Source organism: Lissotriton helveticus, chromosome 7 (genome assembly GCF_964261635.1).
Source record: "Lissotriton helveticus chromosome 7, aLisHel1.1, whole genome shotgun sequence".
In the NCBI taxonomy this organism is placed as follows: domain Eukaryota; kingdom Metazoa; phylum Chordata; class Amphibia; order Caudata; family Salamandridae; genus Lissotriton; species Lissotriton helveticus.
This window is the reverse complement of record NC_136068.1, coordinates 571,040,762-571,184,940: the sequence shown is the minus strand read 5'-3', so window position 1 is coordinate 571,184,940 and position 144,179 is coordinate 571,040,762. Positions and strand designations below refer to the sequence as shown.

At 45.1% G+C, this 144,179-nt stretch overlaps 1 long non-coding RNA gene across 2 annotated transcripts; it reads right to left on the bottom strand.

Annotated features, from left to right (window-relative positions):
* Positions 1–40,508: 40,508 nt before the first annotated feature.
* On the bottom strand, positions 40,509–82,518 carry LOC144766899 (uncharacterized). 2 transcript variants are annotated; one of them, XR_013597971.1, is made up of 3 exons: positions 82,262–82,517; positions 76,998–77,119; positions 40,509–40,793 (listed from the first exon to the last, which is right to left on the bottom strand). It is a non-coding gene; the product is annotated as an uncharacterized LOC144766899 (long non-coding RNA). The 2 variants fall into 2 exon arrangements; XR_013597972.1 differs by lacking the exon at positions 40,509–40,793 and adding an exon at positions 75,417–75,912 and having other exon boundaries at positions 82,262–82,518.
* Positions 82,519–144,179: the final 61,661 nt, after the last annotated feature.

The following is a 144,179-nucleotide window of genomic DNA, read 5'->3' as shown; positions in this document are numbered from 1 at the left end:
GAACCAGCGTCCTTGTAGCTGAAAGAAACTGCTCGTATATTTCCACGTTGAATCCACGGTGCAGCAGGAATACAAATAACAGCTTCCCTCGCACCAGCCTGTCGCACTCCAAGGCGGGTGCCTGCCAGTCGGGGGTGCACCCGACAACAATATCAGCTCCAACAACCCCTCCCCACAATCCAGGGAATAGGAGGCAGCACTCCAAAGATAGATGCAAAAGATTTTAATCTCGTTCACAAGCGCTTTCGGCACTCGGCCTTCGTCAGGTATGAGACGCTGAAAATCAACATTCGTTTGTATTTAAACTCCCGCGTTGTACGGGTAATCAACATAAAGGTAGGACTAACCTTAAAGATGATTCAACATAAATTAGCGGTCGCCATATTGTAAAGGTTTAGCAATGTGTGTTGCCCATATAAATTCAAGGTGCAAACTCGCAATATATTTACACAAAATTCAACCATTTACACAACTTATAACGCCTACCCCTTATATCAGAGGTATCTCTCCAATCTTCATTTTTTGAACTGTATTGAGAATATGGTTTGGCTACAAGGGTATACCATGATGGTCATCGACATTGCCAGCCTATATACGTGCATTGAGCATGAAGAAGGATTAAAGGCTATTTCCTGGTTTCTTGGGAGGAGACCAGTGAAGTACTACGAGCACAATACAATGTTGATGGAATTTCTAAGATTTAGCCTCAGGAATAACATTTTCCTGTTTGGAACTAACCTCTACAGACAGCTTACAGGCGTGGCTATGGGCACTTGCTCTGCCCCAAGCTTCGCGAATCTATTCGTGGGGCATTGGGAAGAGCAGGTAGCTTGGTCCAATACCAACAAAAAATGGAATGACCTGGTGAAATGTTGGTATCGTTACATAGACGACCTGTTCATTATCATTGAAGGATCAGTGGAGCAAGCTGAAGAATATCTGGAGGTACTCAATGATAATGAGAACAATTTGAAATTTACAGGAGAAATCAGCCAAAAGGAAGTGAATTATCTGGACTTGACTGTTTTCATTGAAGGAGGCAATCTGCATACCAAGCTCTATCGTAAAGCTACCGCTGGCAACTCAACGCTACATGCTACCAGTGGGCATCCTAAGAGCTTGGTTCACAGCATACCCTATGGTGAGCTTTTAAGGATAAGGAGGAACAATACCAAAGATGAGGAGTTCAAAAAGGCCGCCAGCGATTGTGTAAAAAGATTCAAAGCAAGGGGATACAATGATAGAACTTTACAACAAGCATTGAGCAAAGTTGAAACCCTGAAAAGAAGTACATTGCTGGAAGACAAAGACAAGAACAAGCAATCGCAAACTGGGCAATTCAGATTAATAACTACGTATTCAAAGAACTCTCATGATATCAAACGTATCCTGCAGAAACACTGGAACATTTTGATGACGGACAATGTCATAAAACATGAACTGCCCTCCTATCCTATGATAACATTCAGGAAAGCAAGAGCATTGAAGGACTATTTGGTCCATAGTCACCATGATGAATCCAAACCTAAATCCAAAATTGAACCTATGAAGGGTTTCTTTCCCTGCGGAAGATGCAAGGCATGCAAGGGAAGCAAACGAATGACTCAATACAGCATCCCAGGGGTCAAAGAGCCTAAAAGAATTTTGAAATTCCTCACGTGTTCCACGCCTTACGTGGTGTACTGTCTATCATGTCCTTGTGGGAGAAGGTATGTGGGCAGTACCACCAATCCAGTAAAATTGAGGATACTGGAGCACCAAAGAGCAATACAGAATGCAGATGCAACTTATCCAGTTGCGAGACATTTTGATAAAGAGCATGCTCGCAACAGGGAACTGCTGACATTCTTCTGCCTAGACTCTGTCCCGGTGAGCGTAAGAGGTGGTGACAGACTCCAGAAATTAAGGCGTTTAGAATCTCGATATATAATTGATCTGTTAAGTAAAACGCCGACCGGATTGAATATGCATGAGGACTTAGCCGTGCACCTGGGATGAATTGACTCACATTGACTGTACTTTGCTTCACGTTTATTCACTGTGTATATACTAGGATGTATGAATTACTATGGAAATAACTGAATTCCATTAGGGCTGTACGTTGTTTGATATCGTAATGGATTTATGCCCATTATGGGCTATGAAACATAAAGATTGGAGAGATACCTCTGTTATAAGGGGTAGGCGTTATAAGTTGTGTAAATGGTTGAATTTTGTGTAAATATATTGCGAGTTTGCACCTTGAATTTATATGGGCAACACACATTGCTAAACCTTTACAATATGGCGACCGCTAATTTATGTTGAATCATCTTTAAGGTTAGTCCTACCTTTATGTTGATTACCCGTACAACGCGGGAGTTTAAATACAAACGAATGTTGATTTTCAGCGTCTCATACCTGACGAAGGCCGAGTGCCGAAAGCGCTTGTGAACGAGATTAAAATCTTTTGCATCTATCTTTGGAGTGCTGCCTCCTATTCCCTGGATTGTGGGGAGGGGTTGTTGGAGCTGATATATATATATATATATATATATTCTTGCAGGCAAGAAACGAACCCAACCCAGCTCCAGCACGCAGCCAGGAAGTCCGGATACACCACAGCACAAACATGGTCCAAGACTCGATTTCAGGTAAATTGAATTTTTATTTTCATAACACCATCGTGCAGACAAGGAGGACGGTCAACGAGTTTCCGCGATTGCCTTCAACTGGACCATAGAGTCCTGCAGTCCAAACAGTCCATTTGAAGTGACAAGTGCAAAAAGTCCCTTCTTCATTTCCTTTAAAAACAGACTAGACTGTTAACCCTGTTAATCTATTATTTTTCAGTGGCCATTTCAAGCATCCATTTCTGGGCACACTTTTACAAGCAAAGGAGCATATCGATAAAGTACCCTATGTCAAGAGAGGCAATTACGTATTTCATTTGAGCATTGTCACTCTCATCTTAAAATCATGTTTAGAATGCAAATTTAAAATTGCATAAAAACGGAAATGTGGGTATAATGTACAGTGTATTCGCAATAACAATCCCAAAATGTTACAATAAAATTCATACTAAGACCTGAAAAAATGGGGAGGAAGGTAGGGTATGTAAGGAAAGGGGTAACAATTATCTATGACATTCGGTCAATCAGCAAATTTACTAATAAAGTGCCATGTGCTTTGTGCAAAGTATCATATGTACTATCATATGTAAACATTATATGTGCAAAATAACTTTTATGTGCAAAAACGCATTCCTTTCTTTGACCAGTCCTATAACCTTTCTCATACAAAATCTAACCTTCCTATCTGCATATGTAGAAGAGCGGAGGAAGGACAAAGTTACTGACTCTCTGTGTTCTGATCAAGCTAAAGTAGACTTTCATGAAGCAAACACAGCGAGTGACATATTTGAGATTTCTTCAAAAAATTTTGGACATAAAGTAAAAAGATAAATAAATCGACTTCGTTCAATCCTACAATATACTTTACCCTAACATCATGTTTTGATTTTATCCACATATATTTTACTCCTATGATCATTTTCTTGTTTACTTTTTAAATTTTTGAATGGTTATTTGTCATAAGGGTACTATTGCATTCTTTTACTTTCTATCAATTCAACATTTTCTACATGTGATATCCCAAAAATATTATTCTTTTACAGATGCACATGTAGTTCCGCATCCAAGTTATGTCCAAAAGGATTCTCTGTACCCAACGCCAGAATGAACCTCGATTCTGCTCTTCTTAAATCCAAGGTTCTATCTCCTCCTCTTTCATTTGGTTTTATCAATTTTGCACAAAAGAATTTGAGTTCTTGATTGTTACTAGAGTGTTTTTCCAGAAAATGCTTGGCCATTGGATAAGCGAGATCTTGATTCTTGATTGCCCTTAGGTGTTGTAATATACGTAGTTTCAATTTGTTAATTGTACTTCCGACGTATAGTTTGTGGCATGGGCATTGCAGGACATAAACTACAAATTTGGATTCACACGTTATGTGATCATTGATTTTCTCCTTATTTCCGTTTTGTAACTGATATGAGAGAGTGTTTTTGCCATGCTCGCAGGCTTTACATTTTGAGCATTTCCAAAAGCCAGGTGTTGTTAGCCATGCCTTTTTGCCTTTCTCATTTTGAGGATTAATGGTGGATAGATGACTTTGTGTGAGGATATCACCCAGAGAAGCTGTCTTTCTGTATGTTATTTGGGGAGTTGGTGGAAGCGTTTTTTTCAATGAGTCGTCTAACATCAGGATTTTCCAGTTTTTCTTTATAATTTTTTTCAAACTTCGATCTTCTGAGTTAAAGTCCATGATGATGCGAGTTGTTTCTTCATTGTCCACCTTCTCCGAAGTTTCCAGTAATATGGATCGTGGTCTTCCTTTAATTTTCATTTTTGCCTCTTCTACAATCTCCCCAGGATATCCTCTTGCCAAGAATCTTAAACCAGTATCTTCAATGGTTTGTTCTATGTCCTCATCTTCAGAGCAGTTTCTTTTTACGCGGAGCATCTCTCCATATGGGATGCTCCACTTTAAGTGTTTGGGGTGTCTTCTACTGGCATGAAGAACACTGTTAGTGGCGGTAGGTTTCCTATGAATGTTTGTACAGAATTGTTGATTTTTGACAAAGACTTCCACATCTAGGTAGATCACTCTGATTTTGCTGCTTGATGATGTAAATGTTAGATTTTGGTCATTGTGGTTTAGGTCATTTAAGAATTCCGACAGGTAGTTTTGGTCTCCTTCCCACAAGACAAACAAGTCATCAATATACCTTATCCAGGTTTGTATATTGGACTGGTACTTGCTTCGTAGTATGTTTTCCTCCCATTCTGCCATAAAAAGATTCGCGTATGTGGGGGCAACAGATGTTCCCATAGCAGTGCCCTGCCTTTGGAGATAAATTTCCCCGTTGAAGAGAAAAACATTGTGAGTTAAGCAATAATTTAACATTTCCATCAGCATTTCAGAGTGTTCAAGGAAGCTTAGTAACCGCATATCCAAGAATTTCCTCACAGCTGACAGTCCATTTTGATGTTCGATGGACGTGTACAATGAGTTCACGTCTATGGTTACCATGGTTAGATTCTCTTTCCACGTCAGATTTTTCAATTTGTTAAGGAAGGCAGTTGTATCCTTTAGATAGGATGGAAGGGATTTCACATATTCCATCAGGAACACGTCAATAAAATGCGAGGTTTTCTGCAATAATGAGCCCATAGAACTAACTATGGGTCTGCCCGGTGGATTAATGAGGGACTTGTGTACCTTCGGTAGAAAGTATATTGTTGCAGTTACAGGATTCTACACCTTCAGGTACATATATTCCTCAAAGTTTATGAGTCCTCTGTCTTTCCAATTTAAAAGTAGTGAATGAAACTCTTTGGTCCAGCGTTCTGTTGGGTTAACCTCTAACTTAGTATAATGTTCTTGATTGTTCCGTTGACGATAGGCTTCTGCAATGTATTGCTGTCGATTTTGCATAACAATATTTCCGCCTTTATCTGCGGCCTTTATGATGACATTTTTGTTATCTCTCAATTCTTTCAAGGCCTTTTGCTCTCCTATCGTGAGGTTCCATGATGGTTTTTCATATCTTTTTTTCTTCTTGGTAAGCTGGTTCATTTCCTCTACAACAATTTCATGGAATAGATCTATTTTATTGCCCGGTGGTAATTGTGGGCAAAATTTTGATTGTGATTTGAGCCCACTCTCTCCACCCTCATTGGTCTTGATGCCTTCTCTCTTGCAAATCTCGAGATCAGTTTCTTTGGTATTAGACTCAGAAGAGGTATTTCCTGTCGTGTCAGTCTGTAGATTTGACATTACCCTCAGGGCTGGTAATTCCTTCCGTGTCAGTAGGGATGTTTCAGTTGGTATCATACATAAGTTGGACTTATTGGGGGGTCTCTCCTCAAAATGTTTCTTTAGTTTCGCTTTGCGACAGAATTTATATAAGTCAATGCGGAAGTTGGGGATGTCCATTTTGGTGTTTGAGCAGAAAGAAAGTCCTTTATTTAGGAGACTAATGTGATCCTCATTTAGAGTCATGCTTGAGAGATTTATAACCAAGTCTTTATTGTGTGCCATCATTTTTATTTTTGTTTTTTCTTTTCTTCTCCTCTTTTGGGCCTTGTTCCTTCTTTTGCCACGTCTGGTTGTGGGGGATTTGATCCCCTCCCTCTTCCCATGTCGTCCCTCGTCCTCTTCCTCGTTGTTGCGTCTCCATTTGGGCTAGCCTCATTTCCCCGCAAAAATCCAACTGGGCCAAATCTGATTCCTCATCTGTTGAGCTTGGGTCAGAACTATCATAAATGCCCTGATTATCATGGCTAATGCATCTGTCCATTGCTGCTCTATTTCTTAATAAGTCATATTTCCTGGCGAAGGTGTATATTCTGCCATTTGCATAATCTATGCGATCTCGGTTAAACTTGCTCACTTTTCTTTTTTCCACATCCGTTTCATGTTTCAGAATCTTTTTCTCCATGGTTTCCAATAATTCTTTTTTCTCCTCATTCTCAGGATATTTATCCAACTCTTTTTCAAGTTCTTGAATTTTCACCAAGATACCCTCTAGTTTACGTTCAGCATGTATGATTAGTGTCTTCATAAGTTTCAATGAGCATTCATTAGTGTCCATTTGCCATTGTTTGATCAAATCCATGTCTAGGTCGTTAAGTATAGGCATAATTAGAATTCTCAGACCCCTCGGGACTCTTTTGAATTCAATATATTTTTCTAGTGTCGTTTTTTCCCACCACTTATTGACCTCCACGATTTTAGCCTGTTGTAACTCTTTAATGATGCTCTGTATTGATCTCTTTTTTATGTCTGAAGATGTTGCTGTACTGGTTGAGCTTTGGGGAGTTTGGGCCACCATATTATCATCCAATAGTTTGTTTGCTCTCTGTGCACGATTTGTCATCCTTTCGGCCATTTTTTTATATTATTTCTCTTTTTTTCTTTCGATTATTTAGGGTTAATAAGGTATTCTTAGGTGTCTGCACTGCATGTTTGATGCGTGTTTGATGTTGTTATCTTCCTTTTTTTGTCTTTACTCTGTTCCCTTGGTTTGCTCGTCTTATAATTACGAACAAGCCGGTCCAACGTAATGCCACTCGTTAATCTAATTCAGTGTTTGGTCGCAGAAGCCGCAAAGGTGCTTCGACTTCGGCTTTCCTGGTTTACAAGCGGTTACTGACACAGGCGGCTTTCCGGGGCTGACGGGTTCCGTACGGGCGAAACAACACCCCTCCCCGCTGCGCGAGCAGTGTGGTAGGCGGTTCACACCACGCCTCCCTCCGCAGTCCCGTACTCACCGCCCGGTCATCGCCGCTCGTTGTTCCAATCACTTCCGCTGTTCTCCCGAGTCTCCGGGTCCCACGACTCTCCTTTCCGCGTGGAAATTTGCCGGGACCGTATAGCTTCTGTAGTGGCAGAGGCGGCAGCTCCAACTATCCCTCTCTCGATCCGGGGCTGAAACGAGGGTGTGCAGCTGTATTACCTCGAATGTGGAGTGCTCGTGGAGTGCAGATCAACCGCTGCACCAATATTCTTCCAGGCAAGAAACGAACCCAACCCAGCTCCAGTATGCAGCCAGGAAGTCTGGATACACCACAGCACAAACAGGGTCCAAGACTCGATTTCAGGTAAATTGAATTTTTATTTTCATAACACCATCGTGCAGACAAGGAGGACGGTCAACGCGTTTCGGCGATTGCCTTCAACTGGACCATAGAGTCCCGCAGTCCATACAGTCCATTTAAAGTGACAAGTGCAAAAAGTCCCTTCTTCATTTCCTTTAAAAACAGACTAGACTGTTAACCCTGTTAATCTATTATTTTTCAGTGGCCATTTCAAGCATCCATTTCTGTGCACACTTTTACAAGCAAAGGAGCATATATATATATATATATATATTCACTGAAAAAACCATAGGTTATAGACCATATATAGTTAGGAATTAGCATTTAAAAAACCTTATTTTACTCACACAAAACCATTGAAATTCCATATATAGTTAGTTGCACTAACTATATATCGCGCACCCGCAATCCACTGCTGATGATGTCACATATTACATCATTCATGACATGGTCAGTGACATCACTGATGACATCTCAAATGACATCACTGATGACATCACTGATGACATCTCAAATGACATCACTGATGACATCATCCAGTGACTGTGTGTTTCTGTAAAGTTTAAATATGTTTGATTTATTGAAGAATGAGTGGATGTATAAGTGTCTGGATGAAGGATTTAGTAGGTGCATGACTGACTGTATGAGTGAGTGAATAAATGTGTCGTACTAAATGCATGGGTTAGTGACTAAACTGTCTGAATATGTGCATCAGTATGTCTGTTGTGATGTAAACTGCTGCATGTGTTGATCATTAGCTATACGAGAGGTTATATGTGTTATTGATTGGTTGCCCAAGTATTTGTATGGGAGATTGAGTTTGTGTGGGGGTGGCTGGGAGGTGTGTGACTCTGTGCATAGATGTGTGAGCAGTTGATTCACTAGGTGTATGAGTTCAAGAGTGCATGTGGAAACAGCTACATGGGCGGTTGACTGTGTGCATGAGTGTATTGATGAGTGAATGGATATCTCAATGCTACATGTCATAGTAAGTACATATGTAAAACACAGTACATGTGAGAGTTGGCATATATAAATAACTGTGCATGAGAGCCACTGAATGTGTGAGTGGCTGTATGGATCATTGTGAACTTGTATCAGGGATTGTATAAGAGAGTAAATATGTGTTAGTATATGTTTGAATAAGTAATGTGTATATCTGTATAGTTGAGGGAATGGAGGTGAGATTGTTTCTTTGCATGACTGACTAGGTGTGTGAGTAACTCCATGGATGAGTGACAGTGTGTGAGTGTCTGTATACACTGAGTGTATCTAAGGTTATATTAGAGTCTGAAGAGGTTTATCGTATTAGCACAAGAATGATGTCAAATGAGATGTCATCAGTGATGTCATCAGTGATGTCATTTGAGATGTCATCAGTGATGTCATCAGTGATGTCACTGACCATGTCATGAATGATGTAATATGTGACATCATCAGCAGTGGATTGCGGGTGCGCGATATATAGTTAGTGCAACTAACTATATATGGAATTTCAATGGTTTTGTGTGAGTAAAATAAGGTTTTTTAAATGCTAATTCCTAACTATATATGGTCTATAACCTATGGTTTTTTCAGTGAATTTTCAAGGTTTTTTAAATGCTAATTCCTAACTATATATGGTCTCTAACCTATGGTTTTTTCAGTGAATTTCAATGGTTTTTTTAATAGCAAATATCATAAGCTGTCGAATGTCAAGTACATGGTAAGTAAAAACATTTTCGTGTTTATGCACACTGATCTGCTTTGAATGCTGCCCCCCCCTCCCCCTCATTTCTATTAGGAGTACTCTCTCTTTGCAGATAGTGAAGGTTAGTTAACGCAGGCCTTTGCCCCCGTTGTAATCCGTTGTGCCTGCTTCTCTCTCCATTTGATTGATTGTTATCCAAGCATTTACTGTTTTAGAATTGGTTCTCTTTGGTTCATTCTCTATTTACAAACAAGCACAGAGTCGCAATACTCTGTTTAGTCTTTGCAGATAGTGAACAATCGTTTAAAAAAACAAAAGGAATCGAGCAAAATCAGTAGGCCACTAATGGGATCTCTTTTTGACCTCGCTAAAATAGAAACATTAGGAGCAACCCCTCATGAGAAATACGAAACTAGTGAGATGAACTGAGCTCCACACCATGATGGCTGCAAAACAGCTCGGCTCCGCCACCCACCCCGCCCAAAATAACGATAAACTCTATGCAAATATTACAAATATATACAACACACCAGCAAAGTAACAGGGTAAAACATTTTATTAAATAACTATTTACATAACTATTTTATACTTTTTGTTGCCCGATCCGGCTAGCTCAATCGATCGAGCATGAAACTCATGCACTCTGATAGTTCAAAGTTTTGAGGAGTGCTTGTAACACTGTCTGAAGCCTATTTGCACTTGCTACAGCTTCACTATTCTCAATGTAAGTGGGGGCTGTTTGAGGACGTGACTGCATTTGAAAACAATGTGATGCGGTGCCACCCTGAACCGCTTGACGGAGGCCCCCGAGGGATGGTGTGATGGCGCGGACTCGGAGGGGGCGCTTGGCTCCGGCCCCCTCCCCAAGTCGTGTTGCCCTGGTGTGGCCTGAGATCGCCCCCGACATAGGTGGCCGGCTCCCGGGGTCAAGCGGAACTTTTTGCCTTTTGGTGACTCTTCCATTCTTGACCTTGTCCCACAATCCGTTTCACTTAAAGACACGCTGTAGTGGGGCGCCCCTTTACCGTTTCAGTTGCCATTCCGCCCGCTTTTGCTACACTGCGCCTCTTCCGCTATTCAGCTGTTTACCGCCCGCTCTTTCGACTACAGCGTCTCGCTCACCATGTACTTGAGTTGCTCCCGCTCTTGCGGTGCAGCGATAGGCGGCTGCCACAGGACTCTCAAAATGGCGGCCGGCTCTTCAGATTTGGGCGTGGTCCACTCAAATGGCCCTGCGACACCTTGGAACTCGGACGCTTGTCTGCTAGAGCTTGGGCTCCATTCTCGAAAGCGTCCCCTCAGCCTTGAAGATTCTACAAAAGTCTTGGGGGCCGCCGACTCCCGCAGGCTTCTGGTGGGGAGCGGCTGCCATGATTGCTTGTGGAATGGCCACGACGGAGCTACGAGATGGTGGTGCTCTCATGCTGACGCCAGCTTCAGTCTGAAACATCCAGAAACACTGTAGACTACCAATTTGATCAGTTCCGGTAGCGCCCCAACGTGACCCGGTAGAGAAGAACTTGCCCTCCCCTCTTTGACTGATGGTTCTTGTTGCCTGTCCCTTCTGTTGTCATTTAACAGAACTATTTAGCCTGCTGAAAGGGGTTGTGTTCCAACCGCTGGTTGGTGGAGACATTTTGACTATATTCTGGACCTGCGTTGTCGCGTAATGCCTCATATGACGCGCCGCGTAAGCGCATCCGGAAGTGCTCCGGTGCGCGAAGCGCAGCTTCCCGGAAGCGATCCGGGGCGCGGCGCGCAGCGCGTAACGTAAGCATAACAGGTCATTTGACTTGTTAATAAAACTTTTCACTGGTTCATTTTACTTTTCTTATTCTAATGATGAAAGGCTTGGTCATATGACCTAAAAATTACGCTTTTTATTACTTTCGAACATTATTTTTTCTTAAACATATGTTATAATGTTCCAGGCTAATGTACTTTCCCGGAAAATTTACAACTGTCCTGCAAGTAAAATATATTCCTTTTTCGAGAAAAAGGGCGTTTCTTCGTCCCATGACGGAGCCGTTGAGCAAAAGAGGCTCGGCCTGCTGTCTTAGTCGCCGATACGCCTGAATATCAGATTCTTATCGATCACTTTATGTTGCAGGAGTAGAAAACACAACAGCCCTTGACCATTTATCTTTACTGCGTTCCTACATATTATACCTTTTACCCTTCATGTAATTGGACTGCTTTATTTCACTTGCCTTTTACTGATTCTAAAACAGTGACTATTATTAAAAACTTTACCAATGTAAATACTACTACCATGTTTTCTTTTAAAAACCTTTATTGTGAAAATGTCAGTATACAAATACGGGCCTATAACCACGTGGGCCGGTCACGGAGCAAACTGTAATCGTATATGATGAGTAGACATTTACACTGTAGAGGAACGTAACGGGCGGGCCATTAGGTTGCAAGAACTAAGGTGTCTAACAGTTGCGGAATCGGTGGACGTACATTTTATAATTAAAATACGACAGGGCCAGTTACAATAAAATTATCTAGATATACATTTGCGGGCAAGTACCATGGGTGACGTTAATTCGAACTTTCAATAGTACAGTAATCAATAACACATCAGAACTTAATATCAATAGGAATGTCGAAATATTCAATCAATTCTCGTCCCCGCCCGCCATGTGCTTCAAAACTGCATACGTATCTCGTGATATCAAGGTTCTGCAACCAGTACACAACAAGGAGTTACGAGTCCCATTTATTCCGGCGCCATTTTGGGCGAGGACGGGCAGGTCCAGGATATAGTCAAAATGTCTCCACCAACCATCGACTATGATGATGTTCATATGCTGTATTTATTAGAGTAACACTCATCTGTCCACATGAAATTAATTTGCCACAATCTAAACATGTCATTTTAATCTTTCCAAAGTTCTTCTAAATATTTGGGACCGTTTCCCTTGCCTCTGATGCTGTCAGTGCCACTTCTTTGGTGAATGTACTGGCAGGTCGGGGGTTCTCCTCCAAATCTCTCTTTTGTGCAGCACTATAATTAATCGGTGCCACCTCTCCATATGACGATGCATGGTATAGTTACCATAACTATATTTTTTTTCTGTTCCTCTGGAGAGTACATCGTGGCAGATGAGGCAGGTAACGTACCGGGCATTTACCTTTTTTGCATGTAGAGGAAAGGAAAAAAAATTCGAGCGTCCGAGTTCTAAGGTGTCCCAGGGCCATTTTAGTGGACCAGGCCCAAATCCAAAGAACAAGCCGCCATTTTGAGAGTCCTGTTGCAGCCGCCTGTCGCTGTAGCATCAAGAGCGGCAGAAACTCAGCTGAATGGCAACTTAAACGGTAAAGGGGCGCCCCACTACAGCAGACGAGCCTCCACCTGGGGAGGCCCGTTCACGCCGCCTCCCCCCCCCTTCGGGCACCCCACGCCGTTATTCGGAGCAGCATTGTAGGATGGCCACACCAGTGCGGCAACTTGCTAGACACCACCTCGGTGCCAACCGAATCTCAGCGCCTTGTGGTGTCTTCCATTCCGAAAACATTGTTGTGCTGCCTTCGGCCTATTCGCCGCAAGTGCGCACGCAACTCAGCTGCATAGCGAGTGAAACACCAAGGGGCGCCCCACTGCAGCCGAGGAACCTTCATCTTGGGGGCGACGCACAGCATCACATTGCTTTCCAATGCAGTCAGATCCTCAAACAACCCCCACTGACTGACGCGAACTCACAGGCCAACGGAGCGCCCCACGCCGACTTTCGGCGCAGCATTGTAGGATGGCCACACCAGTGCGGCAACTTGCTGGACCCCACCTCGGTGCCATCCGGATCTTGGCGCGTTGCGCTGCCTTTGGCCCTATTCGCACATCGGTCCGCTACTGACGCCACCTCACAGGCCATCGGGGCACCCCACGCCGACTTTCGGCGCAACATTGTAGGATGGCCACACCAGTGCGGCAACTTGCTGGACACCACCTCGGTGCCATCCGGATCTTGGCGCGTTCTGCTGCCTTCGGCCTATTCGCACATCGGTCCGCTACTGACGCCGCCTCACAGGCCAACGGGGCACCCCACGCCGACTTTCGGCGCAGCATTGTAGGATGGCCACACCAGTGCGGCAACTTGCTGGACCCCACCTCGGTGCCATCCGGATCTTGGCGCGTTGTGCTGCCTTCGGCCTATTCGCACATCGGTCCGCTACTGACGCCGCCTCACGTGCCAATGGATTTTCTACGCTTTTTATACCCTATGCCGCATAACAGGTCATGTGACTTGTTTATAAAACTTTTCATTGGTTCATTTTACTTTTGGTTTCCTAATGATGGAAGGCTTGATCATATGACCTAAAAATAACACTTTTCATTGGATGAAAACTTTTTCTTTTTCCCCAACGATGAAAGCCCCACCTTGTTTCTGGATGTTTCAGACTGAAGCTGGCGTCAGCATGAAAGCACCACCATCTCGTGGCTCCGTCGTGGTCATTCCGCGAGCAATCATGGCAGCCGCTCCCCACCGGAAGCCTGCAGGAGTCGGGGGCCCCCAAGACTTTTATAGAATCCTCAAGGCTGAGGGGACGCTTTTGAGAATGGGGTCCAAGACCTAGCAGACAAGCGTCCGATTTCCAAGGTGTCCCAGGGCCATTTCAGTGTACCAGGCCCAAAAAGGAAAGAGCCTGCCGCCATTTTGAGAGTCCTGTGGCAGCCGCCTATCGCTGCACCGCAAGAGTGGGCGCAACTCAGCTGAATGGCGGATTTTGGCACAGTGTACCAAAAGCGGGCGGAATGGCAACTGAAACGGTAAAGGGGCGCCCCACTACAGCAGACGAGCCTCCACCTGGGGAGGCCCGTTCACGCTGCCTCACCCCCCCCCCGGGGCGCCCCACGCCGTGCCCAAAAAGGAAAGAGCCTGCCGCCATTTTGAGAGTCCTGTGGCAGCCGCCTATCGCTGCACCGCAAGAGTGGGCGCAACTCAGCTGAATGGCGGATTTTGGCACAGTGTACCAAAAGCGGGAGGAATGGCAACTGAAACGGTAAAGGGGCGCCCCACTACAGCAGACGAGTCTCCACCTGGGGAGGCCCGTTCACGCCGCCTCACCCCCCCCCCCCCCGGGGCGCCCCACGCCGTTATTCGGAGCAGCATTGTAGGATACCAAAACTAGTGCGGCAACTTACTTGACATCACCTGGGTGCCATCCACATCTCAGCGCGTTCTGCTACCTTGGGACTATTCGCACAACAGACCGCTACTGACGAGCCACCCCCCGGGACGCCCCACGCCGTTATTCGGAGCAGCATTGTAGGATACCCAAAACCAGTGCGGCACCCAGGCAACATCACCTGGGTGCCATCCAGAACTCAGCACGTTGTGCTGCCTTGGAACTATTCGCACAAAACACAGCTACTGACCATTGTTGCTTCTTTTTTCCTAAAAATGTTTAAATGTTTTTACTGTTTTTGTTGCGTTGTATATATTTATAAGTTATTAAAGTTTTATAATCCTACTACTTTGTTGGAGTGCTATATATTTTTAATGTGACACATAATTGTAAAAACTTTGATGTACAAAGAGGCATCCCTGGAATCTTCCGCTTCAGGCTCGGTCCCCTCCCCAATCACAATACAGGATGGTTTTCAGATAGTAGGAACGCGTGTGGTGTGACGGATCTCATCGGGTGGGGGCCTTGATCTACTGTAACTCCTTTGAAGAGGGGTGATTCTTTACAGCTGGGTCCATAAACTACATCTGCAGGGCTACCTGATAGCCTGGGACCGGCCTGGACAATCGGACACAGAGGAAGAGGAGTGTCAGAGGGTGCGGTAGTGAATAGGGCGAAAGGGAGGTGTCGGGCGGGCACAGGGTGTGATTCTCAGGGAAGAGCAGCGCAGATGGGGGGAGGTTTATTGCCCATGCATAAGACAGAGAGCGGGGGTGACCAGTGCCTGGGGGAGATGCTTGCGAGGGTGGGGAGCCATGCTAAGGATCGACAGCGTGCAGAGAGTGGGTCTGGTCAAGGCATCTAAAATGGCTGCCGTGCACGACAAAAGTGTGGCATTTGAAAAAAGGCAAGATGGCGCACACAATGTTTATCAACACTTCCTGATTTCCTTCGAATCGAACGTTAACAGACGTTATCTCTCCCACACTACCGGTCCCCCTGGGCTTAAACGCCGAGATGGTAGGGACTGCATCCCGTGGACATAGGCCGAGACGTCACTCAGCAGAAAAAAAAAGTCTATAAACATACAGTAAGTTAAAAGTCAATCATTCTTGTTTCCTTGTAGTACGCTCCCCAGTCCGCTTCCCGTTACGCGAACCGGGCGCACCCCACCAAAAAAAATGATTTTTTTATTATTTTTTTTGCCCCGCGGAGCCCTTTTAAAGCCTCCACATCAAACCTAGGGGGTCAGGGAGGATCTACTATGCCCCCTTATGGTCATTTGCCCCTTCGCTTTGGCCTCCTCTTGTCTCTCGATCCTACCGAGAGACAAGATGGCGGCCGCTCCGTACTGTTTGGAATGTTTACAGACACCGGAGAGCCAATCAGCTTCGCTTCGCAAAGCTCCGTAACGCGAAAAGTACGCGAAACGGAGCGCTACCCGGGACGCTGTCACAGATATATATCTTTTTTTGAACGTTAATTTCTCAAAATCCACTGCAGCACATATATTGAGACCCAGCAAAGGCACATCGGGCTACCGGTCCCTACAATTTTGCCAAGTTTCATGCAAATCCATTCAGCCGTTCGATTTTTTTTTTTTTTTTTTTTGCCCCGCGGGGCCCTTTTAAAACCTCCACATCAAACCTAGGGGGTCAGGGAGGATCTACTATGCCCCCTTATGGTCATTTGCCCCTTCGCTTTGGCCTCCTCTTGTCTCTCGATCCTACCGAGAGACAAGATGGCGGCCGCTACGGACTGTTTGGAATGTTTACAGACGCCGGAGAACCAATCAGCTTCGCTTCGCAAAGCTCCGTAACGCGAAAAGTACGCGAAGCGGAGCGCTGCCCGGAGCGCTGTTACAGAAATATATCTTTTTTTGAACGTTAATTTCTCAAAATCCACTGGAGCACATATATTAAGACCTAGCAAAGGCACATCGGGCTACCAGTCGCTACAATTTTGCCAAGTTTCGTGCAAATCCATTCAGCCGTTCGGGCTAAAAGTGAGGCCAACCGCCCTATGGAAATTAACATGGGAAAAACGCGTTTTGGGACCCCCCTTTTTTCTCGGCCCCCCCCTTGACGAACCCCCCCCAAATTTTCAGGGGTTGCTCAGAAACAAAATGTTCCATTTTCCAGAAAATTTCTGCCAATTCCGTCCACAAACGCCAAAGTTATTAGACATAGAATTTTCAAAAATCCCATAGAGAAAAAATCCTAACTATATATAGCTACTGGCGACCGCCAGTAGGTAATATATATATATATATATATATATATATATATATATATATATATATATATATATATATATATAAAAAAATAAAAAATAATCAACAAAACAAACAATCAATTAACATACAGCATTTGAAAAGTCTATCATTCATTTTTCATTGTAGTACGCTGCCCAGAACGCTTCCCGGTTCGCGGACCGGGCGCTACCCACGCAAAAAAACAAAAAAAAGTTTGTTTTTTTTTGCCCCGCGGGGCCCTTTTAAAGCCTCCACGTTAAACCTAGGGGGTCAGGGAGGATCTACTATGCCCCCTTATGGTTATTTCCCCCTTTGTTTTGGCCTCCTCTTGTCTCTCAATCCTACCGAGAGACAAGATGGCGGCCGCTCCGGACTGTTTAGAATGTTGACAGGCACAGGAGAACCAATCAGCTTCGCTACGCGAAGTTCTGGTACGCGCCCCGGTCCGCGAACCGGGGAGCTGCCCGGTCCGCTGTTACAGATATATATCTTTTTTTAAACGTTAATTTCTCAAAATCCACTGGAGCACATATATTGAGACCTACAAAAGGCACATCGGGCTACCAGTCCCTACAATTTTGCCAAGTTTCATGCAAATCCATTCAGCCGTTCGGGCTAAAAGTGAGGCCAACCGCCCTATGGAAAACTCAATGTTAAAAACACGTTTTGGGACCCCCCTTTTTTCTCGGCCCCCCTTGGACGAACCCCCCCCAAATTTTCAGGGGCTGCTCAGAAACAAAATGTTCCATTTTCCAGAAAATTTCAGCCAATTCCGTCCACAAACGCCAAAGTTATTAGACATAGAATTTTCAAAAATCCCATAGGGAAAAAATCCTAACTATATATACCTACTGGCGACCGCCAGTAGGTAATATATATATATATATATATATATATATATATATATATATATATATATATATATATATATATATATAGAGAGAGAGAGAGAGAGAGAGAGAGAGAGGGGAACCAAAGCAATACCCCACTGGATCTTTTCTAGTAACACAACCATCATACGTGTATTCGACATTGTACAGCAATAGCTACCTATCAGTGTATATATTGGTGAACGTGGTACACTACAGTACTAAGCACAACAAGTTAGTTTCTGCTCCTCAGTGCTAATATTAGTACACTTCATGCTCAGAGATATCAAAAAAGGTGTTTCGAGATGTACGGAAGAACAATAGAAAGCTTCCAAAACGGTCATTTTAAACATAGTCTCTCGCCCTCTCTCTCTCTCTCTCTCTCTCTCTCTGCAAGTAGTGCAAACACCTTATATTAAATAACACTTCAAATACATAGGAGCAGAAAGCAAAACACCCTTGTGTCATCCAAAAATATCCTAACATTAATTTGTTAAAGATAAAAAAGATGAGAATTCAACTCGAAAGCGATGATGGTGGCCACTCGCAGGAACATCTCTTGATTATTTAGTAATGTTCTTAGGTACTTTTCTGGTCATTTTGTAAAGCAAATTTCACTACAAGCTTTAACAAAACTATTGCTTTCAAGCACTGAACAAAAACACTGCACAAGACTATATATCATACTTACAAACACTTCCCATTTGGGCGATAACGTCATTACTTTTTATGCAAAATGGCTCTATTCTGACATTCATTTTCTAAGAAAACTTCCACTTCAACGCAAGTCAATCAGAAAGTTAATTTCCTCATGATCTTTTCCTAAGTGCCCTTTTCAATGCTCCTAAATGTTAGCAGACATGATGCACATTGTTTTCTTAGGATGGCCTGCTCCAAAGAAAATGCTATTATTCATATTCCATCTTCTTGAAGCCCACATCTGCTTCTCTTTCTTTCTGTCAACCTCACAAATTACCCCTTGTGCTCGAAATTAAAACTCTACGTCCCCTTGGCCTGTTTTTATCTCTCCTTTTTTGCGCTTTTGTTCCGTCCACCATTTGAACCCAGATAGACTCTAACAACTCTCAGACTTACAGTGAAAAAGAGTTTGCTTCCAACTTAATGTCCGACACTCGGAGGGTCCCGAGCCTTCCTCCTAGAAGTTTGGCCTCAGAGTTAGTTTGTCTTAAGACTCACACACACCACCGAGAAGCCACAGATAGACAGACAGACCAAGACAGGACTGAAAATAACACACTGCTCAAATGAGGATTCCCCGAAAAAAGCGAGACTAACCTTTCATCACTTGTCGAGGAAACCCAAACACTTCTTTCCTTGTGTTCGACTTTGACTTAAAAAAGCATTGGCAACGCCAATTGGTCTCGCTCGTTTGCAAGGTTGAGACCAGGTGGCAAAGGAAACAAGACGCACGGCAGCCATTATTTAATGCGTTAATAAAAAAAATAACAATGGGCAAGCCGCGCACATCGAGATGCATTGCCACATCATTTAGTATGGTAAAAAAAAGAAAAAAAAATTGCCCACCATTGTTGCTAATTAGGAGCAGCATGCCACAGTGCTTTGTAAAAGCGGGTGCCTGCTGTGAAGGAAAAAAAGCCCCTGGCTCCATTGTCTGTATGCGCCCACGTTGTTGTTCATTTGAAAGCCGGCGCCATGCTGAACCAGTGGTCGAAGTGGGAAAAAAAGAAAAAGTACACAAACCGTGAAATAACCAAGTAAAGGGGCCAGTAGCAATGGGAATATACAAATGACGACATGGCGGTATTAAGGAGGGGCCAACAGGCCTACTAAGTAATCAAACACCAGCATTTACGAAGGACAAATACACAAGACAATTAAAAATATGGGCAGCTCCTTCTCCGTACTACAACCTACAACAGATCGCCAGAGCATCGCTTGCACGATGACTCAGGTTAGACCTAACAATAACCCCTGCCTCTTGTAATGTTTTATCCTACGAAGGCCTAGCTGATGCTGGAGAACCTGGGCCAGGATGCGATTTATAGTGCAATTTTTTTTCTTTTTGTCAAATTGTATTGAAAGTGTTTTTGCAATTATGCCTCGTTCTATGTGGCTTTATACCTAGCAGTTTTATTTCAGTATATGACATTGTGTTTACAGCCTTTAGCCCCCAGTTTGCTCTGTTTGTACATGCCTGTTCTGCTATAGATATGTCCTGCAGTTCTCTGGTAATGTGATGGGCACTTACTAAAATCCCTCTTTCAAACTAAGGATTTGTAGCATGCATTTGAGTTTTTGTTGCTGTTAAAATCATTATATAATGAAACCCGTTATCTGCTTTAGAAAATAACATTTGATACTGGAGAAGTGTGGCTCATTTGATACTGGAGAAGTGTGGCTCACTGGTTAGAGGAGGCAGACCTGGAAGCAGAGGTCAGCCCGGGACCAGGGTTCAATTCCCGGCTCGGCGGGGTCTTGAGTCCTAAAATGTCCATGGACTCGACAATTCTCGCTCCGGTGCCTACTCGATTCACGGGTTCACACTCTGCGACTCTGGGCAATAGCTTGCTTAATCTCCACAACGGCCCCTCGCGGCGGGATGCCTGGCTTTCACCTTGCGGATACCCTGCCGGGGATATCTCACAGGGGAATACCAGGACGGGTTCCCTAAGCAAGCGCTTAGAAACCGCTCGGTGATTTGCGCTATATAAATTCCTTTACATTTACATTTACACATTTACATACTGATGGTTCATAGAAATCCCACACGCTGTGTCCCTTCGGGAGTTTTGATGTAGATCTGTCTGAAACCCCAAGGGAAGACAATCTGACCTTGATGTGTGCAAGGCAGATGTAAGGTTATAAACAGGTTTAGTGTCCTCTGAATGATCTACGGTCTGTGTAAATGGATTGTGTTTTTAATGTAGTTAACCTCTACCCATACTGTACTTGTCAATGCTTGCTGCCCCGTCGTTTGCCATCAGAGGTAGTTTGTTGTGTCTTAATAAAGAGCAAGTTGCTCATGGAGACCTTTTGTAATCAAGCTGTCTGGTTCTCCCATTGGTAGGGCAGTGCCGCGCCTCAGCAGTGGGTGGCTTTTTACTTCTACCTGCTCCAGGCTGAGCGCATAACAAATTAAGCACATTTCTCGCAGCAGCATTCCATGCTAACATGTTGTCATATTTTCCAAAAACAGATATCCTGCAGTTTATTCAGTTTAAAAACAGGCAGGTGGTTAGTTATGATTTCTGCTCAGAGGAATTTAAAATAGCATTTACATTTATATGTCTAAACAATGTGTCAGCACATATCAAGAAATCAGGGGCCATATTATCAAGAAAGGGCGATACATTATTGCCACTTTTATCGGCAGGAAACTGCCGCTAAAGCGGCGATAATCGGCTTGATAATATGCCCTTGTGAATTCCCATAGAAGCCCAGGTTATGGTGTTAACCTGGGCTTCTATGGGAATTCACAAGGGCATATTATCAAGCCCATTATCGCCGCTTTAGCGGCAGTTTCCTGCCGATAAAAGCGGCAACAATGTATCACCCTTTCTTGATAATATGGCCTCATGTTTGTTAATTTCTTTTAATGATATGTTTTTCTATGCAATGTAGAAAGTAAAATATTGGCTTAGTACACCGATTTGCTTAATCAATTGCTCATGTCATAGATATTTTGATAAGGACTTCTAGCATGCGGAAATGTACCATTACCGAGTGTCAAAGCAGCAACACTAAGGCCTTCATTCCTTTTGGTTTAGTAATCCTAATTTGGGTGCAAAGAGGAGTCTTTGTCCAAATCGCACCTAAATTGTCACAGAAAATACATACAAATGAAAATAAAATGAAACAATTAAACGATTCGGGCACACAATGAAGGTGGGGGTAACGGATGCTGATCTGGTGCTTTACGGCCACGTAGCTCTGATGGCTTTAAGTGGGTTGCTCGTCCGGGGATCTGAGGGCCATATTGTCAAGAAAGAGCATACATTATCGCCGCTTTTAATCAGCAGGAAACTGCCGCTAAAGCGGCGATAATGGGCTTGATAATATGCCCTTGTGAATTCCCATAGAAGCCCAGGTTATGGTGTTAACCTGGGCTTCTATGGGAATTCACAAGGGCATATTATCAAGCCCATTATCGCCGCTTTAGCGGCAGTTTCCTGCCGATAAAAGCGGCGATAATGTATCGCCCTTTCTTGATAATATGGCCCCTAGTTCTACAGCTCTGTTGTTTGAAAGCAGATTTATCCGGGTGGTGCTTGCTTCACTCAATATCGCAAGCAGCGGTTGACGTGCATCAAAAACAGTCTTGGGATGCAACGTGCCCAAATTTCGGGAGCACTTTTGTCAAAAGCGCGGTCTTTTTACAAAAGTGCAGATTTCACAATTTATTTGCAAATCGCAAAATCCTGGAGGGTCTTACAAATGCCCATGTATCTCCTGATATTGGACCCTGAAAGGCAACGTGTTGTGTGCGCACTTAGCGAGGTGCCCCTACTCCTCACGGAAAAATTAGTGATGCTGTATGACAAAGACTGACTCACCCTCTTTGATGTGCCATACTAGAAGTCTTTTAGCCACACCTTTGGTCTCCCCCAAACTTTGTATTCTAAGGCACTGATGATCACCCCACTTGTCCACCCTCCATGAATGGGAAGTAGAAATGTACAAGAGGGCTTCATGTCAACAAATTATCTATAAACTGCAGGATGGGGCAGAGTTTTTTTTAAATATCTGGGGCCGAATTACATATTGGCATTGTTTGCGCCCAGCGCATCTTTGAAAAGGTGCGCCAGGCGCAAAAAATGCCAGTGCGCCCCATTATGGTGAATGCGCTGCCCTGTGGGGCATACGCGAACTCGCTGCCCCCAGTACACCGCATTCACGTGAAAACACAGAGCAGCCGCTCTATGTTTTCACACTGCAGGTGGTGTTGTGTGGCGAATTAGATTCCGTATGCATTTTCCTGATTCATGCCCTTATATAAGTAAAATTCACATTGCCCTTATATAGGCTTAGAAATCAAGCCCTTATTTAGGCATAGCCGATGCAGCCCAAATACAGGCATGGCTATTTCCATCCGTTCATCTACGTCACAAAAAATTCTTGGAAAACCAGACTCCTAAGCCGAAGGTACTTCCCCTAGCCTGGATAAATATTTCTCCAAGAAACTCATTATTATGCATGAACAACTATTCCTTAGAGGTTCATCCATGACGTTCATATGCCCAACTTTATGTCAAAGCTGGCATTCCTAAACACCTTCAAGGTATAAATATACCTTCACTTGCTACACTTGCTATAGCAAAGCACGGTGTGGTTCCTTGCAGTTCGACCACCTACTTGCCCGACGCAGCTCTTTACAGCAAGTGCCGAAGGAAGCCAACTCTCCAGCTGATGCACTGACAAGAAGATGTCCTCCTCTGCCGAGAATCCAGCTCCAGTGTTTCTGACTCCCCCTGCGGGGTGTTGGGAAATCAAGTCCGTGAAAGAGATACCAAACTCTCTCATTCTAAGGTATGGAGCTGATTAGAACCTAGAGAAAGCTTTGGCAATTCTTGGCAAAAACTAAACCTATGCTAAAGACCACACTTACTTCTTCCCGCGTACTAGACCTAGGTTAGGTACATTGGGATAGGGCTATTTTAGAAGCACCAGTTGAGTATTTTAGCCTGTGTTATTTATGTATGTATTTTTATTTGTCATAGCTCCAGACAATGCTATTACAGTATTATTTCATACTACTGTTTACACTGTACGCATTATACCTTGCATTCTGTCTAACAATTGTAGCAGTTCACCTCTCTTGCATGAGAAAGAAGACTGTTCAATAAACCCCTTTTATTGAAATGCCCATCTCTCTATTTTTCTCTGCAACTCTAGAAACTAAGCATGCATGATTGACTGAGTAAAATAGTTATCTATTGTTTCCACGCCTCTGAAGATACATTTTATTCTTGGGAAACAAAGTTATCATGTTTATGCGGTTGTCAACAACGAATCCCTTCTTGTGTATTCGAGAAAGTTTCTAGTGACCTCTCAGCTAGCTGGCACTCACAATTAAGTTTAGTATACTCGATGGAGACATACTGACCTCAGTCCTATCTCAAATCTATAGTGTATATTATTCCAATGAGCAGAGCCTATTGGGAATATAGGAACTACACTACAGTGGAACCGGCTTGCACTGTCAAAGGGGATTAGAGATCCCCTTGCAAGTGGGTGCTGTCAGTGACTACACCCGCCTTCAAGGGGATGTCTGGGGGGGGCCATGGGACCCCCTTTACCTCCTGCAGAGGGCTGCTCTCAGGAGGCACATTGACAGTGCACCACCTTCTAAATGGCGCACTGTCAGTGCGCCTTCTGAGGGCTTCTTTTCCTCTGCGCCCAGGTCTGTAATATGGCACGGGCGCAGAGTCAAAGGAATTCCCTCATTTCCATAGGGCACGCCCCTATGCAAATGAGGGAACAGCCTCTGTTGATAGCACTGGCGCTTTAAGTGCGCCAGCGCTATTGGTATAATAGAAGGGTAAACAGTCAAAATATCGACTACAAAATATCGAATGGACATAATATCGAGTTTCAAATATAGAATGGACAAAATATCGAATGGACAGATTATAGACATCAAAAATATCGTTTTTAAGGTAAGTAATGTAATATTGAATGTTAAAAATATAGAAAGTTAAAATATCGAAGTATATAATATGTTATTAAAATAATCGAATTTTTAATAATATCGAATTTTTTATTGTGTTTATTATGTTATTATATGTGTAAAAAGTGTGTATTTATGTTATAATTTATTTGAATTAATGAATGTTGTTTTTTTAATTTTTGCGTAATTTAATTCTGTAGCGGGTTGTGGGTTTATAGGGGAATAGGGTGGGAAGTAATTTAATTATAATTAATTAAATATGTAAATGTATTCATTGGTATTCATTTTTAATTAATTGTTAATTAATTTATATTTGGTAAAAAATTTAATTTTAATTGATTAATTGCTAATTATGTTATTTTTACTCATTTATTTTCTGTAGCGGGTTGTGGGTGTATAGGGCAATAGGGTGGGAAGTAATTTAATTATAATTAATTAAATATGTACATTTATTTATTGGTATTCATTTTTAATTAATTGTTAATTAATTTATATTTGGTCATTAATTAAATTTTAATAGGCAATTAATTTTAAATAATTGATTAATTGCTAATTATGTTAATTTTACTAATTTATTTTCTGTAGCGGGTTGTGGGTTTATAGGGGAATTGGGTGGGAAGTAATTTATTTATAATTAATTAAATATGTAAAATTATTTATTGGTATTTATTTAGAATAAATTGTTAATTAATTTTGTATGGGTAATTAATTAAATTTGAATTGCAATTATTTTTATTAATTGATTAATTGCTAATTATGTTATTTTTACTAATTTATTTTCTGTAGCGGGTTGTGGATTTATAGGGGAATAGGGTGGGAAGTAATTCATTTATAATTAATTAAATAAATACATTTATTTAATTGTATTTAATTTGAATTAATTGTTAATTAATTTTTAAATGTGAAATTATTAATTGTTAATTTGTAAATAATTTGTAATAATAGGTAATTAATTGTAATAATTAATTTCAATTTGTAATTTTAATTGATTAATTATTATATTGTATTAAATTGGTAATTACTTTAAATTAATTTTTATAGATATTAATTTATATTTTTTTAAATTATATATGAAGTATTTACTTTCCCTACTGTGGCACTCTTTGGAGTTGGAATAGTAATTTTTACCCCTACACTATCCAACGCTTTCCCTACTGTTGCACCCACTGGAGTGGGAATAGTCATTTTTACCCCTACGCTATCCAACGCTTTCCCTACTGTTGTACTCACTGGAGTGGGAATAGTAATTTTGATCCCTACGCTATCCAACGCTTTCCCTGCTGTTGCACTCTCTGGAGTGGGAATCGTAATTTTTACACTTCCGCTATCGTACGGTAATAATATTGGATAGTATTTAATTATTTTATGGCACTATATATATATGTTTTAACAAATATGATTGTAAATTTTTTTTATATAACTTTCATTAATTATTTAATTATTATAAGTTAATTTAAGTATTTTTAAGTATATTTTAGTAATTAATTTTTAATATTAATTTAATTTAACACTGTGTTTAATAAAGTCGATATTTTTATAAACTATATTTTTGTAAACTATATTTTTAACTCGATATTTTTGTACTTACCTGTTTGTAGATACAAACTCGATATTCTGTCTGTCGATATTTTGTCAACGAAATTTTTGCTAGTCGATATTATGTCCCTCGATATTATGTCAGTGATCCAATAGAAGGCAACGCACAAGTGCCTGCGCACCTTTCTATAATACCAAAGTGCTTCGGGGCACACAAAGTGGGCGCAAACGCCTGTTGTGCCATGGGGCACCTTATTTAATACGGCCCCTGGTTGGCATTAATTAAAAAAAAAAAAACATTGCATGCAAAGGATGGCAGAAACTCCGAAGGATCAGACCTTAGAAATTGTGGGTACCTTGCATTCTCCCTTAGTACCCTCGAAGACTATATCCCCATTTTGTTTTCTTTTACATGTGCTGCTTACTTGTACTATGCCACACTCTTTTACACTTCTACGTACGTTGGTTTATACTAAATGTTCTGTATGTGAGTTTACATCAACAGCTGCCACAAGCAGCATGCTTGCTCTCCTGGAAGAAACTTGGTGGATTAGCATATGAAGGGTATGGCCTGGATTGTAGCTAACTGTAAGTCCGCAGACGACTAGTTCTGGTCACCTCTTACCACAATTACGTTACTCTGTTGAATTGTGCATAGCTGGGTCTGATGCTGGCAATTTTTCTCTTATTATTTTCCTCTACTTTGATTTTAGTTTTAGTTCCTTTATTTCCTTTTATTTCTTTGCTGAGCTGCTGCGGATCCGTAATGGCCTACGAGCATCGCCCCACTGGTTCAGAGCAATCGGCTGAAAAATAAAATGATGAATCTTACTATTTTATTTTTTAGCTTCTGGTTCTGAGCCAGCATGTGCAGGGAGGGGCCGAACGGGGCATGGGAGGGGGGAGGAGGGTAGGTAGTGCACTTCTAAGCGCACATGCGTGTTTGGCTGGCTGTCTCAGGCCAGCCGAACACACATGCGTACTCTGGTTTCTCCAACCCGGCTGAATGGAATAGCCGGGGTGGAGAAACAGCACAGACTCCCTGTCCTGAGTGTAGCATCGAAGCAGCCCGCTAAGGCCAATCACTGTGCTGCTGTCATGCCTGAGAGCAGCGCTGGGATTGGATGGAGGTCGTGATGCTTTCCCAGGGACTCCTGGGTCAGGACCTGCAGCAGAGGAGTGCGAGGCGGTGCGCAGCACCAGGTAAGTGTTTTTGTTTTTATCATTAACCCCAACCCTTGCCGCACGCTCCTCCCCCATGCTTCTCACTGACTCATTTTCTAGAGGAACCAGGCGCGGTTCGTCCATTGGGGCGTGGGGGCATAGCCCCCCCTGCCCGACGCCGCCCGCAGCTTCCTCATGACAATCATGTCAATGAATCAACATGACGTCAGACCGCCGGGCGGGCATCATGTTGATTCATTGAGATCGTACAGGCGGCAACACAAGTACGCATGCGTGGGGACAGAGGGTGAATTTTTACCCGTGCCCACGCATGCGCACTTGTATTTTTGCGGTGTTGCGCATGCGCATCAGGAGCCCTAATGGGCGTGCTGCGGGCGAGAGGGTACCTGTGCCCCTGGCGCCAGGATTGGCCAGGGGCGCTGTGAGCCTGTGACGTGTGGGGAGCAGAGCCCAGAGGTGGCGCGGACCGGGACCGGCAGCAAGGTAAGAGTGTGTGTTTTTCTTTTCTTTTAAAGTGTTTGGTGCGAGCGTCCGTGTATGCATGAATATTTGGTGGAGAGTGTTGTGAATGGATGTGTATGCGTGTGTGAATACATTTCTTTGAGTGTTGTGTATGTGGGGGGGGGGGTCGCCGCCGGCCTGAGTGGCCTGGGGCCCGCACTTGCAAATCATTTTGCGCCTCACCACTGTAAAATGTCACCAGCCGCCCCTAAGAGGAACTTCAACGAATTGTGGTTAAATAAGCCTTTAGTATTTCCAGTTTCATGACCACATGTTTGCACACAGATTGCATTGATGATTTTGGTCATGCTGTTGCAAAGGGTGCAGACGCGAGCATTGTTGGGATGAGCTGGGGTCACATCACATTTAGACCAAGTATGTTGCTGTAGTTCAAGAATGTTTTTTTGGTTGCTATTATGAGTGAAAGACACAGAAGGGCAAAGTGAGGGTCAGCAGTTGCTGGAAATCATTGGCAGTCAGATCTTATCTCATGTTATGAGTTCCACGTATGAATACCTTTGAAAGATTATTGGTTTAGTTGTAGTCAGATGGCGCAGATTAGAAATGATTCCCTTTAGCATTTTGTGTTCTTTCTTGCTGAGGGAGATGCAGGTTGAGTACAAAGCTTACTTGACACTGTTTATGAAAAGAGACTATTTTTGTATGTGGGAGTAAGGGGGAACCTGATAACATTCTCCAGGGTCAAATACCTTGCTTGTGTTCAGGCACTTGTTGGAAACTCCGAAGGGAGCTGATCGTGAGAGCTTGAGACAAGAGTCAATTTCTACACATTTTTCGCCTCTATCAGTTGGTGACAAACCCTCTCTAATTTAAGAGTAAATGTGATTGGACTCAGTCGTCTCTCCAGATCAGCTTACATAATCGCCAATCAGTAGGAAGATTATGAGGGAACACAGAGCTTTCTCAAAATGACCTGTAATGGGTAAAGTCTAATAATTCAAATGTGTTCCATATACGCTTCTATATTCATGCTAGAAGGAATTGGTTCATTCGCAAACAGCAAGGAGGTTAGTTAAAAGGTGCTGATAGCAAGGTGGACTTCTTCCTCACTCTCTTCTTCACCTGTGCTGAGAAAGTGGCTATAAAGTTTAACCACAAGCTGGGAACATGTAGCTTCCAAATCCACTGGAAGAGGTAGTGCAAGATCCTTTATTGCAGGGTGTGAAAAGTTCACTTGTACAAGTAAGTTGGATCTGCTAAGGAACCCTCATACATTCACATCTGATAGTTGGTAGTGAAGACCCAGTGGCCTTTATTTAATTGGCCTCAGTTGGCAACCTTTCAATGTGCATGGATTCACAAGCTGGTACTTGGTGTTTCATGAATCATTCAACCTACCTATCTTAAGCTATATCCAGTCAAGCCACCAGTTAAACCCATGAAGTAGCAGATTACTTGACAAATAAGCCATGTGTCCAGTCTCCTTGACCCAACACTCAGAAAGGGCACAATTCACCATTATGCTCTTGTAGACTGTGCCTGAGATACTGTCATCTGCAGATTTGCTCCAATGCAAACCTTTCTGTATATGGTAGAAGAGAGTCCATGTAAATCTGAAGTACTCACATCACCTCTTGATTTCTGCTAATGCCTCTGTGCATATTGTCTGAGAGCCTGTGTAAATCCGAGATCCCAAGAGGGATCTTCTAACTTTCACCAGAGCACACCATTATGAATGAGCCCTTTACGTTTCATAGCATAAACATAATTCTCAGCGTCTTTCACATCTAACCTGCTGACCAGATACACAATAACTTACAGTTGTTCCTGCTCCCTCTTTGTCTATGCTACATATTTTTGTGCTTAATTTGTTTCTGGGGCACATTTATCTTCTCTTTGTTTGAAAGCCTCTCACAAGTTTGTATCTTTCACAATAGGAAAATGTTCCTTGGTCTTTATGTCTTGAAGAGGTGTTATCTTGATCCCATATGGAGATATTGTAGGAGTTCATCATACTCAAGCATAGCCAGCACTCAACTATACTAATGTACTAAAAGGGGTGGATTAGTTTGTACTAAAGGGTATATTGTTTGAAATGAATGTATTTTGAATGTGATTAATAAAGTTACATGAAAATGTTTGTATTTACATGACAGGAAAAAATAACCCGAAATGTCATTTTGTGAGATACGTAATTAGTCCATGTGCAACTAATGTTTAACATTTATATGAATCATTTGAATTCTTTGGGTGCAAATGCATTTACACTGAGGCATTTGTTCATGCCTAAAATAGTTGCATTTATTTACTGTGTAGAAAGGTGAACAATTCTGTAACTCTGTGCACGTTAACTTTGCAAACTAGGCCTCGAGAAGAAATTCGTTCAGTTGCAGCTCACATTGAGATTCAAAAGGTAGTTCACATTTAAGGAGTTTTACGTAAATAGATACTAGAGTATGAGAAGGTGGAGTTGGACAAGGGAATCGTGGTAAGGAGTGAAGAGAGGAGTTCTCATGAGAAAGGAATGTCCAAGGACGAGAAGAGTTAATGTATGAAACTTTCCCAAAGAGGATACACATGAGAGTGCCCCACTGGCTGCAGATGATATTATGTGCTGTGCTTGTTGGTGAGAGAGTCCATCTTGGGTTTCCTTAGACAGCAAACGTATTCTAGTGCTTTCGTGGCTTTAAGCTCCTTGACCCATCATCGGAGTATTTCTACTTAAGGCTCTGATGGCTGACACCTTTCTTTTTTCCTTATTTGATTACATGCTTACTAAATGCTTTTATTTAAGGTTGCCTTTTTCAAGGTGGAGTAGGGAAAGTTAGGTTACTCGTGTCCTAAAACAGATACATCAGATGCAATTTAACCTTAATGTACTCTTCCTGATTACCTGCATCATTAGTTTAGAGTTAGTATTTTGCTTAGTACTATATAGGGTACATCTCTTAAGGAGATTTGGACTTACTCTGATCTTTTCGTATTTTTATATAATTTTACTGAGATTGATGTACATTGTTTTGTTTCCAAACTTATGATTCAACCTACTAAACTCAGATCAAAGAGTTGAGTGCATTAATGTGTGGCCACATTGGTTTCACTGTATTAAAATGAAAACCAGTGATTTGATTCCTTTCACTGCTCACTATACTAGAAAGACCCATCCCCTCTGAAGTGAATTGTGTAAATGGGCCTAGACTTTAACAAGTGGTTGATCATGTCAGTGGAACACTCATTTCACAGATATTTGTAACAAGTATTGACAATGGCAATTATTTGAGTTTGTAAAGTGTATTGTTTTTTTCAGGTATCGCCAACAAACAATGGAGATACAAGGTAGGCTTCAGCAGTGCTGCAAGCTTCATCAAATGCAAATAACAGATATAGGGCATTTGGCAGCAATATTGCAAGGTTCACTCATGCACACTAATACAGAAAAGCAACAGGTGTGAACACTTTCTTGAAAACACAGACTAAGCACAAAATGTGCAGCAACAATGAAAGCTGATCTTGGATACACAAAACCTAAATACTGCACAGTAAGCAGCAGCACAAGCTAACCTTCCTCACAGAGTGGACACAGCAAGGGCAGAAGCAGTACAAGACTACCTACCTTTCAAAACTGTTTGAGCATGGCAGCATCAGTAAAACCTCCCTTCCTCATAGAACTGGTTCAGATAAAGCAGCAGTGGCATATGCATTACCTAAACATCTCTGTGGCGGGTTCCTAAACCACTAAGCTGCCTTCCTGCAATCTTCAGACTTGGCTAACAAAGGAGATTATCTACTGCAGCACAAGTTAACAGCCATGTCTACATGACATTTTCAACTTTGAAGTCCTTGCTTCAGTAACACAAACTAAAAGGCCTTCTTCAGAAACAAAAAACACGTGACATATTGCGAGAACTTGCCAAAAGAGAACAAAGTAAAAAAATGAAGAGCTTAAAAGTACACATACATTGAAATAAAAATACAATAAAACAACGTTTTATATGGACAATGCAACAAAAAGTAAGAACAGCTATAAAGAAAAAAAGATTCAGAAAGCACTGAAGCATTCTAGAGGAGATGAAAGAAATGTCTAAAAATGACAAGAAGTTCTCCATGTGCTTGGTTGTTCAAAGTCTTTCCGCACATTCCATTAGCGCAGTAAAGTGGCAGAAAGTCGTCAATTCCCTCAGTACTAAATCTTAAGGTCCCATCCGCATTGTCCACTTGTCAAAGACTTCCCAGAAAGTCATCTTCATATCCACAGCACAAGGTTCTGTCCAAATTGGTCCACTCTGTTGTGTTAATATAACGTGTAAATGGGTAATTGGATTGTGGTCCAGCACTACAGTGATGACTATGACACTCACCCACACACATATCCACCTGCGCTACAAGTTAAATTGTCGACATAACCCCTGGGATTTCTTCATGTGATTCTAGAACTCTATCTTTGTAACCAGTTTAGTTAGTTATAAATATCAACCCTTACAACAAATGCATTTCATTATTTTATATTCCATTTATTGTGAGGCAATAGCAGTCCAAATGTTCCCTCAGTTAGTAGATGTCCAAACACTTTTTTTCAATTTTCATGTTTCAACTTACTCCAGAACATGCAAGCGGGAGATCAATACGTTTTCTTCAAGATTTGAGAGTCCAAAGTCATCAAATGAATTCCCACTTTTCATCTCATTGATAAAAAAACTGATATGTATTTTGCGAAAAAAATTATCTTTATCACGGCTCAAATTAGTCTGTACACTCATTCTTCAACTGGGATGAGTATAATGCTTTTCAGATACAAATCACAGAATCGTTACCACAAAGATTTCTGTCCAGTGTTATATAAAAATGGTTGATGTTCAACAGCCCACGATACAAATTTTGTCTTAAGGCGCGGCTTTCACCAAATAGAGGGCCTAATTTAGAGTTTGGTGGATGGCATACTCCATCACAAACAGACAGATATTCCGTCCACTGCATTACAAGTGTAAAACACCTGACATTTTTTGAACGTGGAAGTGATGCTGCACAGAAATCTCCTGAAGGTTTCAGAGATCTGATTCCATAATCTACAGTCTAAACAAAGAAGGGTTAGATTCATGATATCAAAGTCATACAAACATATCTGAAACAGGGGAAATTTAACAATGCAGAAACTCAAAGCTTTACTCATTTCACCCCTATATAGTTTAGTTAATCCTCAGGCCATAAGCAAGCCCTGTGCAGAAGCAGCTCACTCCGTGCAGTAATAACAGTGCTCCTGGGACCAAATGTGAGGTGTACAGGAATAGTTGGGCTGCTCAGAGGAGATCTCAATAAGATTTTCAGAAAAGGATTTTCTTAGACATTGACATTGTCATTCCCCCAGAGCTTGGACCCAGAACCGGCTGTTGATGGTGTGCTTTGACTACGCCCAGAGCAGGCAAAATTACTAGGTAATTGTGCTTTCATATACCTGCAACATCCAAGCTAAATTTAAGAAAAAACCTCAGAAGGAATCAATGTTTTTCTTAAGAGCCCACCGATGGCGTTGCCACTTGCCAGGGCTGCTGTATACCAAGGCCACCTCCTATAATTGCGGTAATTGCAAACACAACAATGATGGACAGAATGTGGATCAATGTCACACATTCACCCCAGTCCAAAGATCTGGGCCCAAATCCATCGTTTTTCCACTCCACACCACCCTGGGTTAGACAATGGCGATATGCAAATCAGCGCTGACCCTGTCCCCCATTATCGCTCTAAGTGTACTGGGGATGCTCAGACGTGAGTCCCAGGCACTCCACACCACTGGAGTCAAGCTAGCCGGGCTGACGAGAGGTGTTACCTCGAAACCGGGCCGGTCCTCGGATGCTTGATTCCGTTCTGGGAAGGACATGGCTTTTGTAGTTCGGACTGGACTGTTCCCATGGGGCACAGGGTCAGCGCTGATTTGCATATCGCCATTGTCTAACCCAGGGTGGTGTGGAGTGGAAAAACGATGGATTTGGGCCCAGATCTTTGGACTGGGGTGAATGTGTGACATTGATCCACATTCTGTCCATCATTGTTGTGTTTGCAATTATCGCTCTAAGTGTACTGGGGATGCTCAGACGTGAGTCCCAGGCACTCCACACCACTGGAGTCAAGCTAGCCGGGCTGACGAGAGGTGTTACCTCGAAACCGGGCCGGTCCTCGGATGCTTGATTCCGTTCTGGGAAGGACATGGCTTTTGTAGTTCGGACTGGACTGTTCCCATTGGGGCACAGGGTCAGCGCTGATTTGCATATCGCCATTGTCTAACCCAGGGTGGTGTGGAGTGGAAAAACGATGGATTTGGGCCCAGATCTTTGGACTGGGGTGAATGTGTGACATTGATCCACATTCTGTCCATCATTGTTGTGTTTGCAATTACCTCCTTTAATTGCAGCACACACCTCTTTCTTCCACCAACCTCTGGTGATCGGCACAGGGGTGCCTGCGCAGCAAGTATGAAGGTAGGCCGCAGCTACAGAGCAGCAATAACGGGACACATGCACACTGGTAGTATATTAATGAGCCAAGACCCGAGCAGTCATGCGCCCTTTTATTTATACCTTTGGGCGTGCCCCCCCTCCGGGTGACTGTACTAACAACAATGTATAGTGTGGGCCGGGTGGCTCCGTCACTACATCCCTCTTTTCATTCCTCCTTTACCTATTCGGGCACATAACACACCAAATCTTGAAGTCCCTGGCTGGGAGTGGGGTTCGGTCGGAGACCAAACCTCTGGTTCCGGGAGTTGTTGGTGTTCCCTATTCCAGCTGTGCCTGCTGCAGTCAATCCAGGGTTTGTGACTACCGCTGGTTGTTCATCATCCAAGGGTACACATCCCTCGGAATTCCTTTGGGAGTCTCCGTCACTTCTTTCTGGCGCACTTGGTGAGACCACTTCACCTTCTGCTTCTTCTTCACTTCCGCCCACACTCTCGTTCCCCACTTTCTTGAACCAGGAGACATTACTTGCAACGGTGTGATGCCCACATCGAGCAGAAACCATGGTTCCCCGCACTTCTGTGACTTCCCACACCTCCGGCTCATATGGAGTGCAAAAATTCCACCTGGGATGTCGATCTTTCATTATGACAGTGTCTCTGACTCTCAAGTCCACCACATGCGCTCTTCACACCTGGCTTGCCTTCTGATTAGAGATCGTCCTCCAGGTCTGCGCAGCCGCTGAATCAAATTCCTTTGGACGCCAGAATGGGTCGGCGGGGATTGAATCCCTGGGAGCTCTCCGGAACAGCAGGTGGGACGGCGCACACCACATGCTGCAGTGAGGCGTCTCACAATAGGCACTCTGGAACTGATGCAGGCACTGTTCCGCATTCTCACCTCTCTCCACTCCAATTCGCAGGGTTCGGTTCAGAGTCTGCATAAACCATCCTACCTCACCATTGGCCTGGGGCCACTGCGGCGTGATCTTGCAGTGCTTGATGCTTTGAGACGTCAGGTATTCTTGAAAATCTCTGCTCTGGAAGGGGGGCCCATTGTCCGATGTGATCTCCAACTAAAGTCTCATCATAGCGAATATCTTGTCCAGGGTGCTCTTGACCTGGGGAAAAGAGATTGATCCCATTACTTCCATGACTGAGAACTTAGAGTGTGAATCAATGAGGACAAGTGTGCTCCATCCATCTGGGAACGATCCAAAGTCAATGTTGACTTGGGCCCATGGGTCGTGGCACTGGTCTTCCGTGATGATGGGATGAGGGGCCGGGTCATTACTGGTGATTTTGCATGAGTGGCAGGTACAAATGGTGTCTTCTACCAGGGTGTCCATGCCAGGAAACCACACCTTGCTTCTAGAGAAGCCTTTGTTTGAGCAATTCCCTGATGCCCTGCGTGCACAAGGTCAACAACCCTCTTCTGCAAGCTCTGAGGAACTACTATTGAGGGCCTTCGCAGAACCACTCCGTACGACCTTTCACTCAACTCACTTTGCACCCTCCATAGGTGTTGGCGCGTCATCTTTTCATCATTCCTCAAACCACTGGATCCATCCAGGAAGTGTTGCCAGCTGCGATCATGCAGCGTCTCTTTCACATTGGCCAGGCTTTCATCATCCACGGTGGCTCTTCCGACCTCCTCCAACGTGAGCGATATTGGGCATGCCTCTTGAGACATCAGCCGAACGAACTCTTCCATGTGTTCCTCATCTGTGGACTACTCAGCCGGTGCAGTCCTTACAGGGTGGCGTGACAAGAAATCAGCGGGGTTTTTGACACCTAAATGGAACACTACCTTGGACTGGTAGGCTTGCAACTGGACTTCCCATCTCTCGATTTGGGGAGGCGCCAGCCGGATGGTACCCACGTAGAAAGGGATCAAAGATTTATGATCTGTCACCACAAAAAGTTTCTGCCCAAAGAGGTACAGATAAAAATGATGTCATGTCCACTTGATCGCCAGAGTCTCCCTTTCGATCTGGGCATACGCGTCTCGGTGTCCGTCAGGGCTCGGCTGGCATAGGCCACTGGGACCCACTTTCTGGTAGATGTCTCTTGGAGAAGGACAGCTCCTAGTCCCATCGGACTGACGTCCACTATTACTTCTGTGCGCCTGTTGGGCTAGAAGTACGCCATGATCGTCTTGTTCATGAGGGCTTCTTTGATGGCATGAAATGCCGTGTCTTCTTTTCTGGCCCGCTCCCACGGAGTGCAAGTCTTCGTTAACCTCCTGAGGGGTTCTGAAAGCGACGCCAAGTTGGGGATGAAATGCCCACAGTACGTGGCCATGCCCAAGAAACTGCGAACCTCGGTGGGGGATGTCGGCCAGGGAGCAGAGCATATGGCTGTAGCTTTCTTGGGGGTCGACTTGGAGCCTGTTCCGTGAGAGGATGTTGCTCATCAATTTCTAGGGGTGTAGGGGGAAAATGCCAGGTAGAGCTGCCCCCCGCTCAATCAATTCTCAATCACAAAGAGCCCTACCAAAACAGAAAGCATCAAAATTACCACCCTCCCATTGGTCTAGTATTTTGATGCTTTCTGTTTTGGTAGGGCTCTTTGTGATTGAGCCGTGAGAGGATGTAGCTGAAGAATTCCACAGACTCCTGATAGAAGGAGCACTTGGCCCGATGCAGAGTCAGCCCATTGTCTACAAGCCGTTGGAGCGTGATTCTCAAGTGGACGTGGTGATCTTGCAGAGTCTTCGAGAACACCAGGATGTCATCACTCAAGTTGATAACACCCTGCAGCCCTGAAGTGTCTCTTGGATGGCATTTTGAAAGACCTCAGCAGCCGAGGCTACCCCAAAACTCAACAAATCACTAGGGGTGGAGGGTCCCCCAAAACTCAGCCTTTTGTACCTTTGCAGCCCCACATGCGTAGAGAACGTCATAATGTTCCTGCTCTCTGGGTGTTGTTCCAATTCATGGTAGCAGGCATTGAGATGTAATTTCATGAACCACTTGGCCCCATTGAGATCCGCCACTATGTCATCCATGGTAGGTGTGAGGTGCCGCTCCCGCTTTACTGCCATGTTGGGGAGCCTCATGTCCACACACAGACAGATCGCGCCAGGCTGCTTGGTTTGGGTGCTACCACCAGAGGTGACACCCACAGGGTGGGGCCGGAGACTTTCTCCATTACGCCTAGCTGCTCGAGCTTCTGCAGCTCTTCCTCCACTCGGGGGCGGAGATGAAATGGCACTCTCCGGTGTTGGAGCGCAGTTGGTTTGACTGTGGGGTAGATGTACAACTTGAATAGCTTCCCCTTGAGGCATCCCAGACCCTTGAATAGCATGGGGAAGTCCTTGAGGATGTCAATTGCGTGGAGATCATGTACTTGGTTGACAACGAAAATCAACTCCAGGTCCTCCGCTGTGTGGCAGCTAAGGAGTGTCCCCCTTTTTCCTTCAGTGACATGGAACCGTGTTTGGATGCAGCATCCCTCGCTGGCGACGTCGACTTCTATGACCCCCCTTAAAGGAAGCAGTTTGGTACCCCCATACCTGTAGATTTTAGCCTTCGAGGGTGTTGGCAATGGCCATGGGGGCAAGCGTTCGTACTGGTCACTGTCCATGACGTTTACTGAGTCTCCGGTGCCTATGAGCGCTCGGACTGTGGACCCAGCCACCTTGATGGAGCACATGGGCGGGGTTACGCGAAGTGGGCCATCGCGGTTCACGAACGACACTATAAAGACGTCATCAGCGCAAAGTCCAAATCCTTGCAAGGTGGCATCTGTTTGCTCCTGTGGGTCTTCTAGCGACAGCTGTCTGACTGCCGTTTACATCCCTTGTTGCCCCGGGTGTTAGATCTGTTTCTTTTACTGTGACACACTTTTGTGAAGTGGTTTAACTTCCACATCTGGAGCAAGTTTTTCCCTTTGCAAAACACTGTCCTGCTGGCGGGTATTCGAGGTCTCAGTTACCACACGTGCCACTGCTTGGCGGCCTCCCGGCCCCACGAGGTGCTGCCGGGCGTCTCTGGATAACGTCGACTCTCTCTTCTTTTATCGCCTGCGGCCGCAGTGGACCAGTGGTGCTTGGGTGGCGGTTGAGCTCTGCTTCCATCTCGTCTGCTCGAGCGTTCGACAGCTTGAGTGATCTTGCGAGCACCAAGATCTCATCCAGCGTGATTCCGGGTTGCCTGAGTATGAGGTGACGCAGCGTCACTCATTTGCAGTCCTGGATGATCTGGGCTCTTATCTATTCTCTCTGGGCAGGAACGGTACAGGAGCTCACCAGCTTCCTCAAGCGCGCGTAAAAGACGTTGATCGACTCCGTCTCACTTTGCTTCGCCTGGCAGAGTTTGAACCTCTCAAAATCAGGGTTTATCTGAGGGTCAAAGTGCCTGTTTAGGGCCACCAGCGCTGCATCATAGTTGTCGTCAGCCCCAATGTGAGGTAAAGTTTCGAACAGGTCGTATACTTCACCTCTCCCGTAACACATGAGTAGGGATCTCTTCACTCTTCCGTCCGTCTCACGGATCCCTATGAAGTAGTGGTCTAGCCGGCCAATCCACGACTTCCACAGTGATGCGGCCGTGGCTGGGTCCACAAAACTTGCTGAAGGGGGGCAGAGGGGCTGCTGTTGCATGGCCAGGCGGTGGCTGGGCATTCTGCTGAGCAGGTAATGGGGGCTGTGGCACCGGCGCAGGGTCTTCTGCCCTGTCCTGATTCTGTTGACTCATTCCCTCAAGAGCACTTGCGTGAGGAGGGGCTGAGGGATGGATGACTCATGGCTGCAGCGCTGAGATGGACTCTGTGGGCCCTGTCACCTTCTGCTCCTTTCCAACTATCTGGGTGCAGAGACTAACTCCTCCTCCTCACTGGCACCCAATGTCCAAAATGTATTGCTGTGGGCAAAGTTTGTTGCCACTGGAGGGGAGGCTGAGCTTCTCTCCCTCAATATCCCCAGATTACTTGCTGCAGCCAAGTCTTGCTGCTCCTGGAGGGGGAAGCTGTCGGGCCTTGCACAGTCAACCGCTGGACATGCTTGCAGGGCTGTGGTGTTCAACTGCAGGCAACGCCGGAGATGCAGGCACATGCAAGCGCATCAGGGCAAAGGGAGGGGCGAGGCCTTTCTCCGGGCGTCCTCACATCTTCGCGGCCTTCCCGCGGAGCGTGCACCAGATCCGGCCAACCGCTGGGGCACAGGCCACCTGCTGGAGCTTCCCGCCATGCTGACCTTTGGCGGCGTGGCGTGAGTGGTTCTGTTGGCCTCCAGGCTCGCGGGGTGGACACCCGCAGTCTTGATCGTCTCCTCATCATCGCAGGACCAGGGCACAGCTACAGGGGCACGACGCCCTGACCAGCGCCACAACAAGCCACAGCGGGCTGGGCAGCAGGTATTCGGCAGAGCAGCAGAGGCGTGGATAGGACCTGCCTCGTCGCCAATGTGGTGATCAGCACCGGGGGTGCCTGCTCAGCAAATATGAAGGTAGGCCGCAGCTACAGAGCAGCAATAATGAGACACATGCACACTGGTAGTATATTACAGGCCAAGACCCCGAGAAGTCATGCTCCCTTTTATTTATACCTTTGGGCGTGCCCGCCCACCGGGTGTCTGTACTAACAACAATGTATAGTGCGGCCTTGGTGGCTCCGTCACTACACAACCTACACTTACTGTCTCACTATCCCATTCTTAAGGTTCTTTTTTCATCCCTCTTTCTAATTTTGTAATGTTATCCTATTTTTCTCTTCTTTTTTTAGGCCTGGCCTATAGACAACTTTAGCTGTCTCACTACCCCCATGTTTTCTAAAAATGTGTAAAAAATATATATACATACATATCTGGGCTTTCAGACATTTCTCTTCATCGATTGGTCTGCTCAAGTGCCATTAACATTTAGTTTGACAGCACTTTGCCTGATCACATGTGCACAGGCCCCTCACCTTCCCTTTCAAGCAGGTTTGTTGGATAAACATGAAGGAGAACACCATCTTGTCTTTAATTCCAGCAGTGCTTTTCTTACAGCCTGATAAGAATGTCATCCTCGCAGTCATTTTATTTGTGCCACGTGTATGTTTTACATCCAGACGAATTTTTATAATGTTAGCCGGTAAAATTTCACATTGTTTGTGCTTAGTGCTTTCCTGCAGCTAATATGTTATGTCTCTGTACAGAGTCACTGCTTCTTTTAAGTCTCTTGGTGAGGCTGAGAAAAGCTGTGACTCTGTAAACAGCGTTATTACATTTGCTGCAGAGCGATATGTAAAAGAAAGATCAATATAGCAGTATATACAGACCTCTGAACTCAATCTTTAGAACATAATTAGGGGAAGTTGAAAAACTCTGCTCCACTGGCGGAGTTTGCAGTGTGTTCCCCAGTCAGCTTAGTACGGAGTACCAGAAAAATTCCGCCATGTGTCTGAGTTTTTCCTCCCGCGCGCTCACCAACATTAAGTTGGCAAGCTTAAAAATCGAGCACTAGAGAAGCCTGTAATGACGTCATCTTGTTCTTGTTCGATTCCCGGCTTCAGTTGCACTTCGTGTGGCGGCTGAAGAATAGAATTCAAAATTTGCAAACATTCGTGACAAGAATTTTCAATTCTATTAAGGACTAGGAGGCGAGGATTATGCTTAGTCTCATTTCTTTATTTAGAAATGCCCAGCAGCCGTAAAAACAGATAAAAAACTACAATACCCATCAACACTTGGGTCATAACCATAGAGTCTACACTATAAAAGGTCTTGTAGATAGTCCCACTTCCTCTTTCTTTGGTGATATACCGTCCAAAATCTCAGGAAAGTCAACCGGAAACAAAATCCATTAAAGAACACATTCCAAATCCAGGAAAACGAAGGAGAGTAACACTGCAGCAGCAGAAGAAAACAGGACTTCCAATCCTCAAAGAAGAAGGCAGGACAATCCGGACTTCAACGAAGAGGCCTCACTTGGGATCAGAGCCTGAAAAAAGACACAAAGCCATAATACACATTCCGTGTAAACATTAGCATACAAAAGAAGGGTGGGTAGAGAGAAACAAGTCAATGAAAACATGTCATCATGAATAAAAATCATGAACATCATAACAATTACAGTAAAGCATGTAAACAAAGGGTGGGATAATCCTCGCCTCCTAGTCCTTAATAGAATTGAAAATTCTTGTCACGAATGTTTGCAAATTTTGAATTCTATGTCAGGACAGGAGGCTCCGATTATGCTTGTTTAAAGCTGATCCACCACAACAGAGGCAACAGTGTCAATAGGTTTATAATAAAAAGTCTTGAATACAGAGTCAGAGGACCAATCAGCGGCCTTCATAATATCAAACAGAGTAACACCCATAGAGAAAGCTTTAGAAGCCATCGCCCCTCTAGCAGAGTGTGCCCCAAAAATAGACACATCAATACCTGCTTCCGCCATGAGCCAACGTACCCATCGAGCTAACGTAGCAGGGGTAACTGGGCGAAAAGGCTTCTGTAAGGCTATCAATAATTGACCTTGCATGTCAGAACGAAAAGTGGAAGTACTCACCTCATAATCCTTGAGACACTGCACCACACACAGATTAGGGTGATTAGGAAAAAAGGGATAAGAAATGAACGCAGTATGGGTCTTAGTACGCCGAGAAAGGCGAAAAGTAACACCTTCCGGAGTAAAACTGCGTCCGGCCAGATCTAAAGCACGGACATCAGACACCCGTTTGCAAGACACCAGACACAACAGCATAGTCAGCTTGGCAGACAGCTGTTTGCGTGAGAGTAAAGAGTTGTTCGGCCAAGCCTCCAGAAAACGTAAAACCACCGAAACGTCCCATAATGAAACATACTTAGGACGTGGAGGATTAGCCACGCGTATACCTTTGAGCAACTTAGCCACCAAGGGGTGTTCACCCACCGGCTTGCCCTCTATGTGGAGGTGTCCTGCGGAGATAGCAGAACGGAAATTGTTAATTGTGCGATAAGCCAAACCGGAAGACGCAAGCGAGGCCAAGAAATTCACCATCACAGAGACATCTGCTGATGTAGGATCAACTTGCCGTTGAAGACACCAGTCAGTCCACCGCTACCAGGAACCTCTGTAGCGTTTGTGAGTACCTGGAGACCAGGCATCGCCGATGAATTTGGAAGCGTCAGCCGAAAGGCCCGGGACCGACCAGCGATCCCCGAAATTCGCCACGCCATGAGAAGGAGAGAGCCTGACAGAATCAGGGGATGCGTATTCTGAAGAGGGTCGAGCAGGAGATTCCACTTCTGGGTAAGAAGGAGCGGCATCGCACAAGCCATCTCCAAGAGAACCGGGAACCACGGTTGAGCCCTCCACAGAGGATCAATCAAGTTCAGCTCTGTCTGATATCGTTTCGCATATGCCAGAACCCTGGGGATCATCATGAACGGGGGAAAGGCATAACACAGAGTCGCCGGCCACGCTTGGAGAAAAGCATCCGTGGCCAAAGCATCCGGATCCGGCCTCCAGCTGTAGAACAGAGGGAGTTGGGTGTTGAGCCGGGAGGCAAAAAGATCTATCTGACACTTCCCCAACAGTCGAAGAAGACGACGGAACACACGGGGATGGAGCCTCCAATCGCTGAAGTCTCTCAGGTACCTCGAGTTCCAATCCGCCACAAGATTGCTGTGGCCGGGGAGATACTCTGCAATAACCGTGATCTTGTGCTGCAGACAATAGTGCCAAAAATCCTTGGCAATCTCCGCCAGTAACCGCGACCGAGTCCCTCCCAACTTGTTGATGTAGCGAACCGCTGACACATTGTCCATGCGGAGAAGAATACAGCAATTGGACTGAAGAGGAGAGAGGCAACGAATCGCAAAGGAGCCCGCGAGAAGCTCCAGACAATTGATGTGAAGAGATAGTTCCTGGGGCGACCACCGACCTCCCGTTGAGACCGGACCGCAGCGGGCTCCCCAGCCCCAACGACTGGCATCCGACTCTATCACCACTTCCGGAGTGGCACCGAACAGGGCCCGACCATTCCAGGCCTCCATATGAGCCAGCCACCACTGCATCTCCGACCTCGCTTCCTCCGAGAGAGGAATATGATCTGAATATCTGAGACCGTTCTGGAGATGACGAATTTTCAGACGCTGCAAGGCCCTGTAATGTAGTGGGGCTGGGAAGATCGCCTGCAGGGAAGAGGCTAATAGACCGACTACTCGTGCTAACGATCTCAATGACACATTCGGTGTCGCAATAATGGAAGTCAACTCCCTCTTGATATACCGAATCTTTTGATTGGGCAAGAGAAGTTGACATGAAAGAGAATTGACTCTGAACCCCAAGAAGTCTATTATTTGCATCGGACTCAACACAGATTTCTGCACGTTCACCAAAAAGCCTAGGGATTGCAAGAGATCTATGGTCCATTCCAGATGAGACAGGAGTTTGAGAGGACAATCCGCCAGAATGAGGATGTCGTCCAAGTAGATGATTAATCGCACACCCCGACTGCGAAGAGATTCCACAACCGGCCTCAACAATTTCGTGAAGCACCAGGGTGCTGACGAGAGGCCGAACGGGAGAACCTGATACTCGTACCACGTCCCCTGCCAACGGAACTGGAGAAAGCGGCGGTGGGGACGGAAGATGGGAACGGACAAGTACGCGTCCTTGAGATCCAGGCGAACCATCCAATTCTTCTCGCGTAGGAGATCCTTCAAAAGATGGATGCCCTCCATCTTGAAATGCCTGTAGACCACATTCCCGTTGAACTCCTTGAGATAAAGCACCAAGCGGGAACCCCCTCCCTTCTTCTCCACAAGGATGACAGTGCTGACGAACCCCTGCGGATGACGCACGGTTGGAACGATCGCCCCCTTTAAGAGAAGGGACTTGAGTTCCTCTGTGATGAACTCTTGATCCCTTTGAGAGAAGCAAAGAGGAGAGGGAGGGTGGGACTGACGTTGGGGTTGATAAAACTCTATCCTGTAACCCTGAACCGTCTCCAGTACCCATGCATCGCTGGAGATCAAGCGCCAATTTTCTAGGAAAAAACGTATCCTGCCCCCCAGAACAACATTGCATGCATGAATCAGGCTCACCTGAAGCGGCGGAATCTTGATATCCTCCTGATTGGCCACCTGAGCGCCCCTTTCCGTATTGGCCACGGCCTTTTCTGGATGGGTAGAATTTTGAATTCTGGGAGTAGCCTGTATCTTGGTGTCCTCCTCTATGGGACTGATACCCCCGAGAGGGCTGTTGCTGACCGCGGCTGGACGAACATCCCCTGTTTCGACCGGTCTTGGTGAAAACCGGACGGAAGGTCCGGCGAAGAGAGGCTTGGGCTTTATCCAACCCACTAAATGTATTAACAAACTGGGTCAGCTCCTTTAAAAAGGGTTGTCCAAAAAGCAGGCCCTGTGCCGCTGGACCAGACTCAGAGGTTGAAAGCTCTGCCAGCTTGGGATCGAGCTTGAGAAGGATTGATCTACGTCTTTCACTAGAGAGTGTGCAGTTGGCATTGCCCAACTGACAAATTGCTCGCTGAGCCCATTCAATTAGTTCATCCGGGTCAACCATTCTGGAGGTGCTTTTAGCCAAAAATCCTAAATGCAAAATTTTGGTGAGGGGACCCAGGAGATCCAGGACTTTGTCCTGGCACGAACGCCAGGACCTGTCCAGCCCCTTCTTAGGGTCTTTTGCAAATTTACGCAAATAAGTGACCATCGTGGGGTCGACTTCCGGAGTGTCCGCTAAATTATCCGCCAGATCAGGCCTTGGACACTCCGAACGGAGACGGGCACGTACCTCTTTTTCGAAAGGACGACGGATGTGCTGCTGCACATACTCCGTCACCGCCGGGGAAGGAAGCCACGCAGTGGAATGCGGATGGATAATGTCCGCTGGTTCAAATGTCAGAACCGCAGGATGAGTCGGCGCATCCACGAAATGCTCTTTGCGTGTCTTCTTCTTTGGTGGAGCAGGGTCCGAAGAAGAAGAAGAATGACGGTCATCACTGTCCACATCTTCAACAGTCGTGTTTTTTGTGGAAGACAGAGATTGCGCCAGCTTCCTGAAGTCTGAAGCATGGGGATTGCCTGGTGAGGTAGAGGAGTTTTTTAGCCACAGGCACCCATCCTTGTTGTTGGGCATACATAGTTAAATGGCGCTTTAGGGGCGTGATAGCGCGTACTAACGCCTTATTCATTGAGTGCTGCACACCTCTGTCCAGAGCTTCCACCAAATCCTGTTCAAGGAATTCGGGAGCCTCCTCATCAAAATCACCTTCCTCATCACAATAATAATCACTCATGTTGCACGAGAGTCGTGAAATTCAGCCCACAAGACAAGGAAGGTCAATATTGCCAAATGCAACTTCAGGGGGGGAGTGAAAAAACCCCACGCAGCAAGCAAAACCTGGTATTGAGAAATACAGACAAAGTCAATAAAGGGTGGAGGGAGGGCTTGCTGCCAAACAAAACGTCACTCTAGGCAGAGCCTATGCAAATTGTACAGCCAAAGAACTTTTCCCAGTCCCCGGCGTCGAAAGGGGTTAATTCCTCAGGCTGTGTGCGTATACGCCGCAAGGACGCTCTTCAGAAATGCTCTGGTGACTGAAACACACGGAGCGCCGGAAATACAGACCGCGCATGCGCGGAAACCGGCCGCCAGAAAGGAAACCGGGCAGCTTGCGCTAGAAGCGCAAGGCTGTCCAACCCCAAAACTCCCACTCCACAATACTTAAATCACAGGCACAGCGCGCCCGGCCCCAGGGAGGAGACACTCGCTCCCCATCCTTGTCACGCCGCTAAACGAAAAGCGGAGCCGAGAAACAAACGCGGGAGAAACAGCGAACACATCGCTACCACAAAGCCACAAACAGAGCGTGAGCAAAGCGCAAATCAGCAAATCATGCAATAAGTAAACCACAAGCTAAGAAGCATACAGGTAAGGGAAAACGCACTTAACTGGCTGCGGAGCAGCAAAGAAAGAGGAAGTGGGACTATCTACAAGACCTTTTATAATGTAGACTCTATGGTTATGACCCAAGTGTTGATGGGTATTGTAGTTTTTTATCTGTTTTTACGGCTGCTGGGCATTTCTAAATAAAGAAATGAGACTAAGCATAATCGGAGCCTCCTGTCCTAACATAGAATTAGACAATTTTTGGAGACCCTCGCAGGTCTAAAAAAAAATCGAGCACTAGAATGCCTTCGGCAAGATTTCTCAATGCTGGCAGTCGCTATAGTTTGCATTGAGAAAGCTGCCACTTGCATTGAGAAAGCTGCTGCTCGAATACAAAATCTACTCGAGTAGCAGAAAAAAGCAGCACCCTCTGGTGTGAGCGTGGTGCCGTTCCCGGTGACTTTACTGCACAGAAAAGCTCCTGGTGCTAAAAATCAGCAGGAGCAGCGCTGCATGCTGAATTTCGGCACTCAGGGAACCCTGTAGTATCTTGCTGAGTTTTTATGTAACTGTGGAATTACGTGGAGTGAAACTCTGCGAGTTCTACCAACTCCTACAAAATAATCTCATTGTGGTGAGGAGAAGAGTGCAGTTCCCCAAAGAGAAATACGCAGTCCAAACACAAGAATAAAACTCAATGTCAGTGCTTCAGCTCTAGTAAAATCTTACATAATTAAAAATGTGTTGTAGCAACATTGGTTTCTATTATTAAGAATTTCTCCAGCATGACGTTGTTGGAGAAAATTTGGAACAAAATGTGTAGCAGCAACACATATTCAATTTCAAGTAAATACAAATTACAAAAAGTAACAGCATAGGCAGAATTTTTTACAGTCTGGGCCATCTTTTCATCCATCCTGTATTCGTTTTCCAATGTGAAATACAGCATTGCAGTAAGCAGTACATATAAAGCCTAAAGCCAAAGGAGGTGACACTAATTTATTTGCAAATATAAGGCAATATACCATTTTAGCATGAATCAAGTAAAGAAAACTACTCAACAAATTTTAAATGTTATCACCACCATGGCCACTACCACCATCATCATTACCACCCTGCCATCGCCACACCTTCATTGCCTCCACTGCCACTATTAACACATTCACCACCATTACCACCATACCAGCATTATTATCTTCACAGTTTCTAATATTACGATCACTATTACCACCAAACCATTACAACCACCTCTACTACCTTTGCCATCAACACTATTACCACCACAGGTACCATTAACATTACTACTACCACCACCATCATTTCCATCACCATAACCTTTATTACCACCATTATTACCATTAACTCCATTGCCGCAAGCTTTACCACTACCATCACAATTACCACTACCATGACCTCTAAGAGATCTATTATTACTACCAAACTTACCACAGCTAGTACCAGCTGCACACCTTTCACCATGAGTACCATTAACACCACAACTATCACAACCATGTTTACCACACTCATAGCAGTAGCGCCATGACCATCATCACACCTACTAGCTCTATCACCTCTGTTACAGCTGCCACTGCCTCCACTACTACATCTCTGCTACTACCACCATTACTACCACCACTACCACAATCCTTATCACCACTTCTGCCATTGTTGCTACTACCACCACTGCTATCACTACGACCACCAGAAACACCACCATCACTACTACCACCACCGTCTCCACTACTATGTCCATTTTTACCACTACTTATACCACTATCACCCCTACTACCAGCATCACTAGCAACACCATCCCCACTACTACACTACCATAACTACTAATACCACCACTAGGAAGTTCTCGCGTGCCTCCGTGTGTAAGAGCGTTGTGTGTATACGAGAAAGTTGATGTAGCATATGTATAATAGACCTTTTGTGTGCTATCAGTAATTAAAAAAAAGGCCTGGTTATTGGCTTTGCCAATGCTTGTTCCATTTTCTGCCTTTCTCCCTCATGCTCTGGGTCAAAGTAATTCTGAAGATGAAAAATAAGTCCAGGTGCGAAAAAAATGTAAGAGGTGCCAGGGCCGGCTTTAGGGCAGTGCGACTGGTGCAGCCGCACTGAGCTCCGACCTGTGGAGGGGCGCTGACCTCAGGGAGGGCGCTGTGTTCAGCAATAACTTATGATTGGAGAGATATGGGGCACTTTTGACCGGTGGTAGTGAGAGGATCCAAGGAGGAGGCGGCCATGGGGTGTGGGGGCGCCAAAAATAATTGTTGCAGCAGGCGCCACCAGCGCTAAAGCCGGCCCTGGCACGTGCTGATGCCCGCCAGCGGCTCGCGCTAGTGGCTGACTTGTGCTCACAGCTGACTGCCATTAATGTAGAGTCATCCAGCTGCTGCTTCTGATTGTCATGTTGTACTGATGAGGTCATTAACGCGTGTTAGCTTTCACCTGAAAAGACTACAGCTTCAGGCGTTTGAAAGATTCATAACACTTACAGGTGAAAAGAGACGACAAGTCATTTACAACACACCACGCACGCAATCCGGCTGCGACTGGAATTAAATGTCACTGTATCTCTGAAGAGCAGTTTACAAACGCAATATAATGGAAACACATGTTATTAAGCAAACCTTATCTGAAGAAGAATGCGAGCAGCACGTCTGTTTCTAAACAGGCCCGCCCTGTTCATGACTTTCATTAAGACTCGAGGAAGTTTAAAATATCTCTAGAAAGAGCTCATGGAATTCTGTTCACAGCTCGGAGACGTATTTACTGCATAATCTCCGTGGCCCTGCAGCACTGGGGTCATAGGGTTATTAAGGAAAGCATGGTTGCAGGGTCGGACTCCTACTGACCTGTAAGGCAACCCGGCAATGCCGGAGGGGCTGGTCTGATAGGTCAGTGCGTGGGGCGGCGTTTTGGATGTTTTTGGGCCTGTTTAATGAGGTGGCGGGCCGGTTTATTCTGTCGATTTCCCTAATATTACTACAAACATTGCTTGTAGCCAGTGGTCGAAGTAGGAAAAAAAAAGTAGGGGAACTGTGGGTGGAGAATCAGGGGGCGGGAATAACCGAAGATTGAATCAGTGGGCGGAGTCAGGGGTGTGGCTAGAAATAGCAAAACATGCCAATTTTTAGTACATTTAGCATTTCACTGACCAGTTACAGCTTATAACGTTGTTTAATTCAAACAATGGATAAACATGTTTATTTGAGGTTTAATTCAGGAAAAAGCAAACACTTGTAGGGAATACAGGTTTATGTAAAGCGTGCGAAATATAAGCAGGAACAACATGTTACCTTAATGCTTTTACTCTCATTGTTCAGAAATCCATGATTATTTTTTATCTCAAACATTGAGGTCATGAATACAGGGCTCCTCCTGTACACATGTGTTAAGCAGGGCTCAGAAGAGAAAGGGACTCTTCAGGAGATTCTAGACTCATGGAAACCCACAAAGGCTCCTTCACATTCATGTCAGCCAAGTAGCAGCTCAATCATAATATAGCAAAAAGAATACCTAGTGGACAGAATGCAGAACAATGTGATACATTCATCCCAGTACAGAGATATGGGCCTAAATCCATCGTTTCTTTGCTTGCCATTCCAGTCTGGCCCAAGCCATATGCAAATCAGTCTTGATCCTACGCCCAATGGGAACAGTCCAACCCGAACTGCCAGGCCATATGTATTCAAGAGTCCTTTCATTCGGGAAGTGAACACAAAGCAGTACCCACTGAACTATGCACATAAAATATTGCTCTTTGATATGCATGGTACATGTTCTTTGCAGCAGGCATATTACCCCTCTGCGCTACCTTAGATGAGTAAAACAGCCACTAGACAAAACATGCTCCCATCTCTCTCCAGCAGGTACATTGATCACCAAAGTTATCTTGGCACATGTATTGTTGACCGAAACCTGCTGAATATACGAAGAACTTTGCAGTGTTTTTAAAACTCCTGCACTTGTACAAAACCGGTCCCCCCAAACTAAACTAGCCCCCTACCCTTCCAGTCGCCCTGGGAAATGCCTGCTCCTGCCCTTTCACTGCTCCTGTCCGGTCAGTACTCCTGCTCATGCTCGATCAACACTCCTGCTTCGTCAATTCCCTGGCCCCCTCCCTTCTCCTGCCCTGTCACTTCTCCTGGCGCTTCACTTCTCCTGCCCGTCACTTCTCCTGCCCTGTTCACCGCTCCTGCCCCGTTCACTGCTTCTGTCCGTTCACCGCTCCTGCCCGGTTACCGCTCTTGCTCATGCCTAATGACCGCCCCTGCCCCATCAATTATCTGCTTGGCCACTTCTCCTGCCCCGTCACCTCTCCAGCCACATCACCTCTCCTGTCCCATCACCTCTCCTGCCCTGTCACCTCTCCTGCCCTGTCACGTCACCTGCCCGTCACTTCTCCTGCCCAGTCCCTTCTCCTGTCCCGTCACTTCTCCTGTCCCGTCACATCTCCTGTCCTGTCACTTTTCCTGCACCGTCACTGCTCCTGCCCCGTTCACTGCTCCTGCCCCGTTCACTGCTCCTGCCCCGTTCACTGCTCCTGCCCAGTTCAACTGCTCCTGCCCCGTTCACTGCTCCTGTCCGTTCACCGCTCCTGCCCGGTTACCACCCCTGCTCATGCCTAATCACTGCTTCTGCCCCATTACTTCTCCTGCCCTGTCACCTCTCCTGCCCATCACCTCTCTTGCCGATCACATCACCTGCCTGTCATGTCACCTGCCCATCACTTCTTGTGCCCGGTCACCTCTCCCGCCCTGTTGCCTCTCCTTCCCCGTCACCTCTCCTGCCCCATCACTTCTCCTGCCCCGTCACTGCTCCTGCCCTGTTCACCGCTCCTGTCCTTTCACTGTTCCTGTCCTTTCACCGCTCCCGCCCGGTTAAAGCTCCTGCTCATGTGCCGTCACTTCTCCTGCTCCGTCACTTCTCCTGCCCGTCACTTCTCCTGCCCAGTCACCTCTCCTGCCCAGTCACCTCTCCTTTCCTGTTGCCTCTCCTGCCCCATCACTGCTCCTGGCCTGTCACTTTTCCTGCCTCGTCACATTTCCTGACCCCTCACTTTTCCTGCCCCGTCACCGCACCTGCCAGTTCACTGCTCCTGCCCGTTCACTGCTCCTGCCCGGTCAGCACTCCTGCCTGATCACCGCTCCAGCCCCATCACCGCTCCAGCCCCATCACTTCTCCTGTCCCTTCATTTCTCCTGCCCCGTTCACTTCTCTTATCCATTCACTGCTCCTATCCGTTCACTGCTCCTGTCCCGTTACCGCTCCTGCCCATGCCTAATCACCGCTCCTGCCCCTTCACTTCTCCTGCCCCATCTCTTGTCCTGCCCCGTCACCTCTCCTTTCCTGTCACCTCTCCTGCCTTGTCACCTTTCCTGCCTGCCACCTCTCCTGCCCTGTCCGCTCTCCTGCCCTGTCACCTCTCCTGCCCTGTCACTTCTACTGTCCCGTCACTTCTCCTGTCCCGTCACTTCTCCTGTCCCGTCACTTCTGCCCTGTTCACTGCTCCTGCCCTGTTCACTGCTCCTGCCCCGTTCACTGCTCCTGCCCCATTCACTGCTCCTGTCCGTTCACGGCTCCTGCCCGGTTACCGCTCCTGCCCATGCATAATCACCGCTCCTGCCCATTCACTTCTCCTGCCCCATCACTTCTCCTTTCCCGTCACCTCTCCTTTCCCGTCACCTCTCCTTTCCCTTCACCTCTCCTGCCCGTTACTTCTTCTGCCCGTCACTTCTCCTGCATCGGTCACCTCTCCTGCCCTATTACTTCTCCTTTCCTGTTGCCTCTTCTGTCCCGTCACTGCTTTGCACAGTATCTACTGAAAGGTATATCAGAGATACTTCCCCTTTGCTTTTCTATCATCCCGCCACTCCAGGCTGTTTCTGCAATAATTCTATGTTTTTGTGTAGTACAAGTAGGCTTTCTTCTTATCAAAGTGCCCCAGAACCTCACGCTTTTGTGATTGTGTAACAGATGCCAAAAGATGCCAACCATTGTCAAGAGGTCTCTGCCCGGAGTCAAAGAGTGAACAGGAATTACAAACTGCTGCCACTCATTCCTGCTGTTGCAGAAAAGATGCTTTCCTGGACAGCCACGGAGGGCAAAAGGGTGTCCTGTAGCTCTACCACCACAATTTTCAGGTTCACAAGTCTTGTAGTGACTAACAGAAGCAGACGCTCGCTTCGCTACTGGATCTTCTTGGGGGAGTTTGAAAGGGGACTTTAAACTCACAAAGGTGCCAAGTAATTGTGGGAAAAACATACCTTGCTAAACAAGAGTGGAAGTAGTCACGTATTCTCCCATTGAAGACGGCTGGAATTCCAGAAACTGGTCCGAGGAAACTTGTTTCCGGTCCAGGGAAGGCATGGCTTGGCAGTTCGGGCTGGACTGTTCCCATGAGGCACAGGGTCAGACTGATTTGCATATGGCCATGTCTGAACTGGGGTGGCAGAGTGGGCTAAAGAACGGCGATGGATTAAATCCAGATCTGTTGACTGGGTGTGAGTGTTTGATTGGTTCAGATGCTCCGTCCATCACCACCCCTTTTTGTACAACTTTAATTGGTGGACATCATATACCAGGCCAACTTCTCCCACCACTGCTGCATTGCTAGCACATATGAAGACATAGCGCGCAAAAACAAAATGGTGGCCTATGGTAAACATACACACTGGCTAAACAAAAATAGCTATCACTGCATAGATAGCAATGAAGGAGGTATACACAACAAAGAACACAGTTGCCGCGCCCTGCCTCCCCACCTCTGAAAAGCCTCATGTAGCATTGCAGGAAAAGGATGGCAAGGATATTATTTATTTACCCAATGTGACTGGGCCCACATACATGCGCCTGCCCTTTACCCACCACCATTAAATCAGCAAAGCCAAAAACGGAAACTAAATTAGGTTTAAGAATACCTCAAACACAGTATCAACAATGTCACACATAAACAAACTCACAAATGGGGAAGAAGAAGTTAGCTGAGAACAGAAGAAGATGCCTGGCTACATGGGCCAGAACTCTGAGAGCAACCCCAAACCTAGCCACCAACATGTACATTTAGAGAAAAAAGAACATACATTTTGAATTTAATCTTTCCACAACCCACTAAATGATTAGTGATAATATGAAACTATATAAAAAAATACGCTCATGGCCTAGTGCAGTGCAGACCAGGCCCCAAAGGTTAAAACAACATGACAATGAAAAAATACATAAATCATTACAAAAATTCACAAAAAACACACAAGAAAATGGAGAAAAGGTATATTTAACTCCAGGCCTCCACCATAAAATATTGCATATGTTTTCTATTAAAAACAGTTAATTTGCAAACTTCAGGCCAACCACCAATAAAGATACAAGATGAAATTTATAGAGTGCACTTTCACCTGAAGATATGATGGCGCTAATACTCCGGGGAGAGCAGACATTATGTGTCAGAGCCAAACACTTTACTGAATAGCCAAGTTTAAGTGAGCACTGCTGGCGCATTGTCATTCGAAAGGGGCTAATCAGCCTCAATCGGAATGACAATGGGCCGCCCTCAGCCTGTGCAAGCTCAGGGAGGGGCTGCTGCAGCCTCTGGAGTTCACAGAGAAGTGCGAGCAGCCCCTGGAATCGAATTAAAAAAAAGTGATCGTTTTTAAGGAGGACTATTCTTGCCATCCCGGGATGCTTTTTTGAGAGTAAGAAGTAGGGGAACGGACTGGAATCATTTTTAGAAGTAGGGGCACACCGTGCCCTTTCGTCCCCGCCCACTTCTACCACTGCTTGTAGCAAGATAATTGCATTCAGTCTATAATACCTTGAAAAACACCTACACAACTTGGCTTTACAAGATCGAAACTGCCCTATTTATTTACAAAGGTGGACCACTTTTTATTAGCTATTTCAGTCGCTAATTAGGGGGCGGGACACTTTTAATTTGGAGCCTGGATCTATTTTCTGTCCCTGAAAATGATTATTGCATGTTCTGTTTAATCTACAAGCTCCAATGAGATTTCTTTGCACTGTAGAGGTTGCTGGGGTGGGGAAGGGGCAGGGGTAGGGCATTGTTATAAATAGGACTATTTATTTAGGTATTTTGTTTTAAACATTTCCATCTGTATTTGTACATATTTATTTTTTGGCCATTTTATTTGTATTCATCCATATTTTGTGTTTTGCGTATAAATGAAGTTGTAAAACTATATAGTTCCATATTTATTTAATTGATAAACATGCAATCATACTTTGATGTCTGTAGTGTTTTAGCTAGTTAAGGTGCCATATATTACATAACAATACATCCACTGGTAAATACTAGCATTATACCACAAATGTATATTGATACATGCCATTATTTAAAGACATTTCATCCTGTTTTGTTCAGCTGTTGGGCCATAATTTATGAAAGACAGTACTGAGAGTCACTTAAGAGCAGCACAATTTTCTGTATTTATCCACTTTTAAAAATAAACGCAGACAGAAAACACATTGTTGTCTGTCTCTGTTTATCTGTACAAAACCGTAAAAACGGAAAACAGGGAGCCTTAGTTATAAACCACGGAGAGAGGGAAATCAAAACTAGAAAAGTGCCACTGTGTATAGACTTGAATGAAGCAGCCACAAGATGCAATTGACAGACCCAAACTGAAGTGTGAAAGGGCTGAATTCACTTGCAAGGCTTTCAATACTATACAGTAAGCTCGAGGAGATACAGTCTGAGATAACCCACGTTACAATGGGAGACACACATAGATTTACATTGAAACACTACAACATACAGATTCATCCAACAGCTGCTGGTAAAACAAGGGTGCTGCTATTTTAATAAGGATTCCCTTGGGGTATTAGTCCTAGAAAGATTATTTGGCAAGCAAGGAAGGTATACCTTTATGAAACTTAGATTAGGAAAGCAAAATATTCACTGGGCCACTCTCTATGCCCCGAACCAGGGCCAATATTTGCTCACATAAATTATTCTACATAAATTACAAAGCTTTGCTGAAGGCAAAATAATATTGGGGGAGGGGGGGGCGAAGACTTTAACCAGGTACTAGTTGCAAGACAAGACCATTCGGGCGATAAGTATGGTCAGACTAAACACATGCCTCAGGATACTTTAGAAGATACATCAACTTCGAGCCTGCAATGTACTTGTAGGTCACTTTCCTTAATGTGATGAAAAAAATCACACCTACTTTTCTCACAATCCCCAGATCATCAGGGATTATTTAGACATGATCAGCACGAGCAACGTCTCTACAAAAGTTATTTGGAACATAAAAGTCAAAACAGTAGTTTGAGGAAATATATTAGACCTGGCCCACAGCAGACTAAAGAAATAGACAATTACAGCAGAATAAGTTAGAAACAGAGTTGCAAGCGTCAGAAGAAAAGCACAAACAGGCGGGTAATATAGCAGACCTCCTTGGAGTGAATAAAATAAGAGGTTAATTAAGCACACTGTTGCTGAATAAAATGAAGGTATTTGGACAAAATATTGAGTTACAGTAATATCAGAAATAATATGTGATACAAAATATTGTTATGCATAAATATCGTTGTCTAGAATATAGATGTTTTCAGTTACTTGATATCATTGTCAATAATATCATTGTTGTTAATATTGTTTTCAAAAATACAGTTGTAAAAAAATAGTCTTTTAATTTTCTTTCTATGTTTTAGTTCATATATAAATGTTATGTATTAATATTGTTTGTAATAGTGTAAATAATATTTCTAAATATAGTTTGTAATTTTAAGTGATTAATTATCTTTAATTTAATTGCTAATAGTAATTTATATTTTTGAAGCGGGTTGCTAGGTTTATAGGGTATAGGGTGGGAAGTTAATCTAAGTATAATTATTTAACAATTATTACTTAATTTATTATGAATTAATTGATTATTAATTATGCAAATTGCTTAATAAATATATTTTTAAAGTATGTTTATTAGGTGTGACAAGCTGACATATGTCAATAGCTTTGAGAATGGGCTCAGTAATTTGTTAACTCTAACAAGGGCTTGCAAAGTTGATCCAGTTGGAAAACGTAAACCAGTCTTCATTCTAGCACTTGGTATATGCTCATAAATATGGCAGACAAGGGAAATGAGACACTGTAAGATGAAGTAATGGGCCTAAGATCGTTGAACGTCAGTGGGTAACCGAGTCACTCGAATGCAAATATTACCTGGGTTTATTTACATTACCCTTTTCCGAAGTTGAACAAATGCTTAAAAGTAAATTGGCCCCTAAAGCAATTCACAAGATGTTCCCTCATAAATTAAAATTAGAAAGCGAGGTAATGGTACAGTTAGAACAATGATATGTCCTGAAGTCAACTATAAACAGAACACTTGCATAACATGGTGACATATTCAGAGCCCAATAGCGAACAAAAAGCTGCTGTTAACGGAGCCGATTCACAAACAGAGCTTGTTAACTTTGAGGTATTTGATGAAAATAGAACCCTGCTAGGTTCAGTGTTCAGCATAATCAGAAATATGTCCTAATCACAGCCTTGCATTCATTGTACCAAGGCTTAATCAGAGACTCTATTTCAGAACTCTGATATAAAGAGAAGACTGCCATAATTTCTCACCTCACTGCATGGCGTCAAATGGGACAAGCAGATTTCTATAGAGGGCAAGTAGATTCCTGAAGCATTCCATCCCATGGACACACTACACACAGATATCTTATAACATTCCACATCGCTGTCCATGAGTCTCAGAATGCTGATTGTGTCACAGGGTAAGTCTAAAACTTTGGGGGATCAAGACAACAAAAAAGGGGCATATTTACAACAGAATGGCAGAGTGCGGTGTTACGCCACAATTGGTATCGCCACGCTTCGATATTCTGAAAACGCAGGAATGCACAGAATTTGCAATAATACGGCACACCCCTGAATATTCCCTAGTGCTGGTGCTAAATATACCTGCCAATGCCGGCACCCATGCTCACAGAAACAGCACAAACTAAGAGAAATTAATAATTTCTCCTCATTGTGCCAGTTTAAGACCAGGTTTTCCCTGGTCTTATTTTTGGCGCTGCCCCATATTTGCACCAGCCTTGTAAATAGCGGGCAGCATCAAAAGGCAATGGGTGTTGCAGCGGAACACCCACTGCAACACCCATTGCCCACCCCTTTCACGCTAAGTGCTGTGTGAACGGGGCATTATTTACAGGGCGGCGTTAAGCGAAGGGGTTATCGCCAACAGAGCGTCCAAAAAAGTGATGTCCTGGTGGCAATAAGCCCTTGTAAATATGCCCCAAAGTTGCTAAGGTCGCTTAGATATACATCGACCACATAATGCTGGGTTTCCTGTGAGATTTAAGGATCTTGTAATGAATGAATAGAGGGAATTGGGGTTGGTTACTTATTTTTAATGCTCGCACTTCTCTTGTTTCCCCCCGCACGCACCAGCATGCAAAAAAGGTTTAGAATGTTGGAGTATCAGGAGAGGGGAGGGTGTTTGGAAGCAAGGTAAAGTCGCCGAGTGCTCCGATAAAATTGAGCGATCTGATGAAAGTGACCCTTCACGGTGCTACTACTCAAATGAAGCCAGTAACCCTCCTGATTAATAATAAGCACATGCCTAAGAGGTGGGGAGCAAATGTTATCAAGGGGAAATGCATATAAACCACAATCTCTACGATTACTTATGTGGAAAATATATATTTATTTAACAAATATATATATGAATTTATCATTCTAGTATAAACTGATTTCTATTATCGATTACATCAAACTTGAAACATCATGTACATTGGTAGGAAACATGAAAATCCACAGTGGACAAACACATAGTTTATCATATAGCCACATCCTAATACCACAGAGTTCAGTAAGTGCTGGTTCTTTAGAAATGGTCATCAATGTTTGATCACTGTAAAGAGTTAATATACCAAATAGCCAACACCTGTTTCGTGGTTATGAGTTATTTCTTCAGAGATGTAATAAAAACATAATGTTGCACATATCAACATTATTTCTATCAAAGTCTTTGGGCCCAGATCTGTGACTGGGGGTGAATGTTTGACAATGTTCAGCATTCCGTCCATCATATTTTTGCCCTAAGTGGGATGGGTATGCCCAAAGTGGGTCCCGTGTTTGCTCCGCCACCTGATACAAACTAGCCTGGATGTTGAGGGGAGTACATGGAAACCGGTCCCAGAATTCTTGTTTTTCGGTCCAGGGAGGACCTGGCCTGGCAGTGCGGGCTGGACTGTTCCCATGGGTAGCAGGTTCAAGACTGATTTGCATATGGCTGGGTAAAAACTGGGGAGGCATGGTGAGCAAAAATCGACGGCCTTAACCCAGATCTGTGACTGGGAGTAAAGGTTTGACAGTGTTTAGCATTCCGTCCATCATCTTTTTGTGTTGTTATATTAGATTATGATCGGTAGTCCCAGCAAGAAACAACCACTGCAGCCATTTACTAGACTTCAAATTGTTGCAATATTATCTAGCGCATGCCATGGTGACTGCAAATGAAGTACATGGAGCATGTATCACTGCATTATTTGTACATAAATACAAGAGGTGTGCCTATAAAACATCATAATAATGTATTTAGTTTGATTTTCATGTACAACTTCTATGGGGTTACATCATCATAATACTGGAAGTTCAGGTCAACTCTGTCCTGAGTCACAAGTTTTTCCTTATCTGTAATGTACACACAGGATTCAGGTGCATGTACAGTATAACTTTTAAGTGACTGTATTTGGTTACAGTAAACATCACCTGTGGTGTGCACATACATTTAAGTGTACGCTGGACATCATCATATTCAAATAAATCAAATCAAATCTAAAAACTGCTTTATTCGATTTTGATTATAAAAGCCATAAAAGCACAATAAAAAACAGATCATATTATAAAAAGATTTTTTACCATAAAAAGGTTAAAACACATTGTCATAACTTATGTAAGTATAATGACAATAAAAATGAAGTGCATTAAAAGAATTTGCAATGACTTGGAGGATTATTATAGGTCAGTTCATTGAAATCCTATATCTAATTATAGCTTTTAAGAACAACGACATAAGAAACATAGTCAGTTCATCCTCCAGCATTTGTAATCTCAAAAGTGCTGTTCTACATTGTCTCAATCCCCATTTTTTCATCATGGGAATTAAAAATCTTCTCCTTGACAGGGTGTAAAATTTACAAAAAAGTATGCAATGTAACATGGATTGAACAGAAGTATCATCACAGAGACATAATATCACATTTTTAGACCAGGAATTTGCTTCTGGGAATGTGACCAGTCTGAACCCCCCCCCCCCACGAAAGCGTGTAAGTAGAATACGAGAGTAACAACTTTGCATCTGAATCAAGTATGGCTGAATCCCCTGACCTTGGAGCATCAAGTGATTCTCCATGACTGAGGTCCTACATTTCTCTGTCAGCCAGCGTTTGTTTTTTACAAAAAGTAAACACATTTCTTTCAACTTCTTCCTTGAAACAGTCTCTAAGCAACTCGGGGAATCAAAATATTCAAGGTGTCCAATATCATAAAATAATTTCTTTACATACATAATGCATGAGATTCTTGAGACCCCCTGGAGATTAAGACAGTCCTTAATTATATCTCTATTTATAACTGTCTCCTCAGTAGACCATACCTTATGCCATAGAAGAAGATGATTAACTTTGATGAGATCTGAAATATATTGTAAACCGAGTTCCTTGTGGCATATATAAGTAGAAGTGGACCCTGGGGCAGCTAGTAGATAACGGAGGAATGCATTCTCACAGAGTTGAATATTGTGAGTTTCTGCTATTCCCCAAATCCCTGCCCCGTATATCCCTTTGGAAACACATTTAGATTTATATATGTCCACAAGCACTGGCACAGGTCGTCCACCCAACTTGTTGACAAAATTTCGGACTGCCCCAATTGCTCGCGAAAAAGCCAGTTTTCTCGCCTGAGCCGCCGAGGACAAGGTACCTTTTTTGTCAAAGTTGATACCCAAATACGAAAATTTGTCAGTTGTATCTATTTTTGTATTTGAGAGGAAGATTTTACATTTAGAAGTTTTATTAGTAGTACAGCACATAGTGAACGTTTTGCTTATGTTTATTTTTAGACCTCTGTCATTCATATACTTAGAGAATTTGGTAAGCGATCTTTGGAGGCCAACTTGGGCCCGTGCCATAATTACTGCATCGTCTGCATATAATAGAATGGGGTCTGGGGTATTCCTGATTTGAGGGTAATCCTGCTTATCCTGAGTAAGATGGGAATCTACACTGTTTATGTATAAATAAACAGAAATGGAGCGAGTATACATCCTTGTCTGACTCCTTTGTTTATGCCAAACTTGGAGGTACACTCCCCCTGAATCCCAAACCGTACCCTCGCCCCGCCCCCCCCCGATATAACTCCTTAATAAATATCAGCAGATTTGGTTTCACACCCATTTGCAGCAGTATGGTCCAGAGTTTATTGTGGTTTAAACAGTCAAAGGCCGAACTTAGATCGACGAATGTTCAAAATAATATTTTCTTTTTAGCCGCTACATACTTGGCTATAATCAACGCTAAATTCAAGCCTTGCTCTGTTGTACCAAGTCCTGCCCTAAAACCATATTGGAACTGTGAAAGTATAACCTTTTTTTCCACCCAAAGTTGTAATTTATTTAATATGACCCTCCTGGCAACCTTCATGAGTGAGTCCAATAGAGATATTGGACGATAACATTTTGGTTCATTACGGTCACCTTTCTTAAAGATAGGGACCACAATAGCCTCTTGCTAGGTGGGAAAGAACCCATATTTGTTACAACTGTTTAGGACATTTGTTAGGAGTGGGGCCCATAACTCGATGTTAAGTTTGTATATATCTACTGGCACCCCGTCCGGTCCTGGGGCTTTCCCTGCAGCACTATCATTAATGGCAGTTTGGACATCCGCCAATACGAATTCAATGTTCATTGGAAAAGATGCCTGGGCATAGTTTCATCTCCTTTAATTACATCTAGTCTCACACTCTCAGTTGGGTCATCTGCCTGGTAAAGATCTTTAAAATAGTTGACCCATCTATCTATAGCGCCGAGACGCCCAAGGGCATTTGTTTGCGCTTTATCAAATCTCATAAATAAAGAAATAAATAAATATCTTCCGTGATTGCCACTTCTATTGTGTTATTTACCCTATCTGCAAAAAAAGGGGCGTTTACAGGCTTCCAAAAACCAGTGTTATCCTTAGTTAGGCAGGCTTGATGTAACGCCTGCCAGGCTTCCTGTTTCAACTGGCTCATACGGTTTTTAGCTGCACGTTGATATGCAGTTCTGGCGAGTCTTACTTCAACCATACTTCTCGGCTCACTTTTTAACGCCATCAATAAGTGAGCATGGGCCTTGCTGCAGTCCCTGTCAAACCATCCCTGCGTCTTAATTTTTCCTTGTTTCTGGGTCCCTGTGAGGAGTTTACGTATTTCCTCGGAAATTCTGAGGAAAGCCTCAGTAACTGGGGCGTATTCACCAGTCACAGTTAGACACGTTTCACATTCCTTATGTTTGTTTTTGACAAGGGTTTCAAGGAAGGCCACAGGCTCTACTTTGTTCCACTTTATAGCATTTCCATTCATATTTGCGAGGCTTAATTTATAACTAGGGCTCCCGGTTTTATGGTATTTATTTTTTTGCCATTTCCGTCTGTATTTATCCATATTTATTTTTTGGGCATTTTATCTGTATTTATCCACATTTATTTTGCCACAAGCAAAAGACAACGCTACAGATAGTATTTTTCCACATTTATTTAAATTGACAATTTTATTCGTTTTCTAGTACAATATATTATATATTGTACTAGAAAACAAATATCAAGCATTGGCATAGCCAATAGGTCTCGCCTTTGGGACCTTATAAGTATTTAGTTATGCAGCACAATATCCTTGGTGCAACAACATCAACTGTTGCATGGATAAACACTTATAAGGTCCCAAAGGCGAGACCTATTGGCTATGCCAGTGCTTGTTAAGGTTTATGGTTCGATAATGGGGCCACTTTTATGTTGGTGCCAAGATAGGAAGGAAGTGCATGTGAAAGCGGCAGATACATGAATAACTGGGACTGTGCCAGCGCTGGCATCAGGCTATCGTGCTGTGCCAGGCCTCGCTACCACTAACTAATTGTAACCACTACAGCCTGTGATGCCCACAATGCTACAGACCTAGAGTACCAGCAGGCTAAGGGGTCCCTGGTCTCAGCAGCAGCGGTCCCTCCATTTAGTTAGTGCAGGCTGTGATGCCAACTTAAAAGGGGCTCCAAATCCGAGACAAAAATAAAATTAAAAGAAATACAAAGTGGTCGGGGTGCCTATTGCATGGACTGGGCAGTCAGGTAGGCAGTGTAACCAGGTCCACTATAGACATTTGGGTACTTCAGAGGGCAGTGCGGAACCAGGCAGCCAGGGGATCCTCTGGAGAGTTCAGTTACTGGAATGGTACGGGTGCCTATGAGATGGTAGTGTGGCCAGACCCAGTGCAGTGTAGCACTGTGAGGCAGCCAGTAGTGTCAGGTGGCAGGCATCTGGATAGTACATAAAAGCTACAGTGGACAAGACATCGATTCAGTCCTTGAGATGTCTGTCTTCCTGAAAGACTTGAGGTTTTGACAGCGCCCAAAAGGCGCGCAAGGCAGCTCCTGCACTGTAACGAAACCTGCTGCCTCTCCCCGGTGTTTAGTCCCTTCTCTCTGTCTATGCTCATGGAACCCTGTCTCGCCTATTGAAAGTATGAAGGATAAGTGTGATGGGTTGTTTTATGGGTGGGAAATATACGTGCGCTACACCTATCTGAGTCAGAGATGCATAAGAATAGTTGCCAAATGCTTTCTGGGAAATGCAGTTTGGGTTCATCCTAGCTGGTTCTATGTTAAACAATTTCCAATATACAACGAGTTGCCCTGGACACTGTTCATTTATGTTTGACCTGATTTAAATTTGCATGTAGTAAAAAAAATGCACCCTGGCTCTGCTGGTTGACTGTTCGGCAACGCACCCTCGTGCCTGCTAGTGAGTGTAGCCCTGAGTGTTTTGCTCCCCTTCAGCACCTTGCACTTTGTCTATATCAGTATTTCATGTAAATCCGAAATTATTCATATGTTTTCATTAATTCATACATTGTTTTGAGAGCATCACTCATCAATGGCATTTGTGCATACACTAACGGCGTATTTATCATTATGTCTTGAGGTGCACTCGAGAAAAAGAGCTCTGTGGGTGGCCCCGAGCATGCACGCGCTCCTCACTGAACTGCAAGCACAGCTGTGCGACTGTGCATGTGCACCTCACTGAACTGCAAGCAAAGCTGTGCTCTACGACTGTTCACGCACTCCTTATTAAACTGCAAGCGCAAATGTGCGACTGTTCACGCGCTCAGTCGTTGGACTACAGTGGTGAAAGAGTATGGCAGGAGGCATGGTGTCTTTAAGCCCTCCCCCTCCCGCTACCAGTCTAGGGGGCGCAGGTCCTTCAGCAGTTCGGAGGGGCTGCTCTAATTGCTTGGCGCATTTCCAGCCTGCCTTTCACACCTCATTTACAGTGATGGGAGGGGAGGGCAGGAGCCTGCTGCCCATCAGACTGGTACTGGCGCCATGGAGAGCTGGGCTTTGTCTGGACTGACACCTGAGGGGGCTATTGATGTTTGCCGATGGGAGCAGAGTAAGGTGTAAGGGAGCGGAGGCGACATGTGGACTCAATGTAATTTACAAGCAGAGGGAGGCGACTGTCTGCGAGGGGGGGGGGGGGGGCTCATAGCGGTGCTCCCTGGTACAGACCAAGGAGGGGGCACTGCGGACAATACTGTGAAAGCTGCCTTTTACACGGGACACGGGTTGGAGCTACGTGCCCCTATTTTATTTTTATTTTAACAAACAGTTAAAAAGTTGCGGTGTAGAAAATGTAAATGTGGAAAATGTCTGCCACGGGTACATGCGCCTTCTTGCTTTGTGGAGAAGTGTGGCTCACCGGTTAGAAGCGGCAGACCCTGAAGCAGAGGTCGGCCCGGGACCAGGGTTCAATTCCCAACGCGGCAGGGTTTTGGGTCAATGTCCGCGGACTCGATAATTCTCGCTTAGGTGCCTACGCTAACCATGGGTCCCACTCTGCAACTCTGGGCAATAGCTTGCTTAATCTGCACAACGGCCCCAGCAACGCCGGGGATGCCTGGCTTCACCTTGGGTTACCCTCTCACAGGGAAAGCCAGGATGGGTTCCCCAGCGGTATACAGCGCCAGGACGCCACGTAACGAGGTAACAGTGCGCTTTACAAGTATACATACATTACATTACATTCCAAGTGCCCCGTCAGTAGAAAAATACCCACCTGCAGTGTGGCAAAATTTGCTAGTATTTTGCCGTTTATAAATATAAATAATACAGACAAAGGAAATATAGATTTCCGTCTGTATTTATATGTATAAATCCGTAAAAACGGAAAACCGGGAGCCCTATTTATAACTATATAAGTTTTCTATTAAATTAGTTGTTTTTTTACTCCCTGCATGAGAAAATGATAAGCTATTTGGAAGGTGGTCACTCATTGCTATGTCACATGTTTTATAAGTAAGGACATGACAGAAATATCGGTTAGATATAAGAGCGAAACCGATTACTGATTTACATCCCCTCCCAATGAATGTTGGCTCAAAAGGAACCAAAGGAGAGCATAATTCATTCGCGAAGCCCAAGTCTAATTGGAAGATCAAATCATTAAGGTAATTTCCCAGGATCGTGTGGGAGAAGTGTGCGCGGGGTTCGTCTCTATCTGTTCCCAAACCACAAATGCCCAAGTGGCTATGTGGGCATAGAAAACAATTGAAGTCGCACACCCATATGACACATGTGTCCCCAGACTGTTTTTCTTCGATGTTCCTAAGAGTTTGGCATAAGTCTTCTAATACATTACTTATTTACATTTTTGGAGTGTTGTTATAGAAGTTTATTAAAACCGTTTTCTGGTTTCCCTCATCTGTTATTTGCAGTATCTGATAGTATTCAGATCCAGTTCAAATTTCACTATCAGATCATTCAGAAGGTTTGATACATAGCTTTATAGCCCACTTTATTCCTTCCCCTATTGCCTGGCTAGCAGGAGTGTGGAAAGTGTGGTAGCCATTGATATGTATGGCCTCCATTGCCCACCATTCATTTAGGCAAATAATAGAAAAATCCTGCATAAAAGATAAACAATCAGGGTCCCTCGTTCTAGCGGCCAGCCGAGCGATGTTCCAAGACATCAGCTTGAGGGTATTATCCATCTCTGTTTCATTGATGTTTGTGCTCGCAACTGTTTGGGAGATAACATCTCCTGGTGGGCTCCTAGCTTTACTATACCGTGTCAATGGGTACAGACTATGTTCTCTGGCCTGTTGATTATTTTCCAAAGACTCTTCCCTTGCTATTGTTTTCAGGATTATATGAGACTTGCGAGGGAAATCACCCTCATTCCGCATGTGTTGATTGTTTTCTATAGCAACATTGGGATAAGTCATTTTTTCCATAACACCGTCCAAACACTGGGTAGGACAAATTGCAAACCCTCCCAAATCCTTGTTGATGGATTGATTTTCGCGATGTTGTCTAGTGTCTTCTTCTTCCCTATCCATTGACGGGACACTCTGCGGGGCGACATTATTTGGGGTAAGTCAATCAACCATATCAAGTACACTATACCTATTGCTCATGGGGATACCTAGTTCCAGACCATAGCCATCAGATTCAAGCCTGTTTCTGGCGTGATTTACTTCAGGGTTCCTTTCCAGAGTGCTTCCATTAGAAGCATAATTTACCCTACGTGTTTGGGGGCTGTAAAAATAAGTGAGGTCAAGTGGCTGAATTCTAGTTCTTGACATATAAGGCCATCTGTCACAGATATGTTGCACTACTTGCGTGTTTTTGAAATTAATAATAATGCAGTCTCCTAGTATGTTTTTCCTGCTCCTACCCACCCAACTAACTCTGCGTACAAACAGAATTTTGCTGTGCATTTGTGGAGGAAGGGGTCTGTTGGCATTAAGCCAGTGTGTGGTTTTGTTCTTCAATTCGGTGAACGATTCCATACTACCCTTCCCTAGTTCGGGAACCACTGCCAGGACAACAACGTAGTGGATAGATTCTGGTGGCAGATCTATATTCGGTAGCAAACACCCATGATCGTCATTTACACTGGGTCCCTTCCCTCCCCCCTGCAAAACTTTAATAATACCCCCACCCGCCATATGATTAGCTGCACTGTTTCCCTTGGGTATGTCCGTGTGATCATGAGGAGCTATGTCGTTCTTTGTGCCCAGTCCACCTTCAGCGCTGACCCGCGACATGCCTTCCGTGAAATCAGGTGCCGATATTTGAGGCGTAGAATTTGGGGCCAAGGCATTTCTTGTATCATTTCGAGGCAAAAGTTTGTCTTGAATCACTGTTGGATTTTTCTTCTTGTTAAACGCGAGATTAGATAGTCAGTTGCTCGAGTTTCTTTAATCTGTCTTCAATTTGCATTAATCTACCCATAATGGGCTGGATAGAGGACGTTAAAATGCACCCAACTTTTAACCAGAACCCCTCATCCAGTGCAGCCGACATCATCATATTCTTAAAGAGACTTTAGCTGAAAAATAGAGAAACTTTTGCCACATTCTTGATCTGAACACAAGGAAGACGTGCATTACAGAACATACAAAAAACAACCCAAACATTTACTTCCATACTGCCAAGACAATAATCTCCTCACTAGACCATATTAAACTCTGCTACATTAAAAGTCAGTTGTCCCCATATTTTTTTATTGAAAGGACACAGGTCCTTATTTCGAGTTTTATGGAGAGGTTACGCTGTTACAAAGTGTTTGAGTACCCTGTACGCCAAACTTTGTCTTCCTGCTCTATTTAGAGCCAGGCGAACCGCCATGTTTCCACAGGAGGAGCTTCATCTGACTCCTCGGACAAAAAAAAAAGGGTTAGACTTACTAAAGGTTTGCAATGCCCTTATAAGTCATCACAAGGCAACTCAAGTCCTTTAGTGGGATTTACTAAGCCACACAAAGCCACCTGGTGTGGCACTCCGTCGCAGCACACACTGACTATTTTGGCACTAGAAAGCACATAGTGCGCTAGCACAAGAAGACTGCCGAAATTCACGATATCTTTGTAAATATGGTGCATTTCTGGTGTCTCCCTTTCGCGCAACGTAATGCACCAAGCTGCCTTGCTGTGCAGTGTTGCATGAAATGTTAGTATATCTGACCCTTAGATTGTAGACCAATGGACATTGTGCTGTTGGCCTAAGTCTTGTCAGCCCCATTTTGTGCATACATTCTGATGTTCTTGTTCTCGGTTTGTGACTTCCAGACAAAGCCTGGTGGACCCAAGCAGCAAAAAATAACAAGCATTTGCAATGCAATAGGTCTCGCAGTTACTGGAGTTTAAGCTATTGGTATTGTAAATGACAATGCCCTTTGTGTTTTAAAAAAGAAAACAAAAATAAAAGGAATTGTTATTTGCAATGGTAATAGCTCAAACTCGCGAAAATGCAGGACCTATTGCAGTGCAAATGCTTGTTACCTTTCTCTTGCCTGTTTACAATAAGAAATAAAAGCAAAATCTATCACGCCAGCTGGAGAAGGCCAGGCCTACTGGCTTTGTGAATGCGTGTTTATAATGCGACAAGTGATGTGAGGGCGCTTTGAAATTAATTTCTTGCTAACATGATCAGGCAAGTTCATTGGCAACCTCTCAGGCAGAACTTGCTTTTACTAGCGTCATACCAGTAAACCGACAGATATATAGAAAATAGGGACCAGAGGCTAAAACCTTGCACCCAAATGACTACAAAGCCCACAATAGAACTTTGCATCGCACAGATCGTATTACTAGCATTAAGCTTTGGCATATAAGGAAAACATTAGTTAGAAAGTGAATAGCAGCAGCAAAAGTGACCCTGAAGGCAAGGACAGTTTAGGAGCTTGTGTTTATATCGGTACGATTTGAAATCAAGTACAGCAGTTAGCTAAAAAGAAACGTTGTGATTGTTAAAGAGCTTGCTTACGATGACACTGAGTGAGTACTAACTAGGACCAGCAGGGAGTTTCCAAAAGGGTGAGGTAATTTCTCCCGTGTGATTTTGTTTTAAAGTGGGTAAGATGAGAGTGATTCTGGAAGAAGTCGGAGACCATGAGAAGATGGATGTAGTTTATTTGAAGAGTGGAAATTCACACATGCGTAGTACTAAGTGTAGACGGTCCCTACCTAAATTTGGAAACATTTGCAGCAGTGGCAGGTAAGTCAGTGACTTTCACGAGCCGCTGTGAAACCAGCACGACGGAAGCTTATGGCATCGTATACACAGAAAACCGAAAAGGACAATTAAAACAAGAACAGCGAAAGTAAATGCCGGGCAGCAAAGCGCGTGCAGCCTGGCAGACTCGGATTCCACACGCGCCTCTTGCCTGTTTATCAGCGCCGCGCGCCTCGCTGCAGACTCCCCCTGCATTCCAGAGAGGCGCGCGACGCGATCCGGTCTGCATTCGCATGCCGTTGAGACAAGACCTGGCCGTGCGCACAACGTTATCCTATGGAGAAACGCTGCGCGCGGCCAGGTCTTGTCTCACTTCGTCGGTCTCAGACTGCTGAGACTACGGCTATAGTTCTCGCTTGCGAGAACGCGCTTTCAGCGCGTTCGTCGTAGGCGAGACCTAAAAAACGACCACCACAAACAGAGACCATTAGTTTCTAGACTTGTCAAGTCATGTCTTGACCAGGTATCTGTACAAAGTGCCAGATTATGGAGGATGACAGACTCCTCAGATGCAAACTGGGCTAACTCCTGCATTGGAGAAGGAGGGAGCGAGGCTGGTCACCAGGTCTATTGTGCGATCTCCAGAGGTCGTACCACATTATAGGCTTATTTGGAGCTTTTAAATTAGAATTACAGTTTAAGTAAAGCTGTGCCATGCTAAAGGATATCGTGGCATGCAAGCAAGTGTGCTTGCTAGGCTGGCAGGATGAGGCAAGTTGATGGACCTGGGAGTGGGGTGGTACAAACGTATCTTCTGCAGATGACACACTTCACTACATAGCTAATCCCAAGGAGTCGGTGACCAGGCTCTGACAGATATTTGATACATATCAGAAATTGTCGGGACTCGGTAATAACTAGGAGAAGTCACTGTTGCTCCCTATGGGCAGATGGCAGCCTAAGGTTTCTACCCCTGAGGGTGGAAACTTGCCACTTTAAATACCTGGGCTGGGGATCACTAGGGGTGACCGTCCACATTCAGAGGACAATTTATGCCTTTTAATGACCAAACTAGATACACCCATAACACTGGTAAACCTTCCCAAACTCCCTAATGGTAAGGATGCCAATCTTCAAAATGATGGTGCTGCCCAGGTTCACCTGCATACTACAGAACTCCTCCTACGGGATACCCGACTGATTTTTCCCTGCAGTAGATCACCTACTACGGCTTTTACTCTGGAGGGTGACATACCCCAGATGACTGGGCACACATCACAGCATTTCACATTTGAGAGAGGAATAGCATTTCACAATGTCCCTAAATACAATGAAGCAGCACAAACCTGCACGGATAATGGATGGGCCTACATCCCAACAGACGTGCACACTTTCAGACTAGATAGGTTCATTCTAGGAGCGAGGGGATACCTGCACGTCCTTTATGGGGAAAGCCAGAGGGTTGGTTACTCCCCGCTACAGACACGGTGGTCAGGACATGGCACAAATTAAGCAGGGAAATAGGATGGGAACAAAGACTGACCCCAAAAAAAACCCTGTGGGTGGGAACAAGATTGAGGGACGTGGCTACATTACCAGCTTTCAAGAAGTGGGACCTAATACGTTTATGATCACTAGAACAGGTATGGGATGTGATTGGTATTGTCCCACTTGACAGAGCATGATATGCCCTCATCCAAGACATTCAAAGACTTGGAATTATGACGTGCCTTACACTTCAGGATTCCAGCAGATGAAGAAATTCAAGAGTATTAACCGCTAGAGAGGAGGATGTTAAATGGGCAACTACTTCTAAAGATAGATCCCTTCATATAAGATGATTATGGTCAACACTCAAATAGAACTGGCAGAGTTAAGAGGGAGATGGCAACATGGCATGGAGACTCTCTTCACGACTGGGGGGAGGTAGAGCAGTTCCCATGGGAGGTCGCCAAAAAAGTCATATTCAGACTCATGCAGCTGAAACTTGCATAGGGTTTACTACAGTAGAAGGATGTTGCTCAAAAGAAATAGGGAGTGCTAGGGAGACAGAGGGATGTCTTTGGAACTGCGGGCAGGGAGGAACGTTCTTCCATGTATTGTGGGAATGCCCCAGAGTCCAAAGGTCTGGCAGTTGGTAACACAAAGGTTGGAGTAGGCCACCAACTGTACCATAGACCTATCTGCCCCTCTAGCGCTATTGGGAATATGGAAAGATGTGGAGGCCCCCAGTTACAAAAAATTACTCATAAACCTGGGGTTTATGGTGGCTAAACGGTACGTGATTGGGCGAGCTTGTTTCCTTCCCGGTATAAGAATTGGCTTGGTAGTTTGGTTTGCCCTGTTCCCATCATGCACTGGGACAGGAACAGACTAATTTGCATATAGCCAAGTTCTGAGCTGGGATGGTGCAGTGAGCTAAAAAACGGTGATGGATTTAAACCATGATCTCTTGACTTGGTAAGAGTATTCTGCATCATTCAGAAGCTCTGTCCATCACCACCCCCCTTTTCCAAAATCGGTTTTATCCACACTATGTGTGGGAGGGTATACTCAGACGTGAGTCCCTTGCTCATTGCACCATCAGGATTCAAGCAAGCCGGGCCGAAGAAGGCTGTGATGCCAGAAACCGGTCCCCGGAAGCTTGTTTCCTTCCCGGTATAAGAATTGGCTTGGTAGTTTGGTTTGCCCTGTTCCCATCATGCACTGGGACAGGAACAGACTAATTTGCATATAGCCAAGTTCTGAGCTGGGATGGTGCAGTGAGCTAAAAAACGGTGATGGATTTAAACCATGATCTCTTGACTTGGTAAGAGTATTCTGCATCATTCAGAAGCTCTGTCCATCACCACCCCCCTTTTCCAAAATCGGTTTTATCCACACTATGTGTGGGAGGGTATACTCAGACGTGAGTCCCTTGCTCATTGCACCATCAGGATTCAAGCAAGCCGGGCCGAAGAAGGCTGTGATGCCAGAAACCGGTCCCCGGAAGCTTGTTTCCTTCCCGGTATAAGAATTGGCTTGGTAGTTTGGTTTGCCCTGTTCCCATCATGCACTGGGACAGGAACAGACTAATTTGCATATAGCCAAGTTCTGAGCTGGGATGGTGCAGTGAGCTAAAAAACGGTGATGGATTTAAACCATGATCTCTTGACTTGGTAAGAGTATTCTGCATCATTCAGAAGCTCTGTCCATCACCACCCCCCTTTTCCAAAATCGGTTTTATCCACACTATGTGTGGGAGGGTATACTCAGACGTGAGTCCCTTGCTCATTGCACCATCAGGATTCAAGCAAGCCGGGCCGAAGAAGGCTGTGATGCCAGAAACCGGTCCCCGGAAGCTTGTTTCCTTCCCGGTATAAGAATTGGCTTGGTAGTTTGGTTTGCCCTGTTCCCATCATGCACTGGGACAGGAACAGACTAATTTGCATATAGCCAAGTTCTGAGCTGGGATGGTGCAGTGAGCTAAAAAACGGTGATGGATTTAAACCATGATCTCTTGACTTGGTAAGAGTATTCTGCATCATTCAGAAGCTCTGTCCATCACCACCCCCCTTTTCCAAAATCGGTTTTATCCACACTATGTGTGGGAGGGTATACTCAGACGTGAGTCCCTTGCTCATTGCACCATCAGGATTCAAGCAAGCCGGGCCGAAGAAGGCTGTGATGCCAGAAACCGGTCCCCGGAAGCTTGTTTCCTTCCCGGTATAAGAATTGGCTTGGTAGTTTGGTTTGCCCTGTTCCCATCATGCACTGGGACAGGAACAGACTAATTTGCATATAGCCAAGTTCTGAGCTGGGATGGTGCAGTGAGCTAAAAAACGGTGATGGATTTAAACCATGATCTCTTGACTTGGTAAGAGTATTCTGCATCATTCAGAAGCTCTGTCCATCACCACCCCCCTTTTCCAAAATCGGTTTTATCCACACTATGTGTGGGAGGGTATACTCAGACGTGAGTCCCTTGCTCATTGCACCATCAGGATTCAAGCAAGCCGGGCCGAAGAAGGCTGTGATGCCAGAAACCGGTCCCCGGAAGCTTGTTTCCTTCCCGGTATAAGAATTGGCTTGGTAGTTTGGTTTGCCCTGTTCCCATCATGCACTGGGACAGGAACAGACTAATTTGCATATAGCCAAGTTCTGAGCTGGGATGGTGCAGTGAGCTAAAAAACGGTGATGGATTTAAACCATGATCTCTTGACTTGGTAAGAGTATTCTGCATCATTCAGAAGCTCTGTCCATCACCACCCCCCTTTTCCAAAATCGGTTTTATCCACACTATGTGTGGGAGGGTATACTCAGACGTGAGTCCCTTGCTCATTGCACCATCAGGATTCAAGCAAGCCGGGCCGAAGAAGGCTGTGATGCCAGAAACCGGTCCCCGGAAGCTTGTTTCCTTCCCGGTATAAGAATTGGCTTGGTAGTTTGGTTTGCCCTGTTCCCATCATGCACTGGGACAGGAACAGACTAATTTGCATATAGCCAAGTTCTGAGCTGGGATGGTGCAGTGAGCTAAAAAACGGTGATGGATTTAAACCATGATCTCTTGACTTGGTAAGAGTATTCTGCATCATTCAGAAGCTCTGTCCATCACCACCCCCCTTTTCCAAAATCGGTTTTATCCACACTATGTGTGGGAGGGTATACTCAGACGTGAGTCCCTTGCTCATTGCACCATCAGGATTCAAGCAAGCCGGGCCGAAGAAGGCTGTGATGCCAGAAACCGGTCCCCGGAAGCTTGTTTCCTTCCCGGTATAAGAATTGGCTTGGTAGTTTGGTTTGCCCTGTTCCCATCATGCACTGGGACAGGAACAGACTAATTTGCATATAGCCAAGTTCTGAGCTGGGATGGTGCAGTGAGCTAAAAAACGGTGATGGATTTAAACCATGATCTCTTGACTTGGTAAGAGTATTCTGCATCATTCAGAAGCTCTGTCCATCACCACCCCCCTTTTCCAAAATCGGTTTTATCCACACTATGTGTGGGAGGGTATACTCAGACGTGAGTCCCTTGCTCATTGCACCATCAGGATTCAAGCAAGCCGGGCCGAAGAAGGCTGTGATGCCAGAAACCGGTCCCCGGAAGCTTGTTTCCTTCCCGGTATAAGAATTGGCTTGGTAGTTTGGTTTGCCCTGTTCCCATCATGCACTGGGACAGGAACAGACTAATTTGCATATAGCCAAGTTCTGAGCTGGGATGGTGCAGTGAGCTAAAAAACGGTGATGGATTTAAACCATGATCTCTTGACTTGGTAAGAGTATTCTGCATCATTCAGAAGCTCTGTCCATCACCACCCCCCTTTTCCAAAATCGGTTTTATCCACACTATGTGTGGGAGGGTATACTCAGACGTGAGTCCCTTGCTCATTGCACCATCAGGATTCAAGCAAGCCGGGCCGAAGAAGGCTGTGATGCCAGAAACCGGTCCCCGGAAGCTTGTTTCCTTCCCGGTATAAGAATTGGCTTGGTAGTTTGGTTTGCCCTGTTCCCATCATGCACTGGGACAGGAACAGACTAATTTGCATATAGCCAAGTTCTGAGCTGGGATGGTGCAGTGAGCTAAAAAACGGTGATGGATTTAAACCATGATCTCTTGACTTGGTAAGAGTATTCTGCATCATTCAGAAGCTCTGTCCATCACCACCCCCCTTTTCCAAAATCGGTTTTATCCACACTATGTGTGGGAGGGTATACTCAGACGTGAGTCCCTTGCTCATTGCACCATCAGGATTCAAGCAAGCCGGGCCGAAGAAGGCTGTGATGCCAGAAACCGGTCCCCGGAAGCTTGTTTCCTTCCCGGTATAAGAATTGGCTTGGTAGTTTGGTTTGCCCTGTTCCCATCATGCACTGGGACAGGAACAGACTAATTTGCATATAGCCAAGTTCTGAGCTGGGATGGTGCAGTGAGCTAAAAAACGGTGATGGATTTAAACCATGATCTCTTGACTTGGTAAGAGTATTCTGCATCATTCAGAAGCTCTGTCCATCACCACCCCCCTTTTCCAAAATCGGTTTTATCCACACTATGTGTGGGAGGGTATACTCAGACGTGAGTCCCTTGCTCATTGCACCATCAGGATTCAAGCAAGCCGGGCCGAAGAAGGCTGTGATGCCAGAAACCGGTCCCCGGAAGCTTGTTTCCTTCCCGGTATAAGAATTGGCTTGGTAGTTTGGTTTGCCCTGTTCCCATCATGCACTGGGACAGGAACAGACTAATTTGCATATAGCCAAGTTCTGAGCTGGGATGGTGCAGTGAGCTAAAAAACGGTGATGGATTTAAACCATGATCTCTTGACTTGGTAAGAGTATTCTGCATCATTCAGAAGCTCTGTCCATCACCACCCCCCTTTTCCAAAATCGTGATTGGGCGAGCATCACAAACACATCCATGGTCCTGGGAAAAGCAGTATACAAACACAGAGGCTGCCCTAAGAAATTTGACAAGATATGGGGGGATGGCGGGAGTTTGGGAGGGGGGCAGGAGTTTGAACAATTATAGACTACAGGTAATGACTTTGCCTTTTTCTGCCCACACCTCTTACCCCCCCTTCTCCTCAAAGTGTTAGTCAATATTGTTTCCACAGAAGCATGCAATGGGTCATGTACTGTATCTTAGGATGTGTACATAAATTATTGCCTTAAATCTGCTCATTCGGCATGAGAGAGGGCGATGGCCATAAATGTGATATAGGGATTGTTGTTGCGCTAAGACAAAAATATATATATATATATATATATTTTTTTTTTTTAAAGTGTGCTTGCTGGGATAATGTGGCCATAGACAGCTGAGAACAAAACTGGACTTGTGTGCCAGAGAATAATGGCCTGATTTAGACTTTGGTGTTGGGTTTACTCTGTCAGGAATGTGGCAGACATCCCGTCCACCTTATTACAAGTGCATTATATCCGATGGCTCTTGCAATAAGGAGGATGGGCTATCCACCACCTTTGTGACAGAGTACCTGTCTGTCAATCTCTATTTCAGGCTCTCAGTATATCTGGCTTGCTAAGGAAGACACAAGTAGAGTGTTTGTACCCAAAAGTAGTTTGTGAATTTCTCAGAAACTGGAGGAAAAGATGTATAAGACCTGTCTAAATAATAGAGCATAACCTGTCACACAGAAATTGAGAGGGTTCTAATTATTATTAGTAAGGTCTGGCAGTATAAAGAATTGTGCAAGAGCGCATTTTTGAGGAAATAGAGTCTTCAATATAGTTGTCATTGATAGTTTTGACCAAGAAAGGGACATATGATTGCCTCTGTGCATAGATCTTACAGTACTAAATGTTAACATTGAGGTGGATTTCCAGATTACCCATGGTTAGTGAATTAGTGAGCAGACTGAAAAGGGCTACTATTTTTTACTCTTGGTATGTGATCTTCATATCATGAAACTGGTTTGCAGCGAGAGCTGACAGCACTAACCGCTTTAATTGTCCCAAATAGATTATTTAATAAACCTTAAAAGGCTGTACTTAGACCATGTGTCCGCATCCTCTGGTTTTTACAGGGCTATGTACCATCTTTTCAAAGATATGGGGGGTGACTAAAAAAATATGTTATGAGTACTGGAAATATTACTACAGTAGTATTCTTTTACGTACTCTTACACACTATTCGGAATCATCCATAAAGCATTTAAAATAGGAATACACATGAAGCATTCATATGCCAGTAGTACAAATAGAAAGAACTGTGTCCTCTTTACACTGTTGCTAACAGAGAGTTGTACGTTTCAGCTCCAATTCATAAAGGCACAGACAGAAAATTAAGAATTCTCAGGTACTTCTACTTTGACTACTCACAAATCCTCTTGTGAATAGCCCCATTGAGTCCAAATATGAAATGTTTTCAAGGTGACGTCAGATTTACACTAAAGATGAAGTGCCATATAGAAAGGTTTAAATGAAGTAGCACTAAGTGGCAATAACGTCTTTCATCTGTAGATCGAGATCTCCACCACCGACCACAGATGTCTGTATGAGAAAGTATTTGAAGAATTATTAACATTTATTATTCTTAAATATATACATATATTTTGATAAAGCATTTAAATGTAAAATCATTTGAAATATTTATTCTTAACGTGGAACTAATAAAATACAATGGTACAGTACATTAACTTGTTGAATTCGATGTGTCTTAAAATTAATTTAAATAGATAATTTACATTCATAAATCTGACATTTTTCTGTTCATTTCATATTTGGCACATTTTGTTGAAATGTATGTGTTTGATGGGGCGTGGCAAAGCTGCCAACAGCGATGGCCACGCAGCTTTGAAGCTCCTCCGTAGTGCCCACAGAAACATTAATTTATTAGCACCAAAGACGTCCCCTAGATCATGGGAGACCCACGCAGGAGTGGCGCAAGGCAGTGGTGACTCACCGAGGCAGGAACCGGCGGCCGCGGATGAGGAAACATCATTGAGACAGAGCCCAATCAACTTCCCCGAGCGGAGCTGCACGCTGGGGCCTGTGACCAAATCCAGGCCCCGGCTTGCAGCCTAGCATAAAGCCGTGCTGCGCACTCGCCGAGCGGCAGTGAACCGCCGGCAAACAGAACACCGGAGTGAACGGCAAGGTGACCGGGGCTATTCTGGCTACTCCCTTTACGCCGCCCCCCACGATTCAGATTCACCATTACCAGGGGCGGTGGGTGAGATTTGAAAGTGGTAGGGCGCAAAGTGATTTGCATACTGCACCGTTGCGAGCGAGCGAGCGCAGCGAGCGAGCCCGAAACCCAAAAGGGGGGTTTGGGGGGATTACCCCCCCCTAGACATTTTTGAAAAAAAAGAAGAAAAATCGTACATTTTCAAGCAAATTTGAGAAAGCAGGAAGGTTAATAAAGCAATTGTGAAAGTGCAGTTATTACATTAATAGATGGCATAACATAGGTAGCTGCTTATTCAGTATAACCACAGAGCTTCATACATTCTGTCCTATTATGCTCAGGTGTTGAATTCAGACTATAAGACTTTCATGGAAATCTCAGCTCTAAGAGTAGAAGAAGTTGCACAGCCTAACTCCCATGTAAAAAAATATAGCATCAGTTTGCTTACCTTTATCACTGGTGTTTGCTGGGTGGTAGCCGGGGTGAAAGAGCAGCAAAGGAGGTTGTGGTCCTCTTCTTGTTTGCTGAGAACTGGCCCCAAAATGCGGTAATGTTTCAGGTTGTCAGGTGCTGAAAATGAAAAGATAACAATTTATTTTTGAAACAGTAGGGTAATCAAACAAAGACTGTGGGGAAAAAACATAACGCTCCAATCTTGTCCTTGCAGTTTGCATCCAGCTCTTAGATGACAGTTAATAGCTCGCTGTTTTATGTTAGGATTTTTACTTTGAAACTGCAAGTAACAAAAGGATCTCTCTGACAAAAGCAGTCACTCACTGACCTATTTACATCATTTGCTCCAACCGGGGTTCAATAAATTCTCCCTGAGGATGTTTGGCAGCCAGAAAGCTGTGCTCATTTCATTTTTGAAACTCACTAGATACATAGACTGTCTTTTATGTTTGTAGATAAAGTAGTACAAGACACCAGCACAATGTCATCAGCAAGTGTTTCATTTTAGGGTTAAGGGCTATGCACAGAAGTCTGAGTTATTTCTACAGACTGTAGGGTTCGATCACGTAAATTAAGAAATTATGTGGATATTATTCCAGGTAGACATTTTCAGGGCATACTTTTTAAAAATATTCAAAAAACAGACTAGCGTACAGAACTTTCCTGTTGTGCAAGTCATGTGCAAAATGTTCATAGCTTGATACTGGCTCATGTCCCTTTGATTCTGGTGCTTGGAGTTGTGCATTTTTAAGTAAAGTCAGAATTAACAGGCACCAGCATTCTAAGTGCTCTGTACTACAAAACCAGGCCCAATGTCCCACATCAGATATGAGACAACTTAGTCTTTGTGCGGGTGGGTAGATGTGTGGATTGTATTCAGCTGCTGACTTTGCTGAGAGAGGGCGTCTGCCAGGGTGAACTGTCGGTTGTCAGTCCCCCATGTTAAGTTGTCAGTGACTTTCACATTTTACAAGAGAAATATATGTACAGCACCACCAAAAGGCACCGTTTGTGTCAATTAAGGTAACTAACTCCATTTCAAAGAAACTGCGCTTAAATTAAGCTCTCATTTGTATTAAACGAGCATCATGTATTTGCTCTTGCAATTGTTGCATATGAGTCATGAGTGTAGCAGGAGTGTAGTGTACACAGCGTCTATCCTACAGTCCTAGCGCACAGAGGTTCTGCTCCACATAGCGTCTGCACCAGGGCCTTCAGGCGCACACAATCAGTTCCTGTGGTGTTAATGGTGCACATAGTGTCAGCCACCGTGATTTTAGTTTATACAGCGTCAGCCATCAGGGATCTTAGCTTATTCAGTGTCAGCCACCGGAATTTTAGTCCATGGAGTGTCAGCCACCGGAACCTTAGTTCACACAGTGTCTGCCACCAGGGTTTTGGTACACACACTGTCACCCACCAGGACTGAGTGCACAAAGCATATACCACCAGAGAGGCCCAGTAACAACAACAATGCCCGGCTGTTCGGGGAAAGCCAACCATGTTGGAATGGGTTGCGCAGTCTGAAGCAGGTTGTTGACCCCCAGCTTGCTGGGAAAGGCGCAGCTAGGGGTGCAGGCACGTGCACACTTCACGAGACATCGGTTCTCGCCATTATCTGAGGGGACATTGTGAATATGAAATGGCCGCACTGCATGAAATAGATGTCCAGCAAATTTCCTCTGACCCAGAAGAGCCAGGCGCTTGCATCAGTGGTCAGTCGTCCTGCTCACATAAGATACTCCATGGAAATAGGGAATTGATTGCTTTGACACATTGATTGATGGCTTTGACACATTGATTAATGGCTTTGACACATTCTGTTTGGAAGAAAAGGGGGCATGATGGATTTAAGAACTGCATACCAAGATTTTGGCGAATTCATTTTATGATTTTTCTTTTTAGCTAATTTATATAATGTCAATTACATTGATGATTTTTCAATTGTTATCATTGTTTCCATTCCTGTTATTGCTGTAAAACATTCATAACGATTTTAAGTAATTGTATATATTAAATTCAGTACAATTTAAAATCAATTCAGTAAGATAGCCAAGTGCATTTGCTGTACAAGCCTCATGGTGGGTGAACTCGGATACACTCATAGCATATAGAACTCGAACCCTTGTCACAGCCCTTTGGAATTGTGTCTCTTAAGATAATGAGACATCTAATGAGGGTACAAGCCTCATGCACTGAAAACCCCAAAACCTACTCCACTCTGCAGCGATAAGCGAACATACCAACCCCTTCACACCACAGCTGTGGCTTCCTCTCATAAGTAAATCCCCAAATACAATGTTTGAAACCTAGCAGGTGTCTTGGGCAAAGCAACAAGTGCAGTGTGAAGAACTAAGAACGCAGCACTCTAACGACGTCTGATTCAATAGTCAAAAGTAATGTTGTTATAATTATAATGATATATCCCCTGCCCTGGTTTTCATAGCAAAGACTGAAATTTGTGGGTGTTGTAAAAGCACTCGGGGAAATACAGGACCACTGGGTACGATTTTACTAACACATTCCACCTTCAGCACACAGGAAAGGCAAAAATGCACTAAAACACGGGTTTTCCACCTTTATGAGATGCAAACCTCGTAGAACAAATTTAGGCAGGTATTCCATGTGGCAAAAGTTTTGTTGTTAAATACTGCGTGCAAGTACATGTATCGAACCACTCAGAATAGGAAAACATGCCCAAATGCTGTTTGGCCAGACTAGTTATTTTGTGCAGCCCTCGGTCTTTGTAATTTGCACATAGCTGAACTGGAACAACCAGCTGGAGATTAAGCACAGATTGACCTGCATTTTGTTCTGCAGCTCACTGTGCCTTGGAAACAAGACTCAACTGACGCAATACTGTGTATATATATATATATATATATATATATATGTGAACATATTTAATGGTTCACTTTACAATTGGGCAGCTACAGTTCACACACAGACTGGCTTAGGATATGCGCAGCGTATAGCACAACAGACAGAATATCTCGACACACTGAATTTGGCTTTACTTGGTATTCATGATGCACCCTTAACCTCTATTAGTGTCCACTCAATAGAGCCATCCTTAGGACAGGGCCTACCAGTCTCAGTCACACGAAGAGACTTCTCTCACCCACAAGGCAGGGACATATTCCTGCAACAAATGAACTACGATCGGCCGTGCCCACAGTGGAAATATTCCGCAATCACGCGGTCACATACTGCTTCAACAAGTAAAACTGCAAGGACTGGGGCCTAAACAGCTGCTCCGCCATTACCATAGAAAGGCAGTTGAACCTTAATGTATGGCAGCTGCGACACAAACAAAACCGTCCCCAGTCTACAGCGTTCCGGAATCAGTCTGCCTTTACATGTGACAATTAGTACTCCAAGTGGTAATGAGTCAGAAAAATAAAACCGCGCATAACATGACTGCGAGGCAGAGCTAAATGTTCATATCCTTTCTTTCAGGGGGAAGATTGGACTTGTGGGCATTTCGTTAGAAACTTAAAACGCGGCTGCATAAAGCTCAAAGAATTCTGTATATTTTCTGAAAAATCGTTTTCAACTTTCTGTGCCCGAGGCGAATTCCACACAAATCCCGCCGTAAGCGCTTGCTCAGTGCTGTAATTTAAAATGCCTACAAAGCACATCGCCGCACACTCCACCAGCCACCCGCACTGTGGCCTGCCTGAGGCCTCATCATCACATCATGTCATCATAGCTGCCAAGGGTTCTGATTACTTATGTGTGACATTTTCACAATTGCAGTGTAATTATGAGTGACATTCAACGACTATGAGTGACACTTTCTCGCAAGGAAAATCAAGCAATGAAGAAGTGCAAAACATATAAATAACAGACATTAAACTCACTTGGGCAACGAAAAACTCAGATCTTAAAACTGCTGTAAAGTGCTAGAAATGGAAGGGCATTAACCTAGTAAAAAGCAGTAGCTCACAGATAATCCTCATAAACTACAATTTTTTGAACGTGTGGTTCATGTTCTTTCTTTCCTTCCTTCTCCCCTTTTCTCCTCTTTCTTGCTTTTTCCCTCCTTCCCATTGTCTCACTTTCCATTTCCCTCTCTAGAACTCTTTTTTTCCTGTTTCCGCACTCAAAAGGTAACAGTGGTAAAACGGGTTAGCCATGTGGCTTTATTTGGGATCAAAGCGTGCATGATGTTACTTCTGCTACCCCCAGGCTTTTGGACTAACACTTTATAAAACTATCGCTGTATGCTATAGCACCAAGAGGCCTTATTAATCCAGAGCCCTGTGCAGGCGTCCCTGGAGGGTGAAAGGGCGCCGTAAACTGCCATCGACCCTGACTGACTTGGCACCCTGTTCGGGACACAAGCTGTCTCCGTGCAGCTATTAATGAATAATTGGTCTAGTTACTGCCAGACAAGGTGATCAGTAAGGTGCAGCTAAACTTGCTACTGTACAAAAAGAAAAACATATCGGGAGCCTCCAGGCCAAGCCAGCACTTTACTGGGTCCATTCATTAATTGTATTGCCCCTGTTCTGCAGTCTAGGCCACGGTGCCCTGCACCACTTAAAGTAGGTAGGTCAGTTGCCCTCCCAGCCTGCACCCTCCGACCGCTGAGGTGTGAAACCTGCCGCCTGTGATAGCATACGCTGTGGGGGCACTTTGAAAGGTTGTGCAGCATTTTTTTTATTTGCTATGCTCTACGTTTAAATGCACAATCGACATCACCCGTACCTTGCAAAACATAATTAGAGCGTAATACGCAGGCCTTGCTGGGTCTTGGGCACAGGTTGGTGATTTCGCCGATAATACACCAAAGTGGCGGCTGTTTGGGGGCACTTTGAAAGGTTGTGCAGCATTTTGTTTTATTTGCTATGCTCTACGTTTAAATGCACAATCGACATCACCCGTACCTTGCAAAAGTAATACGCTCTAATTATGTTTTGAAAGGTACGGGTGATGTCGATTGTGCATTTAAACGTAGAGCAGAGCAAATAAAACAAAATGCTGCACAACCTTTCAAAGTGCCCCCAAACAGCCGCCACTTTGGTGTAATATCGGCGAAATCACCGACCTGTGCACAAGACCCAGCAAGGCCTGCAGGCAGCCAAAACTAACAAAAGCAGCCATCACTGACCTGCACAGCTACCGGCCCCTCGGAACTCCGGCAATGCCAGCGGGGTAATACCGCGCAATCAACACAGCGCGACTACCCTTCCTTCAGCCCCCTAAACACAGTCCTGCCCTGCCCCCAAGCGCGACCCGACCGGCTGCACCTACTTTTAGTATTCGTTCCTTCGAAAATTTCAGTCGATGAGTCCATTCGATTGACGATACTTGAACCTCTCTGAGCAGTGTCACAGTGTTGTGACTCAGGCTGTTGTGACTACTCGAGTCGAGTCAACAAGTGAGTCTAGACTCTAAGTGTCGGACGGAAGTGCTGTGTCCTGGTGCTGCCTGGCCTACACGCAGGAGACATGTCAGAGAGGGATCCCCACCCCCTACCCGACTGGAAACTTAGACGGCGCGCACGTCCCCGAATGGCCAATCACTGAATGACTTCACATGCTGAAGTCACAGTGATTGGCCATGATTGATAAAGTGCTGAGCCTTGTCCTTGGCGTGGTGGACCAGCCAATCCTGGCGCTCCATAAGCGCCAGGATTGGCTAGGGGGGCCCGCAGACTCCTCGCCCTGGCACCTTTCAAATGACGGGGCCCGGCTAAAGCTGCACCCCCTGGCCCCTTCGGTCCCTTCAGCCTGTATAATGGGAACAGCTGCACGCTAAAGCGCATGCTCGGGCTAGTCTCAGCCCAGAATTCCTCATGCGCTGTGCTCAGTGGCCGGATCATGCAGACTCTCTGACTGCAGTGTCACTCAAGCTTCAGACCACCAGCCCCACCCCCTGTGCACTCCCTATTCCATCGGGTGTATCCCGCAAGCGGATTGCAGCTGCGCTTTATTTAATTTATCGGTGCTCTCAGTGTGTCACGCAGCGCAGGTGCGTCCACCAGGCTTAGTGGGGCTACGCCCCTACGCCCCAATGGACGCACCGCTGCTGACCATTACGGCGAGACCCATGAGCTGCGTGCGGGGGTGCTGCCAGCCATTGATCCCGGAGGGGCAACAGGAGTCGCAGGCGAGCCTGGGATACGGCCACCCGGCCGGCTGGGTGGCAAGGGCAGCTGGTGACATTTTACAGTGGTGAGGCGCAAACTGATTTGCGAGTGCGGGCCCCAGGCCACTCAGGCCGGTGGCGACCCCCCCCTCCCGACCCACATACACAACACTCAAAGAAATGTATTCACACACGCATACACACAAACACATCCATTCACAACACTCTCCACCAAACATTCATGCATACACGCACGCTCGCACCAAACACTTTAAAATAAAAGAAAAACACACACTCTTACCTTGGTGCCGGTCCCAGTTCGCGCCACCTCTGGGCTGTGCTCCCCACACGTCACAGGCTCACAGCGCCCACAGGCTCACAGCGCCCCTGGCCAATCCTGGCGCCAGGGGCACAGGTACCTTCTCGCCCGCAGCACGCGCAACGCCGCAAAAACACAAGTGCGCATGCGTGGGCACGGGTAAAAATTCACCCTCCGTCCCCACGCATGCGCACTTGTGTTGCCGCCTGTACAATCATGTCAATCAATCAACATGACGCCCGCCCGGCGGTCTGACGTCATATTGATTCATTGACATGATTGTCACAGTCTTAACTCAAAAACGCTGAGGGAGCTGCGGGCGGCTTCAGGCAGGGGGGGCTACGCCCCCACGCCCCAATGGACGAACCGCGCCTGCTGGGTGGGAGTGGAGGGAACAACAACACATCAGCCCTCCTCTTCAGTTTGCAGCCATGAGATTGGTGATGGGGAGGAGCCCAACAACATGTGGGCCTGCTAAATGTATGTGTGCCATGAACTAATGCCTGCCTGGGAATCCCAGTTTCAAACAATTAGGGATGAAGCAGGCTAATATACAGGTCTGCAACAAGATAGTGTTTTGTGTGGAGGCGGTGTATCACAGCTGAGCGCCCCAAAGAGATATAGTGGATGAGAGGGCCGCTGCACGCAGACCTGGTCAGCCCGTAGCTCTTCTCTAGGTCGCCTGCTTCACCGCTGCAACCATCATGGCCTGCCCCCTTGCTTCTACGCTGGTTTTTGCACCCTAGTGAACCTTCTGGTTGTGCACCGAGTGTGCACTTTAGCGATGTGGTTGAGAAGGCATGGGCCGTAAAGACCCGAAGAAACGAATATTGCAGTACCCCTAGGTGACGGAGAGGGTTCCCTACTACCTACGCAGATATGGCTGCTGGGGGTTCTGCCACAGGTCCCCGAGTGGATCAAACCACAAGCCCAGACTTTCGGCTGCAGGAGCTCCGCAAGGGATTTAAAGCCTTGGATAGCCGATTTGACATTTTGGACAAACGTTTGGACAATCTAGGCGCCAAGATTGATGTTCAAAAGAAGCGTCTGGACACTGTTGAGGGGAGGGTGTCAGACTTGGAGGATGGGTCGGCTGAAGCTGTGTGCAAGCTTGAACAATTCGTAAAGATTCTCAAGGATGTGGCAATTAAAATGAGGATTTAAAATCCCGCTGTAGACCGAATAACCTCTGCATCCTAGGCGTTCCAGAAACTTCCAATACTGGTCGTTTGGATCAGTTAGTGGAAAATCTATTAGCTGATCTATTTGGCAGAGAAGCTTTCTCCTCCGTTTTCATTGTTGAGTGCGCCCATCGCTCACTGGGCTCGCGCCCGAACTGTCATGATCCCACCCAGGTGTTGTTTGCATGTGGGTCAGTAGGGGGAACTACACCTACCAGCATGCATCTGTGCAGGCAACCGGTTCTTCCCTGGAGGCTGGACTGCTATATATAGCCTTCCTCTAGGGGGATCCGGTGCTTGTCACCTGAAACGAGTCAGTATCTGTTGGGAGCTTTGGTGAAGCTGTTCTCTGGGACTGCGCTTGACACGCTGAAGAAAAGGGTCGCTGCTGAAGTCCAATCAGGCTTGTGACTGATCGCATTCTCGCCCGCTGGCACTGGGGAGCTGCCTGCTGCCTCTGTTTGTCTACCCATGCAACAATGGAGGAGTACCCCCTGGAAGCAAAAGATACAAAGAAGGAATTGTCTTCTGTATCTGGAGCTTAAGGCTCAGGTTAGCAATAAATGCCCCAACCCTTAACCGGACAGTAGTAGTCCTTTTAAGAAGACCCCTCACTCACCAACCTGGTTGGTGACATGCTTCATCATCGGGGTCCCACCCCATAGGCCGAATGCCCACAGGGTGTGCTACGACACCTGGTTACAGTGGAGCGGGTTTCTTGTTTTTTATATGTGCAAAAAGTAATAGTGATAAGTGTATTAAAAAGGGCCAAGGCTACTCACATCAAGACTTTATTCTTGAGTGCTTGATCCCTGTTAAAAATAATGTGGCACCAGTGCCTAATTAGGAAGGCTTTGGTGTCTCAAGAAGTGTGAAAAAACTAAAAATAGCGTAGTGTGCTATGTGAATTAGTTAGCAAATAGGTCTACATGTTTCAACCATGTTAAAAATTATTAGGTTTTCGTCAGGACCGTGTGTATTGAGCGGGGTGGTACGCACATGCTAAGGCGCGCCCTGCCCTCGCTCAAATATAGACCACAAATTATGGTCTGATGTAAAAATGTGTTTTAATCCTGGTTCAGGAAAAAACCTGCAAGAAAAAACATAAAGGGTTGGGATTACGTACTGGGGAAGACAAGACATGGGTACACACTTAATAGCTGAAGTACTGGGTGAGTTCACCAAGACTAAAGTGGTGGTGTAACACCTCATGATCAGGTCGTACCCGTGGTCTGTCTATAATGCAAGACAGCAGTGCTCAGGCGATAATTACCGGAGCATGGATGTGCTTAACGAAACTGGTTCGTATACTGGTAGTTGTGCTAAACGAAACTGGTTTGTATGCTAGTTGTCGCCGGTGAAAAGGGGAGGGAGGGAGGTGTAGGACGATCGCCACTAAACGTGCGGCGTCACAAAGCACGCCCAGGCATCACTGGAAAAGATCGGTGATTGTGGGATTGTGCCTCACAAAAGTGGGTTGCCATTGTGAAAGGGTATATCATGTAGAAATACAACATTGCTTACACTTGAAGCGGTAAATTAGCGCTTCATGGGCATCGAGTAAACCAAGACGGCAAGTGTCCGTCACCTGTGAATTATGAAAAATGAAAAGCGCACATTCAGTTAAAATGTCGCCTGTCTTGAAAGCATATGGGTCAGAGATGCATGGACATGCATCTGGTCACAGAACACTTACTTGCGGCTTCTGCTCGTCTTGCGTACAAACCTACTTGGTTCTCACTCGTGAATGCCCCGTGGAGTGTTCCGATGCGGCAGCAAACGCTGTAAAGTAAACGCTTCGTTACTTCCTTTTTGGGCGTGGCTCCGATCAGAGGCTCCTCGCTGGCCAAACAGAACGAGGTTCAGGGGCGTTGACCGCTGACGTTACGTCTGACGTTCTGTCTTGTGTAACGTTATTGAGGGTTGTCACAGCAACCCCTCGGAACGAGGTTCAGGGGCGGTGCCCGCTGACGTTACGTCTGACGTTTCGTTATTACAGGTTGTCACAGCAACCACTCGGTGGACGGAGCTCAGAAAGGAGCCGAGTCCTTAACGTAAATGCTTAAAAAGGGGCCAGAAATGGTCTTAACATTAAAACAAACAAACGGAAGGAAATAATCTGCCTGAAAAGGAATAAACTGAAAAAAGGGGGCAAGCAAATGAAAAGTCAAGGGTTCGAATATGTTTAGCCCATGTCACCCGGTTCATTAACCCATGTCTCGATGTTGTGAACCGAACACGGGTGGTCCCTGTTCGGTTTATATCTCATTGCCGGGTGCATAAAGCCAAATGTATGTATACATACCATAATTTGTGGTCTATATTTGAGCGAGGGCAGGGCGCGCCTTAGCGTGTGCGTACCACCCCGCTCAATACACACGGTCCTGACGAAAACCTAATAATTTTTAACATGGTTGAAACATGTAGACCTATTTGCTAACTAATTCACATAGCACACTACGCTATTTTTAGTTTTTTCACACTTCTTGAGACACCAAAGCCTTCCTAATTAGGCACTGGTGCCACATTATTTTTAACAGGGATCAAGCACTCAAGAATAAAGTCTTGATGTGAGTAGCCTTGGCCCTTTTTAATACACTTATCACTATTACTTTTTGCACATATAAAAAACAAGAAACCAGCTCCACTGTAACCAGGTGTCGTAGCACACCCTGTGGGCATTCGGCCTATGGGGTGGGACCCCGATGATGAAGCATGTCACCAACCAGGTTGGTGAGTGAGGGGTCTTCTTAAAAGGACTACTACTGTCCGGTTAAGGGTTGGGGCATTTATTGCTAACCTGAGCCTTAAGCTCCAGATACAGAAGACAATTCCTTCTTTGTATCTTTTGCTTCCAGGGGGTACTCCTCCATTGTTGTCTAAATCTATCCCTGGGGACCAGGAGTTCCCACTACACATAGTCTGTGCAATCTCCCTTACTCTCTCCTTTGATTTATACATATTAGGCAGCGCACAGCTGCGAGAGCTACACGTATTCCTTTCTTTCACAACCATGGCCGAAAATCAAGGTCTCTCCTATACCTCTGAAGAGGTCGAGGAGGTGATGGGCGATCTCTCTATTTTTGCGGACCCCAGCATTGCTCAAAGCATTTCTGCAACAAAAGACTGGGAGAACTTAACTGAGCTGAAAAGGAACAGAATTAGGACGATCCTACACGGGACCATCCTAAAACAATATCTGGGCAAGAATATGGCACCGGAAGGGCTATTAGTCTCCAACGCGCCACGGATTTTTTTAGAAGATGATGTCTTCCGAAAAGATTGGGCTGCAATAGCATGGCACTGTACCCATGACTGGATAGTCTTGATTTTAAAAACAGCCTTAAGACTACCCGAAAAAATTCAAGTAGCAGAAGGTAATATGAAAACCACGATCACTGGATTTAAAAAAAAGCTAGATGAACTGAACAAAGAAATGACAGATTACAAAGACAACCTGACGCAACAAAAAGTGCAAATATTTCAAAAAGATTTGAAAAGATTCTCTATGGTGAAGGCATACCCCTACTCCGATCCAGAATATGTACCACCATCTAAAGGGGATGATAATTCTGATGCTTCAAGCAATATGTCTAATAATACCTCCAACTCCAGTGGTAACTCCAGCAATGGAAGCACAAAACCAAGAGGTAGAGGACGAGGTAGAGGGAAAAGCAACTGGCCAACCTTCAATCCAAAGCCAATGCCACCTTTTCAGAATGTATACAATCATCCACCTAACTATCCCATGTACGGGTGGCAACCACCCTTCCAGCAACCTTTTTTTCCTCAAAATCCCTACATGCCCCCTTTTTTAAACTGGGGCGGGAGAGGACGGGGAAGGAGAAGAAATGCCAGCCAGGGCAATCAAGTTCATTGGGCATCGGACGAGTCGAACACCAACCAGAACAGGAACAAGGCTCCGCAGGCAGGACCAAGCAATCGGAGAACTTAATAACAAATCTCTCTACCAGACCCCTAAGCAAAGACGAGGTATCAGTGCTTAACAAAGGGTTAGGTTTCGTACCAACCGCTAATTTGGATAAATTCAAGCTCCACTGTGAACTAGCCTCCTTTTTCAGAAAGTTGAGACTTAAAGCCTTTTTTGAAAAGAAAACCATCACAGAGGAAAGTACTGATACAAACGAGACAGGGCTACGGAACAAATCCACATTTATGCCACCACCACATATGGTCCCAGTTGAAGTTTCTACTTTTGAACAGGCGGTCTTCAACGAGGTGGAAAAAGTGTCCCCAAAAAAACCCTTTACAAACCTTACCAAACAGGAGAGAACTGCACTTGCCAACCTACAAAATTCGGATACCATTATCATCAAACCCGCTGATAAAGGCGGGGGAATAGTTATACTCGACAAATCAGCCTACCAAACCGAATGTCAAAGACTACTGGGGGATCACAGGAACTATCGAAGACTACCAGTAGCTTCCACAGATGATCTCAGGAGTGAGATCACTTCATTAGTGGAACATGGCGAAGCAGAGGGATACCTCTCTAAACAAGAGGCCGACTTTTTGTGTAAAAGTGAAGGGAGGATTCCCTACTTTTACACTCTCCCAAAGATGCACAAGAACAAAATACCACCGCCAGGCAGACCTATTGTCTCAGGGATAGGTTCACTTTTGGAACCTTTATCCTGTTTTTGTGACTTTTTCTTTAAAACCATGGTACAGAAAACAAGTACCTATCTGCAGGATACTAAAAGCGTACTACGACTTCTGGACCAACTCACCATAGATGAAGATACCATCCTGGTAAGCTTTGACATTGAGAGTCTATATACAAGCATCCCCCAGGATGCTACTCTGGAGGTGCTCAAAAGTGCTCTTGACAAAGAAGAATGGCCACACAGAACCCCAAGAGAGTTCATTTTGGAATGTGCAAGATTGGCCCTAAAGAGAAACTACTTCCAGTATGAGGACAAGATCTTTCTCCAGACGGGTGGTACATCTATGGGCAGTACATTTGCTCCCAGCGTAGCAGGCCTGTACGTACACGACTTCGAGGAAAAATTCATCCTGAACCAGCATAATCCATACAGTTCTAATATCTTACTTTGGAGAAGATATATAGACGATGTGCTGACCATTTGGAAAGGCAGTGAAGAAACCCTAATATCTTTTTTCAACTGGATCAACACACTGGATGATCATTTGAAATTTACCTATGTGAAGGACTGCAACTCCTTGGTCTTCCTGGATCTTACCATAACAAAAGCCAATGGAAAACTGTCAACTGTCACTCATCATAAACCCACTTCGAAAAACAATCTACTCCGTTTTGAGAGCTTCCATCCGAGACCACTGCGTGAAAATCTACCGTATGGTCAATACCTACGGCTGCGCAGAAATTGCAGCGAACTGGACACTTCTAAACTACAAGCTCAAGATCTTACTACTAAACTGAAAAACCGGGGATACCCCGAGAAGATCTTAAACAAAAGTCAGAAACGAGCCCGCAACCAAAATCGAGCTGCTCTTCTGGAAGATCCAATTAGGACAACGGAGGAAACCCCTCTAACGTGTGTCACCACATATAATACCATCTCTAACGATGTAACAAAGATAATAGGGAAACATTGGGGTATCTTGAATACCGGCAACCTGAGATGGGAAAAGCCCCTGTTCTCTTATAAAAGGGCAAGAAGCATCAGAGATGCAGTGGTGAACACTAGACCCAGAGCGGTCACGGTGGAAAATGAGACAGTTCTTAATGCATGGGGGCTACCAAATGTGACAGGCCACTATAAATGTGGCAACTGTAGCGTATGTCCTTTTACTAACAATACTAAAACCATGGAACTGGAGCCAAACAAAATCTGGACAATCAGAGGGCACACAAACTGTAATAGTGAAAATGTGGTGTACCTACTAACTTGCCCGTGCAACCTACGTTACGTGGGGATGACCAGTAGAAAAATAAAAACACGTATTGGTGAGCACAGGAGCACCATCAGGTGCAGAAAGGCCAACACCAGACTTACCGAACATTTTTTGTCGGAGGGGCATAGCCCTGATGAAATACAATGGACTATAATTGAACAAGTGAGATCAGGAGCCAACCTAAACCAACGCCTCTTTGAAAAAGAGCAAAGATGGGTGTATAGACTGGCAACACATACGGCTGGACTTAACGATAATATTCCATGGCATTCAGCAATGGGTTAATCTCCTCCATCGTACCCTGTTATGTGACTCAATAGTGGCCACTATTTAAGTTACAATTTAAACACTGAGACTAGACATTAACATGTCCCTGATTGTCTCTCATGACAATACATTGATTCTCAATATGTATACATACATTTGGCTTTATGCACCCGGCAATGAGATATAAACCGAACAGGGACCACCCGTGTTCGGTTCACAACATCGAGACATGGGTTAATGAACCGGGTGACATGGGCTAAACATATTCGAACCCTTGACTTTTCATTTGCTTGCCCCCTTTTTTCAGTTTATTCCTTTTCAGGCTGATTATTTCCTTCCGTTTGTTTGTTTTAATGTTAAGACCATTTCTGGCCCCTTTTTAAGCATTTACGTTAAGGACTCGGCTCCTTTCTGAGCTCCGTCCACCGAGTGGTTTCTGTGACAACCTGTAATAACGAAACGTCAGACGTAACGTCAGCGGGCACCGCCCCTGAACCTCGTTCCGAGGGGTTGCTGTGACAACCCTCAATAACGTTACACAAGACAGAACGTCAGACGTAACGTCAGCGGTCAACGCCCCTGAACCTCGTTCTGTTTGGCCAGCGAGGAGCCTCTGATCGGAGCCACGCCCAACAAGGAAGTAACAAAGCGTTTACTTTACAGCGTTTGCTGCCGCATCGGAACACTCCACGGGGCATTCACGAGTGAGAACCAAGTAGGTTTGTACGCAAGACGAGCAGAAGCCGCAAGTAAGTGTTCTGTGACCAGATGCATGTCCATGCATCTCTGACCCATATGCTTTCAAGACAGGCGACATTTTAACTGAATGTGCGCTTTTCATTTTTCATAATTCACAGGTGACGGACACTTGCCGTCTTGGTTTACTCGATGCCCATGAAGCGCTAATTTACCGCTTCAAGTGTAAGCAATGTTGTATTTCTACATGATATACCCTTTCACAATGGCAACCCACTTTTGTGAGGCACAATCCCACAATCACCGATCTTTTCCAGTGATGCCTGGGCGTGCTTTGTGACGCCGCACGTTTAGTAGCGATCATCCTACACCTCCCTCCCTCCCCTTTTCACCGGCGACAACTAGCATACGAACCAGTTTCGTTTAGCACAACTACCAGTATACGAACCAGTTTCGTTAAGCACATCCATGCTCCGGTAATTATCGCCTGAGCACTGCTGTCTTGCATTATAGACAGACCACGGGTACGACCTGATCATGAGGTGTTACACCACCACTTTAGTCTTGGTGAACTCACCCAGTACTTCAGCTATTAAGTGTGTACCCATGTCTTGTCTTCCCCAGTACGTAATCCCAACCCTTTATGTTTTTTCTTGCAGGTTTTTTCCTGAACCAGGATTAAAACACATTTTTACATTAGACCATAATTTGTGGTCTATATTTGAGCGAGGGCAGGGCGCGCCTTAGCGTGTGCGTACCACCCCGCTCAATACACACGGTCCTGACGAAAACCTAATAATTTTTAACATGGTTGAAACATGTAGACCTATTTGCTAACTAATTCACATAGCACACTACGCTATTTTTAGTTTTTTCACACTTCTTGAGACACCAAAGCCTTCCTAATTAGGCACTGGTGCCACATTATTTTTAACAGGGATCAAGCACTCAAGAATAAAGTCTTGATGTGAGTAGCCTTGGCCCTTTTTAATACACTTATCACTATTACTTTTTGCACATATAAAAAACAAGAAACCCGCTCCACTGTAACCAGGTGTCGTAGCACACCCTGTGGGCATTCGGCCTATGGGGTGGGACCCCGATGATGAAGCATGTCACCAACCAGGTTGGTGAGTGAGGGGTCTTCTTAAAAGGACTACTACTGTCCGGTTAAGGGTTGGGGCATTTATTGCTAACCTGAGCCTTAAGCTCCAGATACAGAAGACAATTCCTTCTTTGTATCTTTTGCTTCCAGGGGGTACTCCTCCATTGTTGTCTAAATCTATCCCTGGGGACCAGGAGTTCCCACTACACATAGTCTGTGCAATCTCCCTTACTCTCTCCTTTGATTTATACATGTCTACCCATGCATCCTTGTGGTAAGACCTTCCCGAAACCACCTGGGGTACCTCGCGTATCGAGTTACCCGTAGTCCCGCTACTGCACCTAGAGGACTCGTGCCTGCTATTGTGACTTTGCTTACTGGCGTGAGGTAACGAGGAGCTCTTCCTCATTTTATACTCTCGCCAGCTCCTATCCTTGGACCTGTTTGCTACTTCTGGAAGAGGAGAATGTGCGAAAGGGCCTAACGTAGTAATTCTTGTTTGCTGTTGTTTCACCTGCAGCATATAATGAGGAGCCGATGGGACTACCCTAGTCTATGCATATGCCTAGCAGCCCCAAAACTGGAGATTTGCTAGGAAGAAGGCAGTGGCGCATTCTTTTCTGTAACTCCTTGTTATTTGTCCCCCTATTCTCTGTGTACTGCTGCAGGGTGGAGTGCTTGACATCCCCTTGTGGAGCAGTGCAAAGGGGCCTTGGGATCTGTGCATCGCCCCCGCTGGATTTGTCTCAGATGGCTAGTCTACCCCTAGTGTAACCTGACCTCTAATTGCGTCCCTGCTACATTTCTGCGACAGGGACATCACGCTGCGACTAGCAAGAGAAAAGGGCCCACTAACCTAGCAGGATTCTACACTATCATTGTACCCAGATTTTACTATTATGGTGCAAGAGGAGAGGCATGAATATAATGGTGTGAAGGTGACGCTACGCAATTTGGGCCTGCGATATGGGCTTTTAAACCCGGCCCGTCTTCATGTTGAGATTGAGGGCAGGTCCCGAATATTTGAGTCCCCTTCAAAAGCGCAAGAATTTTACAGAGGCTACAAGGGTGGCGGGCAGCGTGGTAGCAAAGATGCAGCGGAATCCTCCCTCCCACATAGTGGCTCTGCTGCCAGTGTGGAGCTTTTCTCTACTGAATAATACAGGCGCATGAGTGTGGCCTTCGGTATCTCTCTTCAAGATGTAGCTGTGCTATTTTAATTCATGGACTGTCATTGGACTTATTAGATAATCAATAGCTTGGGTACACAAAGTGGCGTTGCCACACCCCTGTGTTTAGCATACTTTTGTGTACGATGTTGATAATTTGTTCGGATACTTATCTCTTTTCAGTGTTGAATGGTTTGTTTGGGGTAGCTAACTGTATGCTTACTGAGGATGTTCCCTGCTTCAGGGTGTGCAGGGATGGGATGGGGGTCAGGGGAGGGGGTTTACCATATTCCTGGCTATATACGCTGCCTCTCCATTTCATTAGTTGTACACTACCGCCAATTTGAATACAATGTTTAACAGCACAATATGCCTGCTATAGATGATTTACATACCTGTTCCAACCTTAAAATTATCACTAAGAATGTTAGGGGGTTGAACAATGCAAAGAAAGGAAGGAATGTAGTGCAATATCTACAGAGACATGGGATTGATATTGCATTTCTGCAAGAGACTCATCTCCCTAGAACAGAGGTTACTTCGTTTGCTTCCATTTGGGGTCCATATTGATATTTCGCTGGGTTCAGCACCTATGCCCGTAGTAAAATAAGAAGAAGAAAAAAGTTATGTATTTGATTATTTTTATATTTGCTAACAGCGTTTCATTCTTTTTGAATGTTATCAATGATGTCAGTTGAGATATCACTAATGTCATCAATTATGTAATTTAACGTGTCATGAGTGGCATAATATATGAGGTCATAAACAGTGCATGAGGGTGCAAGTTATAGTTAGGTTTGATAAGTATAAGTGGTAAAAAGAACAATTGACGGACAGAATGTAGAACAATGTCATACATTCACCCCAGTACAGAGACTTGGGCCTATATCCATTTTTTTTTGCTCAGCATGCCGTTCCAGATAGAACCCACACAAATTCAAATCAGTCTTGACCCTGCACCCAATGGGAAAAGTCCAGCCCGAAATGCCAGGCCAGGTCCTCCCTGGACTGGAAACAAGCATCCTAGGACCGGTTTGGGGATTCGCCCTTCATCAGCTAGGATAGCTTACCTCCAGTGGCATGGAGAGCACGGGATTCACATCTGGGCATACTCACTCCCCTCAGGGTGACAAATGCAAACAGAACAATGGATGGACAGAATGCAGAACAATGTCATACATTCACCCCAGTACAGAGATCTGGGAATACATCCATCGTTTTTTTGCTCACCATGCCATTCCAGTTTGAACCCAGCCATATGCAAATCAATCTTGACCCTGCGTCCAATAAGAACAGTCCAGCCTGAACTGCCAGGCCAGGTCCTTCCTGGACTGGAAACACGCATCCTAGGATCTGTTTAGAGGGTTTCACCCCTCATCAGCCAGGATAGCTTGACTGCAGTGGCATGGAGAGCACGGGACCCACGTCTGGGCATACCCATCCCACACGGGGTGACAAACGAAAAAAGAACAATTGAAGGACAGAATGCAGAACAATGTCATACATTCCCCTCAGTACAGAGATCTGGGCCTATATCCATTGTATTTTTTGCTCATTACATCATTCCACTTTGAACCCAGCCATATGCAAATCAGTCTTGACTCTGTGCCAAATGGGAACAGTCCAGCCTGAACTGCCATGTCCTCCCTGGATTAGAAACAAACAGCCTAGGACCGGTTTCGGGGTTTCACCCCTCATCGGCCAGGATAGCTTGACTCCAGTGGCAGGGAGAGCACGGGATCCACGTCTGGGCATAACAGTCCCACTAACTATATCACTTTAACCTTCGTTTTTTTATGTGAAATCTAAATTTAAAAAAAAACTTACGTGAGATAATAGTACCAGACCTAACTATAATGTCATTTTAACCTTTGGATTTTTCTGTGAGTTTCTGAGGATTTTTAATGTAAAATCTTATTACCCTGCCTAACTATAACACAACTTTAATTATGGGAGGAACTCTATGATGAAGCATACCAACTAGGAGGTTACTTAAAGATATGCATTTTTCCTCCTACAGACATCAGGAGGTTAAGAAGCAATGAGCGAATTTCAGGTTGGTCAGAGTGACTCTTTTTGGTTTTGTGGTTGGAATTACTGCCAACGTTCCCACCCTTTTTACCACATTCCTGAGTTCGAGGACTGTCTAGTAGGAGCTTGTGCTACTGCCGGCATCCAGGGCTCTTTTTTCGCTTTTTTACTAACTTTTGTCGGGGGAACATAGCTTCAGAAAAGATAGAGATAGGTGATAGAGAAAAAAACTACAGTCTGCAGAAAAGGGGAAGAAGTCTTTTGTGAGGCATTTTTCCATCTGCCATCTAGACATAAGGAAGTAGCATCTAAAATTTTTATTTGCAATAAAACTTTTTCAAGCGGTATTTAAAAAGGTACTCCCATGGAACTACTATGATACAGCACCATATGAGGGCTATTCACCATAGACATCTGGCAAGGACTGAAGTGCAGCGTGACTACCAACTTGCATCAACATCCGCAGCTGCAGTTCTTGTAGCAGTAGGACAGGTAACTGCAGCCACTGTCCTGTTACAACACCAAGACCTGAAGACAGAATACATGGATATGGTGATGCACTGCTAGCACTGCAGTCAAACTGCTTCACTGGAGAGATGGGTATTCAAATAATGGATAAACCTGTGAAGGATCACAAATGCCCCTAGAAGACTTAGATATTTTTATTTCCCTTTTATTTGTTTTCCCAGTTTATCTTCCTTATTTTTTCCCAAGTACACCCCAACCACAAATTGTTTAAAAAAAATTTAAATGGTAAAAGATTTTTAAAAAACTGTTTTTTTAGGACCACCATTTCTGGTTAAAAAATATGTTGTATGTCACATAGGTATGTGTGTTACTATGTGTTAAGCATGGCCCTCTCTGCTGGGTCACACCCAAACTTTTTGGCTTAACACCTATTTTTTCTGCATTCGTTTTTGCTGGCCTTAGGATTCCGTTTTCTTTACCACTGCTAACTATTGCTAAGGTATTTGTGCTCTCTCCCTAAACATAGTAAAATTGGCTTACACCTGATTGGCATATTTAATTTAATTATAAGTCCCTTGTAAAGTGGTATTCCATATACCCATGGCCTCTAAATTAAATGTTGATAGTTGGCCTGCAACACGTCTTGTGTCACCGACTTAAGAAGCCCCTTAAAACATGTCCCAGATTTTCCAGTGCAGCCTGAATGCAGTTTTAAACTGCTAACTCGATTAGGCAAGACAGACCACTTGCCAAGCCTTAAACTCCCTTTTAATTGCTTATAAGCCAGACCTAAGGTAGGCCCTAGGTTGCCCATAGGATAGGGTTCATTGAAGTTAGGGCTCCAGGTGTTATTGTATTTATATTTTTTAACATCTTCACCTGTATTTATCCATATACATTTTTTGCTATCTTATTGGTATTTATCCATATTTATTTTGTGTTTTTAGAATAAATGGAGTCGCAAAATGGTATATTTCCACATTTATTTAACTGATAAAAATATTATTTAACTGATAAACATGCTCTTATACTTTGATGCCCGTTGCATTTTAGCAAACTAAGCAGCCAAATAATACAAAAAAACAGTACACCCACAAGTAAATATTAACACTAAATACAGATATATGCTAATATATATGCCAGTATTTAAGGAAATCTTATCCTGCTTTTTACCTCCCCATGTTGTCTATCTGCTCAGCTGTTGGCCTGGTATTCACGAACGACAGAGAGGAAAGTCACTCACAAGAAGCACAGTTGTCTATATTTTTATGCTTTTCAAAATAAATGCAGACATAAACACATTATTTTCTGTCTGTAAAAAACTGGGAGCCTGGGGCGGAGTCAAGATGGCGGCGGAGTAGGACGCTCTATTCAGTCCCTCCGGCGCCGAACTTGCTAAGCATTGTATTGCGCTTACCCAGGACCCCAGAGACCTGACCAGGAGTGTCGCATCGGCCCCCGAGGCGATCCTGAAAGTATGGGCTCTTTGGCGGTCCTCCTTGTGGCATGGTGCACCCCTGTCTGCTGGAGGCCTGTGGCGTGGCCGGCACTGGAGCCCGGAGCTGTAGTGTGGACCGCGGCCGGGGCTGTGGAGCCCTGACACGCAACGGAGGCGGGCTAAGAGGTGGCTGACGGCGGCATCGCAGAAGACCCCCGCTGAGCGAGGATTCGCGCCCCCAGACCATCGGGGCGGTGTTCTGGGCCTTTCGCAGACCCGAAGCTGGAGAGGGCGATCTACCGGCGGCTGGGGGCCTGAGGCTGCCGACGCTTTGCGATCCCCTGGCAGAGTGTGGGGAGCATTATTCGAAGGCACTGGCCATGGGAGCTGCGCTCGCGCTCTGCCCGAGGTGCAGTTGGTGTGGGGACAGCTACGCCACGCAGCTACGGAGACCCGACTGTGAGGCAACCGGGCCGGCACTGTAGAGGGCCTGAAGTGCCCGGTTCTCGCCTTGTATAGGTGCCCGGTGGTACCCCTCTGCCCCTTGAACTGGGAGGGCTCCTGTGGACTTACCGCTACCTAACATCTCGAGTGGGGACAGTGGAGAGCAGAGCGGCACTACCCAAGCCTGACGGCGATCTGGGCAAATCCTGACTAGGAGAGAGCAGGCTGGATACCATCTTGTCGTGAGCCCCAGGGGGGACCCCACTGGCAAATTGAAGGCTGGAGCTGGGGCATGGTGGCCCGGCCTTCCGCCCCTGGAGAGACTGGAGGGTGACTTAGGCGGACTGCTGTTGCTGCCCCCCTGGGGGGGATAAATCGCTTCTTGACTCCACCAGGAGCACTTCCCCTGTCTGTGCATCGCTTGGCAGGTCTGCTGGATCTCTGTGACATCGGTGGCAAGCTTACAAAAGGGCTGTACTGAGGAACTTCTCCCCCCGACGCGTCCTGAGGGACCACATAGGTCTCGCCGCTTGGGGTACCCTGCCCCGCTCCGCGACTGGGACCTACAGGGGGCAACGACGACTGCGAAGCTTCGGGGAAGCCTCTAACGGCCCCATCCAGCGACGCGGCCGCTGCCCTGGCGTTCCCTCTGGTGTAGTGGTCCGGATGACGTGGAGGCAATGTCCAACAGGCAACGCAAAGAGAAACCGGGCAAAGACGCCCCACCGAGAAGCTCTCAGCAACCGGCGTCGCCGGGCCCCAGCGTCTCGCCCAAACCAAGAGATGATGAAGCACCTGCCACTAAAGCCTTCATGCTAGAGCTATTCTCCGCGATAAAGGAGGACATCTTGGAGCTCCGCTCCCAACTCACTTCGGATCTCCGCGAGATGAGGAGGGATGTGGATGACATTGGAGAGCGAGTGGCCACGCTAGAGGACCATGATCTGGGGATGGCCGGTGAGGTGCACCAGCTCCAGCAAGACGTGATCTGCCTCACGGAACAGAATTTAGACCTCCAGGCCCACGCGGAAGACCTGGAAAACAGGTCCCGCCGGAATAACATCCGCATTCGAGCTGTGCCCTGGGATGGAGAAGCTGGAGACCTGCGGGGTTATGTGGAGGTCCTTTTTCTGCAGATCTTGGGAGAGGAGGATCTTCACGAAATCCATATGGACAGGGTCCATAGAGTTGGCGTGCCGAGAGGCGGTGGAGCTCCCCCCCTGACATCCTGGTTTGCATCCACAATTTCCAACTGAAGGAACGCATACTCAAGAAAGCACGTGGGATTTCCTCATTGCAATTTCGGGATCATCATCCTCAGCTCTTTCAGGACTTGGCGGCCTCGACGCTTCAGAAAAGACGCGAATTTTGACCTGTTACTGCCTTTTTGCGTGACCAGAATGTGGCCTACTCCTGGGGCCACCCCTTCCGTCTCATCTTCAGATGGCAAAATAGGTTGGTTCAGGTCCGCTCCCTGCAGGCTGCCAAAGATCTCCTAGGATTGAACGACGCGGCCCCCTCTCCGAGAGGAGGGAGCTCCCCTACGAGACGGAGACAACGCTCTCCATCCTGGCAGAGAGTGGGCAACGCAACGACAATGAGGATACCAGACCCCACGACCAGCTTGCAGGAGAGGGGGGCAGCAATTGCCTCTGTGACCACAGTGACGGAGGCTACGTAACGAGACAGCTCCGGAGCGGCCTGAGTCCTGGTCGGCTGAATAGATGGCGTCGGAGGGACACCTCCAATTCAGGTACCGTGGGTCCTTATGTACTTTCTGGGAAGACACCCCGGACCAGACCTAGGGGGGATCACTGACTGTCCCCCCGACCCTAGTTCCTTGAGGGTACCTGTACATGTCCGCATTTTGGAACTGTTGATCCCTCTGACCTGTTTGATGAGAATTTTCCCTAATCCTTCCCATTGCTTATCTCTGTTCTGTGATTCCCTTGCGGGGCTTAAGGGGTTTGGTGGGGAGAAGATGTGTGGGTGGGCTTTTGAGGGAGGGGGGGAAGTTGGGAACTGGGGAGACGGTGGTGGTGACCAATAAGTATGCATGCGGATGGAAGGATTTTGCACTAGGTCCCTGAGGCGGAAAGCCGGGGAACCCAGGTCCGCTCCTATCTTTCATTTATTGCTGCTAATTACATGCGTATTTGCACACATTCAGTTTGTCACTTTTTTTAAAGAATTTTAACTTGCATTTAACTTGCTTTTAATTTCGGGCTGCTTCTTTTAACCTCTCCAGCTCTGCAGCTGTCCCCGCAGCCGATTAGGTGCTGACGGGGGACGCTGTTTGGTTCAGCCGCCATCTTGGTGAGGGGCTGGGTCGCGGACCAGTTGTTTTTTCCGCCCACCCTCCTCCACTATTTATGGAAGGCACCTCCCGACCGCGCGGCGGCGGGCGCAGCGGGCACGCCGACAGCGCACCGAAGGCGCGCCAAAGGCAAGCCCGTCTGCGACCAGATCGCGGCCGGGGCTGGGGGAGATGCTGGAGATACTGATCTGGAAAGATTGGTATACAGACATACTGAATTACTTAATTTACGACCAAATTGTTGCTCTCTAATACAAGCCAACCCTCTGAATTTTCAGAGTGAGGACTTACTCTGCAAACAATGTGGCTTTTCATCGAGGGCCCTGGCTGACACTAGTAAAGCCTCTGTTCGGCCGCCCACGCGAGGCCCTAAACAGACCATTCTTATTAAGAGTGCATTGATAAATTGCAGGTCTTTGGTCAAGCATTCTTTTGATATTCAGCAATCCCTTATTGACAACGACTGGGATCTTCTGTTTCTGACCGAGACCTGGCTTACCGAGGCTACCAATCCTGCCATCTCCCTGGCCATTCCTGAGGGTTTTAATATCCTTTGTGCCAATCGACAGGGCGGTAAGAAGGGTGGGGGGGTAGCCATTGTTTACAAAAACAAATGGTCTATAACCCACCTGCAATTTGACCTCATCGATATTATCGAGGGGCTCCCTTTTTGCATTAAACTCTCAGCTTCAGTTTCCCTTACGGGACTTTTAGTCTATCGGACCCCTAATTCCAGCCCTTCTCATCTATCGGCTTTATTGGACTACATTACCTAATCTTGTGCCCGCTATGCTAATTTTACCGTCCTTGGTGATTGTAATTTGCATGCGGATGACTCCTCCTGTCTGATTAGCGCTAATTTTTTATCTTCTTTGGCTATCTGCGAACTGTCTCAGCTTGTTGCTCACCCTACCCATAGAGCTTGGCACATATTGGATCTTATTTGTTCCAATCTTCCAGAGATCTCTATTGATGACCCCATTCCTGTAATCTGGTCGGATCATTTCATTATCCCTTTTTCTATCCTTCTGACCCGCGTAGATAGACCTACGATGATTCCGCGGGTACTAGGTAGAAACTGGAGTAAGATTTCTTATTGTTCGCTCAGAGAACATCTTAATGACAGTTGTCCTTTGCCTTCGGAAAATCTGGATTCTCGCATCTCCAATCTCAATGATTGGATCAGCGAGGCAATTGATTCTCTGGCTCCCCTTAGGCCGATAAAAACCTTCAGGGTCTCCCCAGCTGCTCCCTGGTATTCGGACAAACTACGATGGCATAAATCAGCCTGTAAAATATTGGAAAGGCGCTGGAGATCAGGGTACTCGGTAGAGAGTAAACAAGAGTATCGAAGAGCTCTCAAAGAGTATCGGAAGCTGATTATCATGCACAAAAGAGGCTTCCTGGCAGAGAAGATCGATAAAGCTAGAAATGCCTCGCGAGAAATTTTCTCTATTGTTAGATCATTTACTGATCCACAGGCTCTGATTCGTCAGCAGCATGTCTCACAAGAGCTTTGCTCCCAGCTCTCCGATTCTTTGAGAATAAGATCGCTCAGATCTATGCTTCTTTCCCTGCTGGTAACAACTTGGGGGCTGCCGGGGTCCAGACGGACCTGAATCATCAAGGCCCAGTCCTCTCTGAGTTTTCAGAAATATCGGAGGATCTTTCCCTTCGGGAATTACTCAGATGTAGGTCAGGAGCCCCTGGAGACCCCTGGCCAGCGAAACAATATAAAGCTCTGGCCTCTGTCCTTAACCCCTTTCTCAACCCTTTATGGAACTCTTCCCTGTCCACGGGTATTTACCCGGAATCATGGAAGCATGCTTCCTTGGTTCCGATCTTAAAAAAGGCCAACCTAGATCCAAATGATGCGGCCAACTATAGGCCGATATCACTTCTCCCTGCACCAGCCAAGATCCTGGAGCAATTAGCCCATCAACAAATTTCTGGCTTTATTGAAACTCATGGTCTTTTCCATGACTCCCAACATGGCTTTCGCAGAGGCTACAGTACGGAGTCAGCCCTTATTGAGATGGCGGACTCTGTCCGCTGGGCATTGGATCGAGGTTCGAGGGCGGTGTTGGTGCTGCTGGATTTATCGGCGGCATTCGACACCGTCTCTCACCCCATACTCCTCGTCCCTGAGCCCACTTCTTTTTAATGTTTATTTTGCTCCTTTAGCTGATATGATTTCTAAGCTGGGCATCAAAACTACGTCGTATGCCGACGATATCCAGCTGCTTTTTACCTTTGAGGAACCTTCCTTCCTCACTTTTGACCCTCTTAAATCCTGCATTAGGGACATCGCCAAATGGATGGATCTCAATATTTTAAGATTAAATACAGCCAAAACTGAAGTCCTTTTCTTTAATCAGCCATCCCCATTAAATTCTAACCTTTGGTGGCCGGAAGACCTTAGCCAAGCCCGACCCCGAAGGACTCGGTTAGGAATCTCGGAGTCCGATGGGATCAACAGCTGTCACTTGGATGTCAGGTCCAATCAGTTTCTGCCGCTTGCTTCTCCAAAATTAAAACGCTAAAGAAACTTATCAATTATTTACCTAGTGCTAGCCGAAAGACCATTGTCCACGCATTAATTATCTCGCATTTGGACTATGCGAATGGACTCTATTTGGGTCTATCTGTTGGCCTCTGCCACAAACTTCAACTAGTCCAAAATGCAGCGGCTCGCCTGATTGGAGGTCTATCGCGAAGGCAGCACATTTCACCTTTCCTCCGTGAATTGCACTGGTTGCCCATGAGCAAAAGAATTGAATTCAAGGCCATGATTCTGGCCTACCGCTCTACTCAGAGCAATGAATCAGTCCATATCAGAACTATCCTTCGTCCTTAATGCAACCCTAGAGCTCTTCGCTCAAATTCCAAGCTTTTACTGACTATTCCCAGATTTAAAAAATCCCGTGACGGAGGTAAAACATTTGAGCTAGGTGCCGCTCAACGCTGGAACAAGCTACCCTTGGGTCTGCGCATGATTAAAACGGAATATGAATCCCATCGCGCTTTGAAATCCTACCTTTTCTGCCTGTAACTTTTCGGTTTGAGGGACCTTGTGGTCAATAATTTAGCGCCGGGACACCCCGTTGGGGTAGCTGCGCGCTCTATAAAAGACACAATAATAATAATAATAATGTCAACTGGTGGACTGATGAGTTTCTGCCTTTAGACCCATTGGCTCTGGGGTCGCGGAGAGCATGGTGGCCGAGAACTGAGGGGAGGAGCCTGGAGGGGTTTGGGTTGGCGCGCGTCCGCCTGGGTTGGACTCTTTGCAGTTGTTCGCGTTTGGAGGTGCTGTCGCTTGGCTGCCCTGGTTGGGGAGGGATGAGAGATGTCTTTGCTGTATGTGGGTGGCGGGGGGTGTGGTTTTCATTGTGTAATGCCGCTAACTATAGGTACATGGAACGTGAAAGGTTTGAATTCCCTGCAGAAATGCCAGAAAATTTGGAAGTATGTGCTCGATCACCAGCTGGATGTGGTGGGCCTCCAGGAGACACACCTGGCGCGCAAGGATGAACTGCGCCTCAAACATAAAAACTTTCCCCTTATTTATAGATCATCGGCTACCACGAAGCATAGGGGGGTGGCCCTTTTCTTCCGGTCTGCCCTTCACTTTCAGCCCGTGGGGGTGCGCAGCGAAAAGGAAGGTCGTTGGCTGATGGTCAAGGGGTTGCTGTATAATAAAATGTGCACCTTTGTGGTAATGTATGCTCCGAATGCGGGCCAGAATGGCTTTCTCCAAGATCTGATGCGAAAGGTGGATGACTTTGTGGAGGGCGTCCTGTTTTTGATGGGGGACTTTAATCTAGTATGGCACAAGGGAATGGATAGCTCTCATAGTCAACGATCGGATACTGGTGTATTTTCCGCTGAAACGCAGCGCCTGATAGGTGACTTGGGGCTGGTGGATGGGTGGCGCTCTCTCCATCCCCAATCTCGGGACTACACCTTTTTCTCTCACGTCCATCACACCTATTCCCGCCTGGACCACATTTTTTTAAGCCAATCCCTTAGAGGGGATGTCCGCGAAACCTGTATGTTTCCACTCTCTGTCTCTGACCACAGCCTAGTCGTGCTCTGTTTGCGCTGGTCGGCGAGGGGTAACGGTCTACGCAAATGGTACTTCCCAGCCTCGCTTGTCCGGGATGAGACTTCCTGTAAGGAATTGCGCAAGGCCATACGAGAATTTTTCGATCTTAACCCTGTGGCCGATACATCGACTTTCACCACATGGGACGCCTTTAAGGCGTCAATGAGGGGCACCTGCTTGGCCCTCAATGCCCATCTTAATACGTTGAGACGTAAGGAGTGTGAGGAGCTGGAGAAGGACCTCGATGTTCTTGAGCAAGAGCATAAACGGAACCCTTCTAGGTTGACCCTTCGCCCATTAACGGCGATTCGGGGGAAACTTAGAGCTCACTATAACAACAGAGCAGAGCTCACGCTACTTAAGCTCCGACGCCTCTCCTATTCCCATGGGAGCAAAGTGGGGAGACACCTGGCTCGCCAACTCCGGGATAAACGGGAACGGGAGTATATAGGAGGTATTCAAGATGCGGCGGGGACCTTGCACCATCGGGATGAGGCCAAGGCTGATCTCTTCGGACGCTTTTACGCAGCGCTCTATAGAGGGGAGGCCTCTGATCCTGATAGCCAACGGACTTACCTGAGTGGTCTTCCGCTCCCCCGGGTTTCCAAGGAATGGAATGGGTTACTCGAGGCCCCGTTCACTAGGGAGGAGGTTCTGGATGCTATTAAAAACCTGAAACCTCATAAGGCGCCTGGACCAGATGGCTATACTGCTCTATTCTATCAAACTTTCGCGTCGGAGGTGAGCGACTTTCTGGTCTCCCTTTTTAATACCATGGCGGAGACTGGGGAAACTTCGGGCTCCATGGCCGAGGCCGTAATCTCGATTATCCCCAAACCGGGGAAAGACCCGTCCAAATGCTCCTCATACCGGCCGATAGCCCTCCTCAATATCGACGCCAAGTTGTACTCCTCCATCATCGCGGGGAGGCTCCAGGACCTGATGCCGGCACTCATTCATCCGGATGAAACTGGATTTACTAAGGGCCACCAAACCCATGACAACACGAGGAGAGTCATCCATCTGATTGAGAAAGCCCATAGGTTCTGGATCCCAGCGGTCCTGATAGGCCTTGACGCTGAAAAAGCCTTTGATCGGGTGGTTGGGGCTTCTTATTTCACACTTTGGCCGCCTTCGGCTTTTCAACTAAATTCCTCTCGATGGTGAGAGCGAATTACAGCAGCCCCCGTTCAAGGGTGGCAGTAAACGGCCATCTTTCTGCATTTTTCTCTCACTCGCGAGGCACCAGGCAGGGCTGCCCCCTCTCCCCTATGCTTTTTGCCCTGAGTATTGAGCCTCTGACACTTGCTGTGCGCGAGCACGAAGAGATACGTGGACTTCCATTCTCAGGAGAGCAGCATAAGATTACCCTCTTTGTCAACGACTTCCTCCTCTCTATTAAGGACCCAGCCCATTCTCTCCCGCACGTCCAGCAGGTTCTGCTGCGCTTCGAAGAGGTGGTGGGCTTCAAAGTAAACTACGATTAGTCCTTTGTTCTTAATCTTACACTCTCCTCGGCAGAGGTAGATAGACTGCGCCCACTCACGCCCCTATAGTGGGCCCCCCGCTCCATCCTGTACTTGGGGGTCCGGCTGACTCCCTCGATTGGGCAACTATATTCTGCAAACTTTCCCCAGTTGTTGGCACAAACTCGGGCGGACCTGGAGCGCTGGAAACCGAAGTACATTTCATGGTTGGGTAGAATCCACGTGCTTAAAATGGTTATTCTCCCCAAATTCTTGTATCTCTTCCAGGCGCTCCCTATACCACTGGAGACTGACTTCTTCCGGCGTCTCAAGACCCAGATGCTACGGTTCGTCGGGCAAGGGGGTAGAGCGCGGTTCTCCTTTGCTACACTTTGCCGGCCGTGGAAGGAGGGGGGGTGGGCCTCCCCGACATGCATTTATACTACAAAGCCGCGCAACTGCGGGTCATAGTGGAGTGGTCCCAACAATTCTCGGAGAAACACTGGCTGCACATGGACAGAAGTGTAGCGGGAAGATCGATCTGGGATTTGGCGTGGAAACCCAAAAAGGACAGGCCCAAGAACGCATACATTAGTACTCCCACCGGCACTACTCTCAAGGTCTGGGACACGGTGACTGGAGATGATAGCTGGACTTCGTTCCCCTCTCCCTTTACACCAATACACTTTAACCCGGCCTTCCCACCGGCGCTACAGGAAGGGCCCTTCGACGCTTGGAGAGAAGGGGGATGCCATGCTCTCACGCATCTGTTCCATGGCCATGCCCCACTTACCTTTGACAACTGTATGCGGGACTACGGAGTGCCGGTGTCCGAGCGCTTCCAGCACGTTCAGCTGCTCTCTTGGGCCACGTCCTCTGCAGTCCACGCCGAGGTCACGAGACCGTCCTCCACCTTCGAGGCTTTCCTATTGCGAACCTCCTCTATGAAAGGAGTCATCTCCTTCCTATACGGCCTTTTGCTTACCTCCGCAAGTCACCTCGCCCCCGGTACATGGGTGCGTGGGAGGACCTCCTTGGACGGGACATCTCGGATGAGGAGTGGTCGCGCCTGTGGCTGGACATCACCGTGCATAACCATTCGGTGGAACTCATAGAGGCCCACCTCAAGACTCTCATGGATTGGTACTTGTACCCCGCCAGGTTACACCGCATTTTCCCGTCCTCCTCTGACAGATGCTGGAGAGGCTGTGGTTTGCTTGGAGATTTCCGCCACATTTGGTGGGACTGTCCGATCATCCGCCCATACTGGGAGGAGATTTTGTCCCATATCCGAGAGATACTAGGATATCCTGTTTCTGGCTACATGGCTCATATACTGCTAGGTCTTCGGGACCCGGAGCTCGAACACCAAACCCGAGCAGACAAACAGATACTATGGTTATGTCTCGGAGCTGCTAAACTCACTTTGGCTGCGGCCTGGAAGAAACCGGAGGCTCCGGTGATCTCCCTATGGCACGCGAGGTTGTGGAAACTGCTGAGCATGTAACGGGTAGCGGACATTTTCCTAGGCAACTTCAAAAACTTTATGTTTCGCTGGGGTCCCTTGGTGCGCTTCCTCTCCAAAGGTCTACCATCTGCGGTCTGTCTGGCCACGATTCGGACACTTCATTTGTTTCTAGTCTGAATGTTATATCCGGAATGACTGCTAGAACGAATGCTGTCACCACCACTGGGGGGGAGGGGTGAGGTTTTTTTTGCTTGTTTTTTGTGTTCCTTGTTCTTCTTGCAACACTCTTACATGATTGAGGCAGGCACAGGTTCTACGCAACAGGCGGTGTCTTTTAAGGTTGCTATCCTACCGAACTGAGCATTCTTCCCCACTTTGTCTGTTGACCTGCGACTTACTTAAAATAGTGCCTGGATAATTCGGCTGCCTCTTGGACTGTCCCAATGAGCTGAACGGACTTTGCTCTATTGCCTATAATGCCCTGGAACGTGCCTCCCAGATTGCCCCCTGCGTGGGAAGTTGTGCGGAATTGTCGCCCATCTTTTTTTGTTTCTGTTTCTCTATGTCCTCTTTCCTTAAAACACAAAATAAAGGTTTAAAAAAAAAAAAACTGGGAGCCTTAGTTGAAATTAAAAGGTTTGACATGTACGTTTAAGTATTACATGTCCTGGTAGTAAAAACTCCTAAATTTGTTTTTCACTACTGTTAGGCCTACCTCTCCCATATGATAACATTGGGTTGCCTTATTACATTTAATATGTGCTAACTTTTGATTGGGTACAGATAGACGTTTCAGGTTTGGTGCCTGGGAAATTATAATTAGAAATCCTCTTTGAAGTTAGATTTTAATCATCAATGTGGAAAATACCACTTTTAGAAAGTTAAACACACAAGATGATAGACGGAATGTTGCACATTGGCAAAACATTCACGCCCAGTCACAGATCTGGGTTTAATCCATTGTTGTTTTGCTCACCACGCCACCCCAGTTCAGACATGGCCATATGCAAATCAGCCTTGACCCTGTGCCTCATGGGAACAGTCCAGCCAGAACTGCCAAGTCATGCCTTCTCTGGACCGGAATCAAGCATCCTAGGACCGGTTTCTGGCTATCAGCCGTCATCAGCCAGGATAGCTTGACTCCAGTGGCGTAGTGAGCACGGGACCCACGTCTGGGCATACCCTTCCCACATAGGGCGAACAGCAAAACACACAAGATGATGAGCGGATTGTGGCACATTGGCAAAACATTCAGCCCCAGTCACAGATCTGGGTTTAATCCATCATTATTTTGCTCACCACGCCACCCCTGTTCAGACATGGCCATATGTAAATCAGCCTTGATTCTGTGCCTCATGGGAACAGTCCAGCCCGAACTGTCAAGCCATGTCTTCCCTGGACCAGAATCAAGCATCCTAGGACCAGTTCCTGGCTATCAGCCATCATCATGGAGGACATTGCTTGGCAGTTCGGGCTGGACTGTTCCCATGGGGCACAGGGTCAAGACTGATTTGCATATGGCTAGGTTCAAACTGGAATGGCATGGTGAGCAAAAAAACGATGGATTTAGGCCCAGATCTCTGTCCTGGTCCCTTATGTGTTGGTGCTAAAGGTGCCCAGATTGCCAAAATCAAAAACTTGGGACTTAAAAAACTTTTTCGGCAGAAGGATGGCTGACAGAAGGATGGCAGTTAGAAAGATTGACCGCCGCACATCGGATGGGCTCAAGGAGCCCATCGGTGTGTTATAGGCAGCCTTAATCCCTACAATGGTGGGGGTGCCTGTCAGGGACCACCAGCCGTTTCATGGTGGTATACCCGCCATGAAAAGACTGGCGGAAAGGGACAATGAGGGCCCGTAGCGAGCCCTTCATTCCCCCTGGCCCTTGGATGTGGGAGTTGGGGGGGCACCATGTGGCAGGCACCATATGGTGCCTGCCACGTAGTGGAGGGATATGTTTCCTGTCTATTTTTTTGTAAAGTAGCATGTGCAGCATGCAGCACCCACAGCATCACAAAAGATAGACAGTGAGACCACCTTGGAGGCGGTCGCATTGTAATCACACTGATGGGACCGCTGACAGCAAGTCGGGCAGTGCCGTTGTCCGCTAGGGTGGCGGGCGGACGTAATCACCACCTAGATTTTTACATAGACTTTAAAAATGAATTACTCCAGTTCTAATGATAGATTTTTTGTCATTTTGGTGTCAAAGAAGTTATTAACACTTACTCTATTTTTCTAAATGAGTGTGGGATTTTTCTTGTGTTGTGTTTGTGTGCTGCATAAATACTTTACACATTGCCTCTAAGTTGAGACTGACTGACTTTGTGCCAAACTACCAGAGGATTAAGCACAGAATAATTTTGTGACTTTTGTGGTTCTCCCTGATGGGGACTGCGGTTGCAACCCAATTTCCCACACTGTGTTATTATAGTCTGCTATATATGCATATGATAGAATGTGTTTGTATTTGTGTGTGTGCGTGTATGAATATATGTGTGTGGATATACGTGTGAGACAGTCCTTGTGTATGCCAGTGTTCTGTGTTCTGTGTGTGATTGTGTGTGCAGGAATCTGTTTGCATGTGAAACTGTATGTATATGTATATATATATATATATATATATATATATATATATATATATATATATATATATATATATATATATATATATATATATATATATATATGTGAGTGTGTGTAGTTGCAAGAGTTTGTGGATGTGTAGGTGTATGAGTGTATAAGGATATGTGTCTATGCTTAAGTTGTAAGTGTGTTACTGTGGATATGAGTATGTCAGTGTATGTGTTTATATACGTGTGAACAACATAGGTGCTTGTGTGTTTACATGTGTCTGTGAGATTGTGTGTGCATGTGAGGGTCTATATGTGTATATGTGTGTGTGTGCGTCTGTATGACTGTGTGAGAGTGTATGTGTGTGGTTGTGTACACTTATGTGTATCCGAATCTGTATGTGTAAGTATGTATGTGAGTAAGATTCTGTGTATATGTGAGTGTAAAACTGTGTGTGAGTATATGTATATTGTGCATGTGTATATGTGTATCTGTGTTAGAGACTATGGGGCCTATTAAGATGCATAATTTCTAACTATAACGTCCCTGAAACCTATGGTTTTTCAGTGAATTTCTAAGGTTTTTTTGAATGCATAATTTCTAACTATAACGTCCCTGAAACCCATGGTTTTTTCAGTGAATTTCAAAGGTTTTTTAAATGCTAATTTCTAATTATAATGTTCATTTAACCTATTTTTTCTGTGTTTTTAAATTATCAACCCATTCTCAACCTGGTGAAAACTGCAAATCTCAACAGTTTTCCATCTACACCTTACGCCAAAAAAAATCACCACAAACAAGACCCACAAATAACGCTAATAATATGCAAAGTAAGCGTTCCCGTGGAAACTAAAAACTAAAACACCACTTCCCCATATTTTCAATGACCAGCCAAATCTGCAATGTGATCCAAAAAGCAGGCGATAAGCCGAGTTACCAGTAACAAATTAAGATCAACCTTTAACTGGTGTAAGGAGGTCGACTATCTACTGCATGAATTGGACCCAACTCACAGCCACATCTAAAGACTAACACGTGCTAGAGCTACTAATCATGCACCTCCGACACCCAACAAGGCCACAACACCCAGCGCCACCACCACCAGAACCTCCCCCCTGGGACCACCCCCCCTACTACCAACGAGGCAGAGCAAAACAGGACAACGGACCTTCCCAAAATGCCATGGCCCCTCAGCCGCACAATAGCAGAATGTCGGGAGATGTGGCAACCAAGTATGTGTGAAGGACGCAAGTCGCCCATCAATAATAATGCACACAATGCCAAGTGTACCGGTGATGTGCCGCACAGTCCTCACTATGCAAAGCACAAACTTCTCCATGTGGAGATCTAGTACTGATACTTGTAGTGTAGTGTACAGTGGAGGCAACCATGTTACCTCACGCAATGGGGAAGATCTCGGTCATGTAGCTGTGTTGTGTCCCCCTGGAAGCGGAAGCAGAGTGGGCTGGCCCAAAGTACGCCATTCCAGTGTAGCAGTTTGAATAAATAGGCCAGGGGCCCTGGGCATAGTTCACTTGTGGGAAGACCAAAAACTCTGCCAGAGCGGTGGACCTCAACCTGGCACGTGGCTGCCACCCTGACCGCGGGCCTCCTCGACATAGACCCAATGCGAACCCAGCGGCACAGCACCGCAGACTTATGTCTGTACCGACAACTGCCTTCGATCTACACTGCGGACAACAGGGCTCACAATTCAGATGCAGTGGCGATTGCAGATGACGCACTCCAGTACGCAAGCCACATTGCTCCCAGTGTGGGCAGCACAGGCCACACATGATCACAGGCTGCACACATGCTGAATGCTTTAGGTGCTACTAACTCACTGCGCCACAAGTCATCGCCACGTGGCTATATTAAGGCAGAATTCATTAGACAAAAGACATTGCTCCCAGTGCGGCCCGCCGGGACCACGTATCATCACAGGGTACACACACGCTGAGTGCACCACGTGCCACTAACAGCGCAGCTCAACTCAATGCCACATGGCTGTGTACCCATCCTGACGGCTACCTCCAGCCTACACTGGAGTTACCACGGTCCACAATTCAAGATTAGTAGCGACGCAAATTGTGTAAGAGACTATAATGGGTTAAAAGGACCAAATGCTCCCAATCTGCACAGCTCTGCTCAACGCCACGGGGGTCTTTGCTGACCGCTGCCTCTGGCCTGCACTGTGGAAGACACGTGGTACCAACTAACCCTGTTCAACACAAGCCGATCCCATATGTGTAACTGGTTCCTGAGTCCTGAATGGCAGCGACCCCAACTTCGTGGCAGTGACCACAGCACCAGACTCCCTCCGATCAGTGAGCGGTATTTGCATAAGGAAGGCCGGTGACACGTGGTGCCACTGAACCTGTACTACGCGGGCCGGTGGGGCCATTAGCGTATGCACGTGGCTCTGGGCCCTTGCTCACCGCTATCTCTGGCCTACACTGTGGAAGACCGGCGACACATGATGCCACTAACCGTCTTCAACATAAGCTGATCCCACATGTGTAACTGTGTCCTGAATGACAGTGATCCCAAATCCATGAGACAATCACAGCAGCAGACTCCATTTGATCAGTGAGGCATATTTCCATATGCAACTGTGGTGACACGTGGTGGCACTAACCCTCTTTAACACAAGCCGATCCCACATGTGTAACTGTGTCCTGAGTCCTGAATAGCAGTGACCCCAAGTCCCTAGCAGCGACCACAGCACCAGACTCCCTTCGATCAGTGAGACTTATTTCGATATGCAAGACCGGCGACAAGTGGTGCCACTAACTCAGTTCAACTCAAGCCGATCCCACATCTATAACTGTGTCCTGAGTCCTGAATGGCAGTCACCCCAAGTCTGTGGCACCGACCACAGCACCATACTCACTTCGATTTGTGAGACATATTTCGAAATGCAAGCCGTTGACACATAGTCCCACTAACCCTCTTTAACACAAGCCGATCCCACATGCGTAACTGTGTCCTGAGTCCTGAATGGCAGTGACCCCAAATCCGTGGCACCGACCACAGTGCTATACCAGTGAGACATTTTTCGATATGCAAAGCCGGCGACACATTGTTCCACTAACCCTCTTTAACACAAGCCGATCATACATGTGTAACTGTGTCCTGAGTCCTGAATGGCAGTGACCGCAACTTCGTGACAGCGACCACAGCACCTGACTCCCTTCGATTAGTGAGGAGTATTTGCATATTGAAGGCTGGCGACAAGTGGTGCCACTGAACCTGTACTACGCAGGCTGGTGGGGCCACCAACGTATGCATGTGGCTGTGGGCCCTTGCTCACCGCTACCTCTGGACTACACTGTGGAAGACCAGCGACACATGGTGCCACTAACCGTCTTCAACATACACCGATCCCAAATGTGTAACTGTGTCCTGAGTCCCAAATAGCAGTGACCCCAAGTTCGTGGTAGCGACCACAGCACCAGACTCCCTTCGATCAGTGAGACTTATTTCGATATGCAAGACCGGCGACAAGTGGTGCCACTAACTCAGTTCAACTCAAGCCGATCCCACATCTATAACTGTGTCCTGAGTCCTGAATGGCAGTCACCCCAAGTCTGTGGCACCGACCACAGCACCATACTCACTTCGATTTGTGAGACATATTTCGAAATGCAAGCCGTTGACACATAGTCCCACTAACCCTCTTTAACACAAGCCGATCCCACATGCGTAACTGTGTCCTGAGTCCTGAATGGCAGTGATCCCAAATCCGTGGCACCGACCACAGTGCTATACCAGTGAGACATTTTTCGATATGCAAAGCCGGCGACACATTGTTCCACTAACCCTCTTTAACACAAGCCGATCATACATGTGTAACTGTGTCCTGAGTCCTGAATGGCAGTGACCGCAACTTCGTGACAGCGACCACAGCACCTGACTCCCTTCGATTAGTGAGGAGTATTTGCATATTGAAGGCTGGCGACAAGTGGTGCCACTGAACCTGTACTACGCAGGCTGGTGGGGCCACCAACGTATGCATGTGGCTGTGGGCCCTTGCTCACCGCTACCTCTGGACTACACTGTGGAAGACCAGCGACACATGGTGCCACTAACCGTCTTCAACATACACCGATCCCACATGTGTAACTGTGTCCTGAGTCCCAAATAGCAGTGACCCCAAGTTCGTGGTAGCGACCACAGCACCAGACTCCCTTCGATCAGTGAGGCTTATTTCGATATGCAAGACAGGTGACACGTGGTGCCACTAACTCTGTTCAACGCAAGCCGATCCCACATGTGTAACTGTGTCCTGAGTCCTGAATGGCAGTCACCCCAAGTCCGTGGCACCGACCACAGCACCATACTCCCTTTGATTTGTGATGCATATTTCGATATGCAAGCCGTCGACGCGTAGTCCCACTAACCCTCTTTAACACAAGCCGATCCCAAATGTGTAACTGTGTCCTGAGTCCTGAATGGCAGTGACCCCAAGTCCGTAGCACTGACCACAGCACCATACTCCCTTTGATTTGTGAGGCATATTTCGATATGTAACCAGCGACAAGTAGTCCGACTAACCCTCTTTAACACAAGCCGATCCGACATGTGTAACTGTGTCCTGAGTCCTGAATGGCAGTGACCCAAGTCCGTGGCACCGACCACAGCACCACACTCCCTTCGATCAGTGAGCCATATTTCAATATGCAAAGCTGGCGACATGTAGTCTCACTAACCCTCTTTAACACAAGCCAATCCCACATGTGTACCTGTGTCCTGAGTCCTGAATGGCAATGACCCCAACTTTGTGACAGCGACCACAGCACCTGACTCCCTACGATTAGTGAGGAGTATTTGCATATTGAAGGCTGGCGACAAGTGGTGCCACTGAACCTGCACTTCGCAGGCCGGTGGGGCCACTAACATATGCACATGGCTGTGGGCCCTTCCTCTTTGCTACCTCTGGCCTACACTATGGTCAGCAGGCCTCACAATTCAGATACAGTCCCGATTACACATGACGCAGTCCAGTAGGCAACACTTATTACTCCCAGTGAGGCCGTCCACACCAAGCACCATCACAGGCTCATACAGTCTCAATGCTTCTGGTGCCACTAACCCTATTTAACACAAACCAATCCCACATGTGTAAATGTGTCCTGAGTCCTGAGTGGCAGTAATCCCAACTTCGTGGAAGCGACCACAGCACCAGACTTCTTTCAGTCTTATTTGTTGTTCTTTAAATACATTTTTTAATATGTAAATCTATACATGACTAATATTCTTCTTTGTCCAACCGCACAGGGACACTTCCAGGTCCAAGAAGGTTTTTGGGGGTATGTTGGTAATGTGGGAAGAGGGTGCATTACCTGCTAATGTGGGGAGAGGGAGCGTCAAAGGGGTATCTCTCACAAAAAGAACTCCGATATGTTTTCACAAATGCCTCAGACAGATGCCAGTCTGACTAACTGAATCACAAAATGATTCTTCAATGCTTATGTAGTGTGAGTTATGAACAGTTTGCACCCAGGCTCGCAGAGAGACAGCTGTGGCCCGTCCGCTCGTCTCACAGACGCAGTACTATGAGCCGTCCGTGTCATTGTGACTATCCCTGCCCTGTTCCGTCGTACACCACGCTACGTCACTACGATTACATTCTGATGTTGGCCCCACATAGCTACCTGTCGCAGGTGTACTTGCTGTTAGTGTGCAGGTCAGTGGTCTAGTTGTCAACATCTCACGGCCACTCTCTGAGGGCAGGTTTGCACACACACCACACCCATCTGGCACATGCGTCACAGGCCTTGTGACCACACAAATATATTAGATCCACAATGTCACAGCCTTTATTGCCGGTGCTGACTGGATGGCAGACGCTCCACGGGTCTCAACTATAAAGAGTCCATGAAAAGTTGCGCAGAAGGTTAGTCGCACCCTCAGCTGTATGGCCGTCAGGGGTCTACCATCCCCTTGGTGCGGACTTCATATGCATAGGGTTAGTGCCACCCAAAACTCATGTGGCCATCAGGGGCCTACCACCATGTGTCACGGACTTGGGTTCCACAGGCTTAGCGGCACCAAAGCCTTAGGTGGTCTCCGCCATTGATGACTCAGGACTCAGCGACATGTGTGAGATCTGCCGGGCCGCGGAGAAGTTGATGTGGTCTCCGTCATTCAGGACTCAGCGACATCTGTGACATCCGTGGAGAAGCTGATGTGGTCTCAGCCATTCATGACTCAGGACTCAGGGACATCTGTGAGATCCGCTGAGAATCTGATGTGGTCTCCGCCATTCATGACTCAGGACTCAGCGACATCTGTGAGATCCGCAGAGAAGCTGATGTGGTCTCCGCCATTCATGACCCAGGACTCAGCAACACCTCTGAGATCGACGGAGTTTTGAGGGGCACGTGGAGTGCCCACTGCAGCACACTCCGGTGGCACCAGGTAATTATTTGCTCATGGATGCGTAGAGGCGACAGTCTCTCTCCCTCTCTCTCTCTTCATTCCTTTCCTTATATCTCTCTCTCTCCCTTCTCCCTTTCTCACTCACTTTCTTTCCTTCCCTCTCTTTTTCTCTCTGGCTTGTTTTTCCTTCTCTGTTTCTCTCTCTCAGTCCTTTGATATGCGCATTACACACGTCCTTATTTTGTGCTCTATTTTCCAGGCACTTGTCGTCGACATCCATGGTCCCCACAGGAGTCTTCTGCCTTGGTGTTTTGTATTATTTTTGTTAAATGTTGTTTATTAGTTTATTGTTTATATATATATATATATATATGTTAATAAAAAAATAAAGTTTGAAAATAGTTTATCGTTGATATATGTTTATAAAAAAATAAAGTTTGACAAAAAAAATGTATTACCTTTTTGGTTGTTTTCTTAACTGCTGTGTAACTCTTTCTTGTTCTTTATACTGTTATTTGGTGGTATCCACCATGGTGTTAAATTTTAGGGCACTTATCGGGGAATACTGGTGATGTCTGCAGTTTGCACCAACTTCTGAATACTGTGTTAGATTTATCTCAACTTTAGTTGCATTAAAGTGCTGATAATGAAATGCAGAGTAGCCATTCCCGTGCAAAAAGACACAAGGTGCACCTTTGCGATTTATTCTAAATACTAAAATCCTGTATTGAATTGCACTGAGGTAGTGGCTGCAATTACAGTGTACACAAAAAATTAATGAAGAAATATCATTGTCTTTATATTGATTGGGAATAGTGCGTCAGGTGCTGGATCTTGACGGAATGCACTGCCCAGTTGGTGTATTGTTCTGCACACAAACAAATCACACCACAACATTCTCAACAACTGCAATGCGAAACAAATTCCGGTGATAAGCCACGTTACCACCAGGGATTTTACACCTGCTTTCTGCTGGTGTTAAGCAGGACGACTTCCTGCAGCATGAAATGACACACAGCCAAGAGCCACACCAGAACACCCACAGGTGCCATAGAATCAATGAGCATGATACAGGGATACCAATGAGGGCCACAAGACTCATCACAACATCCCCAGGGCCGCCAACACCCCCCAAACCCTCATCTGAGCAAGTGTGTCCCTGTGGTCATTGTGTTAGCATGATAGGCACGGGCCCTGCAACATCACAGTCTGCTGTCTTCAGTAGACGTTACCATGTCACCTCAGCAATGGCAGTGACCCTGGACCCTGGACATGTAAATATGCACGCATCCTCCTGCATGCACAACAGGCGTGTGCTGGTCCGGCGTACACAGGTCAGCGCAGGGGTGTGCATATCCGGCAAGTGAAACAGGGTGTCTCAGACATGTCCGTTTGCAGGAAGTGCGGTAAGTGTGTCTCTGTTCTGCTGTGGCTTGCCACAAGGGCCGCAAAGATGATATTGTAAAGTGGCATGCACCACCACCAAACGGCACTCTCATACTGTAGTTGGAATGCCGCAGGACATGCCCGAATAGGCATTACAATGCTGTGCCGTACGAGTGCACAGGATACAACAGCGCACCGTACAAAAGTGTGGGGCTCGTGGGAGGGAGGAGCAGCTGTTTGGCAATGTAACACACAGTGAACCCGCCCATGTGCCACGTGCTGGGCATCTCATCCATGATGACCACGGTAGCAGACATTCCACAAAACCCACGACCGGCCTTTGTACACATGCTGTATGAATGCAGCATGGTTTTCACTTCTATGCTCGTTCAGTGGTGTGATGTTGGCGGGTTGTGTGTCTTTTGCTCCTTGTTGGTGTGTTTTATTTTGGCCATTGTTTGTCTATACTTGTGCTGTACTTGATTGTGCCATTGTGCCCATCTCCCCCGTCCCCCAACTCCCTGCTTCTTCCTCTTCCTGGTGATGTTGTTTCTATAATTTTGTTCTTCCACACATAAATACATGTAAAGAACAAATTAGAATACTTCCTTGATTCTTTTAGGCTTCAAAACTTCTCTCTATTAGTTTCTTTTTAATTTTCCATATAAACAGTGTTTTTCATATTCAACGACACATAGAAGTCAGCAGTGCAACGTATTCTATCAACACACTTTCTAGAACATTGCTACAACATGCACAGGTTAAAAGTTCAGCATCTTTTTTAAACCTAACGATATTTTTTTGCACCATTTTCTCGAACATTTAACGGCACGTGCAGGTTAAAAGTTCATGATTGTTTTAAGTTCGAACAGTGCCTTCCAAATGCAAGTAGCAGGTGTGGTTGACTTGAGCAAATTTTATCCTATGATATGTACTCCACGTTGAAACTGCTTTTTCTTAACCAATCACAAATATGCTTTTCCACAAAACGAATGTACACCCTACTTTTAAAAAACAATGCTTTTCATCTCCCAATCAGGTATCGTTTTGTATGGCAAAAAACGTAGTTCCCCATCTTTAAACATATCTCTTATTCTACGAAGGAACTGCATGAGCTACAGACATCTTTCCATACCTTCCAGCCATAACTTCAAACTGCTAGTGTGGAACGTAGGACATAGCTATATTTTCTGGTGTAAGAGGTATGCAGTACAGAGACGCATTGACTTAGACCTAGGTTTACAAAATGTGCACATTAAATGGTTTGCACAGAGAGGATTAAAGTGGCACCAATTGTTGCTTTGGTTAAAACCTCTTTGCTTCTTCCACACCATGGCCTCCTGATTGTGCATTGTGGTGGAAATGACCTAAGCAGATTGACTGGAGTAGATTTGGAAATGCTCATTAAGGACACCTTTGGACAATTGATGTTACTTTTGCCTCAAATTGTCTTTGTATATTACAATATATGCCAAAAACAAAAGTTGAAATGGTCAAATCAATTTTGTCCTCAGATTGGTAAATCTAGGAAGAAAGTCAACATAGCTGTGTCTGCATACCTCAGAGACCATAGAATGAGGTCCATCTACAACAACATACGTTTTGACATGGCTGATATCTACAGAAGTGATGGAGTACACCTCACAGATCAGGGAAATCAAGTTTTTCTGAATAACTTGAATCTGTGCATCCGCACTTATATGTAGCTCCAACTAATGAACGCAAGGGCTCTTTTTAGAGCCACCCTATAACTGACAACTTAGGCCTGCTATTTTAGGGCCAGGTAACGGCAACTCCCAGACTCTCTCTAAAATGTATACTCCACACAGCTGAGGCGCAGCGGCCAGACCATCTGACTTTGCAGCACAGAGCTCTCTCTTTGATCCCCGGCTCTAGCGACAGCTCAGGATAACACCATGTGACTCTGGGCAACAGCTCACTTAATTTCCATGCCAGCCACCGGCGCCTGCAGACCCGTACGAGTGAGTAGTTTGCACTTTACAAATACCGTATTGTTTCGAAACGGCACAATTGAACTTCAAACTCCCTCTGTAGCACCCCCAATCGCCTTACAGCTGTCACACTGTTTAAAACAAAAATTCCTCCTAGTACGTAGTCACACATGCGTACACTACTTGGACAGGTGTGCCACAGTGGCCAGAAAACATGAGTTCAGAGCACAGAGCTCATAATTTAATCCCCTGCTCCAGCAGCACCTCAGCTCAGCACCATGTGACTCTGGGCAATAGCTCACTTAATAGCTCACATAATTTCCATGCCGGCCTCGAGGGCCTTCGGACCCATACAGGTGAGTAGTTTGCGCTTTACAAATACCGTATTGATTTACCTTCGCATTACCTATATGACACCACCTAAGCACCATATACAATTTGGAAAGGAGTGGCACAGCCCCCACAGCACATGACTTCACAGCATAGGACACACAGTTTGGGCTCACAGTCTCATCCCCGAGTCAAGCAGCAGCTCAATTTAGCAGCATGACACTCTAGGCAATACCTCACTTAATTTCCGTACCCAGCACTTTCAGACTGGTAGGGGTCAGTAGTTCAGCAGCTTTATTCCAAAGTCTGGCAGCAGCTCAGCTTACGCCCACAGCGCCATCAGACCCGTAGGAGTAAGTAGATTGTACTTTACAAATACAGAATTCATTTGATACGCACAAATTTACCTTCACACTCCCTGTATAACACCCCCTAAGCACCATACACAAGTTACAATGTTCGAAACAAAAATTCCTCCGAGTAGGTATAACTACATGCTGACTCTAATGGACAGATGTGGCACAGCAGCCAGAGCACATGACTTCACAGCATATGACACACAGTTTGGGCTCACGCTTTCATCCCCGAGTCCAGCACCAGCTCAGCTTAGCAGCATGAGACTCTAGACAATACCTCACATATTTTCCGTACCCCAGGACTTTCAGACCAGTACGGGTCAGTACTTCGTCCTAGTAGGTACAAACACATGCTGACACTACTTCCACAGCTGTAGTGCAGGGGCCAGGGCACATGACTTCATAGCATAAGACACACAGTTTTAATCCCCGAGTCCCGTACCAGCTCACCTTAGCAGCATCAGGCTCTAGGCAATACCTCACTTAATTTCTGTAGCCCGGCACTTTCACACCGGTAGGGGTGAATACTTTGCTCGCCCCCCCTGTATAGCACACCCTAAACTCCCCACAGAGGTTTCCGTGCTCCTACCCTCCTCTTTCCTACTTTTTTAGCCCTTTTTTCCCCTCACTCGCTTCAACTGAATATCAAAATGATGGCCAAGACTTCCTAGTTGCACCCGCTCGCAGCCAGTAAGCAGCAAGCTCGTGCTCGTAACGCCTCAGCCAATCAGATGGCAGAATTCCCAAATATCGATATCTGTAAATGTCAATATTTCTCAAAAACTACAGAACAGATTTACACCAAATAAACAAAAGCGTGCTTTCTAGATCAAGATCCTTCTCCCTGCAAAATTTGGGGTAATTCCGTGCACCCGTTCAACCTGTAGCCTTGTCTAAAGTTTGGAGAAAACACGTTTTGGGACCCCCCTTTTTTCCTCAGCCCCCCTTGACGAATCACCCCCAAACTATCAACATAGGAGCTGATATGAACAAAGAATTACTTTGGAAAATTTCATGAAGATTCATCAAACGACGCCAAAGTTATAAGCAAAACAAAAATGCTCTTCCTATGGAAACTTGGTCCTAACTATAACTACCTACTGGCGACCGCCAGTAAGTAATATATATATTTATATATATATATACATATATATATATATATATATCCCAAAAAACTCCTCCAACCTCAAGAAGCAGAGGCCACACGAAGGGACAGGATGGAAGCTCTTTAATAGACTGCACGGGCATAATGCATTTCGGCCTATCTCGGCCTTCCTCAGATGCCACTCCTCTCAGGTTTCTCATCCGCCCCCGTTTTAAATTGTCCTGCACTTCTCCCAGTGGTGGGAGAAAGTCGCTCCTCCCCCATCCATGTGTCCATGCACCAACTGGCCGCTCGTCGGAATATATATATATATATATATATATATACATATATTTATTCATCTGTGTCTGCGCACTGGGTTTGATGTGGAAGCGCCGCATCGACTTTCCGGTTGGAATCTATATATATGAATATATGCGTGTGTGTATGAGCGTGAGTGAGTGAATGAGGAATTGTGCATATATGTGTATCAGTATGTGTGTGTGAGACTTTACACATATGTGTGAAAGTATGACAGTATCTCTGTGTGACTGTATCAAAGAGTGTGGGTGTGTATGTGTATTTCAGAGTGATTGTATGTTTATATCTGTAAGATTGTGGGCATATGTATATTTGAGGGTGTGCATAAGTGTGTCTAATTGTGTATGTGAGGGTGTGACTGTGTATGTGTGAATGAATGTGTTTGTGAGCGTGATAGAGTTGTTAAGTGTCAGTGGTTCTCTGTGTGTTTATTTATGTGTAATTGTGACAGTGAGTCACTGCATGTGTATTTCTATGTTAGTGTGTTAATAAATATACATCTGTGTCCAGCACATAAGCTATGTGTAGTAGAATTTGATCAGGAATAAACATAACTGAAAATATCTCTGTACAGAGCAAATGCTATACAGGGCAAAGGCTGTGTGTACAAGTCTTTTGTGAGGGACTGACATTTGCTTGAATACCTCTGAAGAGAGCATAGGTTGTGCATAGTAGGGTTTGGTGAGGGACTGGCCTATGCACTAAAGACCTCTGTAGACAGCGTAGTATGTGCATAATAGGGTTTGGTGAGAGGCAAGCCTCTGCAGAAAGAACTCTGTGGATGGCAAAGGTTGTGCATAGTAGGGATTGATGAGGGACTGCATCTATACAATGACCTCCGTAGAAGTTGAAGGCTATACATACAAGAGTTTGCTGAGAGCAGAAGGTTGATCGTAGTATGGTTTGTTGAGGGACTGGCCTCTCTGTGAAGGCTGCTGTACAGGGCAAAGGCTATGCGTAGCAGGGTTTGCTGAGGGATTGGTCTCTGAGCAAAGACGTGTTCAGGCATGACATCGGCTCAGCTTATAGATAGCTATTACTGGCGAATTTCAGTATTTTTTTAGTTTAAAATCTTACTTTATAACTGACATTTTCACCTTACTATAATGTCACTTTAACCTTTGAATTTTCAATAAAAATGTCTATATACATGTAAATTGAAAAAACAAAGGTTTAATTGGTAATGTTATAGTTAGGAATTGTAACAATATCTTACTTTACATTTAAAAAAAGCCTAGAAATTCACTGATAAAAATCAAAGGTAAAAGGGTAGTTATAATTAGATGAAAATGTCAAATTCAAAGTAGGGTGTGGGTAAGGACTAGTCTGTTCACTGAGATCTCTCTCCTGAATGACAGGTGTGGGAAACAACCTTTACAGCACAACTTTTACAACGCACTACCATTACAACGCAGTCATTACAACGCAACATCCCTTACAACGCATGCCATTACAACGCAACCATTACCACGCATGACACTACAACACATACAATTACAACTTATGTCATTACAATGCAGTCATTACAACGCATACCATTACAACGCATAGTACCCTTACACTATCCAACACTTACCCTACTGTTGCACCCCCTGGAGTTAGAATAGTAATTTTTACCCCTACACTATCCAACACTTACCCTACTGTTGCACCCCCTGGAGTTAGAATAGTAATTTTTACCCCTACACTATCCAATACTTACCATACATGCAATGTAATGGTATGCGTTGTAATGGTTTGCTTTGTAAATGTAGTATGCGTTGTAATAGAATGCGTTGTAAAGGTCGTTTTCAGAATATTCGTTGCAATGGCATGTGTTGTAATGGAATGCGTTGTAAAGGATGTTGCGTTGTAAAAAATGCGTTGTAAAAGTATGCGTTGTAAAAGTGTTCGTTGTAACGTCATACATCCACGGGTGTATATAGTAGGGTGTGGAAGAGGACTGGTCTCTCTGCTGACACCCCTCTCTTGGATTACGGGCGTGTGTAGTAGGTTGTGGAGGATGACTGACCTCTCTGAGGGGACCTCTATCAAGGATGATGGGTATGTGTAAAGGTTTGTGGGAAGGGACTGGCCTCACCGCTGAGATCTCTCTCTTGAATGACAAATAGGGTGTGTTGATGGACTGACATCCCCTCTGAGTCCTCTCTCTTGCACGAAGGCTGCTTGTAGAAAGTGTAAGGAGGGACTACCTTCTCAGCTAAGATGTCATGCTTGGGTGACAGGTCTATATAGGCGAGTGTGAGGAGAGCCTGACCGCTCTGCTAAGACCTCTCTCTTGGATGATGGGTGTGTGTAGTAGAGTGTGGACAGAGACTGGTCTCTCCACTAAGACCTTTCTGTTGCACAACAGATGTAAATAGTAGAGTGCGCAGAGATATTGATGTCTCTGGCAAGTCTTCTCTGTATTTTATTACAGATGTGTGTAGTAGAGTGCAGACAACTCCCATGTATGCAAAGACTACTCTAGAGGGTAACAGCTGTGCATAGAAGGGTGTGCAGAGGTACTGGACTCACTAGTAACACTTCTCCCTGGGGTATTGGCTTTGCACAACAGGGTGTTAAAAGGTACTCACCTCTCCATTGGGACTCCTGCACAGGGTTACGGATGTGCGTAGTAAAGTAAGAGGATGGACTGTCCTCTCCACTTTGATCTCTGTCTCACATGATGACTCTATATCATAAGGCTTGGGAAAAAACTGGCCTCTCAGCTGAAACCTCTTCCAAGGGTGGCGAGTGTGCATAGTAGGGGATTGCCGGAGGACTGGCATCTCTGCTGATACCACTCTCTAGGGCGACGGAAGCACATTGAATGGTGGAGGGAATGCCCTCTCTGCTAACAGCTCTCTGTGTGGGAAGACTGGCTTCCCTGCTGAGGCCCCTCCCTAGTTGGACAACAAGTAACTTGAACATGTTGGCGTTTTGGTTTTTTTGGTGCTATTTTCACAAAAACAATGAAGTTCAATATCTCTGATTGTCCTGATTGGATTCTTATTATTCTGATATCATTTTTTTTATTAAGAGTCATACCATATTGTTCTAGATTGTTTTGGGACATTTCTTGTGCTATTGTGTCACTTTATATTTGTTAGTGGGATTTATAAATACTTAACACATTGCCTATAAGTTAAGTCTACTGCTTTCATGCCAAGCTACCAGAGGGTTAAGGACAGGTTAATTTAGTGGCTCTCTGTGTTTCGCCTAAACAAAGATTGTGGTTGTTGCCAGAGGTGGGATTTCAACCCCTCTCAACCAATAATCCAAATTCTTTCAGAGCCCTTTTGGAAACTCCTTTTTATCTTTGTTGGCCACATCCTGCCCATTAGGAGGGACCTGACTGCCTTTCTTAGAATCACCTTCATGGGACTTCTTCAGTACTCTAGAGCACAGCCATTCATCTGCTATCTTGGCTACCTCTCTGGGGCAAGACAGCCCTGAATCTATCAGATGCTGGTGTTATTCCTCTGTGTGACAATTAGTAAGTATATGCGCTTTAACCACCAAACAGTGAAGCCCTTCTTTGTCTACCTTGCTAGCCTTTATCCATCCATCCATTGCTTTTACTGCGGCCTCCACACGGCCCATCTAGATCTGTGTTGTCCCCTTGTGTGTGTTCCTGAATATCTGTCGACAATCGTCTGGGGTGCGACCAAATAACTCAAGAAGTGCTATATTCATGTGGAAGGAAGTCTCTACCACCTAGTCCTTCAGGGTTAGATGCCTATCACTCCCCACTCCTGGTACCAGTTCCCAGAACAAGGACACCCAGGGTTGAGCACCAACCCTCCTCATCGTAAGAGCTCTCTCATAGGATACCAGCTATTCAGCTATGCCGTTTCCCTCAACATATATAATATCTTTGGACAATCTTGGGTCATGGGCACCCCCTGCAGGTACCTCAATCTCCTTATTGCCGCCATCATTCTCTAAAGGGCTAAAGGTCTGCCTTAACCCTACTCTTCCCGAGGCCCAGTTTATACCTACAGGGTCAATATCCTTTCTTCCAGGTCCTAGAGGTCTATTTGGGCCTCAAGGTCTCTCACCCCAGTTGAGCTCCTCTCACTTGCAGATACTGATTTAGAGTTTGAACAGCATAGTTAAGTTGATCTCCAAGTTTCTTGATCATTTTGAGGAATTTTCAGAAACTTTTGCAAACTTTTCCAAAACTTTCTAAAGGTTTATAAACTCTTGGAAACTGTGCCTTGAGAACTTTACCAAGCAAAATGAAATTGATTGGAAGCAAAAATTACTTCTTTCTAGGTGTCGACTTGGCAGAGTTTTAAGTTTTCTAACTTAGTAACTGCATCGTACTGCAAAATCCAAGTTCTGGATCCCACCGCTAGCCACCAATGTAAGGAAAGTTGTTTATTATATGGTGTGGTTATGCGACATCAACTTGTAATAAAGTTACAATTACATATAAGATCCAGACAGGTGCATTTGAAAAACCATAGCTCAGTCCTGGGTTGATGTGGCTCCGAGCAGTCAGGCTTATCAAAGGAACAAGGGAAAAGTATAAAGAAGTACCAAAACATATGAACAGGAAGAAAATGCAACGCAATGAAAATCTGACTCCACTTTCGATAAATAGACATCTCAAAGGCAAAAATTCACACAGGGTTCTGAAGATATTAATCTTTAAAAGAACATTACATCACAGCTTTTTCACTTACCGCAATAAATCATTGTAATCTACTGTGACATTTTAGGGTAAGCCACAAAATGCAATTTGAAATAGCTATAAGGGCACTCTTGTGGTGACAACTTCGGCAGGAAGGGTCCATTTGAAGTTATATGGCAGTTAAAGCAGTCTCCAGTACATTTCCAGAGTTCATGGGCAAACGCCTTTGGAATCAATGGAATGGTCCAGATTCAAGGGATGCCGGATGATAAAGAAGCTCAAGGATGTTGAGAATGCTGAGCTGGTATTGGTTTTTTTTGTGGTCACCCCTCAGTCCACAAACATGATGGGGCAACTTTGGCCTTTGCCAGATGAAGTCCAGCTAAAAAACAGTTGCCGCTGGTCTACTGATCTCCGGTTAAAAAGAAATCAGTTGTTCCCTTTTACTGGCAGCACTTTCTTGCTGGGTGGCCAAACTGCACTTGAACAGCTCTCTTAGGTCCAGCTATCGAAGGTACAACGTTTGAGGGTTTGGGTCTTGGTGTCCCAGAATACAATTCCACAGGCAGTGGCAATCAGGTGTTCCCTGCTACCAACTCTCCAAGGCAAGCTTCTTCACCTTTTATGGCCCGGTGGCTGTAACAGAGAATCACCTAATGACTCTTTGAGTCCTCTTCCTTGTCTGGGGCTCAGAAATTAATTTTTCTTGAGCGGGTAACCACAGGAACAGTCCTATCTTTGCTAGCCAAGCAGCAGGTGCAGTTCAGCCTTTGCTGGGTCCAGGGAGCAGCACAGCAGTCCGTCTTCGATCCTCTCACATGTGCAGTCTTGATTTGAGGACTGGGTGCCAGGTGGGTCACTTTTAGGATGGTTTCTAACCCTCAGGAGAAGTGGTGACCACTGACCAATGGTCTACCAGCTCTTCTCCCACCTAATAGCAACTTACTATGTAATGTGGCATCTAGCTAGCCCAGCATGCACCATTCTCTTCACTCACAACATGGCAGAAAGCTTTTCTTGGTGTGTGGAGCTACGTATCCCATTCCAGAGGTAAGGCTACCTGGTCAGCAAAGTGCCCACAAAAAAAAATGTTGGCAATGGCTTCTCCCTCTCTGCCGAAGGTGCCAGCCTACCTGTGAAAACAAAAGAGCAGCCCCTAACCTATGTTTCTACCATTTTGCCAAGACAGTTTCCCTTTGAAGTTCAGCTTTTGGGCTCTCACCCTGTTTAGCCATCTGCAAGAAGGATTGCACACCTCTTACAACAGAAGGCCCTTTGTGTTCCTTCCTGAGAGCTAACCGCAACTTTCCACAGTAGGGCCGAAGGGTGTCTCATGTAAGCATGGGCGGATTTTGCGAATTGGCAATCCGCGAAATTGTGTATTTACGGATTCGCAATCCGATAAATCCGCGAACTCTCGCAAATTTTGCGGATTCCTTTTTTTTTTGTGTTCGCAAGTGTTTCTGCCATTTCGCGAGGGTTTTTTACCAGTTCGCAAACGCGAACTTATTTGTCGGGTAGCAACGGTCGCGACCATGTTGTTTCTACGTCTGGTTCATCACAGCACCCTCTGTTTCACCACTGCCACCCTCTGTTTCACCACTGCCACCCTCTGGCTCACCCATGCCACCCTCAGGCTCACCCATGCCACCCTCTAGTTCATCACTGTAGATTATTGGGGGGAAAGCACACCTGCCCTGCCTCAACTGACATGAATGAATTAGGGGCTGATTAATGTGTCACTGAATTTGAACTTCCAGGCTGGCAGGTGCTTCCTTATCTGTAATTGCTTTCTGTTGCAGTGTAATTTTTTTAACAGGACCTTTGTTGTATACTTGTAGCTATTCTCTGAGCCTGCTGTGAGGGTCAGAGCAGGGTCATAGAATAGTTGCAAGTAGGCAACTGAACTCTGAAGGGGCCCCTAAGGAAGCACTACAGGGAATGGTTACTAATGATAAGATTGAACTTTTGCACCTGCTGAGTGCTTTCAGTTTTGCAAAAATCCAAATATCCAGCAGCATCCACAAAAAGTAATCCTTCCAGGCACTACAGGGAATGGTTACTAATGATAAGATTGAACTTTTGCACCTGCTGAGTGCTTTCAGTTTTGCAAAAATCCAAATATCCAGCAGCATCCACAAAAAGTAATCCTTCCAGGTCAAGATCCAAATCAAAGTGACCAGCAAAGAAAGCACTGGGAGGAGCCTGCTGGACAGGAACAGGAAGTTGGAGACTGTGGGGCACTTCCTTCCTCCCACCCCGCCCCCCACTCCTTGCAAAAAAAAAAAAAAGTGCAGGCAAATGTCAACCTGAGGAGTTATTCTGATAAAAATCATAATTTTCAAGGTTTATGCTGCCTGCTGGTGGATTTCTTGTGCGAAATTGCAAATTTTGCAATCTCGCAATTGCGAGATTGTCGCTGCCCGCCGCATCTACGTGTTCGCAAGTATTTACTCCCGCGAAATTGTATAGTATTTTAGTTGGCAAGTGCGACCAAGCAAAAAATCAGTTTGCACAGATTTACGAATTTTCGGCAAGTTCGCGAGAGTTCGCGGATTGCGAATTTGCCAAAAATCCGCAAAATCCGCGAGCGGAACGGATTTTACGCCCATGCTTAGTCTCATGGACAGCAACTTGTGTGCAACCGTACATGGTCACTGTAACCTATGGGCAACAAAGTGTCAACTTTCTAAAGTTGCAATTTGTAAAAAGTTACATTAAATTCAACTTGAGCACCAAGTGGGTTTTAATGAAATGATTCTTTTGACACCTTAAAGTATCATATTTAGTATACCATTCAGAAGTTAACACTGTTGAGCTATCAGCGAGTAACTCTGTGCTTGCCAATGGGGCTACTAGCCTCTCCATAGTAAAAATGACAATGTAGGGTTTTTACTGTCAGGACATACAAAGGGGGGGTCATTAGAATCTCGGGCGGATCACCACCGCCCGCATTACGGTGGCGATCCACCCGAGATCCGTCCCCGCACGCCACCCATTCACGGCGGACGGACACACCGTCCGCTGCTTTTCCACCCTGTCGACAAGTCGACCAGGCGGAAAAGAGTTTAATATGGTGGCGGTGTCTGCTAGACTCCGCCATCCATATTATGATGGGTGCGGACACATGCCTTTCCGTGGCGGCAAAGGCATGCGGGAATCTCTTACTGGGGCCCGTTGCAGGTCCCCAGGGACTCTGGGAGGAGGGGGCACATGGGGGGTACCTATGGTACCCCCTGCATTTCAATATACAAAGTGGCAGGCACCGCGTGGTGCCTGTCATGCTGTGCATTGAAATGCATGACGTGCATTTTTAGCATTGCGGCGGGATGTTACATTTGCGAGATGTGCCCACCACTGTGGCGGGCGCATCCTAATGGCCCCCACGGAACCCCGCCCTTATTGCGAGCAATTCTAAACACAATAGAGCCACCCAATAATCCCCTAGGGACTGGGTATATTCAATCAAAAAGTTTCATTGTTCCTCGAGGAAACATTAAAAAAATTACAATTTATAGTGATGTCACAGCAGTGATCATTAATCTAATTATGGAGAGAAATTTTACACAAATACCAGAATATATAAAAAAAAGTGTATTTTTTTATTCAATTAGACTTTTTAAACTTTTTTATCAATTGCAGCCTGGCAACGGACATACTACTAAGATTCTAAGTAACCCTGGGCGTAGTACTTCGCTATGCCCACGGAGTGGGCGTAGTGTGGCCTACTTCGCCATTTACAAAGTAGGTGTAGCAGGCAACACTACGCCCACTCCGTGGGCGTAGCGAAGTTGCCCGCCACCCGCCTCCCTCCCGCCCTCCCTAAATACTTAAATAACATTTTGAAAAAGAATAAAAACCACTTACCTTGTCGGCTGCGTCTCCGGGGCTCGCTCTGGTAATCATGCCGCCGTCTCGGACATTAATGCGCATGCGCGGCCGCCCGTGCATGCGCATTTCTCATGAGAAATGGGCATGCGCGGGCAGCCGCGCATGCGCATTAGTATCCAAGCTGGCGGCGCGATTACGAGAGCGAGCCCCGGAGACGCAGCGGACAAGGTAAGTGGTTTTTATTCTTTTTTTAAATGTTATTTAAGTATTTAGGGAGGGTCGGAGGGAGGCGGGTAGTATTTAGGGAGGGCGGGAGGGAGGCAGGTGGCGCGTAGTGGGGCTACGCGAAGTGCATAGGTGGACGTAGTTTCTTGTCCAGTTCGCGTAGCTTCGCGTAGCCCCACTACGCCTACTACGCCCAGGGTTAATTCTAAGATGGATTGGTAGTAATATATGAAACACCTTTTGCTTGGATTATGGATAATTAAAACACCATATTCAACAGAAATTCAACATAACAAATCATCAGATTTGTAGTCAATAGAATTGACATATAAGCAAAGCGATGTTGGGCGTCGACGTTTCGGTCCCCCGTTGGTCTATAAGATCCTCAGGACCATCATCAGGACGATAATGTTGCACATATAAATCTAGTGTAAAAAGAATATATACTTAACATCCCTGCATCTACATGAGGTATCGTCTGCTCAACGCATAAAGACAACAATGGTGAACCACACCCACGGTGTCAACACAAAATCCATGTACCAGAAAACATGCCACCACACACTCCTGTGCCCAATCTATGTGGCATAATCAACATTGAACTACAACAATTTAAAAAACTCACTCCTCAAAATACTTCCAGCCGGAAGTGATAAAGGAGATTAAGGTATAGATCCAGAGAATCTGATAGAAAAACATAAAACGTCCAAATGTCAGTTCTCTATAGGACCCTAAAACTTACACGAAACACTATAGGAGTCAATGACAGTACTCAAGTCTTCTTGAATATTAGAGCATATGACCACCTAAAACATATTGAAACTAGAGAATAATATTAACTCAGTGTCTCAACTGAGTAATCAAGAGATCTTCACCCCACATGATGACAAGTGTCTAGATATAAAGGAATACTCACAAAGTTAATCGTATCACAAGTATAATTGCCTGAAATAAAAATCAATGGACTATATCAATACCTGCCTTATAGGTCGCAAGGCACAAACAGATGTATTTCAACTAATTTGTGGAAACCTTAAACCCATCAGATAACACCAAACGTGTCAAGGTGTATGTTGTTCTCACGAAATAGATCGTTACACAAGCGTTTAAATCGCCTGAAATAAAGCAAAAACGAAAGTACTGATATCAGTACAGGCTTAAAGGATCGTGAGATGCAAAAAGCTGTTTGCGAGCCGAAATCGATCAAAGCAGACACTTACTTATTGACGAAACCTGCGTTGCTAGGACCGTATACGCCCGACTCCAAAGACCGAGTGAGGTGCGTTACAGACAGCGATACAAAAAGACTGTCAAAAACGCTGGAAACGCGATGACGTAGTGCCGTGTGGTTGTGCAGTGGCCATCTTTGAATGACTACACGGTCATTACAACTAAGCCAAACAACACATTCTTTCTCCAAAGAACAGCTTTATTGGGTCATGCTGTATCGTAAATATTGACACATACAAACAAATCTATTCGGAAAAAAACGGAAAGACCTGAATGGCCCCCAAAGGAAAAACAAGCATAAAACATAATAAAAAATGTCAATGTCACAACGGTCAAACCACTAATGTACTGGACCAAAGATTTAAAATACAATATAATGCAAATTCACATAGCTGAAATCTCTTGAATTATTTGTAATTCAGTTCCTAGCGGCCCCTAGATTTAGAATTGAATTAAAGGAAGCCACTCAATGAAGAGGAGGTCATCATTCCATACATAATGGCCCCTAAGCTTATATAATGTGATGACCCCCATACAGAGGTTCCAACCCAGTATGGCTCAGTTATCAATGATTTACATATATATCTCAGCCAACTTAGGGGCCCATTATGATGTCGGGTGGATTGCCCCCGCCAGGCTGGCGGTAGCCACCGCCAGCCTGGCGGGGGCAATCCACCCGACATCCACACTAGTTTTCCCCCCCACCATATTAGTATGGCGGGGGGACCTCAGCGGACGGAAAGACCATCCGCTGCTTTTCCGCCCCGGTCACCTTGTGGCCGGGGCGGAAAAGGAATAATATGGTGGCGGTGTCTATCAGACACCGCCAGACATATTATGATGGTTGTGTTTAGGTGCCTTTCCGCGGCGGCGATGCCGCCACGGAAAGGCATGCTGTCTTCACTCTGGGGGCCCCCTGCGGGCCCCCAGAGTGAAGTATAGGTGGGGGGTGCCCACAGGGGGGTACCTGTGGTACCCCCATTCATTTGCATTAACCGCGCGGTGCCTGCCGCTTTGTTAATGCAAATGCTGAAATGCATTTTTAGCATTGTGGCGGGCGGGCAAAGAGCACCACCCGCCACAATGCTAAAAATGCAGGATGTGCCCCCCCTTATGGCGGGCGGTCCAAAATTCCGACAGGATGGCGGGCGGACAAAGTACACCCGTCATCCTATTGACCTCCTAAGTTCCAAGAATTCAAAAAATTCAAAAACAGGCATTAAAGAGGCCCAAATCATAAAAGTTACACAGAATATATAATATATTATGACCCAAAACAATTCTCTATAATGTTGCTAGAGTGTGCCACTCAATCATCGAGTTCAATCCTTTTTCAACTGTGTTGCAAGACCAAATCCATTTGTTTTCTTTTAGCATGAGCAACCGATCGACATTCTGTTGCCTCTTTGAATTCTTAACCACCTCAAGTACAAACCATTTCATTTCTGTTGGTATATGTGACTTTTGTTGGTAATGTACAACAAGAGGAGCAGTGATAACATTACATTGTGTGCGTGACTGATGTTGTAGAATACGTTTTCTAACTTCCTGTGTAGTTTTTCCAATGTACGTTAGACAACATAGACACTGTATGCAGTATATCACATACTTAGTTAAACAGTTCTAATGTTGACGCAATTCCAATTCCCTGCCATTCAGATTGCAACTTTTTACTGTGTTAGTAGTGGCACATGCTGCACAATTTCCACAGGGGTAGTGTCCTGTCACTGGGGATAAACCCCACATACTCTGTATCATCGTTGGTACTTGTTAATTATAGGCCCTCACTAGATGATCTCGCAAGTTCTTAGATCTTTTGAAGGCGAAACGCGGGAATTTCAACTGCGGCTCGACCTTCCTAATGAGATGCCAATTCTGTTTGATTATCTTTTTTATGTGATTGGAGTCAGTCCCAAAGATCATTACACAAGTTATTGGTTGGGGTCTTGATGGTATTTCCTACTAGTTGTTCTTCTTTGTTTAACAGGGCCTGTCGGTCATAATACCACACCTGTTTCATGACCAGTTTCACCAGTCTATATGGGTATGTCCTCATAACTAATTTAGATTGAAGAATCTTGGCTTCCCTAAAATAATACTCCCTTCTGGTACAGTTACATCTGATACGTAAAAATTGTCCAAAAGGGAGATTATCTCGTAAATTATGAGGGTGGTGGCTATTGTATTTTAACAAGGTGTTCCTAGCCGTGGGTTTGGTATATAAACTCATAGACAAGACACCTCCATCATTCTTAATAGTGAGGTCCAGAAAGTTAATTGAGCTCTGGTGGCTTTCTAGTGTGAATTGTAAATTCTGGTCTTGTTGGTTGAGCCCCAAATGAAAGCCTTGCAACTCATCCTGTGATCCATCCCATACAACACACACGTCATCGATATATCTTATGTATTGATGTAAGTGAGGACTGAAAGGGTTATTATTGTAGATCACCCTCTCCTCGAAGGCGGCCACAAACAAATTGGCTATATCCGGAGCAAAAATTGCGCCCAGTCTCTTTTTACGTCGGGATGACGGGCAGACAAAGTCTGTTCGCCATCCTAATGGGCCCCAAAGTTACTAAAGCACATGTCCACCTTTTTATTATAATGCACTCTGCCTTTAGGGCTTAGTAGGCCTGTCTTAGGGTGACTCACAAATATTAAAAAGGAAGGTATGGGCTTTAACATTACAGTAAATGGCAACGTTGATTTGGCAGTGTAAAACCTGTTCGGCCAGCCAGTAATGGTGGTGCAATAAGTGCTGCAGTCAAAGAGGGTCACTTATAGTTAAAGGCCCTGGGTACCCTGGTACCTTTTCCAGAAACTTATAAGTGAGTTAATTTATGTCAATTGTGGTTGTGCCAATTAAACATATACCTTTTACATGGTCAGAGCACTGGCACTGAGGACTGTTTGGCAGGACTAAGTGCACCTTTGATCAACAAAAAAAGGTGTATATTTTCTCCTCTTACGTTTTCATTTGTGTGCTAGTAATGTTAGAGACATTACACTATCAATCACTGAAGAGTTATTTTAGAAACCCGTCCAGGAGAAGCCTACAAGTTGTCTGCCTCCCAAGCATTTTTCAAGTTTGTTTAGTGAATATCTGGGGGAAATTCTCCTCTTTGAGAAATACAATAAACCTGCAGCTGCAGTTTGATAAAGAGCCTCGCTTATGGATACATTACAGTACAAAACCATTAGGTAGAATCCCTCTGCAGTATAATATAATACACACTGCTGAGGAAGATCTTCAAATGGCTCCAAAACAACACTATACAATATGTCAATCATGCCACAGTCACCAGCATGTTGGACTACGGGAACAGCCTGTATGCTGGAATCACCAGGAAACGCACTAGTAGACTGCAAACTATCCAAAACTCAGCAGCCAGACTCATCCTGAACTTTCCACACAGGACTCACAACACATCACACCACATGAAGCTCCAGAGGCTCCTAATATATAAACGTGCTAATTCAAAACTCTTCACACACACATTCAAAACACTACACAACTTATGCCCCCCTACCTGAACAGTCGAATCTCCTTCCACAAAACACCCAGAAACCTTCACTCTGCAGGACTCATGGTCCAGGGTATTTTCCATTAAAGTGGTCTGAGATGTGAAGCAATATTTGGATTCTTTGATCTTCAGAACTGGTTCTTAATAGGTTCAATGGGTGCAGAGACAGAATATCAATGCAAAAACATTGATTTGCACAAATATCGAGGTAAACCTATTGTGGGTAAGAAATATCGACAGACAAAATCTCATGGTCAAGAATATCGATTTTAGGTAAGTAACATCAATGTTTAAAATATCACAGTGTTTAATATTGTTTGCAAAAATATAGTTGTTAAAAAGATAGTTTTTTTTATTAATGATATGTATTTTAGTATATATTTTATATGTATGTGATTTATTTTTTTTGTATAAGAATTGTTTGTATTTTTAATATATGTGTTAAAATGTTAGTGGTTATTAATTTTTTTGTTTGTATTTTGCGTTTTTAGTTCTGTAGCGTGTTGTGGATTTACAGGGGGAATGTGTGGGAAGTCATTTAATTATATAACATTTCTTGATTATTTTTAGTTGTTATTAAAAAAAATGCTTTGAATTTAGCTTTTTTTGTTATGTAGCGGGTTGTGGGGTTATAGGGGAATAGGGTGGAAAGTAATTTAGTTATATTAGATGTATTGAATATTTTGTATTTATTCATTTTTTTTAATTGAGATGATATAGAGTTAAATATGTAAAGTAATTTGTTATGAATTAATTAATAATTTGTTAATGAATTGTAATTAAATTATTGGTAATAATTATGGTAATTGTGTAATTCATTTTAGGTGTTTGCTGTGGTGTTTATAGGTGTAAATGGTGGAAAGGGTGGGAAGTAATTTATTTTTAATTAATGAATAAATAATTAGTTGTTAATTCATTTTCAAATAATTCATTAGTAATCATATATTATTTATAGGTGTAAATGGTGGGAAGTAATTTAGTTTTAATTGATTAATTAATAATTAATTATTAATAAAATTAAATAATTAGAAATTAATTATGGTAATTGTGTAATTAGTTTTAGGTGTGTGTTGTGGATATTATAGTGTTAAAGCATGTGTATTCAGTGATTGTTTATTATTTTTATCAATAGTTTTTTTAATTGATTATTGGTTGATTATTAATTACGTTAATAATTTAAATACATTTAAATAAAACTTTTGAACTTTTTTTTATTGGGGTTGTGTTATAGGAAATATAATGAATACATTTATGTTTGTTTTTTGTAAATGTTGTTTGTTAATATTTACTCCTTTTAAAAAATTATTGTTTATAAATGTATTTATTAATTTATTTTATATATTTGTAGCTTTTTGTTATATGCAATTTATATTGTGATATGTGTTCTTTTTATACGTTTAATATATTGAATCGTATATTATTTTATATATTTAATTTAATTTTGTGATTTTTAAAAAAAAATTCTATTGTTTAAATATTATTAGTATTTTTTTGTTTTTCTGCTATCCAACACTTTGCCTAATGTTGCACTCACTGGAGTGTAAATAGTAATTGTTAACCCTCCACTTTCCCTACTGTTGCACTCACCGGAGTGGGAAAAGTATTTTTTACCCCTCCGCTATTCAATACTTTCCCTACTGTTGCAATCACTGGAGTGGGAATAGTAATTTTTGCCCCTCCGCTATCCAACACTTTTCCTATTGTTGCACTCACTTGAGTGGGAACAGTAGTTTTTACCCCTCCGCTATACAGCACTTTTCATACTGTTGCACTCGCTATTTTAATATAATTTTCAAGTTTAAACATTAAAACAAGTTAATATCTAGACATATGTATATGTATAAATTATTATGTTTGTGTGTTTATATTTTTTTAATTACGTTTATTTGTTATATTTAGTTACAATGTATATTAAATGTAATTTATTTTGTAAAAATAATATTAATATTTAATATATTTATTTATTTTATTTATCTTATATTTTTTACATCTATATTTTCCCTACTGTTGCACTCACTGGAGTTGGAATGGTAAATGTAATTCCTCCACTATCCAACACTTACCCTACTTTTGCACTCTGGCGTGGGAATAGTAATTTTTGCCCTTACGCTATTCAACACTTTCCCTACTGTTGCTCTCAGTGGAGTGGGAATAGTAATTTTTACTCCTACGCTATCCAATACTTTCCCTACTGTTGCACTCATTGGAGGGGAGACAGTAATTTTTTCCTCTCCGCCATCCAACACTTTCCCTACTGTTTCTCTTACTGGAGTAGGAATATTAATGTTTACCCCTCTGCTATCCAATACTATCCCTAACTGTTGCACTCACTGGAGTGGGAATAGTCATTTTTACCCCTCCCCTATCCAGCACTTTCCCTACTGTTGCACTCACTAGAGTGGGAATAGTCATTTTTACACCTTCGCTATCCAATACTTTCCCTACTGTTGCACTCAGTGTAGTTTGAATAGTAAATTGAATTCCTCCGCTATTCAACACTTACCCTACTTTTGCACTTATTGGCGTGGGAATAGTAATTTTTACCCCTCTGCTATTCAACATGTTCCCTACTGTTGCACTCTTTGGAGTGGAAATAGTAATTTGTGCCCCTCCGCTATCCAACACTTTCCCTACTGTTGCACTCACTGGAGTGGGAATAGTAATTTTCACCCCTTCGCTATCCAATACTTTCCCTACTGTTGCACACTTTGGGGTTGGGATAGTAATTTTTTTCTTCTCCGCTATCCAACACTTTCCCTACTGTTGCACTCACTGGAGTAGGAATAGTAATTTTCACCCCTTCTCTATCCAATACTTTCCCTACTGTTGCACTCTTTGGAGTTGGAATAGTAACTTTTGCCCCTTCGCTATCCAATACTTTCCCTACTGTTGCGCTCTTTGGAGCGGGAATAGTAATTTTTTCCTCTCCACTATCCAACACTTTCCCTACTGTTTCTCTTACTGGAGCGGGAATATTAATTTTTACCCCTCTGCTATCTAACACTTTCTCTACTATTGCACTCACTGGAGTTAGAATAGTAAATTTAATTATTTTTCCTAGCCAACATTTTCCCTACTGTTGCATTTATTGTATTGAAGAATGTAAGTTTTAATTTTTTTAAATAATTTAATGTTTTCATTTTTTATAGAATTTAGTTTTTATTTTAAATTATTGATATATATGTATATATTTCATTTTTATAGATTTTTTAAATTTAAAAATTAAAAAGAGATAATAGCTAGATATATGTATATATATAAATTATTATGTTTGTGTGTTTATGGTTTTTTTAAATTACGTTTATTTGGTTTATTTAGTTAAAATGTATAAGTTTAACATATTTTGTTAAAAATAAGAATAATATTTAATATATTTAATTGTATTTTATATATATTTTTTAATCAATATTTTTTACATCTATATTTTTTACTTCGAAATTTTTGATTCAATATTTTTGTACTTACCTGTTTAAGTATAGGGAGTCAATATTTTTGCATTATATATTTTTTCAACAATATATTTACCACCGATATTTTGAACATCGATAATATGTCAGTGATCCGGTTCAATGTTGCTAGGCACAGGCTGATTTAGATGGTACATTTCTACCAGTAGAGAAGCTTTGGCTCTATCCATATGTTGGTAACCAGGAGTACATTTTGATTGGGCAACAGTTGCATGCTCCACGCAGTTGTGATCCCATTATTTATTTATCCAGCTGCCTGAGCTTGAATTTTCAGGACCACACACATGGCATTGTATTGCTATTAAAGTGTGTTACATAGCTCAATAATTTATAGTGCTTGTGTTCCTCTGATAGCAGCACAGAAAGGAGGAGGGAAGTCATTACCTTTAGACTTCAGAGTGCAGTTTTTTGTTTAAGAGCCCATGACTGCACTAATCTATATGGATTTTTAGGTCTGGCTTGACAGTGCAACTGTCTTCCAACCTTGAGCAATCAACAAAAAAGAGTTTTCAGAGTACTAGTGTGACAGGGGCGTAGGCTACACCCAAATGTTGGTTCTCCTGAGTACAGGATTTGGTTGGGCCAAATTTGTATGTTTCCACTAAAAATACTGCTTGCATTGAACTTTTTGACTTGTTGCAAAGTGTATACTCAATACAGTAGGCCTGAGTAAGTTATGGTAGCAAATCAATGATCATGGCTATAGTCCACATCTGTTTTTTATAAAATGTTATGATAAAGACCTAGGGGGACTATTACGATGATGCCCGCCACCGTATCGGCAAAAGGGACCGCCCACCATATGTGCGAAGGTCCCGTGGGGAAGATTAGGATGCACCCGCCACACAGGTGGGCGAATCCCGCATTTTTTATATTGCGGCAGGCGGTGCTTTCAGCAGCACCTGCCGCAATGGGAAAAAGGCATGCAAATTCAGTTTACCCCCAAGTGCACCCCCCCCAACAGCCTGGGGGCCCGCAACGGGCCCCTACATGCAGACACCGCATGCCTAAAGGCACATCAAGCCTGCATCGGAATATGGCACATCACCACCTGTATCTTAATATGGATGGTGGTATCTTGCAGACACTGCCACCATATCAAGCCCCTTTTCCACCCGGTCGACTCGTCAATAAAAGGAAAACTGGTAGACGGTCTTTCCGTCCGCCGTATATGGTGGGCGTGAAATGGGATGCGGGCGGTGGTAAATGGCGATCCGCCTGACATACTAATAGACGCCTTGACCTTACTTACCTATTGTGAAAAGCATATGTTGAAGTTGATTTACATTTAAGAATGAATTTCGTATACCCTTCTAATTTTATGTCTGTCTGTCTGATTGTTGACTTGTGGATAAGCTTATACACAAAATTGCAGGCTTGACTTGGTTATCGTGACAAGCTATGTGGATGTTTGATGCACTGCTAATGTCATTTGAATGGCATAGGTGTGATCTGCTTATTATGAAACATTTTGACAGCTGGTTGAGCTTATAACTTGTTAAAAGCATATGTTAAAGTTAGTAACCCTTTAACAATTGGATGTTATTACATTGTGTTACAGGCTCTAGACAGGTATTTTGTTACATGTGTTGGACGGATCGCCACCGCCGGCATGGCGGTGGCGATCCGCCCAACATCATCCCCCGCTCCCCTCCCATTTCACCCACGATTTTATGATGGCGGGGAGACCACGGCTGACGGGAAGACCGTCCGCCGCTTTTCCGCCTGGTCAACGAGTCAACCGGGCAGAAAAAGGATGAATATGGTGGCGGTGTCTGCTAGACACTGTCATCCATATTATGATGGCAGCGGGATGCAGCCTTCCGTGGCGGCAAGCATGCAGTGTCTCCAGTTGGGGGCCGGTTGCTGGCCCCCAGGATGTTGGGGTGGTGGTGGGGGCACATGGGGGGTACCTTTGGAACCCCCCTGCATTTGCATGGACAACGTGGCAGGGACCGCGCGGTGCCTGCCACGTTGTGCATCCAAATGCACACATGCCTTTTTTTGTATTGTGGCAGGTGCTGCTGACAGCACCGCCCGCCGCAATGCAAAAGATGCGGGATGCGCCCACCAGTGTGGCAGGCACATCCTAATTGCCCATGCGGGTACGCCGCACCCTAAGTGGGTGGTCCCATTTCCTGGGGCAATGGCGGGCGGACAAAGTCCGCCCACCATCCTAATAGACCCCTTGCTGTAGGAGGCAATGTGCACTTTAATAGGTGTTGAGTAAAGAGTAAAGCCAGTGTTAAAGAGAGACACCTTCATTGGTTCATTGTTTAAATGGCAGAATGTTTTCTTTTTTCTGCTTGCATTCCTATAATTTATCTTGCATATGTTGTTGAGTTTGTGTGTGTTTTGTTGCGGTTGTATCAGAGAGCGAACGCAAGAATGAGTCAGTGGATTTGTGAATGGATGAGTGAGTACAAGGATGAGTTACAGAATGCATGTATGATGACATATGGAGTGCCTAAACCCATTAATGCCACAAAAGGAACTTTGGTTCATAAGCTAGACCTATTGGCATTGCCAATGTTTGTTCCACAGGAAGGCGACATACCCAACATTTTATTTTCAATCTTCTTGCCTTTACAAGCACAGGATTTACTAGAGAATGTTTGGGCAATTGTACTTTTGATGTAAAACAACGTCACACACAGAATGAAAAAATCATGTGCTTACCCCTCATAGAGTTTATAAGCTCCTATCAGTGGCTGCTGCCACTGAAAAGTACCGGTGGGGCGGTGGCGGGGGCTAGAAAATCAATAAACTGACTTACCTGGCTGCTAGCTGCCGCCTCGCCTCCATCCTCTTCTGTTCCTGCAGGAAGCACACACAGGCTCCCCTAAGCCAATCACAACACTGCTGTCACCGTGACAGCAGCGTTGTGATTGGTCTGGGCACTGTGGTTCAGTGCCCAGACAGGGACTATAAGCCTGTGCATGTTCTTCACCCAGGCTGTACAATACACCCAGTGGAGAACATGCAAAGTGTGCATGACTGTATGGCCGGCCAAAGACGGTCAGCCAAACCATCATGCACACCTAAGAGCCCCAACAACTCCTCCTCTGGTGACTGCGACGACAGACCAGCCCCACCCGGTAAACCTCCCTCAGCATGGAAAAATAAAGTGATAATAACATTGCGTTATTATCACTTTATTTTTACTTTTCCACTGCTCAAAGAGCAATGGGGCGGCGCTCCTCCGCCTTTGTGGAGGAGCCGCCGTTGAGTCATATAGTGACAGAGTTTCAGAACTCATTCACAGCATTACGATGTGTGGGTCGTAGAGGGGAAACACCTGGCATAATTCAGGTCCATTTTGTAAGTGGAGATCTGAACTGGAACTTGCCACTGAGTAGGGCCATTTTAGTGCAGCCGCATAGCCCCCTCACCCGACAAATGAATGGAGTGCACAATGGGACACAGAAAGGCCGAGGAGAGTGAGAGATTAGTAGCTGCTTATATCAGGAGGAATTAAATATGTATGTAGCAGCAGTTCGCCAATGCTGCTGGGAAAACAGCAGTTCAAAGTATGTGTAAGGTTACAAAAAAGGTAGTCACTAATCACTGAAAATTATCTTGCATTTGAATGTCAATTTGATTACATTCGTCATACTGTATGTGACAGTGGCGCGCAGTGCTCCTCACAAGATTTGCAGAAGTTAGCAATCAATAATACATTTTTGCACTTCTTACATTGTTAGACCAGTAAGAAGATTTAGGATTGTTTATAAAGCGCCTTCTTTGCTCACAAAGAGTCTCTTGGTGCTTCCTCGGTGAGACAAAGTCCATACCCTGCCACTAACTCTGGGTTACAACTTAAGCAAAGCAAGTTAACTAAATTATCATTATACTCTAGGTTATAAAGAAAATATGTACGTTTTCGCTTTTCCATAAAACTAAGCAATGTTGCTTCAGAGCGGATGTCATGAGGGATAATGAGTGGTAACAGGTGCAGCTGCTTAAGGTGCATGGGCACCCTCTCAAATTTCCATAAATCAATTATAAGCCTCACAGTGACATTGTGGATATATTATGGAATCCACAAGAAGCTGTCACAGAAATCCAGTCTTGACTGTACAAATGCACTGATCACAGTGATCCTTTCAGAATACAAGAGCTAAGACAATGTGGATATAAGAATCTAAACTATAGTCCATTAAAATTCCCAGAGGCTTAGTAGAGATTAATGAATCATTGTAGGAGGCTGTCTTAGCATTTAGGGCACACTTTAATTTAAGTGATGCACCTTGCACTAATCCAGGCAACCCATATGCAGATTTTTGTGGTTTTTGATAACCCTAGAAAGCCCTCAAAGTGGTAGCTGTGGAGAGCAGCCTTCAGGCTTATCTCAAAGGAATGTTAAGCAGCTTGTTTTCCCAGTTTAATCATGTAGTGCAGGTTAAAGACACAGTGTTTATATAAAAATATGTCTATTTATTACACAACACTCACTAACACATAGATTTATCTCCTACCTGTAGATATCAGCACGAATACACAACAATACTTCAATTGCAATCAGATAAGTGAGGACAAAATAGAGAGACTGGAGCTTCTTGAAGCCCGAGACCTATGGAGTGCAGAGCCACCAAGCCTTGGCAAAGGTAAGTCAACGGGGTGCAGAGGGGTTTGGTCCCAGCGGTTCTGACAAGGGACACTGGCCTCAAAATTACAGAGAGAACACATCAGGCCTAGAGGGAGTTGTAGAATCACCTCCTGTGTTGCTGAGACATTCGAAGTCTGTGGGACGTCAGGAGCAGCAGACTGGTCAGCTTTTTTGCAGTGCTTGCAGATGCACGTAAATGACTCCTTCACTCCAAGAAAGATTACTTTGGGTGTCCTTGATGCCCAAAGGTCTGTTGAAGATTCTAGAAGAAGCACAGACAATGAAGAGGACTTGAAGAACAGCAAGACCAGGAGCAGCAGGAGTCTTCCTTAATGCAGTCTCAGTTCCAGGCAACGTCCAGGTGTCCAAGTGTCCAGACAGTTGACGAGTGACGTGGTTTCAGTCTTGATTCTTGTCCTACAATGAAGCTGAGGATCCACCCACAGGTAAGTCCCTAAATACCATGAGGAAAGGGTTCGAACTACTCAAGGGTTCCTCCCAGAGGAGGGTCTGCACAGAGGAGAGGATACTTCCATGCCCTTTGTCCAGTTTTCTGCCAGAGCGGGAGCCAAGGGCTCCCCTGAACTGGATCAAACTGGAGTATGCAAAAAGGGAACCAAATGTGCCCTTCAAAGCAGCCTGATTGTGCTGGCAAGCACCCCACCCCAGCCCAATAGACTAAGTCCGGTCACACCTCCCTGCGACTGGAAACCTATTGCTCTATCTTCCCCTGTTTGAGCTTGAATCCGCACCAGGAAGACAGAATCATGTCTGTGGTCGGCAGCAGCACTAGCTTGCTGACAGTCCCT